Source organism: Paramormyrops kingsleyae, chromosome 2, assembly GCF_048594095.1.
Source record: "Paramormyrops kingsleyae isolate MSU_618 chromosome 2, PKINGS_0.4, whole genome shotgun sequence".
In the NCBI taxonomy this organism is placed as follows: domain Eukaryota; kingdom Metazoa; phylum Chordata; class Actinopteri; order Osteoglossiformes; family Mormyridae; genus Paramormyrops; species Paramormyrops kingsleyae.
In genome coordinates this window covers 26,117,319-26,235,773 of record NC_132798.1, presented here as the reverse complement: position 1 = coordinate 26,235,773, position 118,455 = coordinate 26,117,319, and the positions used below count along the sequence as shown (strand labels likewise).

The following is a 118,455-nucleotide window of genomic DNA, read 5'->3' as shown; positions in this document are numbered from 1 at the left end:
TTTTTAAAAAGCAATTTATATGTAGGTATATATGAACTGCAATAAGCTATAAAAATCACAGAAGTGAAAATACAGCAGGCTTTGATTTTATTAATACAGTCAAAATGCATTTAAAAGAAACATACTGTACCACCTGGTTTCAAATGTTTTAATTTATTATTTATATATATATTCTCTTTTAATGTACAGTTTTATCATCCAGCATTCATAATAATTCAAATACCAATTAACATTTATTTCAAGAAAAAGTTACTATAAAAAGAATGACTCCTTAACATTTCTAACTTAATCACAATGGAAAATGTATTTTTACAGCAAGTAGTTATGCGGTCAAACACGGTGCACTGAGAAAGACTGCATAATACAGAATAACTGTCTGTGTCTTAACACTCTAAGCTGGTAACAATACGAACACAACTTAGTGTTTCTTTAATATAAATTCCGTAATTCCTCTAGTGCATAATAGGTGCATATCTAGGGTATGCTGCATGAAAAGAGGACGACCTGCATTATAAGCACCATATGACGTCTCTTACGAACCCTCAGTCGGCAGTTTATTAGGTACACCGGGTCATTAGTACAGACTGTGAACCATCTAGCTGCAGTGGAATACATGCAGCAAAGGGACAGTATCAAAGTGTTCATTTAATATCTGGCTCAGCATCAGAGCAGCCAGTGTGTGTGGTCTAAGTGATTTTGAAAGTGGTGTGATAGTTGGAACCAGAGGTGGTGCTTCCAGACTCTCAGAAACAGCCCCTTTCTGGGGATTTTAACACACTACAGGGCCTGGGGTTTACAGAAGAAAAGGTGTGACAAACAAAAAAGAATCCAGTCAGTGGCTGTTCTGTGCAAGACAAAAAGCTGTTTGGCCTTCAGTGGACTTGTTAAAGTTAATGGGAAAGCCACAAATGCAGAAAGAACAACTCAGTACAACAGTGTCGCGCAGAAAGACTTACTGAATGCTGGTCTATCCCTGAAGTGGTTCTGGAGACTAAGGGGTACTATTTCGGGGTACCTAATAAAATGACCACAGAGTGTACATACATGCATAGAAGCTCCATGATTTGGAAATAATAATAGTCAACAAAATAATTCTTTAGTGAACTTTTAGCATCTAAAAAGGAGCCATGGAGCACCCACAAAACCAAATTTAAGTGGCCGTTAGTAAGCACAAAGATATTAGTGAATTAGCAAGCGCTTTTGCTGCAAAGTCCACTGCAGTAAACACATACTATCCACCGTTTCTCATATCTCATTTCTGAGCATCAGTAAATAATGCATGTGTTATTTTTTTAAATTATAAATAAACAGTAAATAACAGATGATTTAAAAATAAAAAAAAATTCATATGGGGGTTTCTGAACATTGCAACTTCTCAAGAGGCACTTTAACAATGAATAAATAAGCAAGCTAGATATAACAAGTACAATAATTTTATATGAATGCAGCGGTGGCCAAGCACAAACCTCAATAGGGCTCTAAAGGTGGGGCTTTTGAGGTAGCTGGTTCACGAGCAAATGATTCTTTATATTTCACTGTTTTGACTGTTCCTCTTTAAGGAAACATATCATCACATATACATTTACATGGTTTTCAGCTGTAATATGCCAGTATGCTAAGGATGCCACACCTTCAACATTTCCAGACTCCTGTTTTCAGGACATTTCGAAGCTAAAGTTTAACTGCAAATTGTCTAAATCTGTCTCAAGTACTGAAGTATACAATTCCGATTTTGCAATTTACAGGGGAAAGACCAGTTTTATAGGCTTACGAAGAATGTATGCCAAACCAAGAAGAGAAAGACAACATCAAAGGATGTAGTGGTTACCAAACACAGAATCACCCATCCATCGTATTAGGGACAGTCAATGTAAGCACACAACAGAACATTCCGGAAAGTGGTAATCAGCATATAAGCAGACGAATGACATGCTGCCTTGTTAACATCTTAGAGTACAATAAAATATGAGACACTAACCTGGGAACAACAACACTGTTCAGTCACCGCAGAATGAAACAGTAGAATTAACATATCAACTTTAGAATTCAATGTCAATATAGCATTTGTCTCTAAAATGTGTCATTTTCTGCACTAAATAAAATGTGGTGAATTCAGCAAAAATCACAGCTGCTGAAAAACTAGAGAAGTCAGTCATTGTTCACATAGCATTTATCGGTTATTTAAAACGTCATATTTTTAACTTCAGCAGTCAATATCAAATCCTTTTTGAATAGACAGGTTTGACAGCAGATATGCATGTCAATATTAATGTTGCCCCTGATTATACATAAATTCTGGGAGCAAAAACTGGAACAATCTAAAAACTGCCTCTTTTGCTGATCTGAAACTCAACACTGAACAAGAAATACAAGCACAATCAATAAGCTTAACATTAAAAAACAACCTCTTCATACCAACAAACCAGGAAACACTTGGAAATAAAAGATTTGATATCTGCTCTTTCAACCTATAGAATTTCCCAAATCATACTGTCAAAGGATTCGTTGTAGTGTTCCTGGTGCACGTACAGAAACTTAAGAAAGAAAATGAATAGAAGCAGAAGCAAATTGCACAATGATGGATTTTCTTTCTCAAACTGCACAAAGTATCAGTTGTGGAATGTAAGGCAGAAGCTCTGACCCTAACAGGTAAATTTAACAGCTTCCCTTCATTCATATTTAGTCATAAGTCAGGGAGGAAAGATGATGCCAACAGCCAGTACATGTCAGAGATAAATATTTCATCTGAATGATCACAGTACAAGCAGTTAAAGTGCTTTTTTTACACAATGCACACCATTAATTTTGTATGGATGTTGATGAAAACACATTGAAAGCTACAGGTGCCACAAAGCATTAAAATCTTACTCAATGATATGACAGAGAGACATGCAGCTGGAATGTACACTAATATGAAACTAAAAAAGCGACCCAAGTAATGTCTGGTATAAACTGCCTCAAGCTCCCCATTGCAGACTCCAGTTGTGTAATCATGCATTTTCAAATAAAACAAACGTTTCATAGTTCTGCAAACGCAGGTTTGCTTCTGTGAAGTGAAAGATATTTTCTAATGTACTTCTTATACAGACAAAAAAAAGTTAACTTTGCAGACAAGCAAATAAACTACCCGTGAAAAATACCACTTATTGAAAGAAACATATATGGAAACTGCAGTGTTCACTTTTTGTGCCAATGACAGATGACAGTATTTCACCACAAAAATCACGTGAAATAAACTGCAAATGCAATACAATCGATGTCAGGGATTACATTAAAAAGTGGAAATAAAACATCATTATAGGAAAGCAGGCCTCGACAACATACACTCAGCTGCTTATGCACAAGACATCTCAAATTAGAAATGAACTAGGATTTCGGAAACATCTGAAATTCCCATCAACAGGGAAAGACATTTCCCACAAAAACATCAGAGGAATTAGCATCAGTAAGCACATTGAGGTTTTCATTCAATGTGCCAATGTTAATACGAACTAAAGTACCCATGCAGGAACTGCCCTTCAGTTCCCTGGTCCACATATCTCAAGTCTGTTTAGTAACTTATCAGATGAGGTAATGAATCATTGAAAACATGTTTCCTTAGGTACAAATTCTTATGCTGGCTTGTTCTTTTTGTTCAACAATTATATTCTATAAACAACCATTTAAATGCAAGAATGCTTCCGAATGCCTTAAAATAAAAAACAGAATGAATAAAGGGCAGATATGTTACCTACAGTGCAGTATGTGTATGAATGCTACATTAAACATTTAATTCTTGGTAAAAATGTACATAATGAAGCCCATTCTAGGATAACTAATAAAGAACATTTAAATACAATATACTTTTATTTTAAAATTTTGTGCAAATTCAGCACCACTCCACACACGCATACAAATTCTGTTTTTCCATAACTGACCTCATTTCAATTATGAAATAGATGCAAAAGCAGAATTCAGTTCGCAATCACCACAATGCACTGGTATGTGGACAAACCAAAATTAATTTTCCATACCATAAGTATTGCAGTATTCCTGGTAAAATACTTTGAAGAAACAGGCAAATTATGGTTTTAATTCTGAGTCTAGACCAAAAAGGACCTTTACGATTTAAAACATTCTTTCTTGAAACCCATATTTTAAAATCAAAACTTCTATTAAATTCCAATATTCCTGAAATAGGAAACTTGAATTTCTGCTTATCCGAAAACACCTTCTTTTAGACATCATCATCATACTCCTCCTCGTCCTCCGCCAATCACAAACAAGACATCATCCCGTGTGAAGTGTTAAAACATTCAATTCTCGTTTTAGACCACAGTGAAATTTCCAAAGATTCCTCGGTTCAGAGTACGTTTGGTTGGCTATAGGACAGTGCTAAGGCTAGCAACCTAGCAGTTATACAGAGATATTGCGACCGTGAGAGTTCAACCCTCTCGGGTGTCAGGATAACATTCAAACCCATATGCTGCTAGCTCTGAAAGTGTGCGACTGAAAGTGCTTCTCTGAAATCAGTGGTAGCATGGATGTGAAGGGTCCAGGTTTGGTCTGCGGCCAGGCTAGGAGCTAGCGATTTGGAATTGGGCTGGGGAATCACCAAAGACCTGAGGTGACGGACTTGGTTGGTGGCTGGGTCGTCATGCCGGTGTGGAGTTCTTTTGGCTGGACAAGGTGGTGGGTCTGGCAGGGGGGGCTCGAGGCTTGTGCTGGGGGCTGCTGCGAAGATTGTCATCCATCTGCAGATGGGATGGTGGGGGATTATACTGGAACAGCACACTGGCTGACAAACAATAAGCAATCACACTTCTGGACACAACATGGGGTAATTGTTTAGAACGTGACCCAACTGATAGTTAAGGGCAACCATCTCTGGGCTGTACAGACCAGGCTGTGCCTCATTACATTTAAATGATGTATCATAGGCAACCATTTCTACACATGATAAGATACTGGGGCCACAGTTAGCATGGTGACAGTGGTCAAACATATTTAATCTACAGGGAACAGTAGATGTTCTTCATAATACTTTAGTACTAATGCTGTATTCTGATAGAGACTTTCAACCTTCAGTTCCTGGTATTTCACAGAATAATAGATGGTTTATGGTTGAAAAATAATTGCAAAGATGCATGGTTAAAAATAAACTGCATCTGACGTTCTCTTGATAAAATAACTGCATACCGAGTCAGAAATCACTGACAGCACATCTCCTAAGCCCTGACACCAAACAGGGCTTGCACAAGGCAGGTCAGAAAGATGAAAGCGTGCATTTAGGTGAAGAGAATACACTGTGAAAATAGACATGCAGAGGAAAGTGATATGGGAGCAAAAACATAAAGGCAGTACCTTCTCGATGAGGTTGGACTCTTTGTTAACAAGCTGTGTCAGTTTCTGCAGGTTCGCGTCAACTGATGCGTCCTGGCTGACGGGTGGAGAACCTGGAGAAGGTGCAGATGGATGGAAAGGGACAGGAAGACGCCAAATCCCCACAAGAAGAAGAAGAACAGATCACTGCTTCATCAGAATATCAAGGCATGCATTTGAGTGTTAGTAAAATGACACATGCAATCACCTTGTGACTGACCAAACCAATGTGCATTTTCTCAAAAATATCAGCTGATTCTGTGACTCTTTGGATTTTCAAACATCTGTCAATAACCAGAGCACCTCATCAGATTTAATTCTAAGTGTAAAGGCACTTTTCCACCGCACCAAGTACCGCACTTTTGGTACTTCCCCTTTTCCATTGACTTCCCATCAAGTACCAGTACCAAAAATTCCAGTACCAGAAGTGCCAAACCAACTGGGGTACTTCTTTGGTACATCGGAACTTTAGGGTGAAATGCTTTCTTTGTGAATTGGCTATGCAAATACCCTGCCACTAAAAACAAAACATCTGCCGTCTTGAAAAAAAGTTATGAACTTAAAAAAACAGGGATAAACAAACCTAGGAGTGATTTAAACAGCAAGGATGAAAATGATTACTATTGTCTAAGAGAACGCATGCAGTGCTAATGCAAAAGCAGCAGAGACAAACTCTAAACTGATTTTTAAACATATTACATAATCTATAAAAGGAATAAAAATTGCAAAAAAGGTAGCCAAGTTTTTTTATGACAGAGTAAAAATGTTTCAGCGAAACTAAAACTCCCTGTTATAATGTCCGTAAAGAATTGCAAGGAAGAAGAAGCCTGATCTTTTAATCTAGCTGACGAGCGATGTAAGAATTGCATGGGCACAACATGCGATGTTGCTATTAATATCACCTATCATCCAGCCCTATAATACACTACAGCCATTTTTAGAATTTACTACAAAATAACCCGCCTTGCGTTGTGATGTCATTCAGCCAGTACCAGTTTTTATGCGGGTGGAAAACCAACACCTTGAAGTACTGTACTTTTGGCACTTTCTCAAAGTACTAAAAGTATGGTACCTGGTGTAGTGGAAAAGTGCCCTAAGACCCACACCTACCTGGGGGATTACTGCAGTAAAATCAGCAGTGCACCACGTGTAGCTGGTGTAAACCAAGCGATTGTGCTGCCATCCGTACAGTGCATATCACCTTATAATACCCACAATATATCATGGTGATAAACTTCTGTTACAAGTTTATGTGTATATGTATTATTTATCAGTTTTATTACAGTACAGTATACAGTAGGACAGTACTGTTTTAGTGTATAGAATCTTGACCATTTAGGCAGTACGGGTACAGTATAGATGCAGAGTACCGTTTAAGTTTGTACACAGCATATATGATATTTGCATTGCATCTAAGTCCTATTGGACAGAATGTAATTTAGACAATAAGGTTTATATACACCCCCCAGTGGTATCAGTGCCAAATATTACATAAGCTCCAATCCAAGAAATCTCATTGTTTAAAGCAATGGATTTGTTTGCAACACAAACTACATATACACTTCTTGTAAATGCTTGAGTGAAGCTTGCTGTCACAACCTCCACAAGATTCCTCCAACCACACCAACAAAGAATCCCAATGAAAATTTCAATTCTTCCTTTACTTTAACATTATTTCATTAAGGCTTACAAGCCACGCCTACACGCAAACACACGCAGCCCTACCGGGGGCGTCGTCATCAAAGTAGGTCTTGAGGACTGCGTCACAGAATTGGCACAGGTTGGTGAGCTGGTTCAAATGCTGCTTGAGGGGACCACTTGGCAGGCTGGCCTTCAGCAGGGGAGCGATGTACCCAAATACAAAGGCATCCAGGCTTCCTGGCCTGAGATGGCACAGTACAGAGGCAGTATTACAAGATCTCCAAGGATGGCCCTATATTTATTTGTTTAGGAACTTCTAGAAACAGGATAAAATAGCAGGTGTTGCCCTCAGAGTAAATGGAAAATTCCAGTGTATCTAAACTCGCTGTTGAATAAAAGATAATTGAGTCTCACAAGATGTACATTGCCTACAAGATGTACTGTAGGTGAGAGGCCAAAAAAAATATGCTTGAACAAACTAAAAAAAACGATCATAACAATGACTGACTTGCTGCACTCATTTGTCATCAAATTAAATTAAATACAAAAAAATACTGAGCAGCAAAGCTGCCATGATGAAGATCTAGTGAAAACGTTCACTAGGGATCCTCGTTACATTATAACATTTTCAATAAATGCAATACTTTACATTAGGCTGATGACATATTTCTGCAATCACTATCATACTCACATCTTTCCAAAGAAGTATGGGGATGTTCCCAGCCGGTGTGACAGCAAGTTCAGGCACTCTTTGGCTTCATTGTAGACCTGGAAAAGTGTCTGGATTGGGGTTAAGACACTCAGGCGGCAACCTGTTAAATTAGAAGATTAAATAAATGGCATCTATATAATTAGCCACTGTGAGTATGTGGAACGAAAACACACCTAAGAGACCATGCGATGTCATAATTCATTTTAGAAAAGTTTTAGCCCTTTTCCCCCAGTAATCATTTCTTCCTCAAGAATGATCATTTCATACCGGTGACAAAGAACATTATAAAAAATTATAATAAACTAAGAAAAGAGAAGTACAATGCAAGAAAATGACTATTATGAAAGCAGGTGGAAGAGATATGCATGTACTATCAAAATTAATAACTGACCAAGATGGACATAAATGTTTTCTTTGACTGCCTAAGACTTTTGCACAGTTCTATATTGTCTAATTATTTGCTGTTATATCTCTTCCACAATGCATGACAATATAGAACTGTGCAAAAGTCTTAGGCAGTCAAAGAAAACATTTATGTCCATCTTGGTCAGTTATTAATTTTGATAGTACATGCATATTTGCTCAGGAAAAAAACCCACAATTTAACATTATAACATATGCAAATGAAGAGTATCACAATAAAAAAGTAAATGAGATTTTTTTCCGTTCTCCAAAAAGAACTGATATCTTTCTGGACGACTAGATAAACTGTGCTTTGGCTCACAAACCTCTCCTTAGGGGCACCCCGCCCATTCCATACATTTGTTAAATTTCTCCACCAGCTCAATTAACTTGATTTGTTAAATAACTCAATGGAATACTGACTGGCCAAACGAGATGGGGTAGTGGTCAAGTCAAAAAATACAAGGGCATACTGGGTGGTTGCTGAAAATACCGTGGTAATTTTTGTTGTGGTTTTGAAATGGCTAAGCTGACAAACTTTGACAGACACATCACAGTCATGAAGATCTTTTTTTCTGAGTGCTTAAGACTTTTACGCAGAACTGTATGTTTTAGAACACAATTGATTTTACCGAGAAGTTAAAATATGACTGCTCATAAATCTAAATCAAATGGAGCCCTTTACAGATAGCTGAATTACAAAATTAAATGGCACCAATAAAAATCAAATAACAATAAGAAATATTGAAGCAGGGATTCATGTGCATTCATATAATTATAGAAATCAATAAAAATATACAACTGTGCACACACACATCTAGGGTTGGACGATATGGCAAAATATTTTAGCACGATAATTTTTTTCATATCGCTTCAGTCAAACTGTGCTTTGCCAATACATGGTCAAATTATTTGGACTTAAAATGTGTGGTGCACACAGACATAAAATTATGGTATCAAATCGCACATAGGAAAAGGGTTCAAGATTTATTTAAAAAATATTATGAAATATATTTTTAAATATTTTGTCGTATATTTGAAGTACAGGATGTACTAAAATACAGTGAAAATCTTACTTGCGTGTACAAAGATGCAGCAATGAAGATGTAAATAAATATGATTTACCCAGAGCAAAATCAATAGACAAACAAATAAATAAAAATGTCAGCAGTATAAAAAGTAGCAGCCATAGAGTATACGGACAGGTATAATATGAATAACGTCAACAGTATAAACAAAGTTCCGTGACAGATCAAGCAGCAGCAAATGATTTCCATTAAATCTTTAAGACTTGTGTGATCTGGTGCGCATTTTACTGAAGGAATTTTATGTGATCAAACCTAATCTCTGCACTGATACCTATTTTTAAATACTTGCTATTTAATGGTTAGGAATTTATGCACATATTGAATGCAGTTCTGCTGATCTTTGGAATGCTTCAATGAAACAAGAGAAATGCAACATATGCATCAAAAACGTACTGTAGTGCCTAAAATGTGACATAATGAAGCAGACATGTAAAGAAATCTCATAAGACTATTCTGAAAAACGTAAACTATTTATGTGCCATTGTTCCACTATCAGATCGTCTATGTTTTGCAACTATATTTAAATGACCTGCAGTTAATACTGCAAGCAAATACTTTAAAAACAACATATGCTTAAAAGCTTTTGACAAATGCACTACGTTTGGCAGTCTGCTTGTCAGAATTTTCACATAACGCCTAAAAGTGTCATGCACCACATAAAACACAACATCCTAAACAGTTGCCAGTCAAAATGTGGTAAAGTATTACTGTACTTCTTCAAGTAAATCCCCATTGAAATCGCAATCTGTTTTGTACGCTTTTTGACACAAGCCAAATTCAGCAATCCATTTCAGAATTTTTCAAGGTGTAAGTCAAAGTTCTACATTATTGCCAGTTAAATCCGGCAAACTTTTACAGTATCATTCTCAGGTAAGGAAACTTTAAAATCACCATCTCTTTAAATGGCTTACTGAGCTAATTGCCACGAGTCAAGGTAGACGGGCCATTTCTCAGAATTTTCCCTTAATGCATGAACAACCTTCATCCATCCATGTTTTATGAATTCGTTCCCTTGTTTTAGTTAAATTGTGGGCACATTTTACTAATTCCTTCCTACGATACATTAAAACGTAGCCCACTTATTGCCTAATGCATGACCTTCATTTAAGCCACTTGACAACTGCAAATACTGGTATGGACAGAAACAATTCAATTGGGTTTCATTTTAAGGGATCATCTCAAATTGAAAAATAAAATGCTGTGTCCCATTTTCAACCAATGCGGGACACGATTTGTTCCATATTCACGATTTGACCCCTCCCACGGCATATTTTATTATGAGGGAAGTCCCATATTTCTTCATATTGGAAGTGACAACCCAGTGTTGGAATGACCTACCAACACCGCCTTAAAAGCCTTGCATTGCGAGGAATTGTTATGCACTTATGTATAATATTGAGAGCCAGCAAGCGTTACATTCACTTTTTTTTAGTTAATTCGTGGTCATGTTTTCCAATTCGTTCCCATGATATATACTTTTTATCGTTATGTTATAAGCGGTGCTCGGTATGTTTAAACCGTAAGAGGAACTGAATAAAAGCACTTACTAAGCGTTATTCGGTATGTTCCAGAGAATGTTTCACGTATTTCTGAGCAGCAGTTTTCACGTTCATGGTCACACTACATTTCACATCGTATGCAACATCTTTTCTTTTTTTACGATTTATCTTAAATTTCTCTTTACTGTGATGCATTAAAATATGAATGTAATAATTGTAAGTACAGTAACATATTCTCCTCCTGGTGCTTAGTACTGGATACCTATGAATGCATTATGCATTACGGAAAATGAATCAAATGAAAATGAATCAACCTCTCCAGAAAACCCAAGCATTCCGTGGGCTGTTGGCATACTGGGGTTGGGAGCTCCTGGTCTAGATTCATACTGGTCCTACTTCAACATTATACTGTAACACCAATCACTACATACTACTTCAAAGGAGTAATCAAGCAAGCTTAGAGATTCCATTACAAGAAAAACAAATCAAAAACAACTGACCCACAGAAAGGCTGAGTGTGTATCATGCCAGCTTACTGTGCACACCCTGTATTCCTGGGCAGAATCACTCCATCTGCTCTATTAGTTTGTGCCAATTAGTCAACTGTGGGAAAGGTCGGAACACACACAGCCATCCCAGACTGATTCCCAGCCATCTAGCTTTGTGATCATCACTCTTCGCCAAGTCTTCCCTTTTATTTGCCTAATTTTTTCCATTTCACCAAAGAGACATAAACTGTACTGTCTGCACGAGGAAGCAGAAATAAAGCAGCTGTAAAAATGGTGTAAAGAAGTCTAACAGTCTTTGTTAAAAGAAATGTACCACAGACATTGTGTCCATTCCATGTACTCTAGAACAGGGGGCACCAAATTATACTCTGGTAGTCTGCATTGTATCCTCTTTTCCTGTAGATTTTGACAAATAAGCACTATTTCCCAAATAATTCCATTTTTGCCCATGCGACAGCTGTTAATGAATAAACAACTCTTTTAAAAACCTTTTAAAATACTGAAAATAATGTCTAGTTCCAAAGACAACCAACTGAGAATGTTTAAAATAACCACTACACTGTCACAATAACACAAATAATTTAATAACTATAAAACATTCAGGACTGCATAATAAATGATGACAAAAGGTCAAAAACAGCAAAATGTAAATATAGTGCTGAAGAAGACAAAGCGATGGTAACCTTTGCCTCCACCTCGGTGATGCTGTGCAGTGGCGATTCCCCTTTGGTCAGCAGGATGAGGGAAAGAGCCACACGGGCCTGCCGACCCGGGATGAAGAAGTTGAGCGGGAAAGGACATCGGGAGGCAAACCAGGGCCGGGTCAGGTTGGTGTAGTTCTCTGTGTCCACCCAGAAGGTGTGCAGCTACAATGCGACAGCCAAGCGCAGCTTAGAACAGCAATCCCTATGCCTATCATCTTCCCCAGAATGTACACAGTCCATCCTTTTGTGTTTTTCTACCGTGTTTTGGGATTTGTCTATTTTGTCACACTGTGTGTGGATCTCTGAAATCAATACCTGCCCATCTGCCCTCCTTCAGAAACCACGTGATCAATTACTTATTGTTCTCCCCTTCACAACAGTACTTTACATGAACTAGCAAAATACAAACTTTAAGTTACTATGGTTAACTAAACAAAAGAAAGGCATGTGTAAACTTGTCTCTGAATATGGCCTAAAACAGAAACATGATTAATATTCAAAAACATATACTTTTAATGGTTACACCCAAATATAACTGACACTGCCATATATAGAAATAATTAAAAATGCCCAGTATCTTCCATAACATGTATCATATTTAAATGTATATTTTACAAACTGCCCCATTTCACTTTCTGTATACCACACACACACACACACACACACACACACACATATATATATATATATATATATACACACACACACACACACATATATAGAATTATTATTTAGGCATAAAGGCACACAGATAGCCTTCTGATTAACAACACACATACCAGTGCTGGTCGCAGCTTCTCCTCCAGCAGTGCGATGTATGCCAAGGTATCTGCTCCTTGTTTGGCCGAGAGCTCATAGTCAGCATTGTACCTCTATTCCAAACAGAGTGTTCCTTTTTAGTCACCGTGCCATTAAAACAGATCAAGCAGACACTTCCTGAGAACATGAACTATCTGTATAGTTTACAGAACAGAAAATTCCACATCCTAAAATTTGACAAACATAATTCATTTTCTAATTCAAACTGCATTCTAGTTTAAATGTAAATAAATGACGTCATATTATGATACATATTTACCATGCCTGTAAACAGATACCTTTCCCACTAATCTGGCCTTGTGAGGAATAAGACTGTGTTTAAAAATGCTATAACCAGTTCTAAACAAGGATGCCATCATCCTCCTATTTACAGTACAGGACTTGAAACGACTGTACACAAGTTCTCTCAGTGCTTGTCATGTTGACTTCATGCTGGAAGGCAACAGGAAACATTTTCACATGAATGCAAGCCACCTGCTTTCTCAAGAAGTTAAGGATCTGGGCTGGCTCTGTCACTGTGTGTCCTTCACAATGCAATGCTGGCACGGTCCCTGTGGAAATTTGGAGATAATAAGTTCTCAAACAATAGCACTGAGCCCATCCATACTCCAACCATTTACGTTGCTCAGGGCTGCAGAGCCAACCAATAGCAGTTCTTCAGATTAACAGCTAAGCTACCTGTCAGTGTTTTCCAGGTCCAGTCAACAGGCTGAATGGTGAGTTTAGCCCCAGAAAACTTTGCATATGCCTGTAAAAAAAGAAAAAAAATTCAGGGAACTAATATCTCCCATGAAGAGCAGGGAAAGGGGACAAATTCTTGCTGGAAATACCAGAACTACTTTCCAGTAAAATTTCAAATGGAAATTTCACATGATTCTGTTCTATAATGCAAACAACAGACCAGTACATCTTTCTGAAGCCCAACAGGATGTTTCACATCTAATACTTTAGGACAAATTTCCACGATTCATTAACTTGGATTTCAGCAGGTTCTTATACCTATTCATCCAAAGGACTATTAAAAAGACAATAGCCAGCTATGTGTCCATTTTAATATGTGTCAATGGCCTGTGCAGCACACTGCCCTCCTGATATTTTCCTTTGTATTTTTTGCAGTATGTATGTGTGCGTGAATGTCATACAGTAGGTCTGTGTGCCTACAGTATGTGTATGTATACTGTGTAAAAGCTACTGGACAATTTTCTTCTGGATAAATAAAGTATCTATCTATCTATCTATCTATCTATCTATCTATCTATCTATAATCTATCAAATATAATCACAACCAAATCACAGGTGAATATTTTTGTACTGCCGGCAAGAGGGTAACATGAAGGTAAAACAATGACACTTATCCTGAATAAGATGGGCTAGGAAAGCAAAATCCCCAGGGTAAGAACTAACAAAACAAAGAAATAGGATTTTCCCACAGTAAGCGTAGACCCCGAACTGCACAAACCTCAATACCATCATGTCAGACATTTATATCCAGTTATCCCTCCAAAAATGTCAGTCGGACTGAAAGCTACGCCAGACCCACACCTGCCATTAGTCACCTTTCTGATCCTTAGGCGATCTGACCTTGAAAGTCACCGCGACAGTGACGACTGACCTGCAGGCAGCCTTCGTACGGTTCCTGCCAAGCTAGACACGGTCTGTCTTAGATAATCTACCCTGAAATATCCGCTGCGCGGCAGGGGCTGGCTGTACGGACGCTCCGGCGCTCACAGGGCACTTAGCCGCGTTAGCAGCTTAGCTCGCCACCCCCCATCATATTCATTTCATTCGCATTTCTCGTACACAAAGTCGCAGCTGCGTGTTAATACACATCTGCCGAAGGTCTGCGTTATTTAGCGGAAATGCCAGTTACCAGCACGACGAGCGACTCGGTGTGCACAGACGGGAGCCCCCAGCCTTCTCCCCAGCAGCTCAGTTCCATGGCGGCCGCCATGTTCCGCACCGCCAACGTGAAGCAGCGCTGCCAGTCCGGGCGGCTGCCGGCGTCCTGTCATTAACACCCATAGTGGGGTCAGGGGCGCCTGCCGGCGTGAGCGCTCATCTTCTCCGTATCATCAAGCGTCTGTTAGCCTCCCTCTCAATACTAAATCGATTTTTAAATTTTATTTTAGGGAACTAAGTGTGGCAAACTCCCAAATTGCTATCTGTGTTTTTAAATATCAGTGACATTACACACCTTTTACAGCTTTATTTTTAATATGGTTTTTATAAAATAATACAAATATAAACCAAAACGACTCGTTTATGGTATAGTAAAACCAGGGTTGCCAAATCTAGCTTGACACTCACGCTTTCAGACTGACGCAGGAAATCTTACTGCAAATCTATATTATTCCGCTATATTAACCTACAATTACCCACATTAAGAGAGTTGGTGAAGTTTGCAAACCGTACAGAATATTTATGAGGTAGTAAAACTCTTACATGTACATGTCCGTGCAGACTTATCTCGAATTGAAACTCTCATGGTAACCAGCTAACCAAAATTGGCAACCCTGGTAAAACGAACTGCACTGTACGCCAAAACGAACTGTTTTCTCGGACATTTATAACCTGCAAAGCTCATTAAATCAACTACACAGGTTTTTGCCGTGTTGTTTTGCTGTTATTTCCTCTTAGAGGGACCCATGATATGCATTAACATAGACCACTGACGTATAATTTATACACATCTCCATTTGTATTCATTAAAAATTTAACTGTTAAGTCCTCCAAATGTCTTCCCATATACCAAAGACAAGACATTTCCCAGATTCCTGGTTGATGATTTGGGTACCAAATGCCAGCCAGACATTCCATATTTCCATCCGCATCCAGTAAAAAGGTTGGAGAACCTGGAAATAGTCATTTTACAATAAAGAAATCAGTTTCCTGCATGGATAGTAGAAACCTGATGTTGCAATCAGTTCCAGCTCTAAAATGTACCTGGCAGTGAATTGATCATTTTGGCACACACTAATAAGGCATTTGGGAAGGCTTTGTTCTGGAATCTCCTGGCTGAAGAGATAAATTTAGCGATCTGCGTCAAACCATGAAGAGCTCCTTTGAATAATCTGAGGAATTGTGCTGTTATTTTGAAGGCATTGGTGCTGGAGACATTCATTCTTAATATGTGATCCTTAGATTGGAGTTACGTTTTTTTTTTTTTGTCGCACAGTTCAATGCATACCAAGGCACAAACTACTTCCAAAGCCGGTGGAGTCTAACAGTTAAGTAGTGTTACTTGTTAAGTATGGGTATATTGAGTAGAATTCATTAATTTGAGAATTTTTTTGTCTATTGTATCTTACTTTGCATGAGACGTATGGGTGAGAACAAGTTTGGGGCTGAAAGTCTTCGGTCAGCCAGCGTTCAGCCCCCCCCCCTTGAGCAATTGGGGATAAGGGCCTTGCTGAAGGGCCCAACAGCACCATCAGTCTTGGGATTTAAACCCATAGTCTTCTCATCACTGGCACCTAAATGGCTGAGCCACACACTGCCTCCAAGATTTGATCATAACAGTGCTACCCACTGAACTACCTTGCCACTCATGCTGCGTGCATTTAGAAAAGTGTATATGCTAGATATGTGTTTATGTATATGTGTATATGTATATGTTCTAGATACAGTATACATGAGTGTAATGCTCTGAGAAGCCAAAAGCAGAGTCTGGCTATATGAATGTATAGGCCACCTAGTGGAACTAGCAGAATACATTCTTTTGTTTTTATTTTCACTTTATTCTGTCAGCCACAACCAATAAACATCAGTCAATAATTTGGCTAAAGAATGCTCATGGAGACACTGAGCAAATGAGTAGCTAACTATGCCTGTAAAATCTATTAAGAGAGAATCAATGTTGTAAATATGGTACCATTGTACAATATTGGACATATTGTACTAGAATAAGTTTTCTCTTGGGAGGCTTGTAAAAATATTTCCACTGGGCAACAGACTACTGCACTTTAAATGTGTGTCATAGGTTTCAAACTATTTGGTATTCTCATAAAGATTTAAAATGTAGTCTGCCTGGATAAGATTTGGCACACAGTTTAGTTATGAATCCCTTTCCTTTATGTCATAGGTAAATTATCCAACCAGGAAGTTGTCCAGAAGCTGGTGGAAAGAGGTTAAAGAAAGCCAGATTTCAAATGTCAATAAATTCTGAACTTCAACAGATGGATGTATATGTAGACGGTTTCCTCTGGAGAACTTTTTTTTCTGGAGAAAACATCTCTAAAAAAGAATTGTTTCTTGAGTACTGCATTCTAGCAGTAGCTCATAAAATAGCAACTTTAACGTCATTAAATTTCTCATTAAAACTCACAATATTTTGTGTAGGGTATAGATCATAAATATGTGTTGACTGCTTAAATCAGTTGCCTGAAGAGCATCACTCTAATATGGACTGTCTACACTGGCTGAGAAAAACTATTTTTTATTTATTTTTCATGTTATTACCGGAATCCTTGCAGCCATGCCATGGAAAGGACGAGATGCCCAGAGAAATTTCATCATTTCTTGTAATTTGTTTTAGTCACAGGTTATAAAACAGAAACATTCATCAGATGACACTTAATATACCCAGTCCCTGTCACTGATGTCAGTCCCTAAAGCTTACTCAATGGTAATTATATACTAATGCCTAAGAAAGTTGTGTATGGTCTGTTAAACATAAATTAAATATTTGTAATAATAAAAAATAATTAAAAATAATAATAAAAATAAAAAATATTTGTAATAGCTGCAAAATATAACCAGAGAAATGACCAGCTGAAGTGTCGAATGGGTACTAGCCACACACATTTTCGTAAATCCCTGGGGGACTGTGAACCCCAAGACCCGCCCTTGCACTCTGGGGTCCTGAAAAGAGGACAAAAGCCGTCACCCTCCTGGCTCTCCGTGTAAAAGAGCTGCACAGATCCTCAGCAAACTGCCCCAGCAGGCAACTCACTCTGTGGAGGCATCTGGACTGTCTCCTTCTCTCTCTCCTTCTCTCTCTCCTTCTCTCTCTCATTCCCTCTCTCCTTCCCTCTCCTAAGAAGCTGGAAAAAGCAGCAGCAACCTTCTTTATTCTAAATATATGGTGAAAGTGTGAGAGCTTTATCCAGAAATACAGGATGGGTCTGTTCTGCAGAGTAGTGCTTGTCACCCAGGTGATGCTACAGCTGTATATAGCGACAGGAGTTCAAGGCCAAGGAAAAGGTGAGCATTTGTCTCTTGGTTTTCTTCTGATTCATATACTCCACCATTATGCTGTATCATGCTGAGTTTTAATTTTCTGTCATCTGCCTGATTTGAATACAGCTTCATGATGGTACACTTATCACAGAATTCCAAAGTATACATACTTTTAAAAAGAGAAGCCATATTTATTTACTTGTAACCTTACTAATGTGGCACAGTAAATTGCTCAATTTAAAAAATGTTTTTTTTTTCCATAGCTTTATAATTTTGACAATGCAGAATATTTAACTTCAACATCAGAAAGCTTGAATGAAAGAAAGTGTCCAGTTCTCTCAGCGTCACTGGATTGTAAAATTCTGTAGAAAATTATGTCACGCCTAGTATAACCAGGAGTGCAGTAACAGGAACCAAAAAGCACCAAACATATAACTCAGTGCCTGGAAAAAATATCCCCACTGCACTTCAACATTTACATTATTACTAAAGGATTTTGCATGACGCACTTCATATGTTACATTTATTGGATCCTAACAATGAGAAACCTTTTTATTTTAATAAGTAAAGAGACAATAATCTAATGCAAATAGACCGCACTGGTAAAGATGCTTTATTGAACATCCTTGCAACAAACGACATCATCGATATGTTTACACTAAAAAATATATAGAAGCACATCCATATATTGAAGCAATTTCCTGTGATAGCTTAACATTTGTGACAATGGATAGTTCTATAAATAAGTTAACCTTTTTCTTCATGGAGAAATAACTATGTTTGCACTAAATAGTATAAAGTTTTCCATCTTTACTTTCTCCTTAGACAGTAAAAAGAAATGAGAACAGATTCAAGTAATTCTGCAGACATTCAAGACAAGTGGTTAGAAATACTAGTCATAGAAAAACTGAAAAATTAGAAAAGGTTTTAAGAAGATTAAATAGACATATACCCACTCAGTCTGTTTATATTCTTATCAGCCCACATTTATATTGGGGTTTGTTCCCATAATGCCCTCCATGTGATTTTTCAGACAGGACTGACACATGTTGCCTTTTCAGTTCAGAAAGGTAAGACACAGTGTTCTGGTGCTGAAATCTTTCCAAGGCAGACTGCTTGTGAAACGCAGAAGGTTCACGGCTCCTCTCCACCAGAGAACAGAGCCTTGAAGGCTGGTGTTTGTTGACAGGAAATTCCCAAAGCATTGCTAACAACTGGGCCATGATGACATGGGCGTTCCCTGGCCGGTGTTGACCACAGGTCTGAATGAGCTCCTTTCCAGTGCATCCGTTTCTGCACTGTTTTTCTGATTTGATTATAATGGTCATTTATTGTATAGTGTTGAGACACAAGCTTTGGCCAGGCATTAGACAACTGAGCTATGTTCAAAAAAGCGACCCAGATTTCTACAATGTGGAAGTGACTTGACTACATGGTCATTTGATTTATAGAAAAACACCAGCCACTGAATCAATACACAAAAAACACAAGTGTACAGCTGTGAAGGAGGTCTTCATCCAGATCTTTCTCCTTTCAGTGTATGACCTCCTGACGTCTTCGGACTGTCTGCCAGATCTTCTGCAACGAGGGCTAGAGTCTCAGGCTGTGGACGAGGTTTTCATCCTCACGACATTCCGACTCCAGACTAAATCTGCCACCCCGATATTTGGCCTTTATAATCCCAGAGATAAAAGCAAATATTTTGAGTTCACCGTATTTGGGAAGCTCAACAGAGGTTAGTATATATTTTGTAACCTTGCATTGCACTTGAACTATGAGCTTATAATATTAATTTGATCATAATGGGTTGCATATAAAGGCTATTATGTAATTTGTAGTCTGGCCACAAAATTTGTCAAATCTTATTTCATTTCAACGTAAAATTACAAATGCATGAAACGGCTTTTCCCCGTTTCTTGTTAATAAGCATTTCTAATGGTAATAAACAATCTACTAAGTTGTGTTTAATTTTTAGTTTCTCATGTAGCCAGAACTCTCACAATCAAGGCATTTAAAGCTGCAATTACAGTAGACTAACTAATTGTTATTTTTGTGAGTGATGATGACAAACATGTTTAAAGTAAAGACTTTAAGGTTCCTTGTATTCCGTGTACAGCCTTTCTTAGATACCTGAAGGGTGAGGGCAAACTGAGCGTCTCCACCTTCAACAACATGGCACTGGCAGACGGGGAGCTCCACGCTGTCATGTTCCACCTGAAAGGTCTGCGGCAAGGTCCCAGCAGCATAGACGTCTATGTGGACTGCAGACTGACTGAGACTGTGCGGGACACACCCATAGCCTTTAAGGGCCTCCCCTCTATCATGGTGGAGCTCAAGACTCTGCCCAAGAAGTCCCAAGTGAGCAGACCTCAAAACCGTTGCCTTTATTTTTAATTACATTGTTACGTATGTACATTTTAATTATTGGCGTACACACCTACCTCTGATGCATTATAAGAAATGCATGAATATTTCTTATCTATACTGTAATACTTCTTTGGCTTAACTGCTAGTACTGAACAAACACCTATCTGCTCTAGCATTCCTTCATTCAATCGCTGCTTTGGTTTTATTTATTTGTAAGCGTTCTGACAATTTTGAGTAATAAGTTCTTCAGTAGTATAAAATGCTGGAGTACCAAACGGCCAGAGAGAAGGTTAACTATAGTCATGTATAATTCTAACATGTTTATATCTGCCTGGCATATAGACATCAATTCCTTAACTCGTGCATGATACTTAACTGTTCATATTAGCTGCATATTGTCAGTGGTGATTAATTACTGCAGTAGTACCATTCTTCCTCTGGAAGGATGAGCTGGCAGAACTAAAACTGGTAACTGGAGATGTTGTGGACAGTGTCCTCTCCCTGCAAGACTGTGACCTACAGCAGAGTGACTCCATGCAAATGCTGGGTAAGTTTTTTTCCATTCCATTTTTTTTCAAACCCTAGCCAAGACACTTCTTATTATTGTAATAAAAACAAAAAAATGTTAACACTTGGACTAACCTTAAAAACTACCTAAGAGCATTAAATGTTAAGCGTCTATTTCCTGCTGTCTTTTTACGATCTGCTATTCTTTATTATGTATAAATGATTGTTTCCAGCAAAATTTATTAAGTGTCCTTGGTGAGATTTAGTACCCCGAAGAAGTTATTTTTAACATATTTTGAATTACGTTGCTCTGTTTCTTGTAAATCTATATAAGTTTCTGGTTTATAATGTTCTTTTGGGCAAACTGATAATGTCTGTGTTTTGGTTAACCCCAGAGTACTTTCACTCAAAGATTTTACTTTATGTTTCTGTCCCTTTAAGTAAACGCAGAGAGATGTCTTCGCGAGAAATTCAGTATTAGTAAATTTTTTGGCTGATTATTTTAAATAGTATTTTTTTTTTTTTTTTTGTAAATGCAGAATACTGGTTTTCATTTTTCATTTGTAAATGTGATTTAGCTAAGCTACTTAATAAAAACTAGCTTCAGATGCTTCAAGACTACGCTGAAATTCTATGATGATTTTATAGAATCTCAGCGCAGAACATACATTTGTTTCTATATAGAGTTCGGCTATCATAAAGTTGTCTTTAGGTATCTTCATGGTTAATGTACAGGAAGGAACCATACTGTAAAACTGAAAAAACTGGATAATTTATTGGGAATAGCCATTATTCGATTTGATTCAAGTCTCACAACAATCATTGTATAATTTAAATGTAATCTTTCTTTCTTAGCTCTTAAGATTCAGTTACTTCCTGTGCTCACACAGATTACGATCATATATATACAATGGACACTTATGCTCTCTTGTTGCAGGAGTCAATGCGAAACAGATGTCAAATCAAATGCTTGAACTTACGAGGGTCATTTCAGAACTGAAGGACGTCCTCCAACGGCAGGTACACCCCAGTCCTTCAGCACTGAGCCATCCAGCTGCTGTACTTCAGCTCTACAATGTTTTTACTTGTATACCGCAGGTCAAAGAAACGACCTCCCTGAGAAATGCCATTGTAGACTGCAAGGCATGTGGTAAGACTATCTGTGTTACCTTCTAACAAAAGTCTACAGCAGGTATACGGCATCTCGCATTCATCATGTCTAATGCTAAATTTGTTTTCCTAATTCTATTATACATTATATTCTATCATGGATAACTACATTATATATATGTATGGGGCAGCGTGTGGCTCAGTGGGCTAAGCCTGTGTGCCTGTAATCACAAGGTTGCTGGTTTAAACCCAGCCTTAGCACATTTGTGGGTCCTTGAGCAAGGCCCTTAACCCCCAGCTCCCTGGGTGCCGCTATGGGTGGCTGCCCTTCGCAGACAGCTTACTCTACAAAGAGCAAGTTGAGGGAGGCATAAAGACAATTTCCCCATGAGGATCAATAAAGTACTGATGATTATTATTATATGGACAAAGGTATTGGGACACACCTCTTAATCATGGAATTCAGGTGTTTCTTTCTGACCCATTGCCACAGGTGTATCAAATCAAGCACCTAACCATGCAGTCAGGTTTACAAACATTTGTGAAAGAATGGGTCATTCTGAAGAGCTCAGTGATTTCAAGCGTGGTGCTGTCACAGGATGCCGCCCTTTGCAATAAGTCAGTTTGTGAAATTTTCCTCCCTGCTAGTTATTCACCTTATGCAGATTGGGCCGGTGTGTATGCAGGTTTTTGCTGCAACTCCCTAATTAGGTTACTAATTAGAGGACTGAATGGCTGAAGAGTCCTCACACTTGGTTTTGAACAGCTGACCTAAAGGTTATCCCAAAAACCTGCATACTCACCGGCCCTTTGCGGAAAAGATCGCCCAACCCTCGCGTAAAGTCAAGTGTGGAGCGAAAAATCATGCTTCTCTGTCTGGCTGTCTGAAGCTGAATTTGGTGGATGCCAGGAGAACATTATTTGCCTTTTGCCATTGTGCCAACTGTGAAGTTTGGTGAAGGATGGTTAATGGTATGGGGTTGGTTTTCAAGGGTTGGGCTGGGCTCCTTAGCTCCAGTGAAGGGAATCCTTAATGCTTCAGCATACCAGGACATTTTGGACAATTCTATGCTTCCAACTTTGTGGGAACAGATTGGGGAAGATCCTTTTTCTGTTGCAGCATGACTGTGCCCCAGTGCACAAAGCAAGGTCAATAAAGACATGGTCGGGTGAGTTTAGTGTGGAAGAACTTGACTGGCCCACACAAAGTCTTGACCTGAACCCCATTGAACACCTTTGGGGTGAGCAGAGATTGCGAGTCAGGCCTTCATGTCCAACATCAGTGCCTGACCTCACAAATGCTCTTCTGGATGAATGGGCAAAAATTCCCAGAGACAAACTGTGAAATCTTGTGGAAAGCCTTCCCACAACTATTGATGCCTATGGATTTAGAATGTCAAAGGGTGTCATAAAAGTTCCTATACTGTAGGTATAATGGCCAGGTGTCCCAGTGCTTTTGTTCATATACTGTAGAGTATTTGCTCTGCAGGAAACATACAACATGTATGTTGTAATGTGGCACATTGTGGGGTGGATTATCTGCAACAAGGGAACAGACATGCCACAGAGCGGGGTTTAATCAAACAGACAAAAGAAAGTCAAATATCCTTTACAAAAGATACTTTTTCCAATAACAAACAAAAAGATGATTAAAACTCCAGGAAACAACAGAGCGATCATTTGGCAAGAAGCTGAAATAATGACCCTGTGTTTTGGCTGTACCATCCAATCTGCTCAGCCTAACACACCAGAACATGTTAATGTCATGTTGTCATTAAAGGACTTGATGACTCGAAATTCACTCTGGCGAACCAGCGAGCCTGCCAGCCTGGGACATGCTTTCGGACAGACATGTGCATAGTGACGGAGGATGGGATCACGTGCGGACCATGTCCTGAGGGCTACACGGGCGATGGTGTCGGCTGCGATGATGTGGATGAGGTAATGCCTTCAGCGGATGACTTTGAGGCGCTTCCATGTGGCTGTGTTCTGAAACCACCACAGCAGCAGACTGAATCTGGGTCTTATCATTAGCTGAATGACTGGAAGTGTCATAGTATTTTGAGGAAATCTGATATACCATAGTGGTGGTTCTTGGAAGAGCTGAAGTCTTGGTCTGTTTCTACATAAACCAGTCTTAGTGTATAAGGAATCGCTGTCTTGCAAGTAGCAAGAAATGTCCTTTTTTTTCCAGCTGGTGCTCGCAATCTTAGAAAGGGTGTTGCTTCTGTGTTTGAAATGGCTTGGAGGGGCTGAGACTCACTGCTCTGCAGTTTCAGGAGGAAGAAGATGGTCTGATGAGACACTGCATTGTGTAACTGAAACTTGTGATAGAATTTCAGGATTTGAATCAAACCTCAGTTTGTCAAAAATGAAACAAAATCAGAATAATGATGAAAATATACTCACGGCCGAAGTGATTTTGAGGAAGTAACATTTCTCGGATTAGCTGAATATTTACTCAGTCCAGACAAACATTCCTGCATTCTGCTTTTTTATAACAACGACCCACAGCAGCGGTAAAAGGTGGAATAAAGGTGTGAAGCCATTTCCACTAAATGCTCCAGTTCCGTGGCCCAGTGTAGATAATCTTTCCATGAAGCAGGCCTGAGCTGGCAGCAGGAGATGGAAAAATCTGTTGTTTACTCAAATGCTGATAAACTTTCAGCTTAGTTAAATGAATAGCTCACTTCATTGACCTGTAGTTTCCATTACTCACCATATCTGCTCTTGTTCAGCCAGGAATCAGCTGCCATGCTTGGGTCAGATAATGATGCTTGATTGATCCACTGAGGTAACAATAGCCATCTGCGGCCAAATGTTTTCTCTCTTTTGCCACAGGCCCAGAAGCCCTTCGACTTACGTCATGTGAACAAACTTATTTAAAATTGCTTTAGTTACTGGGTCACCCCTCAGTGCACTGTGTACTAATAGATGCACTGACAATAAAGAACTCTTGAGTCTGACACGTCCTTCCTGATTTTTCTCTTTTCCTCAGTGTCTGTCGTCTTCCACGCCTCCTCGCTTGCTGGTGCCGATTGGCAGAGAGGTGACCGTGTTTCTCTTGTGCCCTACGCAGTGCCAGTTTAACCCTTGCTTCCCCGGGGTGCGCTGCGTGAACACAGCCCCGGGCTTCCGGTGTGAGAGCTGCCCACGGGGATACACCGGCGAGGCCGTGCAGGGTGTAGGCAGCGAGTATGCCAGGAGGAACAAGCAGGTCAGTCACATGGCCTATCTGCAGGAAGACTATCTACCAAAAATAAAGTCACTGGTCTTTTACAGATTCATAGTATCAGGCATTCAGACATTTAACCTGTTGTTAAAAATATCTGAGATGCAGCCATGGTAACTGAAATACAGACGGAATATGGGGGTGGGGCAAGCTAGGTGCTGAACACATTATTATAATGAGTTATATGAGACTGAGTTGCCTCTTGTCTTGCCTTAAAAATCCCCCGAAATCCTGATGCACCATTCCCTCCTCACTGTACCATGTAATCATGGTTCCGTTTGCCGTGAGTCTTACACTTCCATCCTTCTTGGATCTCCGTTTTGCTTTCCATCGCTCTGCTATGTCTCCCTGACGTTTATCACAGGTCTGTAATGACATAGATGAGTGCCAAGGTCCTAATAATGGAGGCTGCCCCCTTCACTCTCAGTGCCTGAACGCTATGGTAAGAACCTTCTCACCACATTAAGATCCTTTCTGTTTGTATGTTTTACTGAAGGTACAGTTTCTGAATGTTTTCACATGCAGTGCATAATTTAGAATTTTTGTGATCAATTGTCATTATTGACACAGCACACAACAAAATGTGTCCTCTGCGTTTAACCCATATATGACATAGCAGGGGGCAGCTAATTCAGCACCCAGGGAGCAGCGCTTGCTCAGGGTACATCAGTGGTGCCTTCCTGGCTGGGGATTCGAACCTGCAATCTTTCAATTATAAGTGCACTTCCCTAGCCATTAAGCCACCACTGCCCCCGTAAGCATGCATGTGTGTGTTCTGTGCAGGTGGGTGCATGAATACGTACGTGTATATATGTGAATACACTTTGCGTGTGTATTTGTGCATGCAGGACTGTTGCAGAGGGAGGCTCTCTGGAGAACCTGGTTTAATCAAAACAAAATCGAGGTCCCTTTAAAAAAAAGACCCGAAAACCCTACTGCAGGAAAACAACATTAAAACAAAGCAAAGTAACTTTAAAAAGCACATCTTACATGTTCTGGGATGAGTCTCCCACTCCCTCATCCCAAGATAGTGCTCCTAATCTGAATTTTGTTACCTGAGTTATCAGTAGTAGATATATTAGCAAGGAATCAGCTAAACCAAGTCATCTCATGATTCATATGTTATGGTACTGTGTGTATGTTCCTATGTATTTGATAGCGGTTGTGTGTTGATGACATTAACTTGGTGCTTTTATCCAAAGCACCTAATGGTAGGCGGAAGGGTTACATTTGTATGTGTGCTCCTTGGGATTTGAACCCACAACCTTTGCATCATGTGGCGTGCGTGTATGTATGTATGTATGTACGTACATACTATATGCTACAGTTTAGACTTTAGCCTAAGGACCGAATGGGCCCTTCTCTGTGTTCGGTTCACCCCAGGGATCGTTCCGCTGTGGGCCCTGCAAGGAAGGATTCAGGAGCGACCACTCAGGTGGCTGCCAGCCCCAGCAAACCTGCCAGGAAAACACATGTGACAGTAACGCCCAGTGCACGGTGGAAAGAGACGGCACCATTTCCTGCATGGTAAGGCCCTGTCGCCGCTTCTCCATCGCCAGACACCCAAACATTTTAAGTGTATCATTATATCGTAACCATTATATTAGAGATATTTGTGAATCCATCATCTCCTGGCAGTACGGTAGCTAAGTGAGCTGCCTCACTACTACAAGTCCGGGGACACAGATGTTGTGTGTGTGTAACATACATGTGAGTTTCCTCCAAGTACTCCGCTTTTCTCCTGCAATCTAAAAGCATGTGCTTTGGCTAATAGTCATCTTTATACTCTTAGTAGTGTGTGAATGTGCCTATGTTTGCCATGCAGTCGACTGGCATCCCGTCCAGGATGCCCCCTACTGTGTGCCCGTTGATGCCTGGCATAGGTCTCCTGTCTGCAACCCTATACCGGATAAGCAATTGAAGTTTGAAAGATTGCAGTTCCTGGAATTATTCATGACCAGTTATTCTTTTTTATCAAAACTTGCAAACTTAATTTTTGGTTTTATGTACCTGAGTCTTTGTATTTCATTAAAAATTTAAGCCATAAAAATGCCTTTGTTCCTGTCAGTGTGGTATCGGCTGGGCTGGTAACGGCTATGTTTGTGGGAAGGACACAGACATTGATGGGTATCCCGACAGGAAACTGAACTGCAAGGACCCTAACTGCAAAAAGGTAATGTCACCGTCTTTCGACATATAACCGACAGACAAGTTTTCGGATGTTCAGGCTTTTGAAAAAAATTTGAAAGCAAGAACTGGCGTGCAGATGGGCCAAAGATTGCAGTTTCTTTGTTTATTTTAGGACAATTGTGTTTATGTTCCGAACTCTGGGCAAGAGGACGCTGACGGAGATGGAATAGGTGATGCCTGCGATGAGGATGCAGATGGAGATGGGATTTTAAATGAGCAGGTGCGCCCTCTGGTGTTTACTGCAGAAATAGCCTAACGGTAAATAGTGATCTGACCTGATTTTCTGTCTCTAACCCTGCAGGATAACTGTTGGCTGAAGCCCAATATAGACCAGAAGAACAGCGACAAGGATCGCCATGGTGATGCGTGTGATAACTGCCGACATGTGGACAACCTCGACCAGAGGGACACGGACAACGATGGCAAAGGGGATGCATGTGACGATGACATGGATGGTGATGGTGAGACCAAGAGCAACCAGCTCTCTGCTTCTACCAACTGATCTCAGATATCATGTTGATAATTTTGACTTGCAAGTTCAAAACTGTGCTCGGTTCAGTTTTAATTTACCTTCCTAAAAAACAATCCCACCCATGTAGCAAGAGAGGAGAAATGTAATTTGTTAGAGATCACATGGAACAAGGGTATTAAGACAAGCCAGACAACTGTAAAGATAGACCTAAGGACACCTTTAACGCAAAGACAAAATGTAATGTGCACAACTGTGCACATTACATAAAACAGAAAATGATTTTGGCATTTAGGCTTAATGTTCACTTCCACACGTATTTGATACTTGTGAATTTTGACTGCAAAATTGTAAAGCATTAAACTGACATTGCCAAACTAAACAAACTTCAGGAATACCATTGCACAATATGGTACCAGAATATAGATCAAAAAATGATCTGCGTTTTGCCAAGTTTTCAATTAATAGTGCATTGCAGCTCTGATAAGTCTCCAGTCTACTTTCACAGACTTTTAAAACAATACAGGCATCGCCTGAAACATAGCAGACACTAAGTGGTTGTATATGATGAGAAGTGTCAGTGTTGTCAGTTAATGGATCAACCCCTAAGACACCATGTAATTCTGAATGATATTTGAAAACCTTAATAGAACACGAGTAATGCATTTGGCCTGAGCAAGGGTAAGAATCAAAGCCAGCTTAATCTGCAACAGATGGAGGCCCTGCAGTGGCTGGCTGCCTTCGCAGAATGCCATAACAACCCCCTCCGGCATTAATCAGTTTGAATGTGCAAGACCACTTTATGACAAAGGCGTAGCAAGCGGAATGCACGGATGTGCACCACCACATAAAGACCAGTAGATGGCGAAAAAATGCCTAAAACCCATTTTATATTCCCAGCGTTCAGACATGCAAGGTTTCTTATTGTTAAAAGTGAAGCAAATAAAAACATAAATACTCTAAATAGTATTTCAGACATTTTGTGGTGTGGGTTATAAGATGAACAGATCATTAAAGTAATAAAACACAGTCATGTTGTCTTTAGGTACATTACCTCTTATCCTGCCAGTGACCAGTGGTATGATGTCACCACTGGGCGCATAGGCAAGGCCCTTAACCTCAATTGCTCCAGGAGCTGGGTCACCCTACATTGGTTAAAAGCATCTGCTAAATAATAGTAAATGTACATTGGAAATGTGCCCCCCAGCCTTATGTCTTCTGCTGCCTGGGATAGACTCCAGGCGTCCCAGTGACCCTTACTGGGATAAGTGGTTGGAAGATGGATGGAGGCATATATTAGCTTTTAAGACTTTACACCCGTTTGTCCTACATTAAGTTGTGAGGGGTTTCTAGAAATACCTATGAATAAAAAGTATTATTTACTGACTTTTCAGGATATAGTGGCTTGGCATATCAAATTTCCACATTCATGCCTACATTTGCATACTTCCTGTTAGCTTTAATGGGCCTGGCTGTTCTCCTCTGCCCTCGTCTCATTAACCAGGTGTTTCTGCCCACAGCACTGCCATGACTGCATGTTTTTTTATTGCACCCTTCTCTGTTTACACCGTGGCTGTTCCTGTGCTGCTGGAACCACCCTGTCTGGCACCAGCAATCACGCCACATTCAGTATCGCTTAGATCACACCTCTTAGCCACTCTGAATCTTAGCCAAACAGTAACTAGACCACTTCACTTAGTCTGTGTACTGCATAAATTAATTTGAAGCCATTTCATTTGCTGTTTGGGAGAGCAAGCTATTTGTGTTAACAAGTAGACGTACCTAATACAGTTGCCACTGAGAGTATAATTATTAGTTATAAGTTATTTCTATTACATGTAATTCTTACCTTCACAGTACTTGCCACTGGAATAAAGCATTTGGTATTTTGTTCATACCACTCTGAGCCCAAATGAAAGGTGTGCATGAAGATTACACATTTTTAATCACAAATGAAAATCTAAACGAGCACAAAAAATCCAGAGGCACAGACTGAGCTGTTTTGTGGTGACTGATGTCATCCTGTAAAACACTTCAAGAACGATCAGGGGCTCACAATACGTGAACAGTGAAAGCTTTCTGTAGGATTCCCCCGTGGCTATGTATCCGGGTTTAATGACAGAGAAACCCGTGTGACAGAGCTCATGTGTAATGCTATGCCTCATTTGTATTCTGTTACTCATCTAACCAATGGAATACACTTGACTGGTCACTTTTATGATTTGTCCGGGATCTGAATGACATGTGATGCCTGTTAAGACCTGAAAGACTTCAATTAAACTGAGTGTGAAAGCTGTACCAGAGATCTCATTAGAAGACAGCAGTTTTTTTTTAAATACATCAAACAGATCCTTAAGGATTCTGTACTGTAGTATCTAAAGAATTATTCCTGGACACAAAGAACACAAAGGACATATGAATAAATGACAGGACATCTGGAACATGCTAATTAAATATCTCCACTAAAGACTCTCTCCAAAACATCTTTTAGTGGCAGTTAAAAGTAACAAGTCTGTAATTTGTAAGACCTATCTATTGGCCCATCCACAGCCCATTCATTTCGATTATGCATGTTCTACGTTCTGAACAGTTCTTACTTAAGTTTTAACACTGCAATGCCTTGGGCCGTTGGGTAATAGTGCACCTTTCACCACTTTAATTTCTACTGGCTTCCAGGTCTGAAAAATTTCCTGGACAACTGCCAGAGAGTGCCAAATCCTGACCAGAGGGACCGGGACAGTGATGGAGTTGGTGATGCCTGCGATAGCTGTCCCGAAATTCCCAACCCCAACCAGGTCAGCCACCAACACCAACAACATCAATCAGTGATTAAAGGCAGAGTTTGCATTAAACATCAGGATAGAAACCCTGCTGGATACCAGCACTACAGAATCAGGGTTGCGTTCCCCTGATCCATGAGCTAAAATATAATGATATTGTAAGAAGTTCATGTTAAGAAGCTTTATGTGACGTCTTGTGTGTAATGTCTTTTAGTCAGACAGTGACCACGATCTTGTTGGTGACTCCTGTGACACAAACCAAGACAGGTACTGCAATTGATGCTGAAGAGACTTTGGTTTCCTGTTGCATGGATCTGTTTACTTACAGGAAAATCTGTCTTTTCTCTTACAATGGCAGCGATGGTGACGGTCACCAGGACTCCAAAGACAATTGTCCCAACGTCATCAACAGCTCGCAGCTGGACACGGACAAGGATGGCCTCGGGGATGAATGTGACGACGACGATGACAACGATGGCATACCTGATATCCTGCCACCTGGGCCAGATAACTGCAGACTGGTTCCAAACCCAGACCAGATCGACAAAAACAGTATGTGACTGGGAAAAAAAAAATATTATCAAATCAAAATCATTGACTTTTACTGTCTAATCACTAGAACACATAAACTAGTGAGTGAAAGTCTTTGGTCTGGAGCTCATCAGCAGTGAAATACAGCAAATAAAGATATATATAGACTGGGGTGCAAATAGCAACATCAGATACTGTAACACACCACAGTAGTGCAATGGAGAGGGAAGGGATTTCAAAATAATAGGAATAATTAAATTATTTTATGTAAGCCACAAACACTGTGTGTACCATTCCATCCATTTTTAATAACTGCTTATCTACTGTGCATTACACAAAGTTCATTTGTTTCAGTTGATTAAATAATCGGTGGTTAAGTACATGGGTGCTCAGTAACATTTTTGCACCTCCAGGACTGGGGGGTTTGAATTGCCCCCTTCTCCGTATGTGCTGAGTTTGCATGTTCTTTCCTTCGCTTTCCTCTGGGTACTCTGCTTTGCTGCTGCAGGCTAAAGATATTCACTTAAGCAAACCGGCATCTTTAAATTAGTGCATACATGTTTGCGTCTCCCTGCGAAGCACCGGCCTCCTGTCCAGGATGGTGTTCTGCCTTCAACTTTATGCTCCATACTGAAATGACACTTTGAAACTCCTCAAGTTTAATGCGTCTGCTTTCTTGGGCAGATGATGGCGTGGGGGACATATGTGAGTCTGACTTTGACAAGGACAGGGTGATTGACACGATCGACAACTGCCCCGAGAACGCAGAGATTACCCTCACAGACTTCAGGGCGTACCAGACTGTGGTGCTGGACCCTGAGGGAGATGCACAGATCGACCCGAATTGGGTGGTGCTCAATCAGGTGACCAATCCTCTTTCCTGATGCCACTGATCTTTGCGATGCTGGTCAGTTCATACCAGCAGGTCACAGCTTTCACAGTATAAGGAGACTGACACCATAGACTGATTGTTCTACAGAGTTAATGGATGTATCACTTTTATACTTCAGGGGTTGAGCCTTTTGGTCATAACATAATAATTAAATGCACTTTGCCATATGGAGTATCTTCTGAAAATATAGAGACAATAGATCCATTACTTTTTGTTACACTGGAGAATACAGTATATGAAGAATACTAAGTATTATACAAGGCCCTGTAAACAACAGGAACTGTCATATTAAGAATACTTTGTGAAACCTAGTTATTACTATAAATAAGCAAATCATAAGCTCACGATATAATCTCATGGCCCAGTAATTGTCATACACCAGAAGGTGATACAACAAACTGATAGGAGGCCTTTAGGTTAGATATGTATCTGGCGCTATGAGGTTTTTAAATTGGAAGTCAGTTTACAGTTTATACATAATAATCCACCGTGTCAAATCTGGGTACCCATTTAAATTGATATCTGAATGATCATCTTTCCTATCTAGGCATATGTAGCATAAACATTTGTATTGAAATGATGGGGTAATAATAGTCCAATCTTCCCTCAGGGTATGGAGATTGTACAGACCATGAACAGTGACCCTGGACTTGCTGTTGGTGAGTGTGACTGTAGTATCATATTCAGTGCTTTGTGGTACAGGTTTTGGAATACATTAAATCTTATAGTCTCTCTGCAATTGTAACAAGTTAACAAGGATGTGACAATAGGTGCTTATAATTACATAAGAATTAATGCCTTCAACTTTTGGATATTGGGATGTGGGCAGGCAGTGCTGCTGTATGATGTGAATGGGACTCCACATGCACCTTTTTTCTTTGCTGTGATGTGTCTACAAAGTTGCATTTCTGACATCCTCCAGGCTACACGGCCTTCAGCGGAGTGGATTTTGAGGGCACGTTCCATGTAAATACGGTGACCGACGACGACTATGCCGGATTCATCTTCGGCTACCAGGATTCCTCCAGTTTCTACGTGGTGATGTGGAAGCAAACGGAGCAGACGTACTGGCAGGCCACACCCTTCCGGGCTGTGGCTGAGCCCGGCATTCAGCTCAAGGTTAAGCCCGACTCCCACTGGGAACATGCAAGTGGGACCATTTACCGTGTTTTACCTAAGAACCAGACCTCGTGGACATTTCAGTAACACTTTACTTAAAGCAGTCACCATAATGCATTGTAGATTCCTTCATAATGCATTATAATGCATTCATAAAGTATTATAAACACAGATATAACTATGTATAAAATTCATCATAATGTATTATGAAGGTATCTGTAATGCATTGTACATGACTGCTTTTAGTAAAGTGTTACCAATATTTCCCTGGTTTCCAGTTCCCAAAGGCTTGGTGCATTCTGTAGTACGATGGTCTAAAAATTCAAAAGCCTTTCCCAAAAACCGCCCATGTAATACAAACCTTCAGCTGTACAACAGCCATATTTTGAAATCACTGAGACAGCTTTGTTTCAGTGTTCTCTGCAGGGTTGAACACATATGAAATATTGCCTTGTTTAAATATTAAAAGGCGTCGACTCAGATAAGCTTGGAATGTCATATATGGGTTAAAAAGTCAATTCAGAAGCCTTGTTATATAGAGTTGCTTAATTACACAGGGAAGTTTTCTTCTTTGATCTGATTTACTCGTTTAAATAGTATGTACATGCTTCTGCTTCTTAGCGTGTTGAGATATAATGGTATTGCCACGCTTACTGTAAGAACTACATGGGAGGGTCCTTCAAACATTTCAGCCCCTGAATAAATGCACTGTGCTTCTGGGTGATTTTGTGCACATTGAGTTCCCCGGACCACACAACCCCACTGCATCTACTGCGTTTGTAACGAGTTATTTACCAAGAACACGAAGTAGTGCTGGGTGTCTTCTTACATTGTGAAATTTGGAATCGGCACGAGCCCCACATATTGGTATGGTCATCTAGGCGGTTAAGTCAAAGACGGGACCTGGGGAGCACCTGAGGAATTCCCTGTGGCACACCGGGGACACGGACGACCAGGTAAGACTGCTGTGGAAGGACCCACGCAACAAGGGCTGGAAGGACAAGATGTCATACCGCTGGTTCCTGCAGCATCGGCCCCAGGTGGGATACATCCGGTGAGACAATCAGGACGACTCACACAGCTTCTGTTAATTTAATTCTTTCACAGACAATGTAATCCAAGCCGCTTTCCCCAGCTGGATACATACTTCAGTCAAACACCTTTTTCTGTGAGCTTTGAGCCAGTACTGTGAGCAGTTTCTTTTTCAGTTCCCAGTAAAAAGGTGACAGAATTTTACATCATTTTTACTAGACCTTCAAATTGTACATTTTGTTCAGTGAAACTTCTAAGTCGTATTACAAGTTAACATATAAATGGGATTGTACGATATGCCAGTAGTTTTAATTTTCACCGGACATAAAATCTGTGATGTCCATTGGCTTCTCATCGTGATGAATGAGGTCTATATGTGGTTTTTCAATATGTGGTTATTGTTGTGGTTTAACTTGGGCAGAGCCCGGTTCTATGAAGGTCCTGAGCTGGTGGCTGATTCGGGGGTGATCATTGACACCACCATGAGAGGCGGGCGGCTGGGAGTCTTCTGTTTCTCTCAGGAAAACATTATCTGGTCCAACCTCAAGTACCGCTGCAATGGTGAGTGATATTAAACCATATTTATGGTTTCGTACTTGGATTGACTGCACAATCTGGAATCTTCCGTGATTAATTCAGGTGGAAGAGCAGCTTTAGCTTTAAAGAAAATATTTCCTCACATTTTTTCCATGTGAATTAGACATATTCCTATTGAATGCACAACATCTGAGACTTGGAATTAAGTTTGATTCTGAATATTGTGCTTTGCAGGTATTACTGATAGTAAGACAACTTACACTGTGGCTGTCCAGTAATAAAAAGTAAAATACGAAAACTTTATATCTTTGTTGCTAGAAGCTTCAAGGTTCACTGAAACCCTGCAGATGTTTTGGGACAGAGATGCTGTTTCGCCAACATCATGTTGTTCTGCAGATTTTTCAGTTGTGACAGGAAATATAAAACAATTTGTATACTTTCCATTGGTCTTTTTACATGAATAACATAGTATTTCAAAAATAAAATATTTTATGTTTGACAATCGCGTTAATCAGACAAGAAACCTCTGGCTTTAAGTCCTTCTCCAGTAAAAGGTCACTAAAAGAAATCGACTTTATAACAATAAACTCACATGGATCAAATAAAAAGATAGAACTCAATGCACGGAAAAGCTTTATCGGAGTGCTGATTTCCTTTGATGCCTCTTCTCTCCATAGACACCATCCCTGTGGACTTTCATGAATTGACTGCAGAAGTTACAGGTGACACTAAGTGAACCAACCTGTATGACAGAGCATTGTAGCATACTTCAGAGACAGCCGTTTCAATATATATATATATATATATATATATATAAAATTTGTATTCACCTGGGGCAGTTACGCTTGTCTTCAGAAGAGATTCTGTGATTTGGGTGGGATTTTTTGTATGTGTAAACAAAATGTGTTATAAAATGATTTAATGAACTCTGAGATAGCATGCACTTTTTGTGACTTGCAATAGCTGGCTTTGGTTTTATGTTCAGGAATCAACTCGCACATTTTTTTTCGTTGTAGGAAAAATGTCTTTGGTGGTCTTGTAAGAATGTTTTTATGTGTAGTGCAATATTCAAGAACTTTATGAGAACTCAGACAAATTTTACAGTCTATATTCATTTTTCTTATGAGTCTATGGACAATAGAAAACCAAGCTACATAAAAATGTCTCTACATGACGTCTTTGTTAAAACAATATTGTGTATAATTTCATATTGTTTACATGCGATTGTTTTTGTTCTAAAAAAACTGATAAAGAAAATAAATTTACAGACAACCTTAATCACACAGTTCATTTATAAGCACAGAACTGCTCATTTTTAATTGTCTATTACAGAAAACACTAATCCAAGGACACCCATAAAAGGAATTTATTAGTTCACCTTCAAGACATTATATTGGTTTTGAAAAATATAAAAATATATCAAATGCTCAAATTTGATGCTGAAAATTTCTACAGCGTCAGTAAAAGAAGGTACAGCACATCAGTTTAAAAAAGGTTTTATTGAAAGACATTATTTTTTTTAAAGTGTGAAACGTTGGTATACTTAAAAAAGAAGAAACACACTCCTACATGCTTCCTGCTCCCTTCTCATGCCTCCACGTCATCTACATCTGAGAACGTCCAGCAGAATTTAGTCAAAACACATACTGCAGTAGCAATAATAGACTCAGATTAACAAATCATCATGAATCCTTTTTACAGTTATGTGTTATAAAGGCATTCATACGTTAGTGATTGCTAGCCTTTACAATAGTGGTGAAACAAAATACTGAACAGAATAAAAGAAAGCAAAACAGACATCTCCTGACAAAGAGAGGGGGGCTTTAGCTTAAGAACCCAGTAAGTACCCCTGTTAGTATACTGTACTAGTTTACACCAGTTACAAATAAAGTAACTCAACAAGCAGGGCAATGGGTGAACAACACAATGGTTGTAGGTGCAAGTCCCAGAGAACACACACAAATTTACCATTCGTTTTACATTAAATCAATTTGCATAAAAGCCACTGGCAAATAAATGAAATGAAGAATGGCATGTTAATTGTTGAAGATGACATTTAATAATATAGTTGTAATACTTTAATAATACACAGCTGAGGATCATAATTGTATAATGATAATATATAATAGCAATATTTGGTTTTCTTGTAGCTTCTAAAGGTTAAATTATTATTTTTTGGTTTGCTGGTCAAACCAACAGGCCATTCTTTAAAGTCAGCAACAATAAATTAAATAAATATGGATGTTATTCTTCAGATTTCACCAAATACAAAGAAAAATCATACGGGAAAAATAAAAAATGTCTTCACCTAAAGTTATACTGTTAAATATTTCCAAATAAACTGCTATGTCTGATATATATGGGAAAAACAAACAAATCCTTATGCACTAAAACAGACAAAAAACTACAAGCGAGGATAATAATTTAATTTTAATTTTCTAATATTCTGCTTTAGATTACAACACTTTGTACTGTGTAAAAAATACAGTCTGTACTGGAATGTTTAATGCAATTTTAAATATGAAGACAATTACATTTAAAAAAAGATAATATATTAACATTGTCGTTTGGTAGTGAAACGTTTTTTTCTTATATAAAAAGTGTTTCCTTACATATATCTGGTATTAGAAGAGAAAGAAAAGTACAGATCTCAAGTGTAGGTGGAGTTAAAAATGACAGCTAGCGTATTTTATTAAATCACCTTCTTTAAAAACAAACGGCAGTTTGCTATAATGAACATGTATGCTGATGCTATAAAGTGTACAGTACATAACAGATTAAAGTGCATGATACCCACACTTTACTGAACCTCAAAGTCTAAAATATATTTTCAGTTAATTATGAATTACTTTGCAATGACCAGGTTTCAGCTACAGAGGACTGTATTAACAAAATGGTTATAATTTTCTATAAACGAAGCTATAGTGAAACTGAAATGTTTGCAGAACAAAATAGGTTAAAACCAAGCTAATGCAAGATTCTTCTTAAGAACCAAAAGAAAAAGTATCAATGTAACAAAGATTTTTTAGAGGGTAAAATGCTCCACAAAACTAAAAAAAAAACTAAAAAAAAACTGCAATGCTACACAAAGTTACCAATGTTAAGCTTTTTCAATGTTTTTCAACATATTATTGGACAAACCACTGAGGCTACAATCACATTCTGAAAACCTGAGCAACGATCGCCAATAAGCAAAATCCTGTGCATTAAAGTAAAATATGTGATCATGAACAGTGAGAAGCGCTCAATCCTTTCATTCCATAAACTGTTACTGTACCCTGCACTGCAGGTAATGCTGCAATTGATTATTAAGGAGCAGTGAACCAGTCATCAATTAGGAAGGATTTCAATTGCTGAATTAGGAATTCAATATTTACAACAGAATGTCACAAACACTCTCCAGGGCTACCAATTTATAAATATTAAAAGTCCAAAGTGAATACAGATGGGAAAAATATAAAACATAAAAGCCTTAATCATTGTTTGAAATTAATCATCAGCATCAACTCCCATTCATTAAGGAAAATTAGGTTTCAGCTAAGGATGGGTACAATTATGGGTAATTCCAGTCCTTAATAGAGTAAACATGGTAATATAAATTGTAACACAGACTTCAGTTGCTTCACAACCCCTTTACTAAGTGACTTGCTACCTAAAACTATAACTACAAAAAACTACATAAACTCACCTTTGTTGTAGGACATAGTCATAAAGTTTGTTCATTTGCTGTTGTTACAATTTGTGGTTCTTTACTTTTCACAGAAACGCCTGAAATTGTTCTTTTAACACAAACAGATTGAATGATTTTTTATGTGAGATGATTTCCTTGGAAGAACAATTGTAGTCAGGTCATCATTAAACAAGTCCTGAGACAACACAGAGGTTCATTTATACCACAGTGAGTCGAGTGAAACAGCAAGTGAATGGTATGAAGTGAATGCTGTTCACCTGCAGTGATAAAATGTACAAGATGGCCACATTTCCATCAGTGGCCGGTTTATTTGGAAACAATGTATAAAATGTACTTGTACAGTCACTACAAAAACATTTTTAGTATGTCATAATGGAAAATCAGACCACCCATGTCCCATAAAGCCCATATACCAGACTTCTGAACGTCTAAAACTATTATGAAAATACACTATGCGGTTGCATAGAATATGAAGTGGCAAAAATGCTATTTGACAGTCAACAGACATACAAAAGAATGAGAAGCCTGAGCAACCTCTTCATTTTCCTACCTTAAATATACAAACAATAGCTGACAGCACACTTGTAAAGCGTACAGGTCCCCACGGTAACTAACATTGTAAGGCATGTATGTAACACATTCCAGTAAAAAAATGAACAAGGTGACAAATGCTCATCCAAGTTTACTCGTACAAATAAAATCATAAAAAATAATAAAATATGATAGAAAAACGTAAAAAATAAATTGTTTTCATAGAAAGACCAGGGTGTCTGCAGCTAAGTATCAGGCTTCAAACCTCCTTGGACAGACCATGGGAGCCACCAAGGTCCAGAAGTAGAGCACCAGACACACCCAGCAGGACACCATCTTAATCCAGAACACGGACCAGCTGCCATCGAGGAACTTCTCGATCTTCGCGTTGTCGTAACTGGGGGAACAAGAATGAAAGACCCAATACAGTGTGGGTTCTTGTTCTCTTAAAGCCCGGGGGTAGGAACTATACTTGATCATTCAAAGGGCCTGAAATGCCAAATGGCCAACAGGGTCTAGAGAGCAATAACCCTGATGCAGAAGTAGTGTTTAAGTGGGAGCGTAAACAGACAGAAGCAGAAATATGTAGAATATAGGACATTTTGATTATGCTGCTTATATACGATTGTTGAAAAGACAGGTGATATTTTGATTTCTGTGGATGTTTAGAGAGAAGGTAGTATGGAATCTGAAATAACTATGAACTCCAATTGTGATTTGGGAATTTATATTCATCACATTGTGATCAACTGTGATTAACTATGATTACTATTCATAAAATGTACTTGGTGCTTAAAAAGAAGACTGACAATTATGAGAACTACTATGTGCTGTACCAATCAGGACCTCACTTCCATCTGTAAACATGCGTATCAAAGGTGGACACTTGATGCCATTCTTCCTTTTGGGTGGTTACAGCACTATACATTTCCATATAATTGGTTGAGAATACATTGTCATGCAGTGGACATGATGTCAATGAGTATATAGGTGCTATGAATCATGAGGTTCACGGTGCACCTTTCATTCGCCAGGTGGAACTTGGGGTCTCACCTCTTAGCATTTTACTTTGATACTTTCTTTCTTGTTCAGTTTTTTTTTGGCCATGTACTTGCTATGGTGAATAAAATAAAATACAGATAGATAAATAAAGGAATAAAAGGCAGAGAAATGTACTGCTTACTGGAACCAGTTGGTGACCGTCATCATGACGTAGAGAGACCCAAGGAAGAAGACAAAGTGGAAGTATGAGTAGCTGTAAATTGTCCCGTCCTGTTCGTCATATACCACATACTGCCCTCCACCAGTCCTCTCTTCTTCTTCATAGTCATCTACAAAAATTTGGGGAAAAAATTTTTGTAACTGCAGCCTTCAATCATTTGGGGCCTATGTACTCCACATAACTTACATGAAACCATAATTGTATTTCAATGAGATACATTTAGAGAATAAAGGCTATTCTGAATCTTAGTTTTAAATAACTGATCACATTACAATAAGTTCAAAACACTAAAAGGTATCACTGTAAGGTTTCTGAGACCAGAGGAAGAGAATCATTACCTCCATCATCTCCAAAGCAGAAACAACAACGTGCCCTCTGTAAAGAAAGCAGAGCATTACAATTATTATTATTATTTTGCATTTTAATAACTGAAATTTTCAGGCAGTATGAGTACTAGGACTATCTGAAATGTCACAACCCAAGGACAACCTGTACCATGACATTATACAGATGCTCCTCTACTTACAAATAAGATACATTCCGAACAGCCGTTCGTAACTTGAAATGTTCATAAGTCGTTATTCAACATCATTTTAAGGGTATATGCAAGTACAAAGAGCTAGGATGCTGGGAGTACGCACGCTACGCTGCTGCGCGGCGGGAGTAGCAGCCAGAAGTCGTACTAGGCAGAATTGGCGTGCAGAGGAAAAAAAAAATATGTTGCGGACAGGAAACGGAAGCCCAATGAACTCAATTTGGACTTACAGTGTTTGTATGTCTGAAAGTTTGTAAGTTGAAAGTTCGTAAGTAGAGGAGCATCTGTACTTCGATATTTTCTGTGAATGATTTGGAGAAATAATCTGTAGTAATTACAGCTTTTTTTTATAGACTGTCTAAAGATAAAAATCTGGAAATGTGAGGGTTAATTATACAGCTGAATCCAGAATTTCTGAAAGACTAAACAGTGGTTGCCATTCTCTCTCTGTGGAAATACCAAACAGCCCTATTAGTCCTACAGACATAAAAGCAGACATCAAGATTTAGAGATAAACCGTGTTTACCCCCCGTCCCCTTTGCCTCATGCACTGGCACCCAACAGTTTTGGTTCATAAAGAGGCCATTCATTTCCAGTAAAATATCCTGAAGCTGCCTTTACATTCCAAATAAAGCGCAGAAACCATATAAAAAGATGCTGTGACATTTTAAACATGGTTCATTGAAGTCAGCTCTCAGTACAGCAAAAAGACATGGTAACCTAAACGAGCTTTCACTGGCAACAGCATTAGTGCTTGCTTGTCTTTATCCACAGTGTTACAAATGTACTTCATCTTATCACAGCTGAATATAACTGCATTTTATTACAAGTTAATTATATTGGTTTCATAACGGCAAATCAAGCAATCAGGACAAGACAACTGGCAAGACAAACAAGCAAGCTAATGTTACTGCTGTGCCATGACATGTTAAACAATTAAATAATAGTCGATAAGTGAAAAATTTGTGGGTATACATAGCAAAGAGTAACGCAAGTAAGAGTAAGGTTCACTTAACTGCTAGTACTCCACTTAACCGCTAGTACTCCACTTAACTGCTAGTACTCCACTTAACCGCTAGTACTCCACTTAACCGCTAGTACTCATATGATTTTGATGGTGTTATGGACACAAAACATATTTACATAGATTGATAACTTGTGTTGCGGCAGCTAGCTGGTGCTAATTGCACGGTAAAAATGACCGTTTGAGCCCCCCCTGCCCTCCCGGTGCCCCACCCAATGTTTATTCAAACCTCATTCTCTGGCATGGCAATCCTGTACACTCGCAGTGCTGCAGAGCTCCTTCTAGTGGTGGAGGTCAAACTGCGGGGGAAGCACACGCCACCGGGGACACGCAGACAGACACACACGCAGACAGACACACACGCAGACAGACACACACGCAGACAGACACACACGCAGACAGACACACACGCAGACAGACACACACGCAGACAGACACACACGCAGACAGAAATCAGATTAACCAAGCACTGACAATAAAACTAGGTGTGGCCATTTTTCCTCCTAGCAGTTAATCACTCAACAAATATGTGGTGAGTTTGGGGTCACTATGGAAAATACTGATATTTCCACATAGACATGCAATTTTGCTTGTGGAGCATAATAAATACATTCTACCCTGGGACACAGTGCAAACACTGAAATTCTTCAACTGAGTTCTCAAAAATATATTAAAAATGCCCGAGTTCTGTTTACTTGGAGGATCTAAAAAGGTCAGGGGTCTATCATAAAATAGAACTTTTGAATATCATAAAAGTGACAGATTATCTGTCAGTTCCTCTTGTGTGTGAGCACACCCTTCAGAGCTGTAATCTTCACTTCTTATGGGCCACTTTTATGTTCAAAAATAAGGCTGCTTGATGACTAGAAAATGATAGGATTCTGTCCGCCGCGGTCTCTCATTTCTCTCTGTTACTGAGAAAAAGCCCCAGCTTTTGTTGATACAGGCTTTTGTTTATATAGTTTGCGGCAGAAGCACTAATCAGGAATTTTTCAACCATGCTAGTAAGAAGAAAGGCGGAGAGTGTTTTTACAAGATAATTTGAAGCTTGAATACCATACTTACCAGGAGTAGAGCACGCAGCCAAATAAGATGACCGTACCCACACCCGTCACTATCTTATTGTCGTTCTCGGAGCCAGAGTTAAAGGGGAAGACGCACACCGTGATATTGGCACCGTCCTTCTCCAAGGCTACAAGGAGATTTAAAATAAGTTATAGCAACCTGGAGAGAAGGGTGAGCCACATGGTTGCTGTCACGGACATGTCTGCCCGGCAAATGAGGGATTTCCCCAACTCACACTGGTCAAAGGTCCTGAATTCTTAGCAAAAATCAACTTTAAGGTATCCAACAACCTGTGTGGACTATATTCAAGCAACTGGAAATTTTATAAGGAAGCTAATTAATTGATATTTAACAATTCTGCCAGTGAACTCTGATTACAAAGGAAGATAATGCTAAGAAAGTGTTTTTTTTTCTACACAGTAAGTCAATTCATTGACCCTCAAGAATTTGTAATGAAGACGAGACCCAAATTAAAGCAACTATTATTAGAGCCCCCCCCCCACCCCACTTACTCTCGATGGGCTTGCTAGAGAGTGCAGAGAAGGTGAGGTACATGACGTAAACGCTAATGACACCAGATTGGAGTAGGCCAGATGTAGGCTGGACTGTAGAGGGCAACAAACAGTTTGTTGGGTACAGAAGATGCCAAACACACACAGCGCTAGAACATTTACACACTTAGTGTCCATCCATCCATCCTTCCATCTCAGGGTCATGGGACACAACATACAGCTTGCTGAAAATGTATAATGGCAAATCGCATTAAAAGACATCTGAAGTGCCCTAGAGAGGAAACTCACGCTTCTGGATGCAGGGAGAGATTGCCAGGAAGGACACCAGCACACAGAGGCTGCCATTGATTCCCAAAAAGACCTTGTTCAGGGTGCAGGCCTCAGGGTGGGTGTAGAACAGACACATGAAGACCATGGCTCCCACGGCAACGGAGAAGAGCACCAGCGTGACCAAGACCAGGGCTGCATACCACACCTTGTTGTACTTAATTCCCGATGTCCTAGGAGAACGGGATCAAAGAGAAGGTCAATCGATAGCCGTGCAAAGGAGATGACACTGCTCCAGACCTTGTTGTACACCTTCACTGCATGGGGAATGAGACAGTCAACGAAATCCCTTTAGGACAACGTTGCATGTTACTCTAGCTAACTCTGCAGGAGATATGTGCACGTCCATGGCATTCAGCACAGAATCACAGTCGGCAGTCTGACATGTTAGTATTTAAGTTACCATAGACTATACATTTGTCATAATGCTTATAGAGGAGGCTACAGGGGTATATTACAAGAGTAAGAATAATAACAACAACACAGAAATGAATACTTCACGGATAAGTCAATTCAGCACAACACTCAAATACCGGAATTACATTCTGATTGATTTATGAATTGAATTTCAATACGGCTGCCTAATACAGCAGACCAGGATTTAATATCATTTTTCTGAAGTACAGCAAATGTGGGTTGTTGTATTTTTAATGAACCCAAAGAAACAAGGTCAAGAGAAAGTATAAAGCGCTCCATATGAATCTGAGATTCACCAGATTCATTCAGGTACACCCTTCGGTATATAAACTATTTCTGTGCATCTCTCCCAATATTAATGCACGGTAATTTTTTTGCTGAACTGCCTGAATAATAGCCCAGAATCAGACACAGGCGACCCGGCTATGACACCCAAATACCAAACAAATACCAACCATTTCCGAGGCCCCTCTCCAAGTGTCTGACTGGCAGCTCAAGCACAGTGTAATTTGTGTGTTATTTTTGGGTTGCACCTTGGCATGAGAGGGCTCTGTCCTCACGCCACAGGGGGTTTGTACGCCGGGCAACTCGGCTCTTCTGTTTTTCCAAGACAGATTAGACTGAAAACTGCATTTGAGTCCCATTGATTTTCAACCTTCTGCTTTTGGCCGTGGGGGAGGAAATGGTAAATGTGTGTTTCAATGACCACGTGCTTCCCGTCCCGTCGCCAGACCGTTGGCAGGCTTCCAGGGGCTGAGATTTCCATCCAAAAAAAGCAGGCTTCTTCATACCAGGCTTCACAATCCCGAACACCCCCCCCCCCCCTCACACAATGGCCCTTTCATCTTCACGCTTTTGAAATGGTGTTTATTTGCTTAACTGGCGTCTCCACGTAACGCCGTGGTTATGACTCGTAGACTTATGCTACGTTCACACTGCGAGCTGCGTGAGCGGCAAAGCGACCGGAAGTCATTCATTCTCTATGGGAGGGAGCGTCGGGAGGCGTCGAGGAGCGGAACGGCGCGTCGCGATCTGGGCGGCGGGAGCGTCAGACAGAAGTTGAATCCCAGTCAACTTTATGGTAATGAGCTGTGACGCGGTTGGGCGGCAACCAATGGGAATGTAGAGATGCTCCGCTAAAGAGAGCGCCGCAGAACATAAGCGTGTAAACTTTTGTTCCGACCCAACCGTTCCTAGGCACAATGAAGGAGAGACTTATTATTGCTGTGGCCGGGTACCCAGTTATATATGGATGTGTCTGTTTGCATACAGGGACATAAATAAAAAAAAATTAGGCATGGACCAGAGTGTCCGAAACAATCGGTGTTCCAGGTGAGATGGTGAAGTGCATAATATATTTTTTTGATCAGTAGTAATTTTGGCGCCATAGCAGAGAAAACAGTGCAAATTGTCGGTAATGTTAAACCTATTTATAGCATTAGTGTTTGTCAAAACATAATTATGTGTTTTAGTAGAACTGTCATGATACATTTTAAGTACTATTTATGTTAACTAAAGAAACATAAAGCACAAGCAACTACTTGGCGATCATCCATTGTGAGAAGGTAAATTTGAAAAGAAGCGCTACACTATTCATAGGTAACATTTTCCCTCCAGAACGCTTGATTTTAAGCGGGAATGCAAATAACTGGCTCACAACAATATTTATTTGACAAATTATGTCCTATCAGGAATCGGCGTAAAGATATAAGCTACACATTTGTTTTTTTTTGCGGCCCCTTTAAAAAGTTCTCAGAGCCTGGCATTCTGAGTGGCCTTGTCCCCGCCCACTCTATGACGTCAGAGAGCGTCTCCGGCGTTGGCTAGCGTCGCGTTCAGGGCGGCGGGAGCGACGGCTGGCGTCTTTGACGCTCGCGGTGTGAACGTAGCATTACTCTTTCATTGGTCTTCGAAGTAGGAGATTCACTTGGAGCCGTACAAAGGCGGCAGACAGACAGACAATACGTGAGAGTGGCTGCCTTCCTGTGACTTTAAACCGGCCACGTTTCTCTTCTCACGTCAACAAACCAAGAAGCTATCTTTGTGAAGACTCTATATACTTCTATGGGCATAATCCTAATCCCAACTACGACAACCTTAACACCTATCCAGCCCTAATCTTATCTATAAGTAACCAAACAAAATACAAGACTTTAGGCATATTTACATGCCCCCCCCCCCCCCCCCCCCACACACACACACACACACACACACACACCATTCCTCCATCCATATTCCTACCGCTTATCTGGGTCAGGGTGGCACAGGTGCCTGGAGTCTACCCCAGGCAGCACAGACCATAAGGCTGGGCTCTCACTCACTCACAAACATTATCAGAGATTTAGCCACCTATTTTCCCGAACGTATGTTTTTTCGACTGCAAGAGGACTCCCACGCAGTCACCCCTGCTGGCACACGAGTGCTTGGATGAGGTCTCCCTCACCTGGCCCAAAAACTCGGGGTTGCCTCAGCTGAGAGGCTATTGGCAGTTATTCTCAGGTCCTTTGTATGATGCAACGGGTGGAAATCGGAAAGTAGACAGCGTTTCAGGCGATAAAGGAGCCTCCGTGCAGGAAGGATTCCTTTCCTGCTCATCTGTATAAGCACTGAGGCCACAACGATTATGGATCTTCTCAAAAGTAGTCTGTGTTTTTCCCCTACTACTCTCTCTGTGATTAAGGAAAATTGGGGCATGCTGAAATAAATAATTTACTACACACCAAGACCCAAGGACACCCCAGGCAGCTCCCAAACCCAGCTGAGATGTAACCAGATGAGTTTTGTTTCTTAAAGATCCTTTGCAACCTCAGCTGTGACTCACATTTCAACAGTTCCACCACTTTAGAAATAAGGCATCTAAAGATTAAATGTGTTTCTCAAAAGTAGAACAGAAGGATGTCAACTGACCACAGACACATGAATCTCTGACCCATTTAACAAACACCTTGGGGGGATGTGGGGGGGGGGGTCCCAGAACAGTATATCCCATTGATTCAACCTGATGCAGCATCAGATTAATCAAAGGAAACCCTGCAGACCTCAAATGTGATGCCATACACAGTGCAATCTCCAGAGGGCAGTAAGGTGATCTTACCAGTTTTTGTTCCACCTGTGGGCGAACTCCACCAGAAGCAGCAACTGGATGAGCAGGTAGATGAATCCTCCACCTGCTCCTATGTAACGCCACACTGCAGCCAGAAGGGGGGTGGGGGGTGGAGAGACAGGTCTGTTTCAGGGAGGCCTCTACACCACTCCTGGAGGGCGTGAAACTTCATTAAACTGCCGTCTGCAATCTCTCTTTTCTTCAAAAACAAGGCACAGCTTAACACACAACTTTCGGTTAAGCTTGAGTAGGGTGGCTGGCCCTTTAATGCAAATTAACTTACATGTGAAGTTCATGGTGAAGATGCTGGTTCCATTCGTTCATTACTATATAGTAATGAACGAATGCTCGTTTAACCTTAAATACCACCCCTTTCATAAGCACCTCTAGCCATCAGATTATCCCACTACTATATGTCAAGTAGTCACATGGCTATATGGCTATACAGTGACCCCTACTGGGCCTGTAACTGCACTGTATCCTTAAGTATTTATGTCTTTGTGGGGACTCTCCAACCTCAGTTTATTCCTACATAATAAATGGGTAAAACCATGCATACAATAAGGAGTAATTCCACTCATTCACTTAATCATGAATCAATGCCTATATTGTCCTTGCACTTGTGTTCAATGTGCTGCTGTGGTGCTCAAACTTCCTGTTTGGGATCCATAACTGCCTCCATAAAATTCCTGACTCAGGGGGGTTTTCCTTAAAATGAAACACAGACACACAGAGAGGGTTCCCAACCCTTTCAGGAATATCAGTGACTACTGCACCAGTCTCCGGCTTGGAAACTGCCGTGATGCAATACTACGCAACACAGCCTTGGCTAAGGGCCCGGGTCAATAATTAACGCTGCACAGTATGTGTACTCATTCTGTAATAGCGAACTCCAAAAAATTATTCACCTAAAGCTACGACTTTGCACATTCAAACTGAGATGAAGTTCAAATAAAACATCAAGTTCAAATAATTGCTTCATCTCACTGTTTTAAATCCCCCCCACATCACAGGGAGGGGGGGGGGGGGGGGTACTGCTCTGCAAATCTGACAGATGACTGCATTTTCATTCACTTTTTAAGTGCTTCCACACAACTGGGGCTGTCATCACCATCTTCTTTCCACATTTTAATAAATGCTTTTTGATATTTGAGTAATCAAGTTTAAACTGAGTAATCAGGACGGCTCTAGTGTGAAACATTGGGCCTGGTTCTACCTGTAATCCTGTAGCCCTTTCCTCCATCTCATAACGAGGCTATTACAACCAAGCACTTTCAAAGCCTCTGAGGTCTTCAGGAAAAGCAGGTTTTAAAAGCTTTGCAAGTTTCCTGGGATGAACTTACTAAACATGAAGCTCATCTTACATGTCCAGATGATCAGAGACAGTACCAAGAGCGATGACCTCTAAATCCTATCAAAAAGATGGCTTTTGGACTCAAAGGTAATGCTGAAGTCTTTACCAGTAAGAGACCAAACCAACTGTACTGAATGATGAGACTGAAGTAAAGAAGACATGAGCAAAGTCTAAAAATGATAAGGCCACAGTAATGGTGGATTTCAAATACGTTTTTAAACTATACAGATAAAGCAGAAGACGCCATACCTTCAAGGAAGGTGTCCTGATTGGGCAAGAAGAATCCCCCTGCACAGCAACCGAGCAGGGCCAGGAACTTCCAGAACCAGAAACTGTAAGAAAATCAATATTACAGAGACTGTAATAATATATAATAGACAATTTGGGGCACCAAGAACAACAATTTATAAAACAGCAGAAATACAAAATAACTGTTAGACAATTCAAGGCTAGAACACACATAGCGATGTCATTCATAGGCTCTCTGAACAATCATAACCTTAATAATAAGCCTTGATATACAAGTAGATACTAATAAGGTTCTAAAGTAGTTGCAGTGCATTCTACTCACAAACCCTAAAAATAGTTGTACATTACCAGATGTACAGGAAACCCTACTCTCACTTCCTCAAGTGTATTCAACGGAAACCTGGACTGTTAATTAGAGGCATTAACTGCAGGGTGCTTCTGAACGTAAACGAAAAAAATTGCAGCTTCTCTTGTTTTCAGTTCCATCTCTTTCAACAGTTTGTTTGCAGTGTACTTCATTGTTCCATGGGGGGGGGGGGGGGGGGGGGGGGTCATTTGGCTGGCACAGTGTAGCCTTACCCTTATGATATCAGAAACAATGTGCAATAGTCTCCACATGGTATTAAATATATACTGTTTTCTTGCAATCTGTATGCATCTGAGTAGTTTTCCAGATTTGTTGGCATAATCTAGTCAACACTGTTTCCTCTGTGACTACTTGCACTATTTCTATTGAAACGCCATCAGTCTCAGTGGACGTCCCTCAATGCAGACATTTCAGGTCTAAACTGACCTCCTCTTCAATCACTGGTGGTTCCCCCATGTATCTGACCTCATTAAAGGTCTTTGTCATTACTATACAGGTTTTCTGTGTATTCCTTCCATCTCTGATTGATCTTTTTTAATTATGATTCACTCAGGCTTGGAATCTGTTTTTACATTTCACAGATCTTCCTTTATTGTAATTCCAGGCTGTCTTCCATGTTTTCCTTCTACAATTTATAGATGTTATATATAACATAAAATTTATATATGCAATATCAGTGTTTACTTTCCCTTTTACTTTTCATGATTCAGTACTTTCAAGAAATGTTTCCTCTTCCTGATTTTGGCCTCTTGACAACTTCCATTGTGCCTCCTGTCATCTATTTTGATTTCTTTGGCCCTTTCATACTGATCTACTTGTTCTCAGATTCCTCTTGGATGATTCTTTGTATTCCAACCACTGCTCCTCTAGTTCTCCATCAATTAGATCCAGCATTACTGAATGAGCTTCTGATCCATCCCATGAAGCCTATGGCTATACTTTCCAGGTAATTTCTTGAACGTTGATTGGCTCCGTTGTGTCTTTTCAGCTTCACCGGGAACCTGCACACAAGTAGCTCATAATCTGCTCCACAATCTGCTGCAGGCCATATTTTTCCGTTTTATCAGTTCTTCCATCGTTTGCCACTGACAAATGTAGTCTTTTTGTTTTCTGAGAATTTTTATCATATCCAGCTTCCCTGCACATACACTCACCTAAAGGATTATTAGGAACACCATACTAATACGGTGTTTGACCCCCTTTCGCCTTCAGAACTGCCTTAATTCTACGTGGCATTGATTCAACAAGGTGCTGAAAGCATTCTTTAGAAATGTTGGCCCATATTGGGATAGCATCTTGCAGTTGATAGAGATTTGTGGGATGCACATCCAGGGCACGAAGCTCCCGTTCCACCACATCCCAAAGATGCTCTATTGGGTTGAGATCTGGTGACTGTGGGGGCCATTTTAGTACAGTGAACTCATTGTCATGTTCAAGAAACCAATTAGAAATGATTCGAGCTTTGTGACATGGTGCATTATCCTGCTGGAAGTAGCCATCAGAGGATGGGTACATGGTGGTCATAAAGGGATGGACATGGTCAGAAACAATGCTCAGGTAGGCCGTGGCATTTAAACGATGCCCAATTGGCACTAAGGGGCCTAAAGTGTGCCAAGAAAACATCCCCCACACCATTACACCACCACCTGCAGCCTGCACAGTGGTAACAAGGCATGATGGATCCATGTTCTCATTCTGTTTACGCCATTTGAATGTCTCAACAGAAATCGAGACTCATCAGACCAGGCAACATTTTTCCAGTCTTCAACTGTCCAATTTTGATGAGCTCGTGCAAATTGTAGCCTCTTTGTCCTATTTGTAGTGGAGATGAGTGGTACCTGGTGGGGTCTTCTGCTGTTGTAGCCCATCCGCCTCAAGGTTGTGCGTGTTGTGGCTTCACAAATGCTTTGCTGCATACCTCGGTTGTAACGAGTGGTTATTTCAGTCAAAGTTGCTCTTCTATCAGCTTGAATCAGTCGGCCCATTCTCCTCTGACCTCTAGCATCAACAAGGCATTTTCGCCCACAGGACTGCCGCATACTGGATGTTTTTCCCTTTGCACACCATTCTTTGTAAACCCTAGAAATGGTTGTGCGTGAAAATCCCAGTAACTGAGCAGATTGTGAAATACTCAGACCGGCCCCTCTGGCACCAACAACCATGCCACGCTCAAAATTGCTTAAATCACCTTTCTTTCCCATTCTGACGTTCAGTTTGGAGTTCAGGAGATTGTCTTGACCAGGACCACACCCCTAAATGTATTGAAGCAACTGCCATGTGATTGGTTGATTAGATAATTGCATTAATGAGAAATTGAACAGGTGTTCCTAATAATGTGAAATATACACTCACCTAAAGGATTGTCATATTTCAACACTGGCCCTACCTTTGCAGCTTCAGATTTTGTTTTCCAGTGAGTATTGATGTGTGCAACACAGTGCCAGTGATTGGACGTTCCCTAGTTGAAATCCCACGGTTGCCAGAGTGATGCTGCCGTTGGGCCCTTAACCCCTATTGCCCCAATGGCAATGGATGCTGAGCGATCCTGCACTCTCACCCCAAAACCTGTTCTGACCTCTATATGGACCTTTGCCCACATGCTTTGCCTAGATACTGTAACTACCAAGCAGCAGGAGGCAATATTGGCACCATTAGACAGTAGTATCGATCCACTGCGTCCATAGCGTAGAAAAGTCCCAAAATATTTTTTAATACTATATGCACAATAAATTAACTTGTGTGTACATGATAATGTTGTGCGCACAATATATTATCATGAGGGCACAAGAAATTATATTGTGTGCACTAGATCATCAGGGTATTGAGCACATTTGTGTAAACATGGAGCAACGAACACAGCTCATGAAATTCTGCTTCAGTCTTGTTACATTGCGGTAAAGTTAGCCTCACATTCAATATTCAGTTTTTCGCTGTAATATTTTTTAATGAAAAGCAAACTAGGTGGTTTTTAATCACAAATTCTTGATGCCCAGTACACAGACAGCAATGCACACTGATCTTTTGTGATTTGAGCACTTTCACTATTTGTGTTTAATCCTGTTAATTGGTACAAAAATAGCCTATATGTCTGCTGTAACAAGATATTACCTACATATTTAGAGTTAATGGCAACTCTTACACAAAAAACATTTTAACTGGCAAATTTTACCTAATTTTTGAATGTTAGCATATAAACTGCACATTTATTTAGTCAGACACTGAGTGTCAATTCATAGCGCAAAGGGTGTTCTAACAATTCTAATACTACTAGATGATGCTGTCTCATGTAAAAATGCAAAAAACACGAGGATCCAGAACTCAGGTAATTTTTGGTAATTCAGACAAACGCCTCTGTAAGACTTAAAGAATGCACTAGACAGGATATGACGTGATGAAGCGGTATGATAATCTCCAATGTGTGTAGCCAGACAATGCTACAGCTGAATGGTGGACGGGTCATGTGACTTTACAATGCTGACGACCATATATCTCATGATGCATAGCTGTGCTGCATAAATACTGTGCCTGTACAAAGGCCCATATGTCTGTGGGGCTCATGGAGATGGGATATGCAAAGACTCCCCAATTTCCCCACGGCAACTAATAATCACAACAAAAAAGAATGCTTTGATCTAACCTCATCATAAATACAAGCTGCACCGTGAAGAATCTTTCGCTCTTCCTCAGTAGCATACAGAGTGCCTTTCGATTTGAGGGTTTCATCTTCCAGCACTATGTTAGTTCTGGTGTGTCTGTCCACAATGTTGTTTTCTTCACAGGTACGTTAGTGGTTTAATATCTCCGCCTTCTGCAGTCTGAAATTTGTCACCTTGCTCTTGACAAATGCAGGTGGTTTTTGTATTTGTTGTTGTTCTGCAGCTCTTGCTCAATACTGTCTACACTTGTACCTAGCCATTCACTGAAAACTCAATCTAGCTGAGCTTATGCCTAGTTGACTCCTTGACAGCATGAATGTTTCCAATGTACTATTTGTCTTACTTGTATGTCACTTGGGACAAAAGTGTCTGTTATATATGTAAATGTAGGTGCTAAGTTTTTTCCAGCACCTCCACTAAGACCTGTCTGCTGTGGTTGACCATGACATATATATTATCTTCTCTGATGCACGAAAGCCTCTTACTTTACTTATAAGTTCCTCCTCAGAGTGGTGAAAGGCTACGACACACAATTTAGTCATGAATTCCAAGACCCCGAAGTGCCAGGGATCTGCTGTCCATTTTGCAAGTGCCTCATTTGCACGCAATACAAATATCCAATTACAGGAATGTGAAGAGCTTCATCTGGAGACTAAGGGCTTCTTTCAAGGGAAGTACAGCTCATCCCTTGACAATCTGCATGCAGTGGAGCTCTTAATTAATGTCCATTCATTGAAAAAGCAGTGAGCAAGTAAGTTGAGGCTTAGAGGCAGAAGAGGGGCTGGGGGGGGGGGTGGAGGAACTGGTCTTAGGCAACCTTCCAGGTAGAGTGCAGGCGGGAGAGACTCCAAAATTTTAGAAAATTGCTTGCATGAGCTGTTTTGCTGATAGTACAGCATGTGTTTTTTCTTCCAACTCATAAACTGGGTCATAGATGTCAAGGTCAACGGATTAACGAACACAAATGGTGGGAAACTGATGGGTATGCCTTGCACCTGCTGAGAGAAAAATACTCCACTGAGGTTGATAAAGGCACAACGGTGATAAGAGGAGGAGGGTTGGAGTAGAGAAGACGACACCTGTTGCGAAAGGAGGAGGTTATGCTTTGATCACATACTGCAAATAACCAATCACGATGAGAATGTCTTGGTAGTGTGTAAATTCGCCATTTTCTTTTGTTTGCGGGTTCACCCCATTGGGTCAGGAGCAGTCCGTTTTCTCCACTGTACTGCTTCTGAGCTGCTTTGCTTATTAGAAGAAACATTATCTTACGGAGTCCCAAGGTGATTTTTTGCCTTCTACTACAAAAGAAATTAGGAGGAAAATAACCACAAGTGGGTTAAAACACAAGATCACGTACCCGTTGTGGACGGCAGCCCGGCAGCCCTTGCTGGTGTGCACCCTGAAGGTGAGCACGGAGAAGATGAAGAAGAAGCAGGCCATACCGAAACAGACCTTGTAGACTGCAGAGTACCCCACCAGACTCTTGCAGTTCTCTCCCGCCTTGAGCTTCTCACACAGCTCAGTGTAGAAAGGGATCTACAGAGAAGAAGTGGCATTGTTACAAAAATAAAAAAAACCATAAACCTTCATCTGGCTCAGAAGAAGTCCCTAGCTAGTGAGCCACACAGCATTCCTCGGTTCACACTAAAGGACACCGGTGAGAACCTTCATAACGCGGCTGCTCCTACTGCAACCTACTCCTGACTCCAATGCCTCCAGTTCCAGTTCGACCACTCTCCCATAGTGATACCACTGTATCTTCATTGACTAAGATCGACTCACACATTCCTATACAACAAAAAGCCTCACACACTGAGAAGGTGATGGGCAGCATGCCCTCTCAATGTCTACGGGAAAGTCATGCATGTGAAAAGGCGGCACTTGCATTGGCCGGCCACCGATAAATGACGGTTCTGGTTTTGTTATAAAGCGCACTTTTGAGTTTGGGATGTGCCCCTTACGGTGGTTTTTATCGCTGTCGCCCTGACACTCCTGCCGCTCTCTGCTTAGCTCGCCAGTCATGGAGCTGCAATAAACTTCAATTTGTTGTGCAAGTGAATGGGCTGACGGCACAAGCTGGGTCACTGATCCCTTGATGTTCGTGGCTAAATGGCTGTCGGGTGAAAGGAAAGCCAAGCACCAGTCTCCTAACATGCTTATTCTCTCACACTAACAAGCCTCTGGATAAAGAGGATCCTTTCTGCTCACGGGAACACTGCCGGTGCAGAGACTGGGGGGGAAAAAAAAGTGTGGAGCTGGCCCCGCCCACTGCCCTTTAGAAAGGGGTGTTAGCATGGCTTGTAGGATGACTTTCGGGAACCGCAAACAAAAGAGGGGATGAATAAATGAGGTGCCTTTTTTCTAGGGTGTGCGTTTTTTCGAAGATTGATGGAGAAACATACAAAGGGACGTCAAGGACTTTGCCTTGAATTCCAATGCATGCTAAACCGCAAAAAGGGATTTACGTTAAAATAAAACAGGAAAACAATGTCATCAGACTTTCAGGTTCAGATGAACTTTCACGACAACCGGCACCCATTCTGACATCTCAAAAGCTTCAGCATATAATAAAAAGAAAAATCTTTTGTGCGACTACTTTCAGGGGGGGGGGAACAAAATTTACAGCTCCCAGTCAAATAGTGGATCACCATGGTAATACCAGTGGGTTACAGTTGTGTGAATTCAGTGCACGTCTGTATACGACTGCGGGAACAGCAGCCAACTAGTAACAGCTCATTGTCAGAAACCTTTAGTCCAACTGGAAACTGGCCAGTTCATTTATTGAGGAATATGAAGGCAGAGCTGCCTATCCTAATAAACTGGGTGCCTCTCTCCACACGGTCTCCTCTTCCACAAAAGGCTCATAATTAATTAATTAATGCACTGCAATAGGATCAGTTTAATTAAATGGTCCCAGTGGGCTTGCTAGCATTGCGCAATACCAAGTTTCCAAACCTTCGGCAAAGCTAAACACCACCCTAAACACCACCCTCCACAGCTCACGGGCTTGCAGACACCTTATTAAAACTGCCCATCAACAGAGTCTGAATACGCAGCACCAATCAAAAGGTTTTTCACACACTGAGATTTTGTACATTCGCATGTTACTCACTAAACATTTACCAAAAATACACTTAATATTCTTTGCTAACAAAAATTTATAGTACATTCACCATTTGAGCACCTTGCCATATGTTTGACTCAAAGTAACCCCCTCTATCAGTCATAACAGCGGAGAAAATCTGAGGCATTCTTTCTACAAGAGACATAACTACTGCTCTGTTTCACGGGATGATAACTGGTGCACTTAAAGTTAAACGGCAGCCTAAAATTTGACTATGCCATCGTGACACAACCTGTTAATATGATGTCAGACATGCACTGTTACATACTTTTTTCATGTTATAAAGGAAACTTGTTTTATTTGACATTTCAATTTATAGTTGTGCACTCAACTTTCCATTGATTAACAAGAATAAAAAATCTGCAGTTTATGAAATAAATGGAATTGTGGTAAAAACCTGTGGTGTGCAAACACTTTTGACTGGTAGTGTACATGTCACAAACATATTTACAAAAAAGCGGAACTCTAAACCACACATTGTTAATAACCAGGTATTAACCCATAATCTATTTCACTATTAATTAACATATTAACAATTCATCTATTGGACTATTAATTCAGATTTAATATCCATTGGACTTCGCCTTTCATCTGAACATTATGTCGAAAATCATGAGAATGGCAAAAAAACGAAGTAATTCAGCAAGAAAAACAGGCCAGCTGCATTTCATTCACAGAGCACCAAGCAGCAACCCAGTGCGGCTGCGCTCGAGTGTGCAACGTGGTAAGGGCTCAAAGCGTGACACAAGCACAGTCTAGTGATGAATTAGTGCAGAAGTGGGAATGTTTTTCAAAGCTGGGAATAAAATGTGATACAGTTACAGTGCATATTGTGTTGTTGGATTTACTGAACATACAGATCACCTACCATTCGGGGGAGGGGGGGGGGGCTTTTTCCAGCAGAAGAACAACTGAAGAAGAAAAATCAGAAGGAGGTACAGAACAAGGAGCAGAAGAAAAGAGAAAGAAGGGAAATAAGGATTGAAAATAAAAGCAGAAGGAAGAGAGGAAGAGGAAGAAGCAGAAGCAGGGAAACAAGGAGCAGAAGAAGAACCTTTAAGGAAGGAGAAGAAGCTTTAGTGACAGCAGAAGGAAAATAAGAAAAAAGCAGAACCAGCAGAAGCAGGAAAAAAGCAGAAAAACCAGTAGAGGTGGAAGAAAAAAGCGGAAGTAGTAAGAAAAGGAAGTAGAAGTGTGTGTTCACTAGTAAGAAAGAGTCAAATTTCAAGTTACAAACCACCATACCGATGCAACCAGTGCACTTACGTTATCCCTCATCTCCTTCTCTACGGTGGGCGACATCATGACCACGCAGATTACGGTGACCAGCAGAAAGTAGAGGGCGTACAGGAAGCGGGTCCCCGTGGACTGGCGGATCTTGGGACAGCAGCTGCAGCACAGGGAGCAGGCGGCCGAGCCACAGCAGCACTCCAGCTGCAATGAGGCAGCACTGGTGTCAGAGCACCCAAGACAAGTCTCAATATAAGACAAATGGCCACACTTATGTAGATGCAGACCATGTTGCCTTTGGGGGAAGAAACCCAACACCCAGAATATATAATCAATATAGACTTGGTTACAGATTCCTGAGTAAAAATTCCTAAAGTATTACATTATCTTGTGATACAGAAATGTGTAAAGAAAATTATTACTTAGTCATCAGAGAAGACCCAAATCATAGCAATGGACTCTGTAAATCAAAAGATAGAACAGATGGGGGTTTTGAAATTATTCTGAAAATCTGTCACCATTCAAGTGCCACTTTTTTGATCTAGTGTCTATGGAATTAGTTCCAGGATGTCAAAACACAGAAACCATGAAATTCTATGCAGAACAGTGAGACATGAGCAATTCTGCTCTGGTTTAGGTATAAATATGAGGGAAACAGACACACATACACAGAGAGAGAGAGAGAGAGAGAGAGAGAGAGAGAAGCACACAAATCTCTTTTAAAAAGAGGGAAATCCTATAATTAAGGCACAACATCTCATTCTGTCACAGCGGTCCATAATTATAGGCACAACCAAGGATGGTAATTTTACCTACTCAGACCAGTGTAGAGGACCCTGGTTAGTTCTAGTACTGACTTCCCAGCAGCACATGGACTCAGCAGCCTATGATAGTCTGTATCTGGGGTAGAAGCAGCTACAGCCTTCTAGGCTGGACCAATCAGAGCAGGATCTCCCCTGGCTGGACTGAAACGGTATTCTAGCGGGACATTAACGTCGGTGTGCTTTCCACAGAGATCCACAGAAACGCATATGAACCTCTACAGAGAACCACAAGATTTTCATATTTTTGCAGTTCATTTCAACGCACTGGCATTTCAGCATGCGTTTGCATCCTTTGTGCCATTCTACTGAGGATTTGACTGGTGTTTTGTGGCCAACTTGTGAGAATACAGAAATAATATAATGCAATACACAGGATATCAAATACAGAGCAATAATAAATGAACCTCTACAGAGTACGACAAGACTTTCATTTTTTTCTATAATGTTAAGTTAAATATTGTGTGACATGAAGCACATATTTTTATGAATAATATTGCCATACTTGAATTATGCCTAAAGAAATGCAAAACCATTTATAAATTTATAAATCTTGTTAATAAACATATACAACATATGCAATATTTTTATAAAAGCTGGATCCATGTACAGTTATGAAAAAACAATTCATAATGAGGGCAGGAGGCTCCATACTGAGTGCCGTTAATATTCATTTGCTATTTAGTAGCCGAAATGTAGTATGCAAAGTGAGGGGTATGCCGGAATGCTCAGTATGGAGGAGACAATAGGCGAACAGTACCCGGACAACCTAATCTATTCTTAGAAATTGCAAAGTATGCAACTGATGGATGCTACACTAGTAGGCTTTTAATGAAATTCAGTATGTACTGTGTAAGTATTCGATTTCGGATGAACCCATTGTCTCCAATGGAGCCCTTGATGGGGGGTGGCTGAGTGCCACTGACCCCGAGTGGCCCAGGAGGCCCCTCCCCCATAGCAGTCATCCTGCTGGACATCGGGGCCCAAGGGTGAAAAGGTCTAGGCATGACTGAACCTGAAGACAATACTACAGCTGCAGTCAGCACAATGAGAATTTCCCAGCCAGCTTTAGCTGGGAGTGTCTTTTGTGGACTAGCTCTGCTATACACACCCGTTTCAGTGAAGAGGAGACATTCAGCCCTTGGTTTCAAGCCTTGACATAAAAGTCAGGAGCCTTTTGTGAAACAGAAACTTCAACATGAGACTCAAACTCCCGGCAGAAGTAGTCAGCTGGATATTACTAATAATCTACACTACAGATTAAAAGAGCAATATGAGGAGAGGAAAACTACATAACTGAAACCTTTACGGGAAAGAGCAGCGACTCAGATGACTGTCTAGCATTACCACAATTTCATTGCCTATCAGGATTTTCAGCTATATGGGTTGTACTGTATATTAATCTATCCATCTTCTAAATACTTATTCTGGACAAGGTAAAAGGAGCCTATCCCAGGCAACTCAGGGCATAAGGCAGGGAAACCGGCAATTTTGAGACACCACTTATCCTGACTGCATGGCTGTTTCCGAAACCGCATACTATACTATTAGTATATACTGATTTGGACCAAAAAGTAGTATGTGGTATGCAATATCTGAAAAATATTAAATTTGCAGTATAGAAACCCAGATGTCATACTGATTTAGAAAATATCACCAGCATGCACAAGACCAGTCTCTCTCACCTACTGCATCCCACAATGCAACACAGAACGGCACAGCCCTGTTTTGACTGTTTAACTTGGAGACGTATAGTGGACCTGACGGCCACCACAGCCCAGCCTCAGAATAAAAATTATTTGTGGAATAATAATAATTCTTCTTCTTCTTCTTCTTCTTCATCATCATTGTTATTATTATTACCCATTTTAATGAGGGGTGGGGCAAAGTACAACGAACCAACGTCAGGTTAATTGGTCCAAACAAGTTAGCAGTTCTACACCGATCAGCGAGTGAGCTAACGTTAGCAGCTAACGGGTGATGCTAATGACTGCCCTCTGATGAATTATTGCAGCACACTGGTTGAAAAACACTGTTTTAGACAATGCCTTGTCTGTGGGAAATGGTCATTTTAAATTTAAAAGGCTTGCAGGGAAGTCAGGTAAAAATGTTGCATGCTAAAAAACTAGCATACTGGATTCTACGCTGACTAACAGTACACAGTATATACCGGTTACAGTATGCAGTACACTGTAGGCCGAAAACAGCTTGTGTCTTTGCACATGAAAACTAACAACACATTATGCATTCCCCCGTGATAGCATGTTGACTAAAGCTTGACTAAAGTGCACCTCTAACTGCTACATAGGCTGCTGTCCAATGCTGCATGTTTCAAAGCTTGACGACAAATGCCAGAGAGCACCCTGAACCCAGAAAGTAGGAGACATACACGTAGATATTTATGTAGTGGGTAGGTTTGCGTAGCATCTAATTTTTCCATACCTTTGAAGCATTAAACTGCGGTACATGGTATTTTGACAGTACAGTGGTACCTCAGTTCTCAAACTCATTAGAACTAGAATTTCTTAAAAGTCGAACCAACCAGTTCGAAAAAAAATTACCTAGAACTCGATCTGAATCTCAGAAGTCAAACCGTGAACGCCGATCTAAGATAACTTGTACACGCGGGGAAATGACTCACGTGGCACGTCTCTCAGCGAAAACAAAGGTTAATGCTTCAGTCTCAGCCTCGCATTCGCTGTGATAGCATCGTGCATGTTTACACAAGCTGAATACATATATTTAGACAGTAAAAATACATTTAGACAATGACAGACAGTAACAGTAATTATTATTATATAATAAAATACATTTAAAAATAAAGATTTCTTATTAATTATTTTAATATCATTAATAATAAACCATTAATACAATTATAATAATATTGTCGTGCCCAGTGGGGACGGAACGGAGACAAAGGCGCAGGTGTCAGGGTATCAGGGAATACGGGGTTTAATTACAGGTAAGGCAGGCAAAACGCAGATGGACAATACAATGACTGAAACGCGGACGAAAAACGGAGGACTAATGACAACAACCAGAAACAGCTGATCACACAGGGTTAACGAGGGGGCGTGGCACACGGAAGGAGCGGACAATCGGGGCAGGACGCATTGTTTTTCTTTTAACTTTACATATTGCTTAGATACATTTATTTTCTTACTTTAAAAACTACTGTTTTGATAAATGTGCTTAGATGTCTTTAGTACAGTATATGCTTTTCTTATTTTGTCCAGTTCATTTTGGGTTTAAATGCTAAAAAAAAAAAAACATTTCGGTGTAATTTTTTGGGGCCAGGAACCAATTAATTGGTTTTCCATTATTTCTTATGGGGAAAATTCGATCAGAACTCGAACTTTTTAGGATTCGGCCCGGAGTTCTGAACGGATTAATTTCGAGTTCTGAGGTACAACTGTATTTTCAAAAGCAACATTATTCCGGCATATATGAAATCTTGGCGGGGGGGAGGGTTATTCGCAATCATAAATCTCCCTCCACCCCCCCCAATATCATGGGACCCCCCAGTTCCCTTCAGCTTGGCTATGATTTCAAAATATCTACTTGCATATTTGCAAGAACAGAGAGACCATGCATGAAAATGAAATAGAAAGGCTAAAAGTATCATTCTGAGTGTAAACAAAAGCTAGTTGTCAACCTGAGACCAGGAAGCATGGCTCTTTGTCTGGTGAAGGCTCACAAACACTGACACCGCACCACTCACAATGCCAACATTCCTAAATTCCAGAGATACTTGTCTACCAGGAACTGGTCCCAAGTCAGAAACTCCAAGCAAATGAAGCGTTTGTGCCCAAATGCTGCAAGAGACCTGAAGTTATACATAGCTGCCCTCGCTCACGTACTTTAAAAAAAATAAATTAAAAAATCACTAATCACAGCCTGCATCACACTCACATACTGAATTATCAGAGCAAAAGCAAAGAAAAATCACTTGCTATGGTGAATTTCATTCATGCAGCTACAAGATTCTTTGTGAGCACATACAATTGGAATCAGCTCCTTTAAAATGGCATCCTGGGTACTTTCCACAGTTCCAGCTAATGCAATTAATGACAGAGAACTTCCACACAAATCAGCATACAAAAGTGTCACAGGGAAATGTGTTTTTAATCTTATGGTGACTGTCTGAACCCGCTGAGGACTGAAAGATCAAGCGTACCTCTCTTTTTGGATACACCCCCCCCCCATCTAAATTTTGAAATAAAGCACACAAATTAAGAGGGAGGGGAGCAGGATTATGCATCATCTACTAATTAAAAGTATAATTTTACTCACAGTTGCTGCTCTGATGAGTTAGGCGACCCAGCAGATGATTAACCTTCAATGTACCTAGTTAGCAAACTAGGCATTTATTGAATGTTGCCAGACTACCACTGAAAACACATAACTTTTTAATACACGGCCTTACAAAGAAATTCTGTCCCTTATGTGATTTCTTACATAACAACGGAATCGATGGATTTTTGTTTAACAGAAGTGAGCCTTCATCTTAAAGCGTGATTTTCATTAATCTTAAATTTTAAAGGGATCAATTTTATGAACAGTTCAATCAAAATTAATTATGAGCTGTGCTGGAAAAAAAAACCTGCATAGAAGGTGTGCTGTGAAAACGAGATTTGAGAAACATTTTTAGAACAACAAACAGAAAACAAACAGGTGACATCAATCCCCTCTGTCCAAAAGTGCCCATTGTTACTCAGTTATTACACAGCAGTATCTTAGCCATAACTGATACATGTAACACATTTTTCACCACAGCATTCAGGCCAAGACCCATGGCATACTGTGATTAAATCAGAACTGCGAGGAACTCAGCAGACAGCAGTGACGTTACATTTTACAAAAAAGAAACCACAAGATACGGTGATGCCTCTGTGCATTTGCAACCTTAATTACCTCTTAAAAGGCAAAAAAAAAATCTATTGCCTGATAAGCAACCTAATATATCTGTTTACCTGCAGACATACTCATAACAGCCAAATGACTCACTTTAGTCTTGCAAAACTTCCAACATCACATTACATTGTACTATAACAACTATTTGACCCGATGTTTACTTAATAACAGTTTTTATTTGTCAAAGTGTCATCTTCCCTTAACACAGCACAGTCATGTATTTAAGTCATTTTATTACTCAATGTATTATGCATTAATAATTTATTGCATACACAAAGCTTGACTGTATCTACTTATGGTAAAAAAACAACATCAAAAGAACATTTATACTATGTATATTTAGCCACAGACTGTACAGACAAATGGCTGTTTGCATGTGTGTGGATTGTATACAACAATTTCATCCAAGTCATCCAGGGCAGAGTCCAGCCATTCGTATTAACACGCTACGACAAAGATCATGCGCTCACTTACTACAGCTGTTTGTGGATAAGAAAGTAAACAATACAACATTAAAAACAATACAACAAGAAAAAAAAATGCTGCCTGGACCCCAAACAACAAGAACTCAAGGTGTTATTGTCCCCAATACACACACAAATAGCCACAGCATACAGTGACTCATCTGAAACATGTTACTTTCATAAACATTAAGGCATGACTGAGGCAAACCCAAAATCATAGACTACAATAAAAAGGCTGGACCACCCTTCCCCAAAAACCAGAATATATGCTAAATTGTGACTCTTGAGTAGGCCAATATGGGAGAGCTGCTGTGCATGAACAGAAAGTGGTTTGACAAAGTAACAGTGCAAACCAGAGGTCACCAACATGGTGCCCGCGGGGACCAGGATGCCCCCAAGGACCACATAAGTCACCCACGGACCTGTTCTAAAAATACCAGTGAGCAGTGTCTAAAATTTAATTTTATCCTGTTGCTATTCTTCTTTAATCACATTTGAATTTATATAGATTTGAAAATGACAATATCTAAAAAAAAAAAGTATTTAAAATATATTTATTATACATGAAGTTCAGATAAGTTTAGGAGGGCGTTTCAAACTGGTAGCCCTTCGTATGGCTCAGTACCTGTGAAGTAGCTCTCAGTTTCAAAAAGGTTGGTGACCCCTGGTCCAAACCAAGACAACACTGTGGTTACATTATTTTCACTATTTGGTAGGGCAGTGGTATTTTTCAAACCAATATTACAATGAACTAGCAAAGTATGAAGTATAATACATCTACTGAAAACTGGGGCAATTTGGCTTCTCATCAGATGCATGGAAATGCTTCTGAAACTTCTGTAACAAAGTTGTACAGAGCTAAACCAAAGAAACTGATACATTCAGTTAAAACTATGTCAATGTACAGTTTCTTTGACTAAGGTACAAAATATGTATAAATAAATAGACAATAGCAAGTCTATCTAAATAACCATGGGTTTCATATCATAATAAAATTGTTATTGTATTGGCCACATACTGGATTCTATTCAGAGATGGGTTAATGTTCCACAAAAAAACCATACTTAACATTTTTTAATTGATTCTGTGATGGATTTTGGGTCACAGACAAATAAGAATGCTTCATACAATCTGTCATAGATGAATAGGCTCATTATCAAGAAATGAAGAACAAGAAAGAAAAGCACATTGCTACACATCTAGATTATATCACAAATAGTTTAAAATTTCTAAAATAATCTTGGAATTCAAAACATAACAAAATTGCCAAAGGCTATATGTGTTTGAAAGCAGCCTTTTTCGATCATTCAAATAACACCATTACATCCAAAATTTGCATAAATGAGTCAAACCTGTATTTAAAATATTTTTCACAGAAGGAGGAAGACCATCTTATCAGGCATGTGGGTTGTGTGTACTGCACATTCCATCTTTTTCATTCCACCCTCATGCAAATAATTTGTAACTCTATGAATACCAAACCGGCCATTTATCTGCCACAGTCCAAGGTCCCAACCTGCACATACAATTTGTTTCATTTGAAGAAATCCCATAATATTACTAAAATGGGTGTTGAAATGGTATCATTTATCTCCAGTGTATCTTCATTATTAATCTGTACTGAGCATTTTACACTGAGACAAACCAGTTCCTATGGACTAAGAGTGTTAAGCTGGTGATTTTGTGTTGGTATCATTAGAGATAAGTAAATATATTATACACAAGTCTGACTGAAGATACATCTGAAATTAACCTGCAGAGTAAATAGGAAATGCACCCCACCCTTTTTCCAGTGTGTGTGTGTGGATTATAAACATAATCCACACACACACACACACACACACACACAATGCTAGCAATCACTTCCTCTGTAAGGACTTCAAACTCAATACAGACATAAGATCCCATTTCATAAGGAAAGGGGGGGGGGGGGGGGGGGGGATTCCTAAAACAGACGAATTCTGAGATCACAGTACTCCTGAAAAACACCATCTATCTCCAAAAGAGTTCAGAGCCAGGCTAGCAGTACTGAGCAACTCATAACCCTTTCCAAGCAGACTGCGACAGCATGCTCCCTTGCTAATGTGACGACAGCCCAAAGGACGGGCTGCTACTTCTCCAGTGTCCTGCTGGTCTTTTAGCGTGCTGCTCCTATGCTAACCTAATCCAAACACCACATTTCTTTTAGACTCAACTAAGGAAGTGAAAAGACCACCCGCAGTCAAGAGGAGGAGAAACAACGAAATCCCACTCCAAGAAGAAATGGGTACAACGTAACTTTGCAAAGGAAGTGAGGGAAAGTTAAAAAGCTAATTACTATACTTCAACAGCATCAACTGGCAATTCTGATTAAACGCCAGGGACCTTTGCGTTTAATTAAACGAGTTCCACTATAATATGACGAGCCATTTTTATACTAAGAAACTTATAGCTTACAGACAACTGACAGTGAAAAATAAATTACAAGACACAAGCCAACCTCGCAAAATAACCGTTTATGATAAGAATCTTTACTGTCACAGTGCATAGAGCAGTAATGCTGATGAATGACATTTTACTGCTAAGAAATTTAGCACTATGTCTTGCTGGTATATTCAGTTACTGTGGGAGCTCAGTAAAACAAACCTGGTTTAGAAACTACCCAAAGTAGGTTTGGCAGATGCCCGGACAGGAACGTGGAAGTCAGGGCGCCTCATTAACAGCCATTAACCATAGATCAAAAGCGAAAAGCTGCTACCCGACAGCTTTCCGTGACAGGAAACATTTCTGCACAGCAACTCCCCAAAAGACGGTGAGGCGTTTGAGCTCGCAAATGGCCAGCATTGGATGGAAACACTAAGTGTATTGCATTAATTACAATGAGCACTATGCCTGCGTGAAGATCGAAGGCTTCGAAAATCCCATTGCGTGTCTATGAGGCGAGAAGCAGTAGCGTGATTATCCTGATACCTTAATTATCAGCGCAAATGTGCACCAAGCACGACGAAAACTCGTGGTTGAAATGACTCCCCCTAACAAAACGGACACTCAAAATGTGTTTTATATACAAGCAGTGCAAACTATGCGCAAATAATGACATCAAATAATGATACTTCGCTTTATTCCAACCACAGATTTTGTACCAGAACCATTCCGTGCGTTTTTGTTTTGTTCACAAGATCTATAGATACAGGAGAGGATTAATTGAAAAGCAGCCTAATTTTCCACATTACACCGTGCCCCCAAAAAACAAAGACTGGTGTTTTTATGGGGGAGTAAAGGAGCGCTGCGCGCATCTCCCGGGGCGGCTTTAAGCGTGAGTTTTGCCGGCGTCGGGCTCCGCTCCGGCGGCGGACCGGAGGGGCTGAATCCCGCTGCGTGGCCGCGCTGTGCCCATGTGCCGAAGTGGAAGCCACTCCAGCAGAAGGCACTGCTTATAATCCAGCAAAGGAAGCAACTGATACCGTTATAGAAAATGGTGAGAAATCACTGGCCGATCGATGCCACATTGTAAGCCATGCCATGTACAGCTACTGGTGGCCAGAAAGCGAAATGGTCTGGTGTATGAGAATAAGACAAAAAACAAGTTGAGGTAGCTGGATGTGTAAACCTTACCTGGGAGAGACAGCATGGGGTGCACATCTTGCAGCCGTGAATTAAAATCCCTTTTCAGGACTTAACTTTCGGATTGTTCCCAGGTTCAGCACAAAAGGTTTCTGTCCTGTCCGCCGCACACCGTACGGCAGATGCGTCTCCTACGCTTACGCCAGTGGGTAATGCCTGCCCCTTTTTCTACGAGGTAATGGCGCAGCAGACAGCTGTCCCTTACAAATACAATGGGGGGAAAACAATAGGGATACAGGAACTACGCTGCCTGGACCCCCAATAAAAACAAAGGCACGGAGGTTGGCAGCCCGGAGCGCCCCACGCCGCTACAGCCGCCAGCCCGCAAGCAGCCGGAGACCCGCGATCGGCGATGCCTCCCCACAAAGACGGGAAGCGTGCACGGGATCCAGCCCCCAAACATCACTCCCTTCTTCCTTGATGTGTCAAAAAAAGTGTATTTTCGTTTATTCCAATCAGTTCCGCTGTCGTGGCGTTATTCTGGGTTACAGACGCTTTACATTTAAACGAATTTCTTTAATGCGGTATAAAGCGCAGTTATATTCGTCGCATGTACAAGGAGATAACCTCTTATAGTAATTAGTACCGGTAAGAGTAAACATTCGATACACACTTTTATCATATATAGGCCTAGTCAAAATAGGTTTTCATGAAATATCAGACAGAATATAATAAGGGAAATATAATAAACAAAAGTATAATGCTGACAAAACAGAGATAAATTTCCCAGTAATGCATTCAGAATGAAAACGAAATACCCACTGGAATTATTTACACATTTTTGCTTTTCTTGTCACTTCCTATGTAATATTTCAGGACACATTTGCCTGTGTGTTAGTGACATATATGTAGCTTATTTTGTTCAAACTGGTTTAAAATCCAAGACCTTTTGACATTCCAGGATTAAGAGGTGTTAGGGTCTGGTGATCGAGCTTTGCGAAGCAGCCATGCTTCTTTCTACTGTATATCCTCTGTTGTTTGCGAAGCAGCCATGCTTCTTTCTATATCCTCTGTTGACAACACGACTTCCTGACCTTTACTGTAGCCTATGAGCAACAGACGAAAGCAAACGGGCTGAAGCGCTTTGTTTCCGCCATACTGCAGTATTACGATGCTGGAAGGCAGCCTGGGGTTAAGGCAGCATACCTTACCATCTGGCTTGACTACTGAACGGTAACAGTATTATTCCTAATAAGTCATTATTCACTTTTTCTGTAAACAAGACCAACCATGAAATATGCACAGCATACAAGCTATATTGAAAGAAAACATTTTTAAAAAACTTACAACATACTAAACAAACTTTAACTTGTATGGGAGTTGCACACAACTGACCAAATAATGACTTGTCAGTTTTACTGAACTTGTCATATCTCCACAAGCCTTGTAGGGCGATTTCTAGCACAAGGAACGAAAAGCATGCTGTCCACAAGGAGATAAACTGCCATGTCTGGTGTGCAAAGCCTCACTTGATACAAGGTGGAAAAAGTTACGTGCAAATGAAGTACTGACAGCACATTCCAGCAAATCCCAACGTTATTTTTAATGACTTAATTACTGATAGCCAGCTGTGAACTATCCATACTACTACCTTCACATGGGCATGACTACAACCTGACAAGACACTTTTAGTAAATTCTATAATTGAAAATTGTGTTCATGTGCATATTATATACATGTATCTTAAGGCAACTGTATTGAAAAGGATGCTTTAAAAAAGTTAATAAAAAATATGATCATTGTGAAAGTAAAAGGATATCTCCAATGTTATGTAAACATGATTTTTTTTTACTTTAAGCCCAAATAACAAAACACACTTATTTGCAAACTTTATTCACCTACATTATATACATATGTAAAGCTATAAAACAGAAAACACAAAACAAAACCAATTAACCTTTCTCAGCATACAAAGCCTTGCTCTATGGGCTTGAGTGAAACACAACTGTAGCCATATGGGACTGTCCCCAGATGGACTGCTGAAGAACACTGCCAAGTGGTGAAGGTCACATCAGCATCAGCATCCTCGCCGCCATGGCGATGGAGACTCCATGGCATCATCAGAAGTTCAGAAAATCAACTTCTTCTTCAGGGAACCTGGGGAGATAAAAAAAATAAATAATAAGAACTTCTACTGAAAAAAATATGATTGGAAAAATGAATCTGATGCCTCAGTTCTTCAAATAAAACCTGGGAGCCTCTGTCACCATTGCATGGGTTTCTCTACATATTCCACTGAAAATTTCTCCATTCAAGGATTTTTACATTTTATTTGTTTAGCAGACACTGTTGTCCAGAGTGACATACAAGTGAGGCAAATAGCACATTACAAACATATTTGATAGTGGTTGGAATACAAATACTCACACAACATTTGTAGACTTACATTCGCTACAGGTAAAAATGAAAGAAATACTTAAAGCAGTCATCATAATGCAGTAAGGATACCTTCATAATGCATTATAATGCATGCATAAAGCATTATAAACACGGCTAACTTATAAAAAGGTATAACACATAGTAGTGTTTATTATGCATTATGAATGCTCTATGAAGCTCATCTATAATGCACTATAGATATATTCATAATGCATTATAATGGTCAGTATAAGCCATTGGTCAGTGACTGGTCAGTGCATTAAAGCATTATAAAATAAAAATTAGTACAACATGGTGTCTGCAGAAATCCTGATGTGAAATTCAAGACTTCAGACATTTTTAATACAAATTAAGTCAAACTTTAGACCAAACTAAGTAGAAGTAATGCTTTACCAGAATCAATACCCATATATTTATACTCGTAATAATAATAATAATACATTCAAGTTTGTATTAAAAAAGTCCAACAATTGATGTGTGAATAACAAATCAAACTTTACAAAGCAATGATCAAGGCGTGGATGATTCAATTATGAGAAATCCTCATACCAAGAAACTGCAATAAAAACAGAGGAACAATGGACTTGGATTAAAATATTTAATTTTCCATTCTTCAACATTACTAGCATATAAAGTGGCAGATTTAACAGATTCTTCAAAATCTGAATGATCATTTTCCCATGGTTTGCCACATCAAAGACACTGCCGTAGACACCTAGCTAACATGTTGTGATAGTTGCATACAGCCCATGCAACCCAGCACAAACTGTTAACTTCTGCTCAAAACAACTCACATTAACCGTATCAAACATTATCAAAACCAAGGGGTATACTACGAAGGGAGATTAACATGCACCCATCAAAACCCATTCAATATTCCTTTATTCATATCTCTCTCACACACACAGCCTGGCTTGCTTGAGATTTATACTGTATCTGTGTACAGGTACTAGGGATGAGCCGGTCCACATTTTTTCAGTTCCGGTCCAACTCCGATACACGACTGCCGATACCGATACACAAGCTCTTTTTACTTTAATATGTTAATATAATAAGTACATACGTATACTTCATATTGTATCACCGGCAGGTTTTGAATATCCCGGCATGCTCATGAGCCACTGTAAATAGTCCCAGTGTGTAATTGTTGTAGTAGCACTTATATTCCCTTAGTGTGGCGTTTACCTTCACCAGTGTTGTATGTGTGATCCTGACATGTCCCTAGCCATTGTGGAATGATCCTAGCGTGTGTGAGCTTTCCTGTTTGTCGTGTAACCTCCCTGTCTCTGCTGCATGTGCATCTGTGTTGTTGCTGCTTATTGTGCAGTCCTTCAAAAGGACAACCATAAAGAGCAACTTTGCGCAATTCCACAGCTCCTCGTCTTTATTTGCCGCTCCCATGATGCCTCGGTCTGCCCCGCGCTACAATATACACAAATTAAAGGAATACTCTAACAACACATCAGATCTCAATGGGAAACAATCATGGTGGATATCTATACTGATATGGACTGGGTAACGCGTTAGGAACGAAAGGATGCCACATCGTTTGATGGTAATGAAAATGATCAACCTACAAAGGGCTGAATTCAGACACCCTGAAAAAATAAAAAACTGATACGGCAGGCTAGTCCATTTTGCCAAAATTTCTTTGCAGCCACTCAAAATCGTACTCAGTAGTTTGTATGGCCCCCACGTGCTTGTATGCATGCCTGACAACGTCGGGGCTGCTCCTGATGAGACGACGGATGGTGTCCTGGGGGATCTCCTCCCAGATCTGGACCAGGGCATCACTGAGCTCCTGGACAGTCTGAGGTGCAACTTGGTGGCATCGGATGGACTGAAACATAATGTCCCAGAGGTGTTCTATTGGATTTAGGTCCGGCGAGCATGGGGGCCAATCAATGGTATCAATTCCTTCATCCTCCAGGAGCTGCCTGCATACCCACATGAAGCTGGACATTGTCATACACCAGGAGGAACCCAGGACCCACTGCACCAGCGTAGGGTCTGACAGTGGGTCCAAGGATTCCATCCCGATACCTAATGGCAGTCAAGGTGTCATTGTCTAGCCTGTAGAGGTCTGTGCGTCCCTCCATGGATATGCCTCCCCAGACCATCACTGACCCACCACCAAACCAGTCATGCTGAACAACGTTACAGGCAGCATAACGTTCTCCACGGCTTCTCCAGACCCTTTCACGTCTGTCACATGTGCTCAGTGTGAACCTGCTCTCATCTGTGAAAAGCACAGGGTGCCAGTGGCAGATCTGCCAATTCTGATATTCTATGGCAAATGCCAATCGAGTTCCACGGTGCCGGGCAGTGAGCATAGGGCTCACTAGAGGACATCGAGCCCTAAGGCCATCCTCATTAAGTCTGTTTCTGATTGTTTGGTCAGAGACATTCACACCAGTGGTCTGCTGGAGATCATTTTGTAGGGCTCATCTGGTTCCTCCTTGTACAAAGGAGCAGATACTGGTCTTGCTGACGGGTTACGGATTTCTACAGCACTGTCCAGCTCTCCTAGAGTAACTGCCTGTCTCCTGGAATCTCCTCCATGCCTTTGAAACTGTGCTGGGAGACACAGTAAACCTTCTGGCAATGGGATGTATTGATGCGCCATCCTGTAGGAGTTGGACTGCCTGTGCAACCTCTGTAGGGTCCAGGTATCGCCTCATGCTACCAGTAGTGACTCTGACTGTAGCCAAATGCAAAACTATTGAAAAAACAGTCAAAAAAGATGAGGAGGGAAAAATGACTGTTTTACCACTTCATTGTTGCCCCTCTAGTTCACCTGTTGTTAATTCTATTAAGACTAAAGCAGATAAAACTGATTAACAACCCCCTCTGCTACTTAACTCACCAGATCAATATCCCAGAAGTTTAACTGACTTGATAACGATAACGATAACTAATATTTCCGACTGCAGAGCGGGGGGGTTGCTAGTAGGTGGTTGCCAAACTTGTTAGAGCAGATAAGTGGAATGATGTGCATTGTTTCTTATTCTGTGGAAAATGGAAGACTGCAGGCCAGATTTAATGAAGAATTATAAATATGTCATGGGCCGGTACTTTGAGATCTCATAAGTAACAAATAAGCCAGTGAAATCCCTCCTCCACCACCATGGAAAATGGGTGATCCTTCAATGTAATCATCTCCGTTATTTTAGTAGTTGTGACTTGATGCTATACTCCAATTAAATAGTGTTCCTTTAATTTTTTTTGAGCCGTGTATTATTTAAAACTAGTAAATACAGATGAGAAAATGTACGCCAAAAAATCTTTAATTAGGCTACTAGAAACATACATAATGTACTGTTCCACCATGTTTGTACATCTTATTTTAAGCATTTGAGGCGTTTTCCAGTTGAATTTGAATATCCTCCAAGCGAGTATGTGCAAGTGGCGAATGCTTAAAATGCCCCACAGTTTTTCTCCCATTGGCAAAAGCGTCACTTATCCTTCGTTGCCATTGCAGCTCCTTGTGCATCACAAGCTGTAGTGCGAGTGCAAAACAGCCCGAGCTAGCGACTCCCAAATCATCCATTGCTTTTTGTTGTCTCGCACAATTGCGTGCACTTTGTTCAATGGGATTCTCTACTAAACACTACTCCCACCTCTCAAAACTTTGTTTTTACAAAGTTTGCAAATCGCTGTGCTACTAGTTTCTGCTAATGGTGCTACATACTTCCAGATTGTCACCCTCTCATCTGATTTTCTTACGCTCCTCGTACTGCAAAGGGTATATGCATGATGTCACAGCAGGCGAAAGTAACTGCGCTCACACCCACTGAGTGGCAAATCCGTCAAATAGGTCTGAATTGGCGCCGATACCAATCCAAATATTGGATCAGTGCATCTCTAATAGGTACACAGTACAAAAACATTAAAGAAACAGTTCTTAAAACAGTTTAAACAGAAAACAATTATCATGATTAAAGTTAACACTCATTTCACTGTTTCACACACCAGAGGGGGCATTTCTGAGGTAGCAATACAACATCTCACAAAGTAGGCCATGTGTTCCTTATTGTGAACCAATTGTATTTAACTCTAATTTTGAATATAACAGGCCTAATGCAGTCCATTTTTAAGTACAAGTTGTCCGTTAGTCAGACACTCTTAACCTGGAGACATACTGTACTGAAAATTCGATGTTAAACCCCAAGTAATCCGGCTAAGCCAGGTGAACTGACTTCATAGTATTCCCCTTAACAATCGATCACATTTAAACTTAAATGAAATATTTTTCAACATTAGACTAGAATATGTTTATGACCTCAAAAAATTAAGACTTAGTGAATTTAAATGTAAGACTTTTTTAAGGCCCTATCAAATTTAACACTTAAGATTTTTTAATACCTTGGGGACACCCTATATAAAAACAAGCTTATTATGACTGTTCCAGAGAAAAATGTACACACTTGAAATCAATTAGTAAATTCATCTTTCATTTGGAAGAAAAGCATTACGCTAGGGAAAACCCAGAGTAACCTACATATGTGTTTAACTATTTGACCAAAGACCCTCTATAATAAAGTTCCCCAGTTATGTGAAATGTAGCAACAGATCCAAAAAAAAAAAAATAGGGTGCAATCCTTGTTCCAGAAATACTGTGAAGGACACCAATGACTCTCCTCCCAGAAAACTAATATTGTTGCATAAAAGCCACCCATTTGTGGCTGTGAGGGGACCTTTTTAAATGAAAAGTTAAATGAAAGGTTTGGTTTTTCCGTTTATAATTAAAACTTTGTGTTGACTAAACTAGCAGAACGTTCAAAGCATATGCTGTATCTGTCCATCAGTAGGCAGTGTTTAACATAGAGAATTACCACAGTAACATTTACACAGCAACGCCCCCCCCACTCATATACCCAAAAATAGCTTGTGGGAAGGGGTGTGGCCAATGAAATTTCTGTCCTCAATAGCAGGTAAGGAGTGAGGAGAGTCTTCTTTTTACCGTGTTCTGTGGAATCTCGCTTTCTCTTGATGCCGATGGTGAAGTTCTCCTTCTCCTTCAGGGCTTCAGCGGAGGAGTTAGGTCGGGGGAGCTGTGGACCAGGGGTTGGGCCGGGCCTATTGCTGAAGTACTTCTTCTTCAAGGCCTGCAAGGAAACTGAATCCGTCAAACTGACCTGAAGTATTAAAAGGTTCAAAATCTGCATATAACAAAATCACTAGGTGCTCAGTGGGACTGTTGCGAGACTCTTCTCAATTTCCAAATACTGCACCAATTCATCATATCCAACAAGCAGCAATAGAGACCCTGTGCTGTCACACAAATTTAAACACACTTAGGAATTTTCTTTGGCCAAAAGAGGAATTGGCAAAACACTTTTTCACAGATCATTTTTCACAGTGAAGAACATAAGACATTTTAGATGATATATAGCTGTTCTAAGAGCAAAAAGAACAGAATTATAAACCGACTTTTCTGCACACAGTTAAAAAGATTCTTCTGAAGGGCATGACCAAGATTTTTGACTCATCGCCCTGTGAACATAAGCAGCACCAGAAAGGAGGGAGGACAGATTTAACAAACAATAATAGTTCAGTTACAAAGAATAAATCTGACAAACAGCGGTCTGATGACTCAGAGGAGTACAGACATCCTTAGAAATATGGAGGGGTTGGTAGCTTTATGGAAAGTGTGGATTATTATTAAATCATCCCCAGATGTACTTCTGAGACTTCATGTGAAAAACACACAAAAGGACAGTAAAGTTGCTCAGTGGACACCTTGTGTTGCATCACACTTCCAAGTTCATGGCATTAAAAACCAAAACCAGCTGTATGTGTGCGTGTACACATATGCAGGGATTCTCAGGTCATGATGATTCATGATTACTCATCCTGCATTCCTGTTGTCACATGACAGGTCACATGAGACCTTGCCCATTGGCATGTCTCAGCAGTGACAGTGAAAGGCCCAATCCCACAAACATGGCTTAATCAGGGACCAGGCCTTGCAGATGGAGCAGGCCCAAGAGCTGCAGAATCCTGCACAGGGCTTGTTGGGTGGAGACACTTCCTCTAGCAGTGCTTACGAGGTCACAGTGGTGCTGTTTGCGAAACAGCTTCTTCAGAATCACACCCATCACATACCATAGCAAGGTCCCAAAACATTCCTCTGTGATCTCATGGTCAGAAGCCTATCTAGAATAGGAACAGGGTGATCAGAGGGGCAAGCATTACCTGCATGGCCGTGATGCGGGTGCATGGATTGAACGTGAACAGGCCCCGCAACAGTTCCAGAAGGTCATCACTGGCAGCACTAAAAATGTGCTCCAGAGGAGTCCCTGGAAACAGCTTGAATGATACGTAGTCTGGAAGGCTGCTCATCCCCTGTAAACAACAGCATCAAGCTCGCAGATGAGTTACAGGACAATGATCTTGGGTCACATCTTCTACTTCTACTTCTTTGACTTCCTCCTCTGGCCCCTGGAGGATGGGCTCCCACTTAGAGTCTGGTTCCTCCCAAGGTTTCTTCCTCCTAGGGAGGTTTCCCTCGCCTTTGGTTTGCTCACTGGGGGCTTTGGGCAGGGATAAAGCATTTTGAGACGATATAACGACATAACAAGCGCAGAAAATGCCTTTGGACTGCAAAAGGAAGACTAGAGCATCCGCATATCATGAGGATAATAGGCAAACACAACAGGCACTAAGCAGAGTGGGATCTGACTCCCAATATGTGGAGGTGGGAGGCTACAGGGCCACCTAAAAGAGGTGTAAAGTGTTGCCCGCAATGTGATTTGATTATGATTATTTCAATATCCTAAATTCAAACTTCTAATTACAGTGGAAAAAAACAGAAATATGACCATGGGAACCTAACTACACACTATTAACAGCATACAAAGAATGCTGAATCTCAGAACATGAACTGCACAGACAAAAAAAGGAAGTGCTTTCATGTAGGCTAACTGACGTGGAAATTTTGACCGATAACGATAACTAATATTGCCGACTGCGGGGGGGGGGGGGGGGATGATGTGCATTGTTTCTTATTCTGTGGAAAATGGAAGACTACAGGCCAGATTTAATGAAGAATTATAAATATGTGATGGGCCGGTACTTTGAGATCTCATAAGTGACAAATAAGCCAGTGAAATCCCTCCTCCACCACCATGGAAAATGGGTGATCCTTCAATGTAATCATCTCCGTTATTTTAGTAGTTGTGCCTGGTGTAAATTTTGAAAACTGATAAAGTTTAAATATCGGCTGAGAATGGCAGTCAGGACTAACACATCGGACCGATACAAATATCTTGATTTTTAACAAACATCAATGTTATATTAATGTTAACTGATATATAAAACACTTTTTGCTTAGCTAGCTAGTTAGCTACCTCAGAGTGTTAATCATTGCTACCATAGCTAGCAACAATCATAACGTTTTTCACTGCTAAAAGGCCCCCCCTTTAGTAGTGGGAGGTGTTTCCCAAAAGCATTGCAGTGCAGAGATGATCACCGTAGCACAAAGATAATCAGCTAGTGCCTCCTTTATGAATATTATTAAGTCTTACCTGACATCCTAAGTTTTGGAAAAGCACGTGCCGACCCTGCTACTTTGCATGCCTACCTGCAGTGCGAGAATTAGAGCACACGACCCCGAAGCAGAAGCATCTTCTAAGTAAGGAGGATTACAACTGATTCTAACATGACAGATCGAAGCAGCTGAATCGGCACCTTCATAATCGATTCATCACGATGCGTCGATGCATCTTTACACCCCTGCTACCAACTGAGCCATCATAAGTACCATGTAGTTTATTTTGTAAGTAAACCCCACCCAGCCCCTTACCGGCCAAGTCTCTTCTGTCGGCGTGCCAAGTGCTTCAAATATTTTAGTCAGCTGATCCAGGTCTGAATCCCCAGGTAGAAATGGTATCTAATTCATAAACAGACAGCATGCTTAAATAACTACTTATATCAATATACATTATTTGTAAAAGCTTTTAAAAGAATGCTATGTATATTATGATTATTATACTATGTTGTTGTTTAGAATGCCTTACATTACATTTAAGACCTTGGGAAAAAATTGGTCTATGAGTTAGCAAAGTAATATATGGACAGCGAATGAAGTGTGTATCCGAATAAATATTCCTCAATTTCTCACTTCTTTTTACTTGAAAGACACCATTCAGAAAGAGTCGGGGATGAACACACGGTGTGTCTTGCACTCTCCGCATGTTGTAATCTATCGGATCAGCGATCCTGAACGGTACTGCATCTGTGAGCCCCCCAGGTGGTACATAAAGATTTATTGGGGGGGTAAATCGGAAGCATTCATGGGATAGAAGATGGCCTGCACCTACTTGCTATATACAGAATGAGCACAATAACATGGGGAACATGGCCACTCCCACTGAGACCAAGGTTCAAGCTTAACTCCACCTTACACTAAACACTAAAAAGACAAACCATGAAGCCTCACCCTAAGAAGCAGCTCGGCAAGAATACAGCCAACGGCCCACATGTCCACCCCAACGCCATACATCCTGGCACCGAAGAGGAGCTCTGGGGCACGATACCACCTGAAGTCAGGAGGAAAAGTGTTTGGAAACATTGGCTCAATCCAAGTATCTCGCTGCATTTGGCACCAAACATCCCCATTCATTTAAATTATTGGTAGAATAAGAGATAGATAGAATGCGACTACCACAACAACCACTACTACTATTAACAACCACTACTACTATTAACAACAACAACAACAACAACCACTACTACTACTACTATTAACAACAACAACAACAAAGTTATTTCAGTTATACCTTGTGACAACTTGATGCGTGTAAACTCTGTTCGGGCTTCCAAACGCCTTTGCCAAACCAAAATCAGCAAGCTTAAGGACTCCATTCTCATCCAGAAGTAGGTTATTAGGCTTCAAGTCCTTAATTGGAAAAAAATATATATATAAAATCATTCATGGGCAAGTTTTTATTTTTACATTGTATAAAAATCATTTCCAGTACAAACAGTTGGTCATGTGAAATTAAGTCTGCTGTAAGACATTTTGTTGAGTTCTGAGAATATGAGTGTGAAATATTCTGGCATTTTCTTTTTTTATGAAAAGACTCTTCAGGTTTTTCTGTTTTCAAAGCATATTGTGAATTGCTACTGATTTTCCTTGACTTGGCTGAACCACAAGCAGACAAAGCATTCAAAGGATCCTTGTAGAGAAAACCTATGTGGGAGTGGGCAAAGATACATGGGATTGGGTGAAAGCATCAAATAGTTTGGCCCGCGATACATCAGCAAGCAGTGCCAGAAGCTGACAGCCACAGTTTACAAAGAGCTGATATTTACAGTACGACTGCCATTCAGTCTGTCATTAGCTTTCTCATTAGGAAATTCCTTATCCATACTGTGCTTTGTTGTTTTGTTATCTGTATATTTTATTCTATGTAAGAATATTTGAGATTCTGAAAAGCACAATGCAAATAAAATGTGTCATTATTATTAAAAGAAATATAGTGTACTACAGCGGTAATACACAACTTTGTTGAGATTGATTATAGTAGTTTTTAAGGACAATCAGACCTACAGCATAGGCATGTGCTGCAAACATAATGACTACGCAGACTTAAGTCATCGGTGTTAGGAGGTATTTTTTAAAGCAGTAGCTAGTAACAAACTGGTCAACACAGTGCAAAGCCCAACCAATGTGTGACAATCCAATTGAAAGGATGCCCAATTCAACACCAGGCCCTACATACTTTTATACAGTTAATTAATTGCCCTTAATTTTTTAATTCTTGCACTGACAAACCACTAAATTAATGTTTACTGGGAAGCTTTCAACCTTGGTCCTATTTTAGCTGATAGGTTGCCACAGCTATTGCAAAACCTGCAAGAAATTCTACACTTTTAGGAAGCAGAACATTGGTAGGATTCAGGCCATTTTAAGAAGATTGATCAAATTAAACATGAACCAGGAACTGACTGAAGCGGCACATACATCAACAGACTGGTCTTAAATTATTATGTTTACAGGTAAACCAGCATGATCTAGCAATCATAGGTGTTTTTTGCTGATGCAAGACCAGCCCTGCGTCTTACCCTATGTAAGATCCAGTGCTGATGCAAATACTCAAGGCCCTGAAGAGTCATCAGGATGTAGGCCTTGATGTTAGCTGGGGTCAGCACCAAACTGGTGTCTTTAATGATCACCTGGAAGAGATGCAGTACTGTCAATTAATTATATGGTCACTTGTATGACTGAGTCCATGTTGAAATAACAGGTGTTTATTTCCACCAAAAAAAAAATCAACAAACCTAATACAGTAATGTCTACTGCTCTATTTCATATTAATATACAAGTAATAAAATAAATCACTTAAAATGTGACAGTATGTTGATGGGAGTTTGCGCATTTTATCTATGCTTATGTTCATATTCCATAAAAGTGATGTATCAGTTGGACTTTCCACAAACTATGTAACAATCACAAATTATGTAAAGGAATTTTGTTTCAGTGCAATTCCTGTGGACCTGACATACTCACTGTACACTCTACAACTTTCTGTGCACTTAAAACTTGTTTAAAACTTTAAAAGCAAAAAATATTCGAGAGAAAAAAAAAATGTGACGTCAGTCCAGTCCAAGTGTTAACTGCGTCAAGCATTTTGCCTTTTCGTAAAACCAAAAGCATAGCTTCTTGTTTTCACGTAGCACACTGACAAACAGAGAAAACATCCACTTAGGCCTTACAGAAAATATTTAAAACGCCTCGAGGCAACATTATCTGAAATTTCGATTACAAACTGATCTGCACACAGCCTTACAATGTAGACTAAATCTGCTTTGCAATATGTTAAGATGGAAGAAAGAAAATAATTACTATTATGTTTTTAATCTCAGACTTAGCAGCAGCAAAGGGAGTCAGTCTGATGTAATTTTTTTCTTAATGATAAAACTATACAGGTCGAGGAGGAGACATAGAGTGGAATTACCTGGGTGCTACCCACCATGCTTATGTGGGCCAGAAACACACAGGGCAGACAAACAGCCTGCTTAGACTATACTATCAGAATCAGAATCAGAAAAACTTTATTTATCCCGGAGGAAATAAATTCCAAACACTAAAACTCCTTTGTTTGTGTGCTTACTTCCCCCTTCAGAATGTTATTGCAGCTGAGAAAATGCATGGGACTGCATAAGAATGTGATGAGTCAAGGTAAGGAGAAGTCTGAGGCCACCTGGAGGAGATTATGACGGAAGGACATAAGGGGAAGATAACAGGCACAGACGATATCACTAACGTTTTCTACAAGGCTTCATTACAAGGCAGTACTAATAAGAGCAAAACACTTAACCTCTAAATGAAAAAAATCTACAGGCCAAAAAACATTCTCTTTAAAGATATACACTTTTCAGAGGCCAACTGCGAAAGCAAAACACTGACCTCTGACTTTTCACATGTTCACCTTTAACTGGCTGGTTTTTATACTGAGAACCACAAAATACACAAGCCAAGCTCCAAAATCACGAAACATACTCTGTGCATAAAGCAGATTTGGATTCTGGCTGGAAATCTGATCATATCAAAACAATTCAGCAGCAGCTTAGCAAATATACCAAAATGCACCCGAGCACAGCGAAATTAAACCATTTTCTCAGCTGTGCTCAGTCCCCTCCTCTCAGTGAGAACACCCACCAAACAGCTGAAAAAATACTTAGAGCAAGGTGACGCTTTGAACCCAGGGTTTTAAACACAGCTGGATGGAAGGAAGAAGACACTGTGTGTCCAAGCAGAGATGCAGACAAGAAATGCTACAGCCCAATTAGGGTTCATGTGAGATGCAGCAGTCAAATCAATCCAGATTGGCCCAGATGGAAGACGCCCATAGCAAGGTCCCAGTGATCACGTTGCAGGCACGTACCTCCAGATCTGTCTCCATGTAGTCAAACACCAAGCTGATGTTGGATTTGTGCCCAAAAGCATCTAAGAGCTTAGACAGAGAGAAATAAAAAACATTTAAAATGATGTACTTTCTTTTTTTTTTTATTATGTGTTTCTTTTTAAGATTCAAACTAATAGTCCATTCCCTGCAAATTTGTATTGTCTCAATATTTCTCAGAAAAGGGAATGCAAGATCAAAGAGGGAATCTTAAATTAAATTCTGGAAAACTATTTTCGGTGCCAGCTTCATGCTAACTGAAGCCCAAGCCTACTGTATGAAGAAGGATATGATATAATACCAAGCCAGACAAGCCGTTTAGAAACCAAATAGCAATTTAAAAAGGTCAGTTTCTGGTGTTGTGCCCTGCCGCTGAAAAGAAGCTAAAATATGCAGTAAACATGGACAGAGATGCTGAGTACAATTCAATCTTGAAAAAATATTTATCACTAACATGTTAAGTCAGTTAATCAGTAAGAAATATTTTTGCAACTAATTATCTTTGAATCTAATTTTTATAAATGCAAATGTAACAATTTAAAAATATTTCCATTTAACATAAAGAAATTGACTACAGTATCCTATTTCTGTCAAAATGCCAAAATGTTCAAAAAGGTCTATAGTGCCACCTACTGGATTAAGAGTAGCAAGTGAAAGACATGCCTCAGATGATTTCTGTGATCTAACAATTATGATAACCAAAAGCTCCCAATTAATTCCAAAAAAACAAAATTAAACTCATGAGGAGACACATATTATTTTTATAATACAGTCATATACATTTCTTACTGCCAATCAATAGTAAAAGTTTTGCCTAGAAAACATAAACATGGGATCACTAGGAAGATGCTTTAGTAGTAGTGCACTTTAAAAGATTAAGGTACAGTAGCACTTCTGAAAATATAAAATCTTAAGCATACTTGATCCAAGCACAGGCATTACTGCATTATCAGGTCTTTCAAACTTTATAAATTACTGGTAGCCCTTCAGACAGGCATTCTTAAGAGTTTGGTAGCCCAAAATTAATGATTAGCCCAAATAAAAAAAGACCATGTTTGAATGTATATGTACTTAAGAAAGCAATAAGAAGGGAAAAAATGATGTGGAAACATTGTGATCCTTTCCTGTTAGACAAACCAGATATTATGTAGGACAGAGTCATCATTAACTGGGCACTAGCAGCAAACTTGGGACAAACTAGTCTGTCAGCATCACAGACATCAAGGGAGGAAAGCAAAAGGGAAACAGCTCCTCAAACAGTCCCTGCAGCTGCATATCCAGGGTTTTGTGAAATAAATTGATCGGCAATTTGCCTTTGAAGCACATTCACTGATGTGCGATAAAGCCAGATGTTATAATAGCAATGACAACAGGCACAACAGTATATCCTTAACGTTACAGCACACAGCAATGTAATCGCTTTATGTTACCAATACATGACCAAAATAATTCGCCAAAAAAATATCTAGTAATAAATTATGAATAGTAAGCACAAGATTTATACTTGTACTTAATGACGAATACAGCAAAACACACCAAAATATTCATCCATACTTTTTCCTCCTCAGTTTTTGTACATTAATTACATAAGTAACAGTTAAAAAAAAAAAAAGTTGTATGTGTAGATTATATTTCTGTCGGAACAAAAATTGCATGCTTTTTTAACAGAATACTTCTGGCAACTTTTACTTTGACACCAAATTTTCCATTTGAGAATGAATTTTCCGTCAGTGGTGTCACTGGAACATCCTGGGACAATCAAGTTTTCCTGACAAGCTACCAAAACGTACCAACACCCTGCCTGATGGGAAAACTAGATGTCCTGGGATGTTGGACTACTGATGAGCCCTGGTTGCAACAATTCAAACATCAAACACATTATACTATGATAATTAAAATCCATTTTTGGAAATTGACTGGGAAATAATTATTATATTTGTTTAAGCTGCTGATTCTTAGTGATTGAAGAGTTAAATTTTCAAACTTACCCCAATGATGTTGGGGTGACTCAGCTCTTGCAGCAGCTTGATTTCACGAAGGGCAGTTCTATTAATTCCTAAAAGAAAAAAACATTTCATATGAGAAACATGGATGACCTGTAACAAAATAAAAGTAAGTATAAAGATTATCTGACAGATAAGTAAACATACAGCATTAATAAATCATACATCTTGTTACACTGATCGATTGTCTATCGTGGGTTATTTGCAATAAAGTTGAATTAAAGCCTTTTTCTGCTTAAGCACTGAAAAGCACTTTTGAGTTGCATGTGTTCCCTCCCCATCAGCGCAGTCACGCCCATGGGGAGGGAACACATGCAACTCAAAAGTGCATAACTTTTTCAATGCTTTTTTAAAGTACTTGATGGGAGAATAGTCCTCTATGTGTGAAATATTTGATTCTTGTAAAAGTCACTATGGAACTGTCCACCACATCATGCAAGAGTGTCCCCACTGCATGATGAAACTAGTCATCACCTCACCTTCCAACAGGAGTCAAACGGTAGACTAATGTTTGAAAACCTTCTTAATGTAACATCATTGATGAAAAAAGTGAGTGAATAGTACAACAAGGGACAAGGTTGGTGGTGTTGAGGGACTAATCTTACAGATATGAAAACGGACCTAATCGTTTAAAAAATATCAGTTTGACCGATGACTGATACATACATATAATGGTAGAATTAAACATGCGGGTAACAGCTATGAAAAAAATGAATTTACTGAATCTTGTACAGTGTTCTGGTAGCCAGTAGTCTGGAAACAAACTGGAAATCAAACCAACAAGAATCACTTACCATCCTTAGCCTCTGCTCTGTGACCAACTTTAATCTGTAATTAAAAAAAAAGTTAATGAAATGTGGTTTACACTACCATTTCCCTCGTCCTTAAATGAAAAATGACCCAGCTGGAAAATCTAGGGAACATGTGCAAATTTTCTTTTAGTAAATAGTGAAGCATGCAGTAATGAGTATCGCAAAAAAATAGATCTGAAAAATACTGATGCACATATTAGACAAAATTAGGCAATAATCTTATTTGACTGATTCCATTTAAGGTACCAGTCGCAATGCCTTTTAAAAACGAATATTCTTTAAATACTCCCTAAAGCATTCCAGTTGAATAAAAAATCTCTTAACTTCATTATTAGATACAATCATAAACATAGTCCATTGGTACAAATAGGATAAAGCATTACCTTCTTTATAGCAACTATGGTGTTTGTATTCTTATCCCGGGCTTTGTATACAGTGGCAAACTGTGAATGAAGCACACATGCAACATGAATACTTTTATGACCATAGCATACAGAAGCATTCTGATAAAAACGAATAGCCACACCATTAAAATATCTCCATCAAAAAATAGGTAACACTGAAAGCACTGTGACTTTGTCTAAGCAGCTGGACAAAAATACAATAACCCTAATTGAACCAACTACTGAGCAGACCAGTACAAACCAAAACTCAGAAAACCAATCCAATTATATTTTTCCAAGAATATTTTATATAGGATTTTTCATATTTAACGCACATTTCAGAATCGACTAATCTTATTTACATAAGTGAAATACACGTAGTTCACAGTGTCTGCAGCTGTGTCTGCAACTCCAGTGCAGTGCCCAATTATGAGACGAGCCATCAAGTCTGTTATATAAATGATGTAGAGGAGCTAATACAATCCACTAGGGCAACGCTCCTATCTCAAAGTAAACACGGGCGTATGCTGCTTGATATCCAGACAAACTGAAGTCAAAAAAGCACACATTACCTGACCCTCGCCAAGAAAATCAAGCTTTTCATATCGTTTTGTTCTGGACTTAGAATCGAGCGCCATGACCACCACTTCTAAATGACAGGAAACATAACTTCCTACGAGTGTGTTAAAGCCCCATCTCTACTTCCGGGTTAGAGGACTATCGTTCTCTATTTAAATACCGATTGTGCGCTTTTCCTTTAAGGGCAGCGTCTTTTCATGTCGGTCAGGTGTTAAAGAAGGGACAAAACTGTACACGTGCTGTTATGTGTTAACCAATATAGTAATGGTAGTCATGAATTACGGTTCATAACTTTATATGTGCGAGAAGCAGGGCAGTTGTGGTCGAGATTAGTGAATTAGTGAACATCGTTAAACTAGTATACGACGTAACGGGCTTGGAAATATGTGGAGCACACGCACATATACATTCTTTTTAAAGATCGCTGTTTTGTAATAAGTCCATTATAAAAATAATATATGCAACACATCCTAAATTCAAATTTCAGACGGGTTTCACTTCAAATTCCGAGGAAAAAATACATTAAGATACACTTTTCTATGGTGTACGTTCCAAACAGCAAATATTTAGGAATATATATATCGAATGAACTCTGGTTAATATAGAATGAATGAAATTGAACAAATATGTATGTAAAATTAATCCTGGTTTGTCTAACGACTATTTTTTCTATGGATTAATCTATCGACTATCGATTGGTCGATTAATCTAAACGATTAATTTTCCTTCAGAAAATCAAACAGACCATTTAATATATATATTTTTTGACTACAACAAACTTATTGCAGGGCTTATACATAATGGAAGCTGGCTTTTTGGCACTATACGGGTATTATTTTCGCCCACAATTCCACAAGCAAATTAGTAGTATGCTGTATAGCGACTTTACATGACAGTTTAAGGTTCGGTTTATTGAGCATAATTCACCATATACTACCAAGTCTATTTGTGGTTATGTTGTTCATGAATACTTAATGTATAATCTATAATTGGCTATCTATATCTTAGCCCAGGTTGCGATTGACCTATTGGAATTAGTGTTCATCTTCACGTGATGGGATTGTTCTGGGAAAATAATTCCGTTTTTTTATATTCTGTGGTAGCGGGTTAATAAAGGAGGGTGACGTGCGTCCCCGCTTGTGAGAAATTGTCCTCTTTTTCCTTCCAATTTCCTAAAATAAATAACTATTATTTGCCTAAAATAATAAAGAGATGCGTATTTTGACGCCCTGAAGTTAATGATCTGCTTAAATTCGGCGTATCCTCATGCTTATTAAACTTATATTAAATAATTATTAAATTATTGTTGGTAAATCATGGAAGCGATAAGCACTGAAGTGGCGGTGAGCGCACACACACACACACACACACACAATGAAATCTGATATTAGGAATGAATACCGATATACACTATATTGCCAAAAGTACCAGGATTGCCAGTTCTCACGCATCTAGCATGACACGCTTTCAAACTCTCACAGTCATGCACGAAATCTTATAACAAGTCTATTTTATTCCAGTTTAAACCTAAAATTAGCTACATTGAAAATATTGGGGCAGTTTACACACCTTACAGACTATATTTACAAGCTAATAATACATAAATGTGTGTGCAGACTTTTCTCTATTTGAAAACATCACTCCAGTCAGCTGACCACAACCCTGAAGTACATAAATTGCCCAGGTTACACAATGTAAACAGTTAATGGTCATTAATGTCTTTCATCTAGGATTTCTTTCAGTTATTAATAATAATAGATACTTCATTGATCCCCTCAACTTGCTCTTTGTAAAGTGAGCTGTCTGCAAAGGGTAGACACCTGTCAGGGTACCAGGGATTGAGGGTCTTGTCCAAGGACCCACTGAGGCTGCATGGGTTTGAACCCACAACCTTGTGATTACAGGTATAGCCCACTGAGCCACACACTGTCCCCTACCATAAAACAATTATGACAAGAGGTGACTAAAACATTTGCATGCACTGGAAAATATTCAATAATTAGATTTTTACAATAAGAATAAAATCTTATCAATCCCCATGATTTAGATAGAACTTTAAGCAGTTAATGTATCCTGTGAAATGTCACCTGCTGTCTTTAATTAAACATTAAATCCTTTCTCTCTGGCTTATATAACCACAACCCTTAGCTTTCCAATATCATATAAGGATGACTGGAGCAAAACTGGGTCAATAATTGTCTGCACATCCTCCGACTAACGGGTAGATGACAGAAACAGGCATGGTCTGCGAGGATGGACTTACTGTACAGTAGGTGCAGGTAGTATCAGGAAAGGCAGCTTAATGGATGCAGAGTCAGGTCTTTCGGTCTGACACGAAGTGAAAAGAGCTTGTCTTTTTGTAAGTAATTACTCTTAGTACATTTAGAAGTACCTATCACTAGGGAAGAAGAATGCCTTCAAGCAGAAGAACAGGGAGACAAGGTGGCATTGCATGGAACATCACCTTGAAAAAAGAGAAAACTGTAAGAAGGAGTTCTCACATAGGAGTGGTGAACCAGTTAGTCACACGGGGATGACAGAAGTGAGATGAGATTAGAAGAAAGTAAAAAGAACAGAATAGGTGACAAATCACAACAAACAGCAACTTTGTCTGTAATTATATAAAGAACTAGCTGGAATTGAGAAAGCCACTTTCACATTCATTTGTATTCCAAATACCTAGTGAGGGAAGCAAAGTGATTGTACTCCATTTTTGGTTGATTCATACCCTGAGGCAGTACAGGGAAACATCGTTGCTGGAACCGGTGGAAATGCCTAGCAATGGCTGACTCACTCTTTGTGTTACATTGTAACACAAAGGCTTATCTCGTCTCAGAAAGGCAGCTCCCTTTAAATCGCTGAGAAAGGCCAGTTTCTGCACTCTGTGGTGTGATCGTCCACTGGTAATCCACTGTTCAGTAGCAGGGGACGATCAGCACCAGAGGGTGATGTTATCCTTGGTTTCCTCAAAGTCGCCCGTAAGGAGCGCCAACAGGACGTGGCTGGAGACCAAGCGGTGGCACTGTGTTCTCCAGTGCAGCGTAACACCTGGAGTGCGAGTGCCCCGAAGGAACTGCTGCCCAGACTTAACTCATCTGTGTGGAACAGTGGTGCTTGCCCCATGAATTGGTGGATACCGTCCCTTTGTTGCCACTGGCCCTTGTTCCCCTATTCCCCGGAAAAACCTCACTCCTCAGGGGGTGTTTCCTAGCACCAGTCTCCTGTGCCTCCTTGTCTACCATGACCTGTAAAATCAAGAAAGACAGGTGAAACATACGGGCATATAACTGGATGTTAAAAGGTAATGTTTACACAAGTTGCACAAAAGTCCATAGCAAGTGTTCATGTATCGTATGAAACGGATCCATCCATTTTCTGTGACCATTTGTCCTATTCAGGGTTGTGGGGGGTCCAGAGCCTATCCTGGAGGTTACGTGCACAAGGCAGATGTCATGTACCTGTATCAGCAGGGAGCAGGAGGGAAATAAGGTCATGATCCACTGCTGGCTCCACAAAAACAAAACAGGTTTATTGTACAACTATAGCACAACACAGGGAATGATACAACATAGGTGAGGGGTCAGGAAAACAAGCTACAAAAAAAACCATAAGGGAACACAATCAGGGAGCAGGGAAACACAGGTGTAACTTGTAATCAACTCAAGCAATCAAAGGCAACACAGATTTACTAGGAATAGGTGGGGTGGATTGCAATTAACTAATCACAGAACAAGGGACAAACACTGAACACTATGGAACACTGAAAGATAACAACACCAGGAATAACTAAGAACCAAAGAATTTGCAAACATAATAAAACAAGACACAGGTAGGATAAAACAAAACAGGAACACAAGGATAAACCCTAAAAGAAAGAAGGAAAAACCAAAGGCTAATGATAAAAGAAACGAATGATGAGGCAGGCCAGACTCAAACCCACAACTGGAAGGGTGTCGGCTTCTTATCGACTCACTCAGCCCATGAACTACTGTATGCAGCAATCGGGGGGACCACGGAAAAACAGTAGCGCTAAAGGGCTAAGAGACGGGGGCGGGCGAGGAGCAGCAATACCTGCAGGCCAAATGGGGAAGAGACATGTTGGGCAGGGTCAGACACCAATCCTGACAGCAGGGATCAGTCTGGGAGGTGGCACCAATCCATCACAGGCAGGGGCGGATTAACGCACAGGCTAGATATGGCTTAAGCCTAGGGGCCCCACGTGTGCCTGCCTGCAAGGGGGCCCCCATTGGCGCGGAGGGGGGCGGGGTTGGGGGGCCCACAGACTACTGTAGCCTAGGGGCCTCTGTGCACCTTAATCCGCCCCTGATCGCAGGGCACACTCACACACCATTCAGTCACTCAAATACATGAAATTTATATAATACTATAATTTTGACACTTCATTGTTGTAACAATTAAGATATGCTATAATGTGTTTTGGTTAGTTTTTTTCATCTCTGTAACTCTTGCCCTGGATTTGATGAATTGTCTTTGTTTATTACAGAAATAAATGGAAATAAAACTGATTGACTGCAGTACAGTAGGGAGAGAAGCTTGGACATTTGGGAGGAGCTCAGAGCCGCTGCTCCTCCACATCAAAAGGAGACAGCTGGGGTGATTCGGGTATCTATCTAGGATGCCTCCTGGATGCCTCCCTGGGGAGGTGTTTTGGGCACGTCCAACCAGGAGGAGACCTTGGGGCAGACCCAGGACACGATGGAGAGATTATGTCTATCGGTCAGCATATGAACACCTTGGAATCCTCCTGGGGAGAGGGAGGTATAGGTGTCCCTGCTTAGACTGCTGCCCCCGCAAACTGGACCTGGATGAGTGGTAGAAAATGGTTGGATGGATGGATGCTTTGCTGGATTTAGTTAAAACTCTAGGTACTACTAGCTGACTAGATCCTGATAATGTAAAGGATGGCAGCCAGAGGAAGGATTCAAGAACTGGAGTAATGTCCAATGGTCATTTTGGAAATGCAGTACAAAGCACAAGTCCACCTTGCTCAAAGTAGAGGCATGGTTGAGTTCCACTGTTTTGCTTGGACATGAAAATTCTGGTTTTTAAGGGTATGCAAGGCTAATTCGGCAATTTAATAGGACTGCTGTAACATTTCCATTAGTGCATCAAAAACTTTGACTTGATTTTTAATCTTCAGAGCCATAGAATCAAGGTGAGCAATAACTTTATTTTGTTCTTCTTTATAGCTAAATGCAATTGTGTACTGTATTGTGTTTACTTAGTTAGTTCTGTTGCATCCAGTTGGTTATTTGCTCTATTCATTGACAGTAATTCTTCAGTCTTGTTGTCCTGCAAGATTAAGGACTAGTGGAAGCATACAGATGATAAGAGGCCCAAGAACTGAACCACATGGTCATTTTAAATTTATAACTGCTCAGAGCACATTCAGTTAGCGGCATACCTCCCTCTTACAGGGTAATGTTAACATTTTCAAGGGAAATGTTTCACTGCTGTAAATCAAAACTTACCCATTCAAAAAAAAATTGACAATAAATAATTTAAAAAATCCTCATACTTCTGCATCCCACTGAGAACATGGCATATCCTCCTTCACCTGCGGTTTTATCGTTTCCATCACGTCAGTATCATTTTTCTGCCAGCAGGTGTCTCTCTTTCCATTTGCAGGAAATCCTTTAAGCTCTATTGAGCTCTTTATGCTGGAAACCCCCAGAACGTTAATTAAGGATTAGTAACAGCGTATTTGTCAGGACCCTTACCTCAATATGTTCTGAAAAGAACAGGGACATATTTAATGATTTCATAGTGAAATTACTCTGCAAATGTTACAGCTGCATTCCTAGCACAATTGTTAAATTGCTCTTTATAGAATGCAGCACCTAATAAGCAATACTGAAGTGTATCAGTGGTAGACCTCAGAGGGGCTTAATCACCTAAGAAAATGAAATGTGCTAAAGCACGGAGGACACAGTCCATTCTATAGCTGCTACTACATTTTCTACTTAAAGTCCAGATCTACCCATTCCTTTCATATTCCTGGCCATTCATTATTACATATTTGTAGTATGAAGGATTTTAGCACAGTAAGTGTTTTGATCAGGTTTAATTAAAATATGTCTTTTAAGAAGTATGGCCCTTTGATGATTATATTTAACTTTATACTTAACATTTGAGAACTATGTATGAAAAGGCATCTTCTAAGCTGCACAAAAACATAATAGCATGGAGACATAGTAGTTATCCAGTTATTACATATTGGAAGTAAGCATGCCTTGTGGCTTTTATGATAGTGATTCATGAGATACATAAAAACAGCTGTCACCCAGCATGGCATGGACCCTCTTATGATGTATTAAGTTGACAGGCCCTACAAAAGTGTTATATATTAACCAGTCAGGATTTGTGCTTTTTCTGTCGTCGGGGGCACAGAGAGTCACGTCTTTTTGCTAGGTGATTCAGCGATCCTCAATTTAACAACATGCTGGGCTTTTACATTTTGTAATTTAGATTCACAGCCAGGCCTTTTAGTCCGAAGCAATTTGACTGATTATACTTTAAGTGACTTAGAAGCTTCTAAGAAAACAAGTACGATGTGTATGGTCCTTTAGCCTCACCTACTCGTAGCTCGGATTTCTCACTGAATCACAGTCCCACAATGCATTTCATCTCGTTAGTCATACACTCCAAATCGTCATTTCAAAAACTCTTTTGACACTGCTGACGTGTAACGTATCAAACAGTGTTGGGTGAATTTATGGTGTTGTGAAGGATTTTGCAATATTCAGCTAAACAAACAGGAAGTTACTGGCAATTTTAATTACATTGGGACATTTCACAAGGAGAAATATAGAAATAAAAAATATCAGGAAAAAAAAGGAAAATGATGTCCTGAGCAACAGGAGGTGAAGGAGCTGGATTTGCTGCCAAAAGATTAGAGGTTTTGAAGTACTGCGGTTGTACTGATAAGCAAGGTAGTCAACCAATGAAAGATGTGTGTGTGTGTGTGTGTGTGTGTGCACGCGCGTGCACGTGCAAGCCTGTGTGTGTACATATATTTTCCATACATGCAACCTTGCTTCAAGGTTTGTTGTTTTTGGAAAACTCGTTGGCTTTTGTCTTCTGTAGCGTGTGGTGAATCAATTAACATGAAGCACAGACAGCTTAAACAAGCATTGCAGAGGCCCGGTGAAGCAGGTCAAATGTCTTGGGGTTCACAGCTCACTGTAAACAGCTTATTAAAATTCACAGATCAGCAGTAATGTGTGACTGGCACCAAGGGGTCAGAATTTACTTCCATCCAATTAAATTACACAAATGAATGCTGCTTCACCCAGCACTGCTCCTGCCAGGGAAAATGACCTACATTATGCTCTAGGAAATCGACATTTGGGGAAAGAATTTTATTTTTTTTATTCTGGCCTGTCAAGCGAAACATAACCATCCTGTGATCCTGGTTATTTTTGTGATTCTGCTTTAGAAAAAGCATAATCTTGGACAAAAAAAAAATCTCAATTGTTGTGGCCAAAAATATTGCATCTCTATTGAATAATAGTCAGGATATTTTTTTTAAGAATGGATGAGTTTTATTTTTATACTTTAATTTTATATTCATTTGGGGTTTGATTCATCCTTTCAAATAAAACAAAGCAACGATGTGAAAGCACAAATGCTGTGTAAAATATTCCCAGACATATTTTCCACCCCAAACACTTCATGAAAGTGGAATGGAAAAAAGATCCATCTGAATAATTTCGGTGATAAATGGCTATAGAGCACCTGCAGTCTGCAGACCCAGATTGCTTCACGGATGACTTGCATCTGACGAGCTTTTATAGCCAAACGCACCTGGCAGCTGAATATAAGGGCCCAGACTTTTTATGCTATTGCTCTTAATTAATTGCGAAGATCTGTTATTAACTAGAAAGAAATTGCAAATCGCAAGTGTATTCAAAACAATTACAAATGAAGGAAAGCTACACTTACATCTATATATCCATCTAAACACACGATCTCATTCCCCTGGGTGGCTTCAGCACCCACCTGGATAATTTAAAATCTGCCTCCTACATTCAATCATACCATGTTCCAGACAGCTTCTATACAAAAGGCACATAAACAAGAAGACCCAGGTTTCACGAGAAACAGAAAGTCCAGATGTTACATATGCTCCTCTCTCTCCCTCTCTCTCTGACCACTTAATGTCATTCCACTCTGCGCTTCCTGCTCCTCGTCATTCCACCTCCCACAATTTTTCTTTCTGTCACAACCTGAAGTCTCTTCCACTTTCAGTATTCTTCTCCATATTGCCTTGTCCTGACTTTTTCCATTCTTCCCGGTGGCTCAGCCATCGGCTACTATTAAACTTTTTTGACCCACTCTGAAGTTTTAACTATGTACCAGAGTGACACTCTGACAAGATCCGAAGCATCCGGAAAAAAGTGGTGGCCCATCGAATCTTCTGCACATTCCGCTCTGCAATCTCATCTGCCGAGGTCTCTTTCCTTCAGAAGTAACCCTAGTCTCCAACAGAAACTTTTTTTTCTCCCATTCCATCTAGCCTTACCCGGCCACTTCCTCCTCTGTCACTGCATCAGGAGTCATCCGTCAGGGAAAACTTCTCCATGCTATCCCTCTTTAAGGTCTCTTGAAAAAGCATCTCAGTCTACACACCTCTCTTTTACGCAGACACCTCCAGCCGGTCTGGATGGCTCTGGTGTAGTAAAACAATCTGCTTGCTCTTTTGTTTTTATCTTCCTGTCAGCTGGGTCATTTCTTTGCTTCAACAATTGGCTGGAGATCCTTATCTGTCCCGGAGGGTGGTACATTCTTACACGCAAATGAATGTGTCTTGTACATGAATGTTGAGTCGATGCTCAAGTCATTTCTAACTCTGTTTGACCTCATATTCTGATCTTGTGATTTATTGGAAACACAATGGGTCTGCCCTCAGTTGTGGCCTCGCTGCTGGGCCTAAAAACATCGCTTTTGTCTACAAACATTCCCCCCACCCTACCCTTATATCCCCTCACCCCCCTTTTTGAAGATTCACACTGTAAATTTAGCCAGACTGCTGAGGGCTGAAGTAAAATGTTTCATCCTGCTTCTCTTCAGGAAATGCTGACAAAACTTGATCCACTGTTTGCAACAACTATGGCTGGTAACCCATGTGTATCAAAAATGTGCAGCAATTTCTCTGCTGCAGGATGTAATGGAGTGCATGAAATGTGCATCCATCCATATCAAACTGGCTTCAGTCACCAACAAAAGCAATTTTCCCTTAGGTCACACAAACCATACACTGTTTCATCCAAGGTTAGCCATGCCACCACATAAATACTGGGAAACTACTGTTAATGTAATTCTGTAGCTGGCATTGTTGACAGTTCCTTACCAAAGACTTAAGATCTATATCCTCAGTTACTATATGAAACCCCAAACCAGTAATTTCATTGGGGGAAACCATTACTGGCTTTGTGTTGAACTGCATCATCTGTGTCCAACGCAAATATGAATGTTTTATCCAGAAAGCTTCAGTGTCATTTTCAGTTTCGTCTGCAGTGTCATCTTAAAAGCTGGATTGCATATTTCTATAGAAAATTCAGCCTGGAAAAAGCAGTTGCTGATTAGATTAAAATAAGAAGTATTCAAAATTAAACTGTATTTTAGACACAGCCTTTACACAAACCACATAATTACAACATCATCATAGTCATACTTATTCAACTGCGTGTCACATTGTGAGCATCATGAAGATAAGAGAAGACCTCCCCAGTTCCCCAGTAATGGACTCTAATTTCTCCTGGGGGATTCCAAGGTATCTCCAGGTCAGCTGAGATATAATCCCTCTAGTGGGTGCTGGATCAGTCCTTTACTTCATAACAGAATAGGACTAACCAAAAAAAAAATTTCAAAGGAGGCTCTCCAGAGGCTATCCGCATTAGCCACTTGAAGCACCTGGATTGGCTGTCCTTGATACCAATGAGTACCCACTTTATTTTGAAGCTTTTCTGGGCTTCAAAACTCCTGATCCCAGAGAATAAATTCAGGAGGCCTCCAGGGAATTTTTATTTGATATGTTTTACCTGCGGAATATCTCCTTGGGTGTCTCATGAGGGTGGGCATGGACATCGGTCTGCAAAGGCCAAGCCCTGCCACAAATCATAGCAAATCGTTATATACATTGAGCAGAAGAGAATAAGAAAATAAATACATTTTGTTAGATGATCTCTAGGGTTAGGAGTTTGATTCCTGTGACCAGCTCTGAGTGTGGAACCTTTTCATATTCTCCCATGTTCTTCTACCCATCTCTGCATGGGTAATCTGGTTTCTCCTTACAGTTCCATAACATGATTTAAACATGTTTTGAATGACTGGTGTCCCTAAGTTGCCCACAGGGTATCACTGCATGAGTGTATGTGCCCTGCAATGGACTGGCACCCCATGCGGGCTGTCTCCTACCTCGGGGCTGTGCTGCCTGGGACTGGCTCCCCATCTCCTACCTCGGGGCTGTGCTGTCTGGGACTGGCTCCCCATCTCCTACCTCGGGGCTGTGCTGCCTGGGACTGGCTCCCCATCTCCTACCTCGGGGCTGTGCTGTCTGGGACTGGCTCCCCATCTCCTACCTCCGGGCTGTGCTGTCTGGGACTGGCTCCCCATCTCATACCTCCGGGCTGTGCTGCCTGGGACTGGCTCCCCATCTCCTACCTCCGGCTGTGCTGCCTGGGACTGGCTCCCCATCTCCTACCTCCGGGCTGTGCTGCCTGGGACTGGCTCCCCATCTCCTACCTCCGGGCTGTGCTGCCTGGGACTGGCTCCCCATCTCCTACCTCCGGGCTGTGCTGCCTGGGACTGGCTCCCCATCTCCTACCTCGGGGCTGTGCTGCCTGGGACTGGCTCCCCATCTCCTACCTCCGGGCTGTGCTGCCTGGGACTGGCTCCAGGTTTTCCATGACCATAAAAAAGAAAAGTGGTTAAGGGAAATAAATGGAAGTATTAAACACAAATGGTGCATCATACTTTATGTCCTAGAATAGTGATCTAGAAATTGGTTTTTAACACACAGTCCAGTAACTACAGTCCACTAAAAATAGTGTAGCATTAAATACATAAAAGATGAACAAGTGCTGTCTTTGACAGTCATTGCTTTCATTACAAATCTGTCTGATATGTACATGGTCAACATCTGCTAACTGTCTTGGATTATGGATGGAGGATAAGACCCTAAGATCTGTTTTTATTTGTTTAAAATATTTATTATTTGTTGGCCTAAGGGAGTGAGTATCTCAGCCATTCCACAAAATCATAACAAGAAGTTGCTGTTTTATTAGAACTGTGTGTAGATTCCAGTGCAAGACTTCACTCCCCTCAGCTGCTTTTTAAATAACCACATTTTAGCATCATTACAAATAGTGATTTTTTCCAGCTGAGTCCAGAAAAACACAAGACCAATCCTAGACCATGATTCTTAATTCAAACCCTATAAATGGTAGACTAAACATACCATCATTTTTTTTTTTTACAAATAACATTTAGAATTACTACCATCTAAGAAATTATCATTTTCATCTAAGAAATAGATGAATTGTCAAATGCAAAATACAGAAACACAGCTCCACAGTAATTATTTATTTCATTGTCACATGAAAATGTATCCCGCTGAACACTTTTAAAATTGGTTCTGGAGCTAAAGAATATGCATAAAACAATACAAAGATTCTTTCGGAGGCTTTTTAAATTAAATTTTCTTACAAGAGCACAGTGTGTTCTGTGACAGATGTACTATGTAACACACTATGTATGATACCTACAGTATAAGGATTCATGGATTGATGGATGGATGGATGGATGGATGGAGGTTCTTTATGTGTACTGTGCATAGGACAGATTCTCAAATGATACCTGGATTACGAGCATTAGGCTTTTTTGAATACCTGACTAAAGATATTATGCAATTTATAACTTCCGTAGGAGGCAAGTAACAACTTTTTTCCACTTGAAATAAGTAAAAAAAATATGGAAAGCCAAGGAAAAACAACATGAAGGATATGGGCTTGTCATTGCATTTTACAATAAATTTATTGCAATTAATTTATTTTTAGACAGTGACTCTCAAATTGGCCATAGTATATTAATTCCTGAGATTGAGTGTTATGCCAGTGACTGAATCAGCACAGATACTAACAGCTTGCCGACTCCGTGGATAATGAGGATGGTCAATGAGACTGTATACGGTCCAGAGGTTATACAATGACGTCAGTGAATCTTGCCTGGGGCTGGTTGTGTTTGGTGTTCTTCAGAAAAATTTAGCATTAAGACGCACACATGATTCCAAGCGTATGTCAGCTTTTGTGTTCCAGTTTCCATTTGCTATTTGTACGTGAGTCATGTCTTCACTTCCCTGGTTCTCTGGCTGGTCACCATGTCTCCTGTTTGGATTCCTGGTTCTTATCTCTAATGAGGCAGATTCATGTCCTCCGTGTTCGTCAATCCTCCACGCTTAAGTCGCACTCATGCCCTTTGTTCCAGAGCAGTCCAACCCATGAGCAGCCAGTAGTCTCATTGGTTACCTGTAATGCTTGTTTCCAGTGGGCTGAGGGACCTGGCCTTTGAGTGCGATGGTCCAGTTTGGTGTGACATCTTTTTGCCTGATCTATGTCAGATACTTCCACAAATAAAACGGGTGTTTGAGTTTGGTGTAACTTCCAGGAAACACTTGCTACTGATTTATATCACTGAGAATTATGCCCTTAGAAAATTAATTTTAAATATCAGTAAATAAAGTAATATTACAATTCAGTTCTTTTGGTCTTAAAAATGTATTTTTTCTTAAAAATGTATGTAAAGATGTTATATTATACACAATGATCCACACATTGATTTTTTTTTCATTTTCCTGGAAGAAAACTCAGGTAGAAAAATAAAACTCAAAGAGGAACAAAAGGCTTCTTACTCTATGGATTTCTTGCTTTAATTATGATACAATAATGATGAGGAGGAGTAGTTACGCGCTCATCTGGGGGGTCATCACATTCTTATCTATTTATCCAGCCTCTATTCCATGTGTATACATAAAGCAGAGTGTTTGAGATGGGAACGCCTGGCCACTTTGTGAGATGAGCTCGGCATGCGTATGTACAGAGAGGAGACAAATGGATTGGAGCCAGGAGAACAGTGAATATAATGCATTGGAGCACAGAGCCCCATTAGCGGACTGGCATTAAAAAGCTTTTAAGAGGGAAATATGTGGCTTATGGTCAGCAGGACTGCAGAAAACAAAGTATTTAAGCTGAGTGGTAAGACTGGAAATGATGGTCTGGCAGAGTGGGACTTGGGATAAAAATTAGACAGTTTATAGGTGATTATCTACTACCATCTGAGCAGAAACTCGCTTTGTTGTTAGTTAGATATATCCCACAGTTAGTACAGCATTGGTTTTCAGTTCTAATGCTAATGTGTGACATGATGTTAGCCTTCACTATACACAAAGTCATTTAGAAAACATACTTTTTAAAATACTACCCTCATTATCATTCATAATAAATAATTGTTTGTTGTGTATATTTTCTTTATAGTAATAGTCTCAGAAACATCATGATAACCAACATATGAAAGACATAGATTTCATAACTGGGATATTCTCCGTAACTACGTCTTCATGCTAGTTTCGAAGTATAGACAAAAACATTTCTATTCAGATAATTATAGTACAGAAACCTGTTTCAATAGGTGTCATTTAGCTATGATTTAAAAGAACTCAACTGAATTATGTGCTATCTGTCACGCCCCGCCTGCCATGTCCACCTGACCTTTCTGTCTCCTCCCTGGCATGACCCTAAAAAGCCACGCCTGTTACTTGTTTGTCTGACCTCTCATTCTTGCTCTTGGATTGGGACCCCCTTAGCCTGGCCATAAGTCCTACTCTGTGGGCCCCCACCTCAGCCCCATGCTTGCTTTGACCCAGTCCCAAGTCCCGGTGCGGGTCTACGGTGCAAGCGGGGGCTCAGAAGAGGGGCAGGCTAAGTCTCCATCTCCAAGAGCGGGAGACGGGGGCACACTAACTGGGTCAGCTGCCCAAACCCTGGTCTGCTCGGCGCTGACCGCATGGACGCCTTTCCTGCGGCGACCTTGGGGAAAGAAGCCGCTGGTCCCTCCCGTCCCGCTGGTCCCTCCCGTCCCGCTGGTCCGTCCCGTCCCGCAGGACCCCCCGTCCCGCTGGTCCCTCCCGTCCCGCTGGTCCCTCCCGTCCCACTGGTCCCTTGACGCACTCTGGTCATGCTGCCCCTCTGAGGCCCTCAGGTCCTGCAATCCGTATGGGCTCCCCATTACCAGTGAACAGGCACAGAAGGATCAGCATCAAAGGGTTTGAGAGGCTCCCTGAAAGTCCTCGTCTCCAGTCACTGTGCCCCAATTGCTTTCCCATTGCCCTGTCCTGTCTTTATTGTGCCCCAGTTTGTGTCCCCTGTAGCCCTCTCCTATGTTTTTGTCCTGGTCTGTATGGTTCCCCCACCTGTCTGCCCTGTCCTGGTGTATGTCATGCTTGTTGTTCTCCTTGCTGTCCTTGGACTTGTTCTGGCCTGTTTGGTGCCTCTAATAGTGTCCTTTATCTTGTCCTGTGTTAGTATCCATCTAGTGTCACCTTGTGTGTTGTGTTCCGCCTTGTCTTGTCTTGTCCTGATCTGTCCTGCCCTGTCTAGGGGCTCTGTCTCTCCGGTCCTTTGTGGTGTGTATCCCCTGTGTTCTGTTGGTCCTGCCACCTGTCCTCAGCCCTGTCATTCGGTCCTTTTGGTCCTGTTTGTCCTTCATGCCTAGACGGCACACATCAAGGGGTGGGAACTGTCACATTCTGCCCACCATGTCGACCGGACCCTCCTGTCTCTTCTTTGCCATGGCCGTAACAAGCCACACCTGTTACTCTTTTGTCTTACCTCTCATTCCTGTCCTTGTGCTACTCACTACAGCTGCCTCTCATTTGCTCCCTCATCAGTCATGTAGAAAAGTGCTTCCCAGTCCTGTGTTCCCCAGCCCCATCACTAATGTCAAACCTGCTTGTTGTCTGTACCTTCCCTTGTTTCCATCCTCATACTGTATTTTAGATCCCTTATGATCCTGTTTATTTCCTGTATTAGTTCTTTAAGTTCAATAAAACCCTTTCTCATTTGTTACCAGGCCTGTTCCCAAGTCATTCGTCCCTCGCCTCATCACACTAGCTAAATGAATTTTACAGAATAGCGTTTGTCAAGAAATATGATGTTGTCTGATAATTGACTATTTCATCCACACATTTCTCAGCTCTCTGAAATCTCTCGATTTCCCCAGTTATAAGCCCAAAATCGCTGTTTATTGTGTGTGAATGGTTATAAATTGGTCAGTCAGACTCACGTCTAAAATCCTGCTGGCTTTCCATATGTGACAAATACAGCAAGGCATATGGAAGCCTTCTAGTGATGTTGATTCTCTTGTTTAACTTTGTAGCGTCGGACTCCTGACAAGTTCCCTTATTCCAGACAGCATCCACCAGATCCCTAAACACATGAAATCTAAATTAGGTATGGCGCTCATTGGAATGACAAGGTTTACATTGACTTGTAGTAACCTGCAACGACCACCAGAGGGGCCATTCTCTAAATTATCTATCCATCATCCAAGTGCATATGCAGAACACAGTCATGAGGGGGGTATTGGAACCTATCCCAGGCAGCACTGGGTGAAATGCCAGTCCATCATAGAGCAGATACACACTATGGGCAAATTATCAAATTTGCCTAACCACAGGGGCAAGATTCATACCCCCAATCCTATAAGTGTGAGTTGGCCAAACGTCCTAATGAGCCACCATCTATCCATCTTCTAAATGCTTATCCTGGTCAGGGTCACAGGGGTGGTGGTGGGGGGGCGGGACTGGAGCCTATTCCAAGCAAGCTGGGGTACACCCTGGATAGGACAGCAGTCCACTGCAGGGCACATGGACACAGTCATACACTGTGGGTAATTCAGAGGTGCGAATTAGCCTCACATGTCCTCGGATCGCAGCAGGAAACCTGCACCATCCTGCCACTGAAAATAAAGCTAATATTAAAATCCTTATTAAAGAAATGTGAACACCACAAAAATTCAAATGTCTGACTGATAAGACAAACATAAAAAAATAAGAGTTAAGAGACTTTACCTTAAGAGAGTACTTGGGCAATGAATATGTATGAATATTATTATAAAATATTCATGCTTTTTGTGCCAGGGAACATTTATAAACCAAACTTCCTGTTTTTGCACAGAGATGAAGTTTTAGAGGAGGTGCAGGTGTTGGTAGGTGTTCAAATAGCTCTAACATCACCTAATAAATCAGCTTGGAGAGGCAGAAGGGCATAAGCAATAGTCATCTCACATCTCACACAGAACTTCCTTTTTAAGCATTTGCTGAAGCTGGGGAATTAAGTACATTTGGCTTGCTTTTCTTTCTAGTTTATAAACCTTTCCTATTCCAATTGATTCCAGTACTCCTGTATTGATTCCTATTCAAGTATTAAAATACCCGCTTTTTAATGATGGATTGAAAATGGAAGTATGACAAACACGATGACATTCAGGTTACAATTCTCCTCATACCCTTAGTCCCTCCCCCCACCCACCTGTTTCAAAAAGAATATGTTTAATTTGTACTTGTCCTAGTTAATTTCCCTATAAGTACACCCGCTGACTGTCTCCTGCCCTATTCCCATTGGCTCTGTGTGCAAAAAAAAGAAGGCCTGAATAGTCAGTGGCACACTGTACATGTAGGTAAGGTGTCTGATGTGGTGTTCAGCATTGTGGAGCATAGCTTGGAGCTGAAAGCAAAGCCACATGACAGAAGTAAGTCGTGCACGATCTTTCTGCTGGTTTCCAAACAGACTGAGGATGTGACTTCAAGCACCGCACATTCACAACAGCACGAGAAACAACAGCTTCACACTTTTTTTTCCTCCAACAGACATGATGATCACCTCTTCAGTGAGGTCATCGTGTTCTATAAAAAATGAAAACAGAAAAACTCCCTCTGATAATATCTGGACCCACTATGTTTTGCTCCATGTGAATGATCATGTTTTTGGAAATACCCCAGCTATTCAATTTGGGATCTTTGTGGATGATATTTTTCAGTGATTTGAGAGTACAGATATTTATTACACACATTGTTACACAAATTTTCACGACTACTAAGATAATAAATGCTTTCTATACTAGTACATTAATGTAAATAACCTCATTGGTGACCTGATTCTTTTAAATAATGTCTTAAAGATCTGTGATTCACTGCAATGTTTCACCAATGCCGCTTTTCCACTGGCATATAGAAACCAGAAACCAAGCCATACCCAACCTGGAGCACAAAGAAACACTAGCTACAGCACGGTTCCAGCTCACTTTGATTTTCCACTGCAGAAGGGTCAGCTTGGAAAAATCATTGCAGGATTTGGAGAGCAGCAGTGACATAAAATCGAAGAAATGCTTATTTACTGTTCACGCGATGTACATCATGGTTTACTATGTGCTAATTTCCTAGCATGTCTGTGAGAATCACCACGTTATGTTAGCATCAAACACTAGTGGAATTAGTTTTAGCTTGTGCAAATTTTGCATTATGAATGCATTTCATTCAGCCATTCTATAGTGCTTTTTTAAGTAGGAGGTTAGAAATTTTCAAGTTCCAAGTCATCGGAAATGCATCAATTTATCGTAATACGCGATACTACTAATAATGAATGATATATAGAATATGCTTTTTTTGCTTTAGATAATCTATGCATATTGATGCAGATCACCAGTATTTCCATGCATTTTGACCAATCAGATGGTGGTGACGCAGCCAGCTCAGTTTAATCACACTTTTGGCCATGCTATAAAGATAAGATTAACCGGAGCTTAGGGACTTTGTTGTTGAAGCTCTAGTAGCAAATGAGTTACAACACTAGCAAGTGGTCAGAGGTGGGCCGAGCTGTCAGATGAATCACACCTTGTACGAGCAGCTTGATGACAAGGCGTGTCTGAGAGTAGCGGTTTGTCCGCGATCCAGTGGAAGTATTGGCAATGCCATCACAGCTAAAGGCTTTTCACCTTTGATGTGCTGCTTTTTATAACTTTAAAAAGCATTAAAACCACTATTGTGTTTGACATTTTATTCAGGTTTTAAAAGCTTTGGATCCTTTCGAACTGAATTGGATGTCCAGAGCTGCTTCTAGGGGGATTTTTACGATTAAGAATGCTACGAAAATATATATTTTTTAAATCAACATGGAAACAAGTCAGCTATGCTAATAGCATAAAATATAACATTTGTCATTAGCTATAATTTTGGTTTTCTTTTATCCAGTCCCAACTGTACTGTTTTAGACTTCGGACAATTCATTACACCAACCTCTTCAATAATAAATAATAAAATTAGAATCTAATTTTTTTTCTTTAGGATTGAGTGATGCTGGTGTGTTTTTGCTGGTATCACAAATGTATTGCTCTGTTTTCTTTTTGCAGTATTTCTAGTTTTCAGACATATTTCAGCAACTTCATAATGCTGCTTAGCTCATTGCTGTCACAGTGTAATCTGATCTTACCTCCACATGTCCCATATTTTGCAGAGTCACCCTGAATTACTTGTGATTAACATGTTCCTTTTTTAGAATAGATGCATACAAATGGCTTGTGAATGCCCCTCTACCATCAACTATATCTATATGGATAGTAAACCAACTTACAGAAGAATTTGCTTGCTCGTTGTAAACCAATCCCTGCACGAGTCATTGTTTGCTTACAGGCTAGTGTGCGTCGCTGTTCTTTTTCATCAGTATTTGTTCAGAGCTGTAGCTGGTGGGGTCTTTCCAAGCAATTATTTTTAGGTACCAATGTAGGCCATATATGTTAAAACGTTTCATCAAAAATTTGACCTCTGATTGGACTTTCAGTTTTATTTCTGGATCTTAAAGAATAGTTAAATGCTTGTTGTTCTTGTTTCATCTTGCCCTTGGTGGCTGAAGTGATGGTTTATAAGTCTGCCATTTTCTCTTGCCAGACATTACTAAGCAGGTGCTCATAGGCTGAAAGTCCTGTGTTATTCTCTTGTTTACTGTACATTGTGTTGCACCATCTAATGTTTCCTACTTCAACAGGAAGTGGTTGGCTATGGTTCTTTTCTTATAAGAACGCCTAGTTCCTCTGACTTTGATAAACATGCTTGTGGCTTTGTTTGCTAACACCACAGATAAGCCTCCTTAACTGCTGCCGAACTGTAACTGAGCTGTAGCTCACTAAAAGAAAATCTCCATTTCTTTATTTATTACTGCCAAACAGCAAAACGTCTGAATGTGTTTGTTGCAAAGATTACCCCGGTTGATGCATGCTGCATCGCTAGATTTGATAACATGGCAAAAACATAAAATGTAGCAGTTTGATGTCTTGATGATTAAACTCGTGCATGACATTTTTATGTCAGAGACCACAGTTCAAAAATGACTCAGCAGAGTGTAATTGCCAAGGCGAAACTCAAGGGAGTATTGAGTTATCTTAATGGTTATGGTTTTTGAGTCGATTGTAGCCAAGCAAAGTCTCGTAGGGCAAGTTTCAAATACCTCATTTGTGTTAATTAGTCAAGCTTGTTAAGTCTGATCAAAATAGTTTATATGGTCACAAAATGGAACGTGACAAAACTCCAAGTGCCAATGACATTCTGTGATTCTGATCATTTTTCTCCTATTCCTACCATCCCCACACTTAGTGAAAATGACTTTAATAGAGTTGAGGATCTCATACTATCCTTAAAGTCCTTCAGTGACTGAAAAAATACTAATAAATCCTTTATATGATTTTTTTGCCCATATGTTTGGAAAATTACCTTTTACTTTTACACACGCTTACAAGTACAGTTAACCTACAGTATGGAAAAGGTGAAGGCATTCACTGAACTTTCAGAGTTCTGAGGAGAACTTCCAGAAGAAACAAAACTAATTCAAAGACCTAACAGAGAAGGTTTCATAACATTAAAAACGGCTGAGCAGTACACAGTAGACCACACAATCTAAAGATGAGTCACGCACAAAGTAAAGCTGCTGGGAATAATCCTCACTTACTAATATCAGTATTATCAATCTTAGTTGTTTCCTTCTTGCTTAATACTATAATCATAATTTTATTATTACTCAAATATCGTGGAGAGCTGCAGGTTCCATGCTATGACAACACCTCATGGGTGGCATATGAAGCAGATATAATTTTACTGAGGCTTGTAGATGAGCCAGAAATAAAGCAGAAGAGATCTAATCTGAAAAAGCGAGATAAGGCCACATGCAGCCACAACTCAGAGTGAGAAAGAGACAGAGCATCCTGGTTTATGGGACTGAGAAGGCCCTAAAATCCGCCCACAAGCCAACCCATTGACCTTTCAGCTATATGAACTCTGTGGCTCTTGTTGGGCCTTCCTTTTCCTTGCCCCTTGTAGTCATAGGCTGGTGTACAGAGCTTGCTGCCATCAAGGCAGTGGCCTGTCACGTCTTGAGAGCTTGTTCCTCCAGGTCTGCCTGGCGTTCCGCTGATACCGATCTGTGCCACCCCCCACCACTCCCCCGCACTGTACTGTGGTTTTCTGTAAGATGGCCAGCACTCCGTCAGAGCTGCACTACGTCTGCTACCACGGCGGCTTCCTGACCGCTGACCCGATTGTGCTCGAGTCGAGCTTTCACAAGCTGTATGAAATACAGCCGCTGTGCGGGTGGTCCGTCACACGTGAAATATTACGCCTGACTGACGGCTCGATACAGTGTTACCCCTGGCCTGGTCCCAGTGCTACGTTCCAGGTGCTGTGTTCTTTTCATAGGAGCTGAGAAATCTGGCTTCTGCAGCTGCTTTGAATGAGTGCAGTAGCATCAATCATAAGGATCTGTTATATGCTGTTTTGTGCAGACTGAGGCACCAAAAAAAAAAAAAACTACAGAAGTGTAGTATCATGTAACTTGGTTCCTTTCAGGGGAAGGCAAAAGTCCATGTGAGAATCACACCATATATATCACTGGCAGTTTCATGTTGACTGGTCATGAAAGCAAGTCTTAACACCTTGGTTCAAGTTTTAAAATATTTGGAAATCACATTTCCGTGGAGAATGATTTCTCCACTTTTTCTACTAAGAGGCCAGAAAAAGGGACTGGTGTGAGGTTCTGCAGGTTAGGACTCTGTGCTTGTGATTAGGAGGTTTTCAGTTCAAATCCCATGGTCAACAGAATGATTTCACTGTCGCCCCTTGAGCAAAGCCCTAAGCCCCAAATACTCCAGGGATCCTGCTTTCTCAGTTGTGCATCATTTTGGATAAAACTATCTGCTAGATAAGTAAATGTACAAAGCACACGTCGCGGCCATAGTGGCATCACACAGCATTATCAGTTCTTTCACAGCCATCTGATTTACATACAGTATATGCGGGGGGAAAGTCTTTGCTGTGGAGTTCAGTGTTTCATTGTCTTTCTTCTGACCAGACAGAAGTAAAGGGGCAGCAAACAATTTTCGTATTAATAAACATCAAACACATGAAAGGCTTGCTTTGGTAGGAATTCCTTATTTTCAAATACATATATGGCAGTGCACAATGGGACTCAAGACAAATTGCCTCCTGTTGCACTAATTAAAACTAACAATAATTGTATTGATTCTATTATAAGGCAGTGCCTTCTGTCTGCATTTGTTATTCATTATAATAGATAACCAGTTAGCTGCTGAGGAGTTCAGTTATTGTGGTTTAAGCTGTTCTTCCTGTGTTGGTTAGTCCTCCTGCATCAGTTAAGGTCACACGAGTCAGTTTATTCTCAGTGCTGTGAAGGTGATGTTAGGGTACCCTGGGGATTGTCTATGATTTTATTGAGTTGAATGAGTCCAGTCAAAGTATTGTGTTTATATGCTGCATCGATAAGACTGGTAAATAAATGAGTTCTCCAGGATGAAAAACCCAACCAAGAGTGTCTGTCAATTTCTCATTTTCTGTGTTGGTGTCAGAAAAGGGTGTGGAGATCCAGATCATGGAGGGTTTTATATAAAACCTTTGTTTATGTTACCAGATGGAAGTAGCAGGAGGAACACCCAGTGGTGGAGAGATAAGATCAGTCTCCTGGCACAGCAAGGGCATGAGGGTAGGGATGAGCAGCACCTCAGGTCCCGGCAGCAGATGGGCGAATGAACCTACTCTTCCCAGCGGCAGCGACCCCTGGTCTGCAATAAATCTGCAGAGCAGAGCCATCGTTCTTTACCTCCCTGGCAAGACAGAAGGAAACATGAAATAGGTCAAAGCAGCGGAGCAGAGCAGCAGACCAACGGCTTGGGACTCTGGAGGATAAATAGGTGAGCGCGATCAGACAAACAAGGATTTATGCGCCCTCTGGCAACAAAATTAGCCAGACGGTGGCGTTTCAGTCTCTAAGTGTCACTCGAGAGAATAACTGGGGAAACTAACTACTTCAGCTTCAATGGGTGAGGAGGAACTTGGACTGCTGATGGCTAAGATGTAACGTCGCACTCAACTGGCCAGCCGGAAACTTCCAGTGACATCCTGTGCCTTTGCCACTGTCCACGTCTGGCATGTAGCCTGCATTCTTTTGGACGCAGCCATAGTTTTGCTGAGCTCTTCCATGCACCATCAGCTTGGAGCTCATTTGAAGCAATAAATGGCCAGATAACTCAAATTCCTAACCACAGCTTCTTGGAACCTAACCAGGGACAATGCAATCAAGTGCATGTTCATCATGGCAGATACTGATGCAGGTTATGTCGCTAGTCATTTGTAAAGGTTATTATTGATGCAGGCAGAATCACAGTCTACCCCTTTACAGACAACTGGAGATGAGCCTCCCAGAAGGTCCACTTGGTATGAACAGCTGGAGAGTTGGACACAGAGGCTAAACTTCAGGCCAGTAGAATGTCCAGCTCCTGTGTATAGCTTTGGGAAATAATTTAACAAAGAGTGCAGAAGAATTTCAAAGTTTCTATTAAAGAAGCACTGAAAGATTCACAGAGGTGGAAAGTTCAGGTCCAGGAAGTACAAATACAGAAGGTTTCGTTTCAACCAACATGTTGAGCATAAAGAGTCACGGAGTACTCAACTGGTTGGTTGAAACAAAATCTTGGTCAGGATTTGTACTTTCTAGACCAGAACTTTCCACCTCTGGGCCTAAACACGTCCAAAACGCTCTTTGTAATACTTGCTTGCTGTGAGAGACAACGACTGTACCTACTCATCAGTTGTATAGCTTGACTGGAACTACTTCCCAGCTCCAGCAGGGGAGGAGGTAAATTTAGAAGAAATGGGAGCAGGATGGTGTGAAGATGAAGCAGTGCGAACTGCAAAAATATACATACATGATTAGAGGCAAGACCTTCGTACTTCTCCCATGTGTACATGAGGCCCTGTAAACTCAGATAAAAATTGCCTTTACCACTGGGGATTTTATCATGCTGTCTGACACAGTCTGTCACATGTTCTGGCTGATGGAGAAGGTCTTGAATCCAGTCCATGTTCCACCTGTGCGTGTCTCCAGTTTCGGCTCCAAGCTGGACAATCTCTGGCCAGCGTTCAGCAGTCAACCTCTGCGTCACACCAGCAAACTGCAGCCTTGAAGAGTGGCAGATAATTATAATGTGCACTGGCCCTGCAGTGGCGCTAGTGGATATCTCTGTATTCCTGCCGAGACAGCAATGTAAGGCTGACTGCTGCTAATCAGTATGAGACAGCTATGCAGCTACACATTACTGGCTGCTCATCCTGGTCCCTAGTTCGTTAGGGGGGGGGGAGCATTCCAGCAGTCGGTTGAGGCTGAACTCAGCACACCAGTCCTGGCCCTGCTGCAATCCATTTGGCCTTTTGTTCTGGACACATACACAAGCAATGAGTGAGCGAGTGTTGGTATAGTTCTATAGAGCCCTGAACAAGCCAGAACACTGAATTACTGCTTTACTCAATGTGAGCTGCTACCTAACAGGACCTTTTCAGTACCTACCATAACAATATGTATTATCCATTCATTTTAATGCATCAACGTATTTACATGTGTCATATGTTGTTTTTTTTATTATAATGCATTTACTTCCTGTACGTTCTGAAATATATTATAATTGTTCACATACACATTGCCTAATGTGTAAAAGCACTTGTGTCCAGCCCTTGTTTCACACTGCCCTGTATTTTGCACTTTAAATATTGTGAAAACCCTCCCCGTGTCACTCGCTGCCCGTTGCAGCAGCTTGTACGTTGTACGTCGGGGTAGATGTTATTTCATGCCACTGTATTCTGGGGGCACATCTTGAAATTCTGGGCCCCAATTCAATATTATACATCATTTTACATACAATTTTATGTATTTAAGGGGCCCTGTCAAGCTGGGGGCCCCTGAATCTGTATCCACCCCAGGGTATGACAGGGTTTATTGCTCTCTTGACTTGACTTGATATATTTAATAGGGATGAATATATAATAAGTGTTGTCTATTTAATTTTTTTTTTCAAAACTTAGTTGGAACACTTTTGTTGCTCATCATGTTGCATACTGCAAGTTTGCCAGGATAAATAAACATTAAAGCATTCAGACGCACCCAATGATGAAATCCAGCAGGACGTCTGCTTGAGTTGTTAAATTAGCTTCTCCGTCAGCCAGGTTAGCTCACACATTCCTACAGTGGCCAGCTGAGGTCATCTTCTCATTTGAAAATCCGTTTGCCATTTTGAAAAGAAAAACATGAGGCGACACTATGTGTCTCAGACAAGAATCGCAGAATAACTGTCAATAAGCGGTACCCAGGAAGCGTAGAAGGCTGCCAGAGACTGGTTTGTGCCATCAGTCGAGGGCGGCATCGCCAGGTCCCTGCCAACTGAGCTCTGCGCCCAACTAAACCCAACAGATGCCTGAATGACTTGAGTGCATCTGCGACTCATTGGTTTGAAGGTGTGGAGATGCATGTCATATTCACTTACAACCATTTCATATTCACTTACAACCATGTCATACTCATTTGTAACTGTTTAGCGGCTGTTAAAATCACCCATTGATGACAGGCGAATAGTTGTTGTCATTTATGGTATGGATTGAGGTTTAGCGTTGCGAAATGTGATTACATTTTGAGCTTTATACTGTTTTTGCCGAATATACTTACAGTTCCTTTGGGCATGACAGCAATTTTTAAATCATTCTCTGCAGTATAAGACCCATGATTCAAATATAAAAGATAAACATAATAAGATTGGATAAAGACACAAAATATTTAATGCATTTCCTGTTTGTCTCTTTATTTGGCTAAATTTTACACCATTATAGCAAACCACAGCCATAGGACTCATTAAACCTGGCAGCAAAGAATGTTAAACAGTGTTTTTTTTTTTCTTTTTGCCGGGCATACTGTATGCATGGATATATGGGAGGACTCCAAGCTTTAGATAAGATCTGGGTACATTGCATTCTCTCCTGAACAATGGATTTATTCAATACTTTAGGTATTTCCGTGTTTTTAGAAAATTTGCAAAAAGGTACAGTATTTAAGGTTTTGAGTCAGGCTGAAGTGCAGTACTGTGCCAAAGACAATTATGTTTATGGCTGTTCACCTAGGCAAGAACTATGCATTTGGTATGAGCAAACGTGAGGTTGACAGGTGGATGGAGATCACAACTGCAGTTTTGTGGGTAATGAAGACGTCTGTGGTGGTACAGTTGGAGTTCATTTGCAGGATAGAGGATGGAGGGATGACATCAGCATTTCACCCAGAAGTGTTCCCCCCAAATACATACCCCCTTCTGTGTCCAGCACCTTGTCACATTCTTCTCTCGCCTCCATTGTGACCAAACACTATTTCACACCATCATAAATATGAAACATTATCATTGCTTTTGGGGCTGTTGTGTAAAAGGACCCGCATTTGCCAAATCAATACAGGGTAACTACCTTCCTCAACATAATTCCATGATTGGCCCTCAGATCTACTGATCAGAAATAAATTTCCACAAAATGCACCACATCTGCTGACAGAAAAGCTGTGAGCCAGAGGCAATCAAGGAGAATCCAGGAACGGCAGCTGATAATATCTGTACTGATTGGCTTCTGTGATTTTTGGATGCTTAATACAGCTGATTGAGTCTCTTTATTATGTGACAGATGCAGCAGCCACTCTGCAAAGCCTCAGCCGCAGCACCTGCTTCTGCTCAACTAAAGACAAGGTCACTGTAACTCATAGCATACCATTAGCACTGAAAAGATTTATCTGAAAAATCAATTTGTTTCTAATGCTGATTTTTTTAGACAATATTTAAACTATGTTTAAATTGATGCTGAGGTTATGCTTACTTCAATATCAATAACACACTTAGGGCAAAAACGAATTTGATTTGACTCAGTATTAATACAGATTCCCATTATGTTTGTTTGCTTGTGTGGCTTTTGTGTACAATTCTGCAAATGGTGGGGGGGGGGGGGGGGGGGGGGGGGCTTATAGGAGAAGGAATTCAATATACAATCTTTGCAGAAATATCTAAACATCCTACATTCTTACAAGGCAAAACTTCTGTAAGCACTTACATCTTAATTAGTGGAGTCATTAGACATGATTTCTTGGTGTGCTAATGCTGAACAAAGCAACTCTATATCTATACTTCTATAATGACTCACATATTTTTCACATAGGGAAGATACCTTGGGGATTAAGTCACAAGAGATGTAAAGTCCAGTGAAAATTCTTATTCCCCAAAACATTTTCTTAGAATTTTCATTCATAAGTTGAACTAGGCGGGCCACTCTGCACGTGGGTACCATGCCATGCCATAGACTTACATATCTATCTACTTGCCCTACAGGTTGTGTGAGGGCATGCCAAGCTTGCAGGTAGGTGGCCAATAAGGATTGTCATAAGAAGTGACCTCACCATGTCACAGAAGTAAGGGCTGGAATTCCAATGAGGATTTCAGGCTGATTAGAGAAGAATGGTGTCTGTTTTAAGAGTTATTACCATTGGAGCCAACTTTGGGCCTTGAGATTTTGCAGACCGTTTACATGCACGTGAAGCTGTATAACACACTATAGCAAAGGGAAAAACCGGAGAAACATAATAGGGTCCCTTTAAAATTATTCTATTTTTATATTTTTGAAGACCCACATTGTAATTTTTTAAAAATATATATATTTTTATATAATGTTTTTCCATATTAATCTAGTTTAGTATTTTAGTTATTTGTAGATTTGCAATACAGTCTTAATATTACCCAAGTGCAATATCTTATATACCATAATGTGGTAGTACCATGTTGTAATATATTTTAGCATTTGGTTTACCAAGCTATACAAGAGTTAATCCATTTACAATTCACATGATTTTGTTCAATCCCTTAGTACTGCATGTACATGCCAAATATAGTGATTCTTATTTGGAGGCTAGTTCCAAAATACTCTGGGGATTTTATGTTAGCTGGCATCAGATGTCTTGAGATGTCCTCTGCAGGTTCAACGCTTCCATGGGAATACAAGAGAGTCTCTAAAGGAGCTGCCCCTCAACAAACCACAGGCTGCTGAAGATCCACTTGCGGTTGATTGGGAGGAAAGAGTGGTTACTGGTGTGCCAGGAAGGATGAGCATGTGAGCCAAATGAACTCACTCTTCAGTTTATCTCCAGCTGTAATACTGAGAATCACTCAAGTGACTTGCAAGCGTATGGTTGTCCTGATTTGTAATCTGCCTGAGTATCCAAGAATACATGCATGGACTAGAATTTTATCCATGTGATTTTAAAAAATTTCAGATCTGAACATTTAAAAACATATCTTATTTACAACTGCTGTCCCTGCTTTTCTTTAACTGTTTACAGCAGAAGAATATGTAAGAATACAAGAGCTATGTATTCAAGAGAAAATGTTGTTTTTAATTAAGCTAAATCTTTCCCGACTGAGTCCATCTAATGATCTTTTGTCTCCTTCATAAATCTGAATTTGCATTTATTGTTAAATCAGCGGACTGCATGGCATTTTTTTTTTACCATTCTATCAATGAAAAACTAGTTTGTGAGAATGAAAGAGAGATGACAGTGAAGTGACAGTGTTTCCATGCACGAACTACTCACTAATAAAACAGCACATCTTTCAATAGACCATGACCCTGCAGTAATTGCAATTATTTCAGAGGCTCAGCAAGGAAAAAATGCCACTTGGTTCCTATTGGAATGCTATTTACAAAGCTATCAATAGCAAATCAGCAATAGCAATAGTGATCTTTCCCGGCGTCAGTCTTTCTGAAATGCACTTGTCAAAGTTGATTTATGGCATATTGTTCTACAGACATTTAGTGAAACCTATTGATTCTTTGTGTTCTTCATATTCACCAGAAAGGATGGAGAACTTCAAAGAAATTCCCAGGATCTTTGACATGTATTAATTGTTCACATTAAAGTTATAATAACTATTTTATGTAAGAGTAATTGTAAAAAAAAAATAATGTTGAATTTATGTCTTTTATGTAAATGTTGACAAACTTTTCAGTAGAAGGCCATTTAGACATATTATCTAATGTTTCTGGTAGACAAGCATGAAGTGATATGAAAGTGTTTCTTATAACCATAACTCTTTGATTTTTGCCTAGTGTGACCTCGACCTTCAATCATTTGATCCTTGTTGACCTCTGTTTTCCTAAAGCTTTTTGAATTTATTCTTAAAGGATAATTGCCTCAGTACTTCAGAATTTAGGTGACACATGGGTGAACATGTTACACATTTTAATTTGTAAGCAAAACAAGAAAAATCTCAGTGTAATTATCTTACTGAAAGCTATTCACATAGACACATACAATATTGATAAATTTGTAACTAGCATTTATGCATTTATTTGCACCTTAATATGTTGGACAGCCTTTGCATAAACCTGTCACTTCTAACCAGAATATAAAAACTTGGCAACATATTCTATGAATGTCATGCCTATAAGAATCAATGAACACATTCATAAAACATTACAATGCATTCATTGTAAACATGGCTATAAATATTTAGAAAGAAGAGGCATAACCCATTATAGCCATATTTATTATGCATTATGAATGCTTTGTGATGCTATCATCTATAATGCACTATAGATACCTTCATAATGCAGTGCAAAGCATCCTTAATGCTTATACCAACAATTATAATACACCATGAATATATCTATAGTGCATTGTAGATGAGAGTTTCACTGGAGTTTATGAAGTGTTATAATCAACATTATAATCCCTTATGACTGTCAATAGAAGAAGCTTTAATGCTTTATTAATTCTTATACCAACCATTATAATGCATTATGAAGGTATCTATAATGCATTATAGATGAGAGCTTCAGTGGAGCTTATGAAGTATTATAATCAACACTATAATTATAAGCTATAAGCCTTAATGTTTTATTAATTCTTATACTGACCATTATAATGTAACATGAAGGTATCTATAATGCAATACAGATGACAGCTTCAAGTAAAATGTTATGAAAAACTTTCCTAATCTCCAGTTACTTTTCATCTATGTCTTTAATCATAATAATGAGGCTTCTAAGAAAAACAAGTGGATCATTTTTGTTGAAAGTACACCAGACTGAAGATACCAGCCTTTTTTCATCTAACTTTTATTGCAATCACATGTACACTAATTATAGCATTAAGCCCAACAAAGATAAACAGAGTAAGATGGGTAAACAGGAAACTTGCACCATTCTCTTATTACTTCACAACAGAAATACGCAGCTCTTTTTAATATTAACTATTACCAAAAAGACTTATATTTCAAACATACATGAGAGGGTAAGCGGGCAATGATAGCGAACTGAGAATGAAAACAAATCGGTATCAGAAACCCTCTTACAGCTTGTTAATTTGGTGTTAGCTGCATGTTTCAAGGAAGTAAAGTCATGAGTTGCATTGCTAAATGGTGACAACTGCAAAACGCAAATTGCACAAAAACAATTGCATAAAAAGTAATAATTAAATGTACATTTGTGTAATTACTGACCATGTAATTATTGCCAGTAGTACATTGGACAGTAGCATAAAAATAAATATTAAAGGCATTAGAGGAACTGGTTTATAAAATATAATATATAGCAGCCAGAAATCACTCTAATAATTGGATAGTATTTGCAAGGGTTGAAACAACTGCAAAACCTTACAAACGGTTCCAATTAAATGCCCATTCCAGTGACAAATGTTTGTGTGTGTGTGTTTATATGGATATTCTCAAACACACACTAAATGCTTTATGATCTAGCCTGTGAAACACAATAGAATTGTGATAATAATGGAACTTTGATGTTTGCTTTATTCAAAGTGTTTGCTGTGGATCACGATGAATCCTCATATAGAACAGCATTTGGTTATATATGGACAACAGGTAAACCATTATGTACCCAAAAGTGTCCATGTCTGTAAGAATCACTGTCAGAACATTCTCTAGGGTAAAAATAATGTTGCTTTTGAGCTGTCAAGATTCAATTTTGACACACTGCAGGGCTGTCAAATGTACAAGCACTGGGGTAACTTCCTTGATCTCAGTTCAGTTCCTATTGAAGCACGGTGGGTTGTCTAGAGCTGATTCCGCAATACCCCTCACAAGTGATTAACTAGCCAGCAGTATTTTACTTTATGTCAACCCCCCCCCCCCCCCCCCAACTCAACAAGCACACAAAGAATGAGAGCAGAGAACAGGGGACAGGAAGTAAACAAGGATCTGGGGTTTTGGTGGGGGGATTGTCAATTGTTTTATACTTCGTACCGTATATTTAATTTATTCAATATTAATTACAGTGAAGGACCTAAACGATTCATACTGTCCGTGAAATTTCCTTTTTACTGCTTATTTTTAATTCCTCATATGTCTGTTCAACATGTGGTGTAAAAGGCTCTGCGTGTGTAAATTCTTCCACAAATAATTCTTAGTTTTGACGGAAGATTGAATTCAAAGTAATTGAACAATGATTGTTTTCTTTTTCTTTGAAATACAATTTCCAGGTTAATAAGCTAAACACAATAGTTTCTTATTTTTCCCCTGCATGTAATGGTAGGAAGCAGCCAGCTAATCAAATGATGTTCAGTTAGATGTCCTCTGCTCGTTTGTCTTCACGTTGGAGTAAACAAGCTGAGCATGAGTCATCTCCTTGGGCATTTTGCAACTGTTTTTCTGTCTCCTTTAAGTTCCATTTTTTTGTTTTTTGATTTTTTGTTTTAGCGTCATGTATAAATCAGTCTGTCTGACTTTACCAGATTACTATATAAAATGACATTAAGTTCGTATTGCTGGTTCAAACTGATTGGTAATTTCAAGCACGTTTTTGCTACATCTGAATAAGTAGCATGTGCAAACTCAAGCGTCTCTATGCTTAGAATTAAGTTTCTGTGTTGATGCATGTGCTTAGGCTCATATATTATGTGTATTCCAACACCCCACCATCACCAGCCCCCCCCACCCAAAACAAAATTCAATATTTACAACTTTAGCTTGTAAGCTGCTGTTCTTTATCAGCCTGCATGCGGTAACCATAGTAACATATCAGGGAGACAACTGCGAGAGTTCACTGCAGCTCACAGCTGGCAGTGTCACTGACTCCTCAGCTTGCCCCCTGCTTCACTGGGTGAAGACTGTGCACTAACCGGTCAATAGCATAATCCAGTAAAGACGTGCACACACTCCCTCTCACTATCTATTTAACATACATCCATTTCATGGCCGGGTCAGACATTTTGCTCCTTTCAACAACTGTGAGGGAGAAAGAATTTTGAGAATTCAGACAAATAAGCTAGAAATAGGGCATTTACGTAGCTAAATAAAACACGACTCCATTCTCTTCATGCTGTACATGCCAGTTTTATCTAATGTGCTGGTCCATTTATGTGACCATCCATGCTCTCTGCCTCCCCACATGCCCGGGTGGTGCCCGGAGGGGGCACCATCTGAGCTGGAGTCCCGGTTCAGTCCCATGTAGGGGTGACATTGCGATGGGACCTATAAACTGTATCATTGTGGGTGCAGCCTTCAGTGCCACCCTACACAGGCCAGTGTGGAGAACAGACTCATTGATGGACTTTATCTTGATCCGTAATCATAACTTACACCTAGCTTTTAGCAAGCATGTCCACTCTTTTCTGTTTTCAGTGATGTCAGTATGCCGGGGGGGGGGGGGGGGGGGGGGGCAGCCAGTTGACCTTGGACCACCAGGGGTTTTTTTCCTCCTTACTTGGGAGTTTTTGGTTCCTCTCCTCCATTGTCATCTGGCTTTCTTTCTTTAATTTCTTTCCTTCCTTTTCCCCCCTTCTGTATTACTCTCTCCAATGACATTGTAATGTATCACAGCACATTCAAGTAAAGCACTTTGGGACGCCTCTGTTGTGAAACTATATAAAAATAAATTAAATGTAATTGTATTCTATTCTTGTTATTTAACTATAATGCCATTTCTATTTCATCATATCAGCGTTTGAATCAGCTTAAAAGATATGAAGGTTGATTATTTGAAATATTAATGGTTAGTTGTGATGTTTACAAAATATTCTTCATTTTTGCATATAATTCTGATGCAAACATATTTTTTTACTAAATGAAATGACATGTCAAGGACACTTGATCCATAGTTTCAATTATACTGGAATTTTTACACTTATATTTATTGAGTCATTGATCAAATGCTCCCCCTTACCCTACCACCCTGCTTTTCAGACCAGTTATTATTTTTGAATTCTGTGTCATGCACAGCTGTCCACAGTAATCCGCTCTCTGTCAGCCATCTTTGGGAAGCCGGAGCGCGCTCCCCTGCATCACGTCACCACTAACACTTTTTCCTTAATCTGTGAGTCACATATCACTGTGTAGGGGAGAGATGTGCCACTGGAGCGGCGTGGCTCTGTGCTGGCGGCTGACAGATCAATAAAAGTGTACTGAAGTGAGCAGCCAAGATACCCTAGCCAATTAGTCGTTTTCTCCATCAGGGAAGCTCAGCCATTACTTTTGTCCTGCAAACTCCAGGATATAACCATTAAAAAAACTGTTTTTATAATATAATAAAAAGAAAGAAAAAAAACCCAGCAGCCTATGCTACCTTCGAGGACTAGAGTTCCCCATTTCCTGTTTCGGGGGGACCAGAAACAGGTTTGAATCAGAGATCTGTTTCTCACTTTCACAATCAATCCAGTAATGAGGCTGTGAGAAAATAATTCATGCAAGCAGTCCCATAAAAAAGCAAGCAGATGCCCTCAATAATGCCGATGAAAGCTGGGGATACATTAACCCTCAACCATATATCCAGCTGTCACAACGACTGGCAACTCCAGTCAGAACTGTACGGGTTTCAGAGTATGTTTTTATTACTACCTGATTTACACCAGGTAGTGTGTCCCCCAAATAATTACTTCAATGAAGTCATTAAGAGCTGAGGTAGAATGAAAATGAGCATACCCTGCAGTCTCGAGAGACTTATGGACTGGAATTTAGCCAACTCCTGACCTAGATTACTGGCACTGATAAGTTCCTGCTAGCTTCCGGT

At 40.2% G+C, this 118,455-nt stretch overlaps 4 protein-coding genes across 6 annotated transcripts; 1 reads left to right on the top strand and 3 right to left on the bottom strand.

Annotated features, from left to right (window-relative positions):
• Positions 1-68: 68 nt before the first annotated feature.
• On the bottom strand, positions 69-14,778 carry mtx3 (metaxin 3). Of its 3 annotated transcripts, none has more exons than XM_072708690.1 (9): positions 14,606-14,778; positions 13,414-13,483; positions 13,210-13,286; positions 12,696-12,788; positions 11,896-12,078; positions 7,694-7,770; positions 7,084-7,244; positions 5,344-5,474; positions 69-4,733 (listed from the first exon to the last, which is right to left on the bottom strand). In XM_072708690.1, exons 1-9 carry the CDS (start codon positions 14,684-14,686, stop codon positions 4,635-4,637), a joined length of 972 nt encoding a protein of 323 aa, XP_072564791.1. In that variant the 5' UTR covers positions 14,687-14,778; the 3' UTR covers positions 69-4,634. The 3 variants fall into 3 exon arrangements, with proteins under 3 accessions (XP_072564791.1, XP_023658788.1, XP_023658789.1); XM_023803020.2 differs by having other exon boundaries at positions 5,344-5,435; positions 7,087-7,244; positions 14,606-14,773; XM_023803021.2 differs by lacking the exon at positions 5,344-5,474 and having other exon boundaries at positions 7,087-7,244; positions 14,606-14,777.
• A 2,845-nt stretch (positions 14,779-17,623) lies between these two features.
• Positions 17,624-35,957, top strand: thbs4a (thrombospondin 4a). Its single transcript, XM_023803149.2, has 22 exons — positions 17,624-17,937; positions 19,451-19,648; positions 20,030-20,271; positions 20,725-20,827; positions 21,725-21,807; positions 21,886-21,937; positions 23,678-23,838; positions 24,977-25,114; positions 25,494-25,571; positions 26,513-26,656; positions 27,198-27,302; positions 27,432-27,539; positions 27,621-27,780; positions 30,465-30,583; positions 30,783-30,835; positions 30,927-31,120; positions 31,784-31,962; positions 32,602-32,650; positions 32,914-33,110; positions 33,992-34,164; positions 34,564-34,703; positions 35,357-35,957. Exons 1-22 carry the CDS (start codon positions 17,853-17,855, stop codon positions 35,413-35,415), a joined length of 2,820 nt encoding a protein of 939 aa, XP_023658917.1. The 5' UTR covers positions 17,624-17,852; the 3' UTR covers positions 35,416-35,957.
• Positions 35,958-36,159: 202 nt separating this feature from the next.
• serinc5 (serine incorporator 5) lies at positions 36,160-67,294 on the bottom strand. Its single transcript, XM_023803150.2, has 12 exons — positions 66,883-67,294; positions 57,126-57,293; positions 54,093-54,271; positions 48,710-48,792; positions 47,098-47,191; positions 43,548-43,759; positions 43,260-43,352; positions 42,748-42,874; positions 41,912-41,981; positions 40,462-40,498; positions 40,085-40,232; positions 36,160-39,298 (listed from the first exon to the last, which is right to left on the bottom strand). The coding sequence occupies exons 1-12, from the start codon at positions 66,907-66,909 to the stop codon at positions 39,154-39,156; spliced, it is 1,383 nt and encodes a 460-aa protein (XP_023658918.1). The 5' UTR covers positions 66,910-67,294; the 3' UTR covers positions 36,160-39,153.
• A 1,413-nt stretch (positions 67,295-68,707) lies between these two features.
• cdk7 (cyclin-dependent kinase 7) lies at positions 68,708-85,097 on the bottom strand. The gene is made up of 12 exons (XM_023803151.2): positions 84,953-85,097; positions 84,381-84,440; positions 83,980-84,013; positions 83,171-83,238; positions 81,165-81,233; positions 79,342-79,452; positions 78,054-78,172; positions 77,714-77,813; positions 77,078-77,164; positions 75,469-75,618; positions 74,234-74,378; positions 68,708-68,988 (listed from the first exon to the last, which is right to left on the bottom strand). The coding sequence occupies exons 1-12, from the start codon at positions 85,016-85,018 to the stop codon at positions 68,960-68,962; spliced, it is 1,038 nt and encodes a 345-aa protein (XP_023658919.1). The 5' UTR covers positions 85,019-85,097; the 3' UTR covers positions 68,708-68,959.
• Positions 85,098-118,455: the final 33,358 nt, after the last annotated feature.

Bases quoted from the DNA above. Each gene is read 5' to 3' on its own strand.
- mtx3 (XM_072708690.1), bottom strand. From the start codon at position 14,686: ATGGCGGCCGCCATGGAACTGAGCTGCTGGGGAGAAGGCTGGGGGCTC. The intron at 13,287-13,413 runs GTAGCTTAGCTG...AAATTTCCACAG, and splicing joins GACCTGGAAAACACTGACAG to GGACCGTGCCAGCATTGCAT. The intron at 4,734-5,343 runs GTACTGCCTTTA...TCCCATCTGCAG, and splicing joins AGTCCAACCTCATCGAGAAG to ATGGATGACAATCTTCGCAG.
- thbs4a (XM_023803149.2), top strand. From the start codon at position 17,853: ATGGGTCTGTTCTGCAGAGTAGTGCTTGTCACCCAGGTGATGCTACAG. The intron at 23,839-24,976 runs GTAATGCCTTCA...TGCCCTACGCAG, and splicing joins GCTGCGATGATGTGGATGAG to TGCCAGTTTAACCCTTGCTT. The intron at 34,165-34,563 runs GTGAGACAATCA...TAACTTGGGCAG, and splicing joins CCCCAGGTGGGATACATCCG to AGCCCGGTTCTATGAAGGTC.
- serinc5 (XM_023803150.2), bottom strand. From the start codon at position 66,909: ATGTGCACCCCATGCTGTCTCTCCCAG. The intron at 43,760-47,097 runs GTAAGATCACCT...CCGTTCTCCTAG, and splicing joins CACAGGTGGAACAAAAACTG to GACATCGGGAATTAAGTACA. The intron at 42,875-43,259 runs GTAAGTGGGGTG...ATCTCCTTGTAG, and splicing joins CTCTAGCAAGCCCATCGAGA to CCTTGGAGAAGGACGGTGCC.
- cdk7 (XM_023803151.2), bottom strand. From the start codon at position 85,018: ATGGCGCTCGATTCTAAGTCCAGAACAAAACGATATGAAAAGCTTGAT. The intron at 77,165-77,713 runs GTGAGGCTTCAT...TTTATGAATTAG, and splicing joins TTGCCGAGCTGCTTCTTAGG to ATACCATTTCTACCTGGGGA. The intron at 68,989-74,233 runs GTAAAAAGAAGA...TTATCTCCCCAG, and splicing joins GCGAGATTCCACAGAACACG to GTTCCCTGAAGAAGAAGTTG.